Raw genomic sequence first — 119,414 nt, 5'->3', positions numbered from 1 at the left:
ACTACTGTTGATTTGATGAATGATGACACTTGTGCCTTCTGTCAGTTCTGTTGTCAATTCAACGCTTGTCTTCTTTCTATTCCTTAAGGATATTATCTTCAAGTATTGCTCATCCTTGTTAGACAGCTTTTTGGGTGTACCAGTCCTGGGTTTGTCAATTACAGATGATGTTTCTCTGTACTTGTTGATTATGGTTCAGATACCACACCTTGAAAATCAAGTGATGTAACTTACTTCACTCAATGTGTTTCCTTCTTTATGCAAGTCAAAGTTGTTATAATAGTAGAAAACACTAGAGGAGGCTTTGAGTAAATTGTTGATGCTTTATAATGCATCACAGTAGAAAAATGCAACATGTCTAAGACTTTTGCACAGCAGTATATATATATATATATATATATATATATATATAGTAACTGAGACCCTCACCACACAGGCTCTTTTCCCTTCAAAACACGACCCAAGAAACACACTTGCACGCACTTTAATTTTTACAAATCAAAACCAACCAAAATCCTAACTCAGTTTTTGGAGCGCTGACTACACACGTCAAGAACCTAATTCTAGTAAGCCGGACAGCTAAGCTGGAAAACAGTTTTATAAAACTAAAAAGAACACACTGGTTACCTTTTTTTTTTTTTTAGTACGATTGAGCACCTTTTCAAACAGGCTCTTTCACACAGCTGCAGCCCTGAAAGGACTGGCTGCTCTCTTTATATACCCTGTACCTGGCTCTAATTTACAATAATAGCCAGGTGCAGGTGATAATTAACTAATTAAACAATTAAATTAGGGCTTTTCAGCCCGTGTCCTCCTGTGTTCTCCCCGGACTACACTTTGTTGCTATATATATATAAAGAAGATTAGTTTACTGGTATTTTTTGAGTACTACAAAAGCACTCTATTGTTTTCAGTGGTGCTCTTACTTTCATCGACTTACTGTTTTCACAGTTTAAATGAAATAAAGCCTTATTATTATTATTATTTATTTCTTAGCAGATGCCCTTATCCAGGGCGAATTACAATTGTTACAAGATATCACATAATTTTTACCTACAATTACATTATTTTTTCCACATTAATTTTACATACAATTACCCATTTATACAGTTGGGTTTTTACTGGAGCAATCTAGGTAAAGTACCTTGCTCAAGAGTACAGCAGCAGTGTCCCCCACCTGGGATTGAACCCACGACTCTCCGGTCAAGAGTCCAGAGCCCTAACCACTACTCCATACTGCTGCCCTGTGTGTGTCTAAGAATGTCTTGCTGGATTAAAAGATGTTCACGGATGTTAATGCCAGTAATTTTTTCCATTGTTATCAGCTCCTGTGAGGTGGATTAGAGTAGTGCAGGGCTACCACGTGACTTTATGTGCTCCATGTACACCCTGATGGTTCAGCCACATAAATGAGCATTGAAAAAAAGGCATACACTTCCACCATTTTCACCAGACCTTAGCCAGTATCGGTTAACATCCTAGGTTCATGCTATTTTATGTTTGGTTTTTCACTCAATGCGTTTCTTCTTTAATAACATGTAAAAGGGGTTGTTGCTCCTCCACCAACAATGACAGCTACACACACAGGGTTCTGCTGAACGACATGACTATGCCAGGGCTGTCTGGATCCCCGTACAGCAACACATTTTCAGGAGGGACCTCTGTTTTATTACTGCCTTGGTCACTGTGCAGGTATGCAGGGACCCCAAAGCTACTGAAGAACCCCCTCTGGTCAGGTGAAACAGGTTGCCTTGTTTCCAGCTTCCATTTCAGCCAATACAGTTAGCACTGTTCTTGTACTTAAAAAAAAAAAAAAAAACTGCTTAGAAAAAATGAACAATCCGACGCCTGAACTTGTCAAGTCACATTGCGTAAGTAATATAACCACAGGGTTGACATGACATCCGCCATACTTGCTTTTGTAATATGGTACATTGTACAAGCCAGTTACAATGGTTTATTATAAAAATCTGCTTTCGTGTTTTTTTTTTAAGATAGCGGGAACAAGAGGGTACAGTAGGTAGTTTTAAAGGTGACTCCTGTGTTAAATCTGTCCGGTTCTGTGTGAAAAACTGTCTTGTAGGGTTTTTTGTATGTAGTTTTATTTTAAAATTATTATTATTTTAAGTGTCCATGACTACTGGTGCCCACTCTAGTGTCCCTATTTTAGAAAATAAATTATTTCAAATCAGTTTTAGTAATTCACTTTTGTAGGGAATGTTACTGCTTTTATAACTTTTTTGGTAATACATACTGTATTCATGCAAAGTTGGATAATCATTGACATTAACATTCTCTGATTGGGGACCTATACCAAGCCACCTACATACTCACTCTTCCACAACAACCAGGGTACTCAAGGTATGAGGCTTGTTAAACTGTGTATGCCTGGCTCTATTGCCTTGTGCAGTATCATACGAACAGAAATCACATGCGAGTGATAATAATTAAATCTCACTGTTGTAAAAAGCTTCAGTCCTAGGCAGTAAGTACTATATAAATATATACAGTACTGTGCAAAAGTTTTAGGCAGGTTTTGAGCTAAAATATATATATATATATATATATATATATATATATATATATATATATATATATATATATATATTAGTCACCAATTGATTTACCCTGTTTTTTCTCCCAATTTGAAATGTCCAATTGTATTTTTAGGCTCAGCTCACCGCTACCACCCCTGCGCTGACACAGGAGCGGCGAAGATGAACACACGCTGTCCTCCGAAGCGTGTGCCGTCAGACGACCGCATCTCTTCACTCTGCAAGCCCGCCATGCAGTCAACACAGAGCTACAGGGTCGGAGGACAACGCAGCTCAGGGCAGCTTACAGGTAAGCCCACATCCCTGTCCACGGTCGGCAGTGGAATAGCCTGCACTCAAACCGGCAACCTCCAGGCTATAGGGCACATCCTGCACTCCACGCGGAGCGCCTTTACTGGATGCGCCACTCGGGAGCCCCCGATATTTGCTAATTGAAAGAAAAAAGTAGATCACCACAGAAAGCCAATTCTTACATTATTATTACCTTTTTTCTTATTTATTTCTTAGCAGACACCCTTATCCAGGGCGACTTGTTACAAGAGATCACATTATTTTTTACACATTATTTTTACATACAATTACTCAATTATACAGTTGTGTTTTTACTGGAGCAATCTAGGTAAAGTACCTTGCTCAAGGGTACAGCAGCAGTGTCCTCCCACCTGGGATTGAACCCACGACCCTCAGGTCAAGAGTCCGGAGCCCTAACCACTACTCCACACTGCTGCCCCTATTCATGCATAACTTGACAATAACATAGTTTGTTATATTAATACAGCAAAATACCACATTTTAATTGAAAGGTTCTGGAAAGCAGATCTCTCTCTCCCTCTCCAATCACAATGCCTCCAAGCTTTCCCACTCGTGTTGACGTCATATTCCTGTGACAGACAAGGACCAATCAAAATGCATGTCTGTTATGCGGTTCCATCCCAAAAACGGGCCTGTGTCATACCTCATACCTACAGACATGCCTCTGATGTAGTAGGACTAGGAACGGATCTCCCAGGAGGTAGAGGGTGTGGAGCGTTTGTTGTACATTAGCAGGAAGCTGCTTGCGTGAGAGACTCAGAGACCAGGTATGCTGTAATCGCAAAAGAAATGCCTAGCCGTCATAAAAGTACAAAATTAACCGAAAGCAAGCTTCTGTGCAGCTCTCTTCCTGTGTGTGTGCGTGGCCGTAATTTGCGTATAGGTTAATCTGGCCCTGCCCGCCATTCTTTGCCATTTGTTGGAGGGCTACTCAAAATGTTTTTTGTGGGTTGAGAACTACTGTTTTATACACAACTACTTTTTTGCTTTATAGCATAAATTATAATTTGTTGTGTTAATGATAATATAAAGTGGGTGTCTAAAATAACATTAAGTGGAAAACGGGCAAACTGGCACATTTCAGGATTTCATTTAAACTAAATTGTGTTTAATAATTGCCCAAAGACCAATCTCTTACTTTTCTAAATGGTCTAAATTGTTTAGAAAAACTGGCAGCTGCAGAGAAAGATCAACGTATGTGAATGCAGTATTCTCCAGTAAAATATATGCTCATTCTACACTTGTCCAGGACTGATATTTACAATTTCAATGTAACCTGCTTATTTTCCAGGAAAACACACATTGTGCCAGCTGTTTCAAATGACACAGTCTCCCTGGAGACATTCCATGAGAAGGCTGAATTGATCTATGTTACTGCAAGGTCCGAGTGGGCTATTAATGTACTGCAGCAAAGCAGCTCTTGAAAAAAGAGTGACTGCACCGTGCTAAGGCAAAGAATGCACTGTATTTTAAAGGGCAACGAGATCTAGTGTCATTCCAATACGGAAATCTTCCGGACTGCCATTCTCATAATAATTAAAAGTACATTTGGAGACTTTTATGACAATTTGTACAATTTTCCCTTTTTATTCACCATGAATAATTAAATACGTTTCTACAAACACTGTACCACATTATCACAGTACAACTAACCTTTCATGTAAATTGTAGGTGTGCGGGCCCCTTTCCCAGGTCATCTACTGACCTACAGTGCTTTGCGAAAGTATTCGGCCCCCTTGAACTTTGCGACCTTTTGCCACATTTCAGGCTTCAAACATAAAGATATGAAACTGTAATTTTTTGTGAAGAATCAACAACAAGTGGGACACAATCATGAAGTGGAACGAAATTTATTGGATATTTCAAACTTTTTTAACAAATAAAAAACTGAAAAATTGGGCGTGCAAAATTATTCAGCCCCTTTACTTTCAGTGCAGCAAACTCTCTCCAGAAGTTCAGTGAGGATCTCTGAATGATCCAATGTTGACCTAAATGACTAATGATGATAAATAGAATCCACCTGTGTGTAATCAAGTCTCCGTATAAATGCACCTGCACTGTGATAGTCTCAGAGGTCCGTTTAAAGCGCAGAGAGCATCATGAAGAACAAGGAACACACCAGGCAGGTCCGAGATACTGTTGTGGAGAAGTTTAAAGCCGGATTTGGATACAAAAAGATTTCCCAAGCTTTAAACATCCCAAGGAGCACTGTGCAAGCGATAATATTGAAATGGAAGGAGTATCAGACCACTGCAAATCTACCAAGACCTGGCCGTCCCTCTAAACTTTCAGCTCATACAAGGAGAAGACTGGCCCATGATCACTCTGGATGAACTGCAGAGATCTACAGCTGAGGTGGGAGACTCTGTCCATAGGACAACAATCAGTCGTATACTGCACAAATCTGGCCTTTATGGAAGAGTGGTAAGAAGAAAGCCATTTCTTAAAGATATCCATAAAAAGTGTCGTTTACAGTTTGCCACAAGCCACCTGGGAGGCACACCAAACATGTGGAAGAAGGTGCTCTGGTCAGATGAAACCAAAATCGAACTTTTTGGCAACAATGAAAAACGTTATGTTTGGCGTAAAAGCAACACAGCTCATCACCCTGAACACACCATCCCCACTGTCAAACATGGTGGTGGCAGCATCATGGTTTGGGCCTGCTTTTTTTCAGCAGGGACAGGGAAGATGGTTAAAATTGATGGGAAGATGGATGGAGCCAAATACAGGACCATTCTGGAAGAAAACCTGATGGAGTCTGCAAAAGACCTGAGACTGGGACGGAGATTTGTCTTCCAACAAGACAATGATCCAAAACATAAAGCAAAATCTACAATGGAATGGTTCACAAATAAACATATCCAGGTGTTAGAATGGCCAAGTCAAAGTCCAGACCTGAATCCAATCGAGAATCTGTGGAAAGAACTGAAAACTGCTGTTCACAAATGCTCTCCATCCAACCTCACTGAGCTCGAGCTGTTTTGCAAGGAGGAATGGGCAAAAATTTCAGTCTCTCGATGTGCAAAACTGATAGAGACATACCCCAAGCGACTTACAGCTGTAATCGCAGCAAAAGGTGGCGCTACAAAGTATTAACTTAAGGGGGCTGAATAATTTTGCACGCCCAATTTTTCAGTTTTTTATTTGTTAAAAAAGTTTGAAATATCCAATAAATTTCGTTCCACTTCATGATTGTGTCCCACTTGTTGTTGATTCTTCACAAAAAATTACAGTTTCATATCTTTATGTTTGAAGCCTGAAATGTGGCAAAAGGTCGCAAAGTTCAAGGGGGCCGAATACTTTCGCAAGGCACTGTATACCTCTTCCTATGTACCATTATAGTTGATCAGGCACTGTAGGGCACAATTTCTTGGGAGTACAATTAAATAGAAACAACATTTTACTATTCACATCTGAGCAAGAAGAATTACCATAAACCCCACAGATTTCAATGTATTTGACTAAATATTTGGGTACTGTTGCACTATTGCTCAGTGTAACCTACACAAGTCTATGTAAATTACTGTAGCTATGGGCACTGTATTAGTTAGTGCTCTTTTATATGGCCTCTTCAAGGTTTTGAATCCAATCCACACCTTAAACAAATCTGACATGCCTGCAACGTTAGGGTGTAAGATGAGACCTGTAAACTGTTTTTACAAGTCAAGAAAACAAATTACCAAATCTGCTCTTGTCTCAGTATTTGTTCTGGTTGTAGCCCACAAGCCCATTATTAATAATCATTATATTTCTTGTAGCCCCTTCCCCAGTTTTAAATGAAAAATATTTGGCCTCCAGGGTGTTGACAAGAAGCACAAAAAACAACTATTATTTTTTGAAAATGTAAAAAAAAAAAATCAGTACTTTAATAAACTATTGAACCAAAAAAACATTCACGTCTACAGTGCAATCATTAGAAACCAAAAAAGGATTCAGTACAAATAATCAATATTTTTAAATATTTATAGCTGGCAGTAATACTATGCTTTTAGTATTCTATTTCCAGAGCATTGAGACTGAAAGTCAGAATTCTGCTTACATGAAACCCAAGCTCTTCTTCCTATAAAGAATTATAATACCGGATTCAAAAAAGAAAATTATGTGGGTACTTTGGTAATTGTTTTTTTGTGGTTAAATAGTGTCATAACCCACAGGCTAGCAATGCTTCTGGGAAAAAAAATTATCAAGTGGAAAAATCAGACATACTATAGAGGTTAGTAGTCTTGTTCAATTCCAGGAACAAACAAAGGCGTCGCAACAAAGACTATGTGATTATTCAGACAGAAAGCATTTTACAGTATACTCGCCTCTAATATGTAATTTACTAATGGTAATACAATATAACACAATGCAATATAACTACAGTGCTTTTAGATAATCTCATGTTGCTTTATAACAGGACTCAAACTACTGCAAAGCCAAGGCTTAAAATGACTGCAATAATTATTTAGCCTATATGTGAACGGGAAAGAAGGAATCTGAGCTGCAAATCTACCTCCCGATCAGGGGACTGCAAACCCTGTCTGTCTTCCTCCACCCAATACCATTGTTGGTAGTGGGGGTAAATCTTTTTGGATTAAAAGATGGTCATTTTTGTATAGACAACCGCTGTTTGGATATTGTATTCTTCTCCACACCACTCACATCCTAACAATGACAGAAAACTTTCATTGTACAAAACTTAGTTCCAGTATATGTTTATATTATAAAAAAATATATATGTCGGTATATTTATATCTTAAACCGTCAATCATTTGTATATTTTAAAATATATATGCAACACATCACAATATATTGAACACATATTTTAAAATATTTTCAGCTTTTAAAAAATATATTATCAATATTAATTTTCAAGGGGCTGTTTGGTCATTCAATGCATTTTCATATACATTTACATTCAGGGACTGAAAATACAACTTATAAGATGGTTATTCGGTAATTTTGAATTTCTATAAGTGTTCAGACTTTTGCTACAAAGATCTGAACCGGGGTCCTGCAAGTCTCAAAATGTCTTCTTTTTTAGTACATTTAATTGTTGGTGGGTTTATGCACAGTAATCCACATACAAAACCATCACATAATTTGATACAGTTGGCCCCAAGGGCATACTACAAGTTGCAACCTTCCCTTGCTAAACATTTTCTTTGAAAAAAAAAACAAACAATCAAACTTGATGCTTCAGACCACCACAGCACTGAGAACAAGGGCATCTATGAACCCTGTCTTATTACAGGGCTATAAAATGAATTCATATGGAGGATAGGCTCCTGAATGTTGTACGATAAGGCCTCTGGCCGTTCACTTCATTCTTATTTCTAGGAAAATGTCAAACATGAAAAGGTAAACGTGACGGGTCCATAGACATTTTAATTCAGGTATGGCACATTTAAACATTTTGGAAACTAAGAAAAAGAGACTTAATTGACAGTAATTCATTTAGCCATATAATGGAGTTCATCTTTAAGTAACAGAACATTTTAAAAAAAGAGTCCCACACTGCTATTTGTATTTGGTTTCTTAAGGAGTTTACTTTTGTTTATGGTTTTAAGACCAGGGCTTTCTTTAGTGAACAGTTAAATGCTAAGTGCCTTTAGAGAACCGAGGAGAAGGCCACGTGGTCAGGTGCAGTGTTGCCTATAATGACGCAATTGTGTGTCTACACAAATCCTTAACACGTAAGTATCACCTGGTAGTCACGCTGATCAGACACTTTCCCTGCTAATTTTTTAAGGTGACCTGATCAGCACGAGCTGTCATTTGGAACACATATTTATTGGTTTCCTGCAGGCTACCAATCTGTTTTTTAAACATAGGCATGGACGTTTATTATAATGAAACCTTACACGAAAAGGTCATTTACACAGACCAATTTTACATAACCAACCCTTTAACATGTAAAACTGAGAACCAACAACTTTTAACACTAGAAGTACCGGGCGTAGATAACTACCTCAGCGGTCTTTTTTACGTTATATCAAAATGCGTATAAAACTACTACAGCGTCACACTCTGCGATACTGTAGTCAAAAGAGCTTCATATCAAACATTGTGCTTACCTTTAATTCCGATTTCCTCACTTGTATTTTCCCATAATTTGAAAATCAGACGTTCTGATGTTATTGTTTGTTTTCCTTTGGGATATTGTCTGTAACACAGCTTGTGCAGCCTGCTCGTTACCCGTGAGAGAAACCTTTTCAACACGAGCACTGACACGAGACTTGAGCCCCGGGGGTGGGTTGGAAGGGGACTTACGATTGCAAATGCTGGGCTATAAAACAGAATGGTTTTTACAGCCAGAGACGACTTTTGACATGCAGCGGGAGGTTACGACGCTCTGTGAAGCAATAGAGAATAGTGCCCGAGATTTGTTTGTTTGACTGTTTTATACGAGTGTTTTCCCTTTTATTTTGTGCCTGAGTTCGACTCTGTTAGCTATACAACGGTAATTTCCGTCTCCAGTCTTGCAATAGCTGGTTTGGTATATTATTCAGTATTCTCCTTTTTTTCCAATATAATCACGCCTGAGACTTGCTGTGCAGTCCTGCGTTGTCTATTCATTTTAACTAGAAAATAAGTATTTTTACAGCTGTTGATACACAAATCACGTCTGAAAATGTCTCCTGTAGCTATTCAAAACAAGCGCGAGGCTCTCAAGTTTAGCAGCACCAAGCCAAACCCACTGTTTTTACTATGACAGTCAAAATGACAGCTGCGGTAGTTCTAGGTATAACGTATTATATCTCCATAAGTTTCTGCAACCCTGGGACTACTGATAGTTTGAGATGTTCAATATATTGTGGAAGGATGAGGAATTCACTGACACAGGAGACAGAAAGTTTTAGTGCTAAACACCACTCGGGTGCACAATTTATTGAACACCGGCAGGTGGCACTAAAGTCCGCCGGTCCCAGATTGCAGCAATGGTAAATGAGACACGGCCAGATAGACACTCGCAGGTGCCTAAACAAATAATAATAATAAAAAACAGAAGGTACAAAGAAAAAAAGAAATAAAACACTTTTAACAAACTACAAAATAAAGGTGCTGCACTCTGAAGCTTTACCCCGACCGTCGCTATCCACACGACCCGGGTCTCCGTCCTACGCTCACCTATTCCCTCAACCTGCTATGCAGATACTTTCTGGGGTTCTGCCCAAGTTTTTCCCCACTACTAAAAAAAAATCATTTTTCTTTCTTTTGTTTTGTTCCTCTCCAGCTGTGCTTGGTCCGGCAGCAGTACTTTCATTGGCTTGTTTTTCGTCTTAAAGGGGCAGGGCTGAGGGAACAGCAGAGCATTATTTTATAGGCCCAGCAATCCCCCAAGGCCCACCTCTCAGAGAGAGGGAAAGCCAACACACCCTCTTCCCCACCTCTCCGTGTACCTCTGCTGCCCTCTTCCTGCAGCACCATGCATACATCAGACAGTCAGCATAGACCTTCCCTGTCTACATATATATATATATATATATATATATATAGGAAAGGTTAAAAAAAAGCAAAGGTTCCTAGCTGCCAAATCAGTCGAGAAAAATGCATTTAAAAAACCTGAAGCGCCAAAAAGACCAATCCGGTAGTTCTAGTGTTAAACAGCTTTTCATGAAAATGATACATTACGGATGCCTGAAAGAGAAGACGACCAACAACAATCCTTTTGGGATATGCCTGCCACAGGTCAGGTATTTACTGAGCATTTTATGTCAAAGCTGTCGATAGGGCCCTCCGAGGATGATGTTCTCGGTCCTGCCTACCGAGGGATTAAGTGGTCACCCGCTGAGACCACGATCTCTTTTGCATCTAACCTGCGAAGGTTTGTTGGTCGTCTTCTCTTTCAGGGAACCGGAGTTACGTTTGTAACCTGTCGTTCCCTTTCAATTCGAAGACGACCAACAACAATACTTTTGGGACAGTATATCAAAGCCATCACGACGGAGCGTGAGCAGACAGCAGATGAGAGACGTCTCGCTACCACTGAACTAATTTCCATGGTGTGAGCGTGCAACCTCAAGGACCCTTGTGCCTAATGAAGGCATGGATGAATCTACCACATTGAGTCGGTAGAACCTGGTGAATGTATGTGGAGTAGCCCAGGAGGGTGAGTTAGTAGGGGATGCAGTGGGTGAAGCGGTTGGAGCAGGAGGGGGTGCGGGGTATTAAAGAGTTTGCCTGTAGCTGCTCATGGTCTCCCTCAAGGAGCAGTAAGCGAGCCAGGGTTAGGGTTAGGGTTAAAATTAGGGTTAGGGATAGGGTTAGGGTTAGTGTTAGGGTTAGGGCTCCCAATCACCGCTCGCATCCAGTTCAAGACTCTTGTACTAGTCTACAGATGCCTTGACCAGACTGCACCCAGCTACCTCCAAACCCTCATCTCTCCCTACAACCCCACTCAACCTCTCTACTCCTCCTGTACTAGAAGACTGGCTCTACCTCCTCTAAGCTCCCCTGCCTCCAGAGCCCGCTCCTTCTCCACCCTCGCCCCGCAGTGGTGAAATGACCTTCCTACAGATGTCAGGACTGCCCAGTCCCTGACCACCTTCCGGCGCCTCCTCAAGACTCACCTCTTCAGACAGCACCTGTAGAACTCCTCTTTTTTTTCCCTATGGACACTCATTCCTTAAATGTGCTTTACTTGCTCTTATCTGCCCCCTATTTTACTGCATTTAATCCTGTACTTTAGAGTACTGTAATCTGTCAAGTGTTATTTAATCTGTAGTATTTTGTATTTAAGTATATCCTGATGTAACTATCACTGACACTGTTATCTGCTCCGTTATTGAATCGTATTTTGTCATACTTGTACTTGCTAGAACCAAAGTCATTGTATTTATCTTGCTCTTAATTGTATTATTACTATCGGCAGCTTTGACATAAAATGTTCAGTAAATACCTGACCTGTGGCAGACATATCCCAAAAGTATTGTTGTTGGTTGTCTTCGAATTGAAAGAGAACAGCACTGGTTATTGCTGGGAATTTTCAGAAGTTTCAAATTATGATGAGAATCTATGTATCTACTTATTAAAACGATTGATTGTATGTCAGATTTAAAAGTTGTGTTCCTTCCATCAATCGCCAATTTAAAGATGATCAATAATAGAGTGATTAAGCTATTATATATTGTACAGTATCTTCTGATTGCACAAAGGGTTTTACTCGAGTTGTTTCTAGTAATTAAATGAGCAACGAAGTGTTTTCACAGGTCTATTGTTCTTTAGATTTAGATTGGTAACTTCCTGCCGTTTAATACTAGAAGTGTAAGTGTAAGGCACGGCAATGAATTGAACTCCGCCCCATATTTGGCTGATGCAAGACATCTACCTCCACACATCAGTTCTTCTCATTCAAGGAAGTTGTTACACTACAAAGTCTGTGATTTTCACCCGCTCATTTACTTTGATACTCTTCTTACAAAATGTATTTAGCTAAAAACGAGAAATGGTAAATTTATTTTAAAAGTTATATTGCCTAAAATCGTTGCCTTTGTTTTGACACATTTAAAAGTCACTATTGATTACGACAAACATCTGTCTAGCTTCAAGCACTGTAAAAAGAAAAAAGCACACTTTTGGTACATCGAGCTGGTTCAATTTGTGACCCAATACGAGGTGAGGTTTTTGTATGTGTGTTGGGGTTTTTTGTTTTGTTTTGTTTTTTCGTTATACAGTTATTGTGTTTATAATGTGTATATTTTGTTATTTGCCAATATAATGAACGTAGCCAATAGCCTGCTGCTACTGGAAAATTTTTAACTAGTATCGCTAGAAAAGTTTCAATGCTGTGTGTATTTATGAAATTCTAGATGACAGATATACCCTGGGGAATATGCATACCACTGTTTTACCTAAATAAAAATTAAAAAAAAGAAAAAGTCATGTAAATAAGTCGTTAAATAATACATCGCCTTTTTCCGGTGCCAGCTACCTTTTTAGTGAAATTTGCGGATGTCAAATGGCGCCATGTGGTTGATTTTTTATTTTAAAAAAAAAGTTTAATTCAATGTTAACGTCACACCACGGAAATGTAATCATCGTATTTTTGTTTTAAAAAGCACTACTATGCATGACTTAATTTAAAGTAAAACAAAATATGTTATAATTAACTACGACTTTATGTGTGTGGCGTGTGTGTAATTAACAAAACATTAAGATGTCTTTAAGTCTTGTCTGTGTTTGTGTTTTAATTTTTATTTGGCTTCACAATAGTGTGTAGAAAGAATGGTGAAAGAATGGTAACCCACATCGTTACTCAACAAAAAAAAAAAAAAAATATATATATATATATATATATATATATATATATATATATATATATATATATATATATATATATATATATATATATATATAATAACAATAACAATAATAATAATAATAATAATAATAATAATAATAATAATAACCCTAAGCATTAAAAAATCAACTGCAAACTGCAAAACTAAACTAAATTATGTAAATAAACATAATCTATGTGTGTGCTGCTTGGAATAGCACGTGTTGAACAGCCTACAAGAAAGGACTAACGGGAACCACCGGCCACATTGACAGCAATGAATGATGAAGTGGGCTACTCAGCTGAGTTGCAGAGCCTGGGCGATGGGGATAGCAACGAGTCATACGACCCTGAAGAAGATGAAAAAAATAGGTAAATGACCAAATTTTGTTTTTTTTAAAGATGGTAACAATTTGTTACTGGTTTGTATTGCCGCTGGGTACAGGGCTGAGCCACCAGTTAATAGAATGTCCTGCCATGATTGTGACTTATATGCAAAGTAGCCTAATTTACCTACAGTAACTTGTAACATAGTTTTTACAGTGATGGTTTTGTTTTTTTTTTGGTCATTTTTCCAGGGTGGTATTTCAACAAGAAAATGCAGAGAGTCGAGTATCTCTTACTCATCAGCATCTGTCAAAGAAGAAATATCAACATGTAAGGAATTTTACTATAGCTGGGCTTTTTCTTTAAGAAAATGGGTTGATACTTGAGAAAATCTAATTCCACCTCCCCCGTATGCTTAATCTAACCAGTGTATTTTAAGATTTCCTTTTGCTTTGGTTTGTGTATGTAGGTTATCGTTTGACGGTTCTATTCAGTTCTTCCAATCAATTGCATTGCTGTTTCCCATCTTTTATAGATCATAGCTAAAATATATTCACACGTTTGTATGTTTATTTTTCCTGATGTCTGTCTGTACTCTACAATTAGGCCCACAGTTTTTCAGTCCAAAATATCTTCGCACAATGCTTAAGTCATTGTGTAATTATATCTGTTTATTTTTTAAAGATAAATACAAATTTGATATACAAATGCTTTGACAAGATTGAAAACTTTTTTTTTTTCAAACATTCTTTTCAGCCTCAGGGCAGAACCTCATTTCGAATGTCTGTTTTTAACCTCAGCAATGCCATTATCGGCAGTGGAATCCTAGGGCTTTCCTATGCCCTGGCTAACACTGGAATAATACTTTTTGTGTAAGTATGACATTTTTATATATAGATATATATATATAGATAGATATATAGATATATATATAGATTTACATATCTTTCCCAAATTGTTGTACATAACATTCAGAGCAAAATAAAACTGGACATGAGATGCATTCTCGAGAGCTTCTACATCTGTGATTTTGAGTATATGTATGTGTAGTATAGTACCTGAAAGACATGGGATCTTTGACCACAAAAAGAAAAAAATATATAAATGTAACATTCCAGTGAAAGCAAGCAGTTGCTCTCTTTACTGTTTCGCAGTAAATTATTTACTTTAATATTATTCATTGAAGCCAGAGTTAACATTCTTAGCAGCTAATTCACCGTGCCTTGATTTGGCCTTCACCGGGAAAAGAGCATCTGTGTTGGGGTTTACTGGCAGGAAAACCACAAATAAGCAGGTGGCTGCTTGGTTCAGGGGAATGTAAATACAGGTTTTACAGTACAGTGTCAACTGATATCACATCTACATTTGGTGTGTACATAATACAGGAAATTCAGGACTGACTTCTTCCTATGTGGCTTTCCATTTAAATTTGTTAGCTACCCAACAGTGCTCCACCACACCCTCAACACCCACCAGCATTTTCTGCAGTGATGGGAGTAAAGAACATGACCTTTGATTAAATAGGCTTTTAAGTGTTTCACAGGGAACTTCATATTAAACAGCAATGGGAAAATTTCATGGAAATCATGAAATCTGTGAAAAATAAACCCTCAAAAACATATTCCTGTCACTCCAAGGAAGCCAGGCAATGGTTTGAATTTTACTTTGAAAGCAACAAATCCTTACTTTGATAGCGGCACATACACAAACAGGCAGATTAAATCTAAAGCTCTATTCAGGCTGTAGATTTGCAATTTTTTGAAAGGAGAAAAAATCATTTTAATGTTACAAAATGCTTAAGAGAACTTGAAATATATTAACAGGTGTTTTACTTCTTTCAAAAATTAGGAGCTAATTATAGACTAGAATAAACCCTTTGAAAATATAGCCCAATGTTTCCAAGTACAGGTGCTTACAGGTATTCCTGCAATGTACAGTGGATTATGGGATTATGGGCATACCTGTAGAACTTACCTATTGAAACAGAACCACCTAATAAACAAATGACTGGAAAGGTTGGTGTGGTCGCTTTGTTGGGGAAAGGCGCAGGGCTGTATCCTATTGTACTTTTTGTTAAAATAAAACCAAAAAAAACCAAAAAAAACACTGTCGTTGACCACCCAAAAAAGTCTGTTGCACAGTTTAATATGGGCTGTTAATGACCTACTCCTGCCACACCCAATGTGCTGTTGACCATCTGCATGTCTTCTTTCTGCAGGCTTATGCTAGTGTCATTTACAGTACTAGCACTATATTCAATTCATCTGCTGTTGCTGTGCTCCAAGAAAACAGGTATGCCAAAGAGCTTCAGATGTTACACTCTGAGAAAACCTCAGTACAGTGTGAAAAGGCTACCGTCTTCGTTTTCATAATGCTGAGATGTATTATGCTCCATTGTTGTTTCTGCTTAGGTCATTTTGTTTGTCATGCTTACTACCTATTCTAGCAACACAAATGCTTCTGAAAAGTGGCCTTAGGGCCAATTTTGTGAAGTAAGGATGCGTATCAGTGTTACGCAGGCATCAGTGCAGAACGCTCTACCAATGGGCAAAGATGATCATTGAAACAGAAAATGATCTACAAAGAAAATCCAAACTAGAATACATTAGTTAACATAACTATGATGTTTCTGACCCAAATCAAGTTCTCTTCAAAGCTTTGTGAATTGGGTCTGCATGGTTTTGATACTGTTTTAAAGTGGGTCATTAAACCCTTTTAGGAACAGTATTAAATCAATTTGGAATGACTCATACATCTTAGAAATGTAAATTATAGAGCATAAATTAGTTTAAAATCTGTGGAGAGTAAAGTTAACCAATAGTGAGTCCAAATTGACTGACTACAATAAATCCAACTCCAAATTCAATAATTTACTGCCTCTGTTGTTGCCGAGAAACAAGTCCTGGTAGTGTATTTGCTTAAGTAAACATAGAACTAAACAATACTTTATTAACTATTTGATTTGTTTTTTTGCATAAAGATTGCATGGTCTATGAAGACTTGGGCTATAAGGCTTTTGGGATGCCTGGAAAGTGTGCCGTTTTTGGCTCAACATTTCTTCAAAACATTGGAGGTAGGAACCTTGGCATGCCTTAATAAAGTGTGTTAATGAGGCCAGTGGGAATACTGGACATCTGCATTGGAAGCTGAACTGAACTACAAAATAAAAATGATAATAAAGATCTTATTGACAACCTAGCCACTCAATCACAGAATTGGCGCATTTTAAGAGTAGCACACAGTCAACAATGTGTAATGCTCATGTATGCATTTTATTTTGAATTCCAGCAATATTATCCTACATGTTCATTGTGAAAAGTGAACTTCCGTTGGTCCTCCAGTTTCTTATGGGGTTCGATACGAAGAATGAGTAAGTACATATACATGTATAACTTATTGGACAGCTTTAGGAAATTAAATGGAATCAAAGTTAACGAGGCCAGATTTATGAAGGATTTTTATCCCAAAATGCAATTTAGCACAATCTCATTCATTACTACTGTCTGCCAAAAAAAATGGTTTTGATGGAGAAGGAAAAAAGCAGATGACACAAACATAAATTCCATATTGACAGAAATGAAGAATGTGTTTTTTTCTGCCTAGTCCCACTGCCTAGCCCCATTGTTTCTGTTAACTTTTTTCTCTCCCCCCCCCCCCCCCCACAGATCTTGGTACATGAATGGAAACTACCTTGTTATCATGGTGACTGTGGCAATCATCCTCCCACTCTGTCTTTTAAAGTCACTTGGTGAGCACCTGTATGATATCATCTTACACAAAACATTCCTGAACATGACAGCGTTAGCGAACTATTTGGCGTGTCATAGAATACTCATGAAATACCAAGCCAGTTTACACACCCTCAAATGTTCATCATATATCACATTCCTGTACGAGTTTACATTAAAGGGCATGGGCAGCAGTGTGGAGTAGTAGTTAGGGTTCTGGACACTTTGATAGGAGGGTCGTGGGTTCAGTCCCAGGTGGGGGACACTGCTGCTGTACCCTTGAGCAAGGTACTTTACCTAGATTGCTCCAGTAAAAACCCAACTGTATAAATGGGTCATTGTATGTAAAAAATAATGTGTAATCTGTATAATGTGAAATAATGTGATATCTTGTAACAATTGTAAGTCGCCCTGGATAAGGGCATCTGCTAAGAAATAAATAATAATAATAATAATAAACTGTGCAGAGGATGTTCCCACATGTTTAATCAGGTGCAGTCTTAACTCCAGTATCAGAATTAAATTGCATTTACTTCATATATGAAGATGTGAATATAGTGGTTAAAGTACATTTCCATGGTCAATTTGGAGTTGTCAGTATAATCTGCAGGATAAATGACTGAAAAGTGAATGTGAAATATGATGTCATGACGCTATATGTGGTTTTATTTGAGTGGGGAAAAATGATTGGAATCCTTGGAGTATGCTGCCCTGATAAACATACCCAGCTCGATAACAACTGAGAACCCATATATCCTGATTCTTTTCTCTGTCTGTCAGTCACATTTTCCTTGTAAACACAATGCCTTGATTTTGTACCAGCCTTTACCAACTTTTGTCCTACACACCTGGTCTCCTATAGCCGTTTCAGATTGCATTTGGCTATTATCTGACAAACTCTTGATTTTTTTAACCTTTCAGGTACTGTGCGATTACGAGAACCTGTTTTTTTTTTCCCCCTGGTTAATTCCTATCACTGAACGACAAGCCTTTATTTTTCTATACAGGTTATCTGGGATATACAAGTGGATTTTCCCTGGCTTGTATGGTATTCTTTTTAATTGTGGTAAGGACATTTTCAGAGTACAACATACATTAAAAAAACACACTTCACCATTGTGAGACTTTTACCAAGATGTCACAACATAAAAAAAATATGAATTTTATTTTTGTTTTAGATTATCTACAAGAAATTTGATTTACCCTGCCCTGACCTGGAATTAAATTCAACAATGCAGGCTGCAGAAATGATACCTGGTAACAAAACAGGAATGTGTGAACCAGAGTATGTTGAATTCAATACTAAGGTATGAATATTGCTTCAAATACAAGAATATAGATAAACTGCTGCACTTTGAACCTTTTCTGTATGTACCTTTGCTGTGGTCTGACAGCTAGACTGTAAGAGTTTGAACTACAACACATGAAATCCTAAGGTGATAATGTTTCTAGTGCTAATAAGAAGTTCCTATAATCAAAGGGAACTACAGTTGTCCCGCGTTATACTGCCCACCTTTATAACGCCACCCTCGCTTATTGCCCGCTTTTTGCCCATGACCCTAACCTGGCAGTATAAAGAGGGTTGACTGTATTATAAGATTGTGCAACATATTGTTTATGCTTTGTACATGGTCATAGAGCAGTACAATATTGAAATGTTCTGAAATTTACAACCAGCGTTGATGCATATATGACAACCGTCTGCTTATCATTTATTTTTCTTTTCAGACTATCTATGCTTTACCCACCATCCTGTTTTCATACGTGTGTCATCCATCGATTCTTCCAATCTACAGCGAACTTAAAGAGTAAGTCATTTTAATAAAAGAAGTTGTACGTTTTCTTGTATGGATGGATGTGTGTTTTTGATGTTATGATTAAGATGTGTCATTATTAATGTCATTAGTGTTAGCGTTTTTTCTGTGTATGTAGCTTTATGTTCGGAAGTTATAACACTAAAACTGTCTGCAAATAATATGAAGATATGTTTCAAATCGGTATCCATAAACGTATGGTTTTATATTCAGATTGACCTTGTTAATTTGTTAGGATTTGAGTGTAATGTTGATCCTTGAAATACTAAAAATGTTTTCCTTTCAGACGTTCATCAAAGAAAATGGAACGTGTATCAACAGTTTCATTCTTGTCCATGTTTTTCATGTACATCCTGACTGCGTTTTTTGGCTATTTTACATTTTATGGTAAGTTTTGATAATTTGAAAATAAAAATCCATACAGTTTGTAAAGTGTCCAGCGTCTTCGTGCACAACAATGATCAAGAGACAATAATAATATATGTTTGGTTGAGCTTTATTATTATTATTGTACTTATTTTGTTAGTTTTATTTGTTTCTGTATTATAGATTTATTTAGGGTTGTTTGTTATATGTTTATACAAAATGTACAGTGAGACTGCAACCTGGTAAACACTGACAAAACGATTAATTTTCATTTTGCATATTTGCTGCCAAATACTGAAAACTATTTTGGTTATGTTGAGTTAATTTTGCTGAAACATTTCTATTAAAACAGATAAAGTCAATGAGGACCTGCTTCGCACCTATGATGCCAGCCATGATGTCCTAATTCTTGTGGTGCGACTCGCCGTTGTCACAGCCGTTATTCTCACAGTGCCAGTACTTTTCTTTGTTGTAAGTATGTTGTAAAACGTTTCCTTACAACACTAATGCATCTTAAATGTATGCTTCATATCATCCACATTTCATTTAATTTTGTTTCTGTTTTAAACTCTGATTTGAAACAAAGTGAAAGGGGAAAGTTTAGAACTGTTGCACAGGCTTCAGTGCACTGCACAGTGTTAATAAGCTTCCCCACCTCCCACAATCAGCCTTTGGGGCATTTTTTTCAGAAAAATGCATGACAAATGCTGATCCAAAAAGAAACAGCAATAGGGAATCATACAGAACAACCCAATCAGGACATAAAACAGGTAAAAAACAAAACTAAATATTAGGCAAATATAGATTATATAAAATATCTATTTAAAGTATGCTACCAATACTACCTTCCAGTGCCAGCTTATGATTTGGCAGCCAAACATGCTTTTTGCTGAAACCTGTACATAGAGAGCAGCTAATTATTTGCATGACTGTTCACTGCATTTTTCTCCCGCCCCCTCTACACACGCATCCTTAGCACACACACACACAAACATATGTGACCTGGGTCTCAAATTCAGACCCCATCCTTTAGTCAACAAGCTGAAGTTCATACAAGTGCTTGAATTTACTTTCAATCACAGGGTAGGAGTAACACCCTTTTTGGTCAGGGGGGAAACATTTGCAGCTGTGCCTTAAAGATCTCATGCTGTATATAAACATATGATTCAAGTAAAGGGATTTCCCTTCAACTGAAAAAATATTGAAATGCCTAACTGTTATGGGTGGTTTGCTTATTGTCTGTTACATTGAAAGTTATACTTTATATAATCTACTTACTGCTTCTGAAGAGGCTGTGATCTGGGGGAAGAATATCAGTGTTACACAGGCTACAGTGCCCAATTCTTCACCTATCCACTGCACGGATATGGGAGAGTTCTCAGCAGAGCTAAATGTAAACTAATGACTACAGTTACATTAATTGTATTGATTGGGAATCAAGAATTATTAAACTGATCCCAGATTGAATGAATGTGTTTTTTTTTTATAGTCGTGTGATTTGTCTGCTATGGTTCTCTTGTGTATGAAGTCTTAGTCTAAATAGTTTTTTTTTCCTGGTTAAAGAATGAATAACTAAATAAAATACTCCAGGAGTAGTGTTGTGTGGCCTTGACAGTGCACTTTGGGGAAGTGGTACAGTGTTGCTTGGCAACTGGCAGTCACAATCTTTGTGATACCTCAAACCACAGGTTTCAACTGTTTCTTCCTACGTCCGAGAATTAGATCTTGAGCAACAGACAGTTTTTTGTATCTGATTTCACGGCAAGAATACCCGTATACTTACCTCATGCACTCCTCATACCCACTGCAGCCTGGTGTTGGTGACATTTTACATTACTTATTAAGTTTGTAATTTGTGTTCTTGGTTTGTTTGTACAGGTCCGCAAATCTCTTTTGGAGCTGATCAAGCAAAAAAAGTTCAAGTGGAAGCTTCACATTAGCGTAACTTTGGTACTTCTGGCATTCTCTGTTGTTTTGGTTGTCTTCACACCTTCCATTAAAGACATATTTGCTGTGATAGGTAAGCTATAAGGGTTCTTTAATACTGTCACTGTGTGGTTCAGTCTTACCTTCAGCAAATCTAATACTAATCTCTTAAAATTATAGGCGCAACTTCTGCAAACATGCTGATGTTCATTCTTCCTTCTGCACTGTACTTAAAACTTCAGACTTTGACAACCAAACAAAAGATCAAGGTATGTTTTACCTGTAGTTTAGTTAATGGCTGTGTTCCTGTTTTATTTTTTCAAGATCTAAATGACTGCCTTCTATCACAGTCTGTAAAGTATACTGAACTTTTGTGTATGAGGGCATAGTGGCTGATATGCAGCAGCTGGTCTCTTTATATAGTCACTGGATGGGCTAACATAACTAGTCTGTCTGTTTGACTTTAGTTTTAAAATACAAAGGCCTTTTTAGTAAACTGGGTCAGGTTGGAAATCAGTTTTATTTTATATTGTTGTTGTAAGCAGACTTTTTATTGATTGTTATGCTGACCAATAGGGAAAATCAATAATGCATTTTAATAATGAGAAATGAAGAATAACGCTTAATTATGTGAAAGCTATGAAGGGAGGGGACTCACATTATGCTTCATGTGCATTTTCAAATAATGATACAGCAGCTAGATGACAAGAAGTGTGATACAAGGCCACAGTTATTAAACATAAAAAACCTGTTTCAGTATCTGATGTCATTGTGCTGATAGTTATTTGAAATGTTTTCACAGTGACACCATACTGTCTATAATTTTTGTTGTCTTGTTTTTTTCTTTTTCAGCCTGCTATCTTCCTGGCAGCTGGGGTACTCTGCACTCTCATCACTGTTCCCTTAGTTATTATTGACTGGGTGCATACGAAGCAGTCAAACAACACTGGCTACTGATCTCACAGATCTCCCATGAAAACATCATCTGTAACTTTAACATATGTAGTTTGTTTATTAGTTATATTATTTTATTGTGTGTTGTCGCTGATGAGTCACATTGCCGCCTATTCCATCTCTGACTCAGGAATCGCTGGCCGCTCACACGCTGGATCTGCTGCTTATTGTGTTGTATTGCTAATGAGAACCGCACTGGTGCTGTTCTGTCTCTGACTCAGGAATCTCTGCCTCAGTGCTCACACTGGATCTACTGCTGATGAGTCACATTGCCGCCTATTCCATCTCTGACTCAGGAATCTCTGCCAGTGCTCACACTGGATCTACTGCTGATGAGTCACATTGCCGCCTATTCCATCTCTGACTCAGGAATCGCTGCCTCAGTGCTCACACTGGATCTACTGCTGATGAGTCACATTGCCGCCTATTCCATCTCTGACTCAGGAATCGCTGCCTCAGTGCTCACACTGGATCTACTGCTGATGAGTCACGTCGCCCCTGTTCCATCTCTGACTCGGGAATCACTCTGGTTCTACGCTGGATCCGCTGCTGCTGCTCCTCAACACACCGCTCCGTCTCTGACTCAGGAAATTTGCTGTCTTCCACAATGAAATCCCTATGGTCACAGGCACATTCTTCTGGGGTTTTTGTGTGTAGGCATTTTTGTACATTTCACCACAATTCTGTTTTAAGTCCTCCGTATCTTAACTGTAATACAGTTTGAAATCCCGCTAACAGACCTCCATTCTCGATTGTAATCTCGTTTTAAATCTCGCAAACGGAGTCTCCAATAGGAATGTGCTGTCACGCAGTAGGTGGGGCGGGTTTAAAGTATTCAGAATGAGTCAATGATGGGTGCAAGTCAGGAAGGTGGGACATTGCCCAGCAGCATTGGGAAATGTATTTATTATTATTTTTGTAGTAGGTTTTATTTTTTAATGGTTAAAGGGTAAAGTCAATGTGAATTGACTAACCATTTACACAGTTTTTCCGGTGTTTTCTGATGTTAATTGGCTATCCACTGATTTAATTTTTTTTGTATCGGGGGTGATTTATTGGGTTTTATCAGTTAAAACCAAAAATCAGAAGCCCATATTATAACAAACCAGCATTCAATAGTGTCTGATTACAACATAGTACAGTACATAAAAACTAGCATTCAATTGTGTTCAAGGTGATAGGTGTTTTACCGGTTATTGTCAATAGTGTGCAATTCCTGCAATATAGTAATAATAAAACAGCCAATTAGCTTACTATATATATATATATATACAGTGCCGTGAAAAAGTATTTGCCCCCTGTCTGATTTTCTGCATTTTTGCATACACTGAATGTTATCAGATCTTCAAGCAAAACCTGGTTGTACTGAACCTAATAACTTGAACAGAAAGCCTTGTCATTTGGTAATAGTTCACATTTCAACTCAGTATAAATATAATTATTGTGTTTAAATAAAAAATAAAAAGTTTGATTGTGTGCTGCTGTCTTTAATTAGATTTCCTTGCACTTTGCTGTTTGTTTTTTGCTTTATACTGTATAGCTGTCCAAAAGCATTTCACATGTACAGAAACGGCCAAGTTACAATAAAGTGCCAGCCATGGAAAGATGTGATATCTACAAAAGTTACATGCAAAAAATGGTCATCCCTGTACAGATGTAATGTAGAAGTGACCAAGTTAAAAAGACACGATTGGGGAAAACTTGGCCCCTCCATTTTTTTACCTGGAGAAAGCTGAGGAGGTGCACCAGAGGGACTGCATGTCTAATATTTAATAGTCAAAACACCAAATGTTTTGACATGTATAGGTACAAGGTTTTAGTGCATAAATAAGAAAAAGGGGCCTTAACTGTTTTGTATATTGAAAACTTGACCCCTATCAGGCATGTGGAATATCTAGTATCTTCTATGTATTGTTGCGTTGTGAGTGCCCCACATGACAGCAATATATTTTCAAAACCACTGAGTGAAAGATGAAATCATCAGGACAGTGAGGTACATTGTGAATTGTGAATTTTACCATGCTTTCCTGTGCTTTACTGCCACTTTCTTTACATTCATTTAGAATTTGTTTACGAGATAAGAGCTGCTAATTAGACCTGAAATGACACACCAGTTAATGTATTACAATGATTCATCTCCATGTTGCTAACCACACCATTAGATTAAGTGACAAGATGAGGTTTAGTGTCATTGTCATTCTTAATATTGCGAGGTCTTTCTTAGAAAATCACCTTCATTTTCAGGATACACTACTTATGGGATCAAGACAACAGCACAGGACCCTTTCAACACCAGATTAGTTAGGGACTATCCTGAAAACATTTGGCAGAGTTAAAAACACATCTGCTTTTAAACAATGCTGCCCATGTTTTCACAGAACCTAATTGTTTTAAAGGAAGTGACTTGTGCATTAACCATGCATGTTTTGGGTTTTGTATCTTGTTTACCTGCCTTCTCATTTTTTCCTGTACTGCTGTTGTATACTAATCCATTTTTCGATGCTGTTTCCAGTGCTTGGTAGAACCCACTTGAATGGCACACAGAGCCATCGAATAATAGTGCTGTTGTACTATGTAAGAAAACGCTGAGTACTGCAGTGACAATGTCATTAACAGTGCAGTGTTAGAGCAGGACTTTGAGTGGTGCTGTACAATTGGCTATTGTGTGCTGCACACATCACTTAGGAGAAGTAGATAATTCTCACTAATCGTGCTGTAATGTGTTTTCAGTGTTTAACTTATAGTTGCTACTGGCATCAGCCAGTTCCTTTGCGCATGATGCTGCCTTAGGTCTGTGTGTTCCCTTGTATGAACGTTTTAATAACAAAATCATTTCATGGGATTCATGAAAAGCTGATTAAGGTTAAACAGGGCATATTCCATTTTTTTTCCCCCCAGCAAACATCAGTACGCATTTTGGATTCTCACAGAAACTCATGGAGAAAAGTCTTGCAAATTTGGCTAAAAGTGTAACTCTCATTATTGCAACTCTAAATCAGCCAACTGAACGCCAGAACTCTAAATCAGGGTTTTTAATCTTGCTGTTTTAAAATGTAAAATAATAAATGAATCAGAAGGTGCAAACAGTCATTGATTTATCTCATTAAATTGAGTCAGTGTAAGTGTCATCGTAAGTGTTCTTTCTTATTATGACATCAACTTGCCACACTTAAGTACCATGTGAAACATTTAAATGAAGTTTAATCACTACCAGCACAACGACAGCTGTTTCAGTAGTGACCCTTTGTTTATTCCAGTCCAATTACAAATATTCCAGTCTAATTAAGAATACAGATCCATTGACCTTGAATCAATAATCATATGCTCCAATACACTTTTCACCAATGCTTTGTAAAAGAAAGAGAGGTAATTTTACTAAGAAGTATGGATGAGTGCCTAATTTAACATACTGGTACCTAATGATTTTTTTGTATCCCATTAGAGAATTGTTGCAGTGGGTAAGTATAACACTAGCATATAGAAATTAAACCGTACTGTACTGTGTTATATTTCAAATGTTTAAAGCTCTAACCTGTATGTAAACTGTGCCATTTACACACAGTATTATTTTTTTTTGCTCATTCTAAGGTATCATTTGAATTATTTGACCTTATATGCAACAATATGTTACAGTGTACAGTTTGTTTCTCTGCATTTAGGTTATAGAGTTACACTGCAGCTACTTTGGTACTGAAACCTTATACCTATGCTTTAGCTCACTTCCTGGCATGCAGTGCTCAGGAAAATGGCTGATGTTTTTTTCATGTGTATTGTTTTTTTCCCCAATAAATAGCACCATCATGTGGTAAAGCAGTGCATTGACACGTCTGATTTCCAAACAAGTGCAAGTTACCGGTCTATCACTGCACAGTATATTAACGCTACTATTAAACATATGGACTCAATTGACAACCTAATTCCAAAAAACATGTCAATTTTTTTTTATTTTTTTGTTTTTAAATCAAGTTTATTTTTAAATGGTAGATGTCTATTTGTTTAGCACTTATTTTTCTTCAGTGTCAGTAGGACCACTGTGGACGACAAATCTGCAAGTTGTTCTGGAAGGATATGTGACCAATGATTTGTGCCTCTAATTCCTGCTACTGAGACTGTTCTCCAGAATAGAGACCCAGCACTTTTAAGACAGCGCCTCATGAACAATCAGGAATGTTTGTGTCTTGGAACAGCAGCCAACCCTAACCCTTACTATCACCCTCTGCAGCTTTTACATACTACAGAACACATATGAGGGGGATGATTAAATGTAGTCACAACTGAACATGTTTCTAAGTGTTTGTCTTATCCCCCTCACTGCCTGGGGTATTGGAGGCTACATATCCTGGGAACCACTTGACCAGTTTTGATTAAATAGTCCTACAGTACTGACGGTTTCTATCAGATGACAGATTATGGTATTCACACCAGTAATGTGTCATTTCTATTCCTAGCTAGAGATACTCACATAACCCCATTTACTGTAGCATTGATGCGACCCTACTTCCACCCTTGACACTTGCAGTGTTTGTTGTCTCATTTCTTCATTAGGACTGTATCTCCTTTTGACCTGCATTCTAGGAAGAAAGCGTTTGCAGTTTCACCATGATGCAATCAGTAGATATTCACCAAACCTTACCAGAACAAATAACTATTCATTATGACAATTGTATTCTAGATATTTTTTATAAAAGATCAGTCATTCTGAGTGATGCACGTCTTTCATGTGGAGAATCTTCTATTATAACACAAGTTGGTAGAAATCTGAAGTACTTTTCAGGCAATGTTCACACTGGTTTGTCAATACTTTCAAATTAAAATGAGTATTCAAAATCTACTTTCCACATTGGATTCCTGTGACAAAACTCAATATCCTCCAGTATAAATACAATGAGAGGGTTTACCTTACCTAAGTAACGTTGATTGCAATTAGTCTGCCATGTTAGAACTAAACAGCTATAAAAAGGTGCATTGCAGTTACTATTTTTCAAACAGTCCTGTTCCTGTTAAGTGTATTATATTATTTATCAGCAATTAATAAGAATGAACTTGAATTGTCTTATTTGTTTATATGTGAGATAAAATATGTGTTGTACAAGGGACCTTCAGTAAGTGAGTAAAGCCCATGGGTATCAATTAGCACTGACTAAAGCAACTATACCTTAAATATATGCTGCTGTGCTTCTAAGTTTGTATGTGTCTGTCCACGTGCTTGTAAACCACTGTCATTAAGGTCTTACAGTTGGTTCATTCTGTAGAGTATGCACATATTATTCTTATTGAAGGACAAATGCCCTTGTGCATACGGTACACATTTTATAAACTGTTTTTATATGATTACATCAGATACTGCAGCTACATCTGTAAAATTGAAATAATAAGTCCCAAAAATATCACAGAGTTGAAATGGCACTCAGATCACCATAAAGCAATAATGGAAATATAAGAAGCAATTGAGTAATACTTTAATGTACTTACTTTTTAAATAAAAAATAAATAAAGATTATCAGCAAATTCTTTAATTAATATAGCAGTTTGCCACCTTAAGTCAAGTTTAATAGGAATTCCTGAAAAAACAGGATTTTACTGTAAGGAATGTCAGTGTTTTGTATGTATGGGAGTGGAGGGGGTATATATGTAAGTCTGTGTGAGTGTCTGAAGGAGGGTCGCTATTTACAAACTTCCACTCCTGTAATAAAAGCCTCCAGTCAAATAAAATGCCGAAACTTCACAGAGAACAACCTTTTGAAAACATTTTGTACATAAAAATGATTTTTGCCCTTGGCCAGAAAAACTTGTTATGGTATACAGTTTAAAGATACACTCTTATTTGACATCAGTTTCAGTTCAGCTGCCTTAGACTGTGCAATACCCTAACTGAGATTAAGGTAAGGGTTGTCCTTCTGAAAGAATGCCCACAGCAGGAGCTTTTCATTTTGGATTATATAGCTGCGCTCTAGGCCAGATCACAGCAGTCAATATTTAGCTCACTGCAGCTCAAGAACAGGAGCACATTCAATATTGGCACGCACTGTTTGTCTGGCACTGTGTTATCCTGGTTTATGTTAATGCTTGTGTGAACAATTGCCTTAAAAACCTTTTAATTATGAAGCTGTGATGTGCACAGCTGTACCTTGCATGATGGCTCTTCTGAAATTCTTTGAGCTATTGTAGTATGCCATGTAGCAACGTTTTGGCGGGAGTAAGCGTCATGGTTTATAATTATAGCAAGTAGCTCATGCATTATGATCTGATCAATGGAACTATGATGTGTTTTGTGATGCACTTGGATTGGGGAATCAAAATCACTATGCTAATTTGGAGTCACTTTGTTGTCCTAATTTACTGGCACATGTGGATGCATTAATAAGTGGGTTTCTGGTGACACTGGTAATTCACGATAGATCTAGCTTCTGGTATATGTCACCAGACACCCTCGATAGAATTATAGCCTTATTATGCTCAGCTGGGTGTATATTATTATTATTATTATTATTATTATTATTATTATTATTATTATCTAAAATGCTATTGTATGCAACAGATTGCATGAACAAATAATGAGACATGAGTCTCTAGACAAGTATGCCTGAGATTTGGGCACTCAATATTCTGAATTTTGGTACACTTAGAATGGTGATGGAATAATCCAGTTGAATTGGGCCACATCCAATGTCATAAGTACAGGACACCATGTTATACAATTCTGATATTAGCGATATGTATGAACATTGTCTGTTATATAACAAATACAGTACATTAAAAAACGAACAAATAATGTTGTTGATAAATATATTAAGATGTAACCAGCAGAGGTCGCCGTTGTTGTATGTTTCAAACGGTGCTGCTCAGTTGATGCACCTTGCACCACAGGACTACATTTCCCATTATTTTTTTGCTTACGAAACCCTCTTTCACCAACCACGAAAATCGCATGTCGAGTGAAAAACAGAGACAAAACAATCACAGCGACACCCCGCGGAGGAAAATAAACCCACCGGGCTCTCACCGACATGTGGCCGAGACGCTCACAAACCAACACCGAGCCTTCCGTACACTCGAATCAGCGAAATTCCGTTTGTTTTCCCGCAGTCTAGGGGGACGGATCCCCGGAAATACAGCGACTTAAGACGAGAGAGTTACTCCATGTTGACTTCTGGATAATTTGAGATAGCGTTTTGTACCCGAATCCTCAGCCTTTTCAAAAGGGTAAGTGAAAGAATAATAATTTTAAAAAGTGTGGCGTTTTCAACTGGTGGGAGAACATCGCTGTAGTGTAAGATCACATTATATAGATAGCATTTGTTATAAAACCAGACGGTGGTGTTGTGAAACTGATCAGTATTAAATCTTTGGGGATCTCCTAAAACAGTTTTAGGTTAGGTCTGTCTATAAACGGTATATCGTATTTCGAAAGTTCGAGATGCAAAGTTTGGGCCTTAGTAGTTGAAGGGTCATATTAGTTTACATGTGGCACTGGCACACAAGTCAAAGTTTAAACACCCCGAATCAGCGCTACAGGTACTATCTATATATAGTAAGCCTCTTATCAAATTGAAAATCTCTTGATTTCTTCATTGTTTGGAGTAAAATGAATCCAAGTAGTTAATTCATAGCCGTGTGTGTAGATGCTCGTCTTGCAGAGGCAGCATCACTGCGCACATTCATGACTGAGATAAACTGTGTTTTGCTCAGCCTTAGTTGAATGAGCACGGGATAATTAACTTATTAGGCCTTATTTATGGCATTTGCACTGATAACTTTGTCAGACATTTAGCTATGTGTGTCAGTTGTTCCTTTTTCCCCCCTTAATAAGTAATTTGGATGTTTCTATGAAGGGGGAAGTGTTCTGTAAACAAACTGGATTTTGCCAGATGGAGCAGCAGTAATGTATCCAAACTGCTACTGTATGTTTCACTTTGATATATTGTGCATGACCATTTTGTTCACCACCAGTTACAGTACCTCAGTCGTACTAGTTTTAATCACAATAAAGGGAAACATTTTCGTTTTCATTGATAGTACGATTTGTAGTTCAGAGGCCTAGCACTACTGGTTGTCTCTAATTCGCACTAGTCGTAGTAAAGGCCAATCATGTCTCGTATTTAAATCAAATACTACTTACTACTAGCGACGTACAATCGCCGAGTTTAGCGTTTTATTTTATTAATAGTTATGTTATGTTTTTATTTTAATTTGTCAATATTTAACTCCTTCCATTTACATTTAGAAATGGAGACGTAATCCAAATGTGTATTTTTACACCTTGTTTTTGAGCTAAATTGCAGTGCAACCAATTTTCAACCAGTATTGCCTGCCACGAACAAAGTACTTGGATTTTCTAGTAATAAAAGTTACGTTGCAGTATCTACAGTTGATGAGCTCCAAGACAAACTAAAGCTTTAGCTAAGCCTCAACATTTTGAATTTCAAATAAATATTCCAAACAAGAGATAATGTTATGAAACAATGTATCATATTACAGCACGTCTGATTATGATCTTTAATACCATACCTACACTGTAGTGGGGTCATTCCAAGTCAAATGAACCCACCTCAAATTCTTCTGATATGGCAATGTTTCAGGCAGAATCCCATTATGTCCATTTGGTGTGAAATGACCCATTGGTTAAGTCTAAAGCAAATGTTAGAAACTAATTTGAGGCGAGTAATGTTAATATATGTTTAAAAGATTAAGAAAACACAAGGTTCTAAGCATTTATCTTTTCACCTCCATGGTAAGTGCTTGTTGTGGTGGGCATGCTACCCTAACTGAGAAATAGCTAACATGTCTTAAAATAGTGATTTTAAAACCATTTAACAACCCTACCATTGAGAGTCAGAAGACATGTTCTTAGCTTATTTTAAATTGTCTTAATCTTATGATGCCAATTATTTTGTTGACACATAACTTTATATTTCTGACAAAGTTTTGGGGGGCACAAAAGTAAGGAAAACCTACTGGAAATGGGTGATGAATTGCATTGTTTTTGTATTAGCTGTCATACAGTGGATATTTGTTTAAAGTAATTTAATTCAGCACATTGTCTAAAGCTTTATTAGCTCACTGTTAAGACCACTATCAGGTAATTGTAGTTTACTGTAGTTTGCAGATATTGACCAAGATTGAATTCAATTAAGCTTGTGCGTCTCTTGTTCTTGCAGTAGTAAAAACTCTGCTTTAAAATTGAGTAACTTAAATGTTTTCTTTCTTTCTCGTATATTGTGCTTAGTTTATGTATCCTGGCTATAAACTGGTAATGTCAGAAAAGATTTGTAGCTGAGTGAATAGTCTACAAAGTTTAAAGCTTGAGACCAAGGATTATTTCAGGTAGAAAATATAGTACTTTATAACCTGAAATGTCCAGCAAAACTTATGCAACTTGGTGTTGTGAGAGTCGTGTTTTTTATAATGTATAATGTGACGCCTACAAAATCCAAAGCAATCATGGAAACCAGGTGATGAAATAGGTTTTTAGTATCTCATTCCATCGGGTTCCCAAAACATCAAAAATCTTTTGAACTTTTTCCTTTGAGTTGTCAAAACTTATGAGCAATGAAACACTTTCTCTTGGGAACTTCTTGCCTGAATTTGACAGCTTTGCATGGACATTCATTAGAAATGTATTCCACATGGTGTGAATGAAGGTCACCGTGAACATATGTCCACCATTTGGATCCCAGTTAGGTAACTTCGCCATCAAAGAATTCTCTCAGTTCTCTAGTATTTACAAACTTTTACTGTCAGAGTCCCATGTCAAAGTGTGTTACACATTGCTGCGCATGAAAATAAATCGGATCAATTTCAAATCGCTTTCAACTCTATTCCCGTTGCAGGTGTAAATAAGGCTTTGTGTACAATGAATAAAATGAGGAAAATAAATGTGTTCCATACCTGTGTTTGCAGGTGTAATGTCAATTACATTACAAAAGGTACACATGGATATTTTACAAGAACTGATTGTAATATGAAGAGAACCATCTTGAGCCACTCCTTTACTTGTATAACAGGCTGATAAACAACAAACAGTAGACCTATACAGTACAGCAGGCCTTTTGTAATCTGATCAAGTCTAAAATAGTCTGTTCTAAAACTTATTATGTTTTCTTAGTTGGTGGAACATAGGGTAAATATATATTGGAGGTCGGTACAGGTACCCGAAACAGGTACACGTTTCTGAAACTCTAGCAACAATGGACCTTATTAAAAATTAGTACAATGAAATGTGCAGTACTAATGTATACAGTATTGAAATAGACTACATTCATGTATCTGTTTAAAAGACACTGAACTTCTCCAGCACTTACAATGTTTACAATTCTGTTGACAACAGATAAGCAATGTCACAATCATTTACAAACTAAAACAAACATTTGAAAACATATTAACTAGTCTAATCTAAAGTACTTGCTGTCTGACATTTTCAAAGGGCAAAGTGAGCTGAAATGTCTCTTGGAGTCTCACGATGACATGCTTTGCAGTTAGACCTTCTCAAATAGAAGTGCAAACCTCTACTGTATTTTATAGTTCCAGTTGCTATAGGAAAGTGTTGGATCGTTTGTACATACGCACTGTATGCCACCACTGTCGCATGTTTACATGCAGTGAAATATTTAGAATACTACACAACTTGGGCATTTACAATGGAAAATAGCACTGAAGAGTTTTTACATAGCAAGACGGGTTTAACAAGAGTAGTTGTTTATGTGGCCATATTCATTTTAGTATAATCTGTTTAATGCATAGACCATGTGAATTACTCCTTCTAGTATTCACTTCCAATATTGCAATCTGACAGCTTTCTTTCTGTATTTATACAGTAGTATTATAGATCTAAATACTGTACAAAGGAAGATCCTAACACTACTTTATACGTATAGTATTTGCTTTTAAGTGTGAAAGGATTTTGTCCCTGTAACCTTTACTCACTATTACTGTTTATTTTCCAGCATTAACCAGCTGTCATTCTAATTCAACAGTCACATGCATCTCATCTGCAGTCCCTTTGAACAAGCATACAGGCTCTGTTTTAGTGTGGAGTAGTGGTTAGGGCTCTGGACTCTTGACCGGAGGGTTGTGGGTTCAATCCCCAGTGGGGGACACTGCTGTTGTACCCTTGAGCAAGGTACTTTACCTAGATTGCTCAAGTAAAAACCCAACTGTATAAATGGGTAATTGTATGTAAAAATACTGTGATATCTGTATAATGTGAAATCTTGTAACAATTGTAAGTTGCCCTGGATAAGGGCGTCTGCTAAGAAATAAATAATAATAATAATAATAATAATAATAATAATAATAATAATAATAATAATAATAATTCATTACAACATACACACTTCTATTAAACTCCAAGCTATTACCTAACAGCTTTTCAATAAAGTAGGCTACAAGTGTTTTTTTTGTTTTTTTTTGTTTTTTTTAAATAGAGTTGCAACTATTTCTTTGCTGTGGTATTGTGACTAGTGTATTGTCATACCCCTAGTGGTCTCCTCTAAGATTCTTGAATATTATTCCTCCCAGTTTGAAATTGAAAGTAACTGAAATACAGTTTTTGAATCATGATCTTGGCTGCTATAGTACAGTGTTTTAAAACTGTTGTTCACCAGTTGCCATGGCTTACAACTGAACACCCATGCCTTAATACCTACACAAAATAACATACATGTATTCTGCCCTGGATTCATTACGCAGAGCGTCTACGATCGCTTGCTTCCGTAGCTGATCGGTTTTCATTCAGCCCCTTTTGAGTGAAACACTTGCACTGCTGTGATAGGGATCCCATCGTGTCCACACACACTGTTTACACCATTGCAAGTGTTGCACAGCACTTACAAAGGTGAGTGTAAAGAGAGCTAATCCATTTGTATTGCATTTTAATTTATGTACATTTAAATTGAGTTGTTTTTACTTTTTAATTCATTGAGTCATACCATTGTCTTCATCTGTTTACCTTTTCTTTGACAGCGTGCATCTAGTGACCTGAAATGAGAAGCAACAAGCCAAAGACTTCAGATGGAAGAGATAATGGTGAGCATGTTGGCTTTATATATATATATATAAATATACCTGGGCTGTACTGGAAGTTACACTCATGTGACCTTGTTTGAATAATTTTACACAATGTATTTTATTCATTTGTTTATTTAAGTAGCCACTACAGTGACCAGGATTCTAAAATGATGCTACCAGCTCGGTCTTATGCTACACATTAACTCTATTGCATACCATACACAAAGGAACATCTTTTCCATTACTTGATGTTGTTGACTGCTAACTGTGTTAAGCCCACACAAAGGGTTAACATTGAGTTTCTGTAACTGCTCGAGGTATACAGTAGAGTTTGCTTACTCATTTGTAATGTTGTTGAAACCGACACCCTGGGATCCTTCAAGAAGCTGCTTGATGAGATTCTGGGATCAATAAGCCACTAACAACCAAACGAGCAAGATGGGCCGAATGGCCTCCTCTCGTTTGTAAACTTTCTTGTGTTCTTATACTGTACAGTGGTGCTGGCTTACTTTTTTTGGCTAAACAAGTCTTACAGGTGACATGGGTTCCTATAGAGACACATAAATAAGAAATATCGCAACAAAAAGAAAGCAGACTCTTGTAGTAACTACGTTCAGGCACTGCTTCAGTAGTTTTCTGCACATTAAAAGCTGTATGTTTAGACATCAGACTTGCTACAGTTTGACCGTACCTGCTACTACAGATTGTCCTTGCAGTCTTTTCAAACACATTAAAAACATTAAACCCATATTGAGGATCTCGGTAGCCTCATCAGTCTCAAGAGCCATCGCATAGATACTTGTACAGTTTGTATAATATTTTATCTCATCTTAATGCCTGTTTTTTTGAGGGGGGATTTCAATCTTTTTAACTTCTTTACCAACAGGCGAAAAGAGCAGACAGGAGGATAATGAAAGTGCTGTTGCAGTGAATGAAGAAGTAGACAGGTGTCCCATCTGTCTGAACCTCCTCTTGCAGCAGGAGTTGGCTCTCCCTGAGAACTGCTGTCACGTCTTCTGCCTAAGCTGCATTCTGAAATGGGCAGAAGTAAGTTTCCTACAATTCTCTATTACTGTGGAACAGTGTGGTGGTTTTACACATTGTGTCTGCATGTTGGGTGTATATCACAATAAATCGTAGCCGTCACAATGAAGGGTAAGAATTTAGAGTAGGTATGAACATGTCTTTTGCACTTGGAATTGCACTTTGTAATGTAATGCCTCTGCCTTTCAGACAGTCACTTCCTGCCCCATTGACCGTAAGCCTTTCCAAGCAATTTACAAACAAGATCGTGTACTGGGATGCACAAAGGTTAGTGTCAACCTTCAGGTTTTAATGCAGCCTAACAGTGTTTATTTTCTAGTTTTGACATTCTGTAGCAGATTTTCTTTATTTTACAGAAGATGATCAATTTAGTTTTAAATATTGCTTTAAAATGCAGTTTGTAGCTGTATTCTATGATTCTCATCCATGATTCAGTCTCTGGTCACATTCATGGACAGTACTAGCTATGAGGTAGTGGGGTCTGTTCAATTGATCTAAATGGTGATATAAAGCGATCACACACACTGTTCTAGATGTTGGTTTTCATAGTCCCTTTCTTTTAAAGATTTAAACGATGGCCAGTATCAGTGACCACATTTGTAGCAGGGTTTCAAGTAATCTTGCCTTAATTACGCTGTTTAACCAACTTTATAACAAAACAATTACTTTTTAAAGATAGGGGGTAAAGGAGTGTTTTATATGCTAAATCCTTAAACAGCCTTTCTGCTTGTTTGAAAATGTGTAGGGGGGGGGGGGGGGGGGTTCTTAATGTAAGGTTGCATCCACACTGGACAGAGCGATGCGAGTGAAGTCTTCAAATGTCAATCCACACCAGACATGACTTGGAAACGATCCAGAAGACTGGAAATAAATACATGACCCCACCCACGCATTTCTATTGGACATGGGCTGTCGCATTACAAAACCGGTCTTGTTTTGATAAAAGGTTACTACCCTGACCTCCGGCAACTCCATTGTAAAATAAAGGTTGGACCTGTAAAATCTGTAGATCAGTGTTATTGAACATCCCTATATATCCAACAGTTGTGATGTCACATAGAATACAAACGTATTGCTGCCTTTGTTTTACAACATATAGAATAGTAGGACCTCGATTAATATTTTTGTTTGGTAAATCTCCACAAAACTTCACTTTATGCGTATGTAAAGAGCTTCTTGTCATGGATTTATTCCACAGAACAATTTAGTGAACAAAACGTTATTTATCATAAAAACAAACAAACCAAAAAAAAGCCAGAGCTTAAAATTAGGTTACATTTTCAAGTTGTGTGAATGCGGGACCTTTTTTGTGTCATTTTTAAAAGCCAGCACTTTTTTCATTTATTTTTGCTTATAAATAAATCTATTTTTGTGCAACTTGCATAATCAGAAAGAAAATGTCAGAGCTGCTAAATGTAGGCCCTATGAAATCTGTTATTTTGAATTTTCAGATTAATTTTTTCCTGATTTTGGATTTTTCAGTTTTAAAAATCTGTAATTTGTTTGTTTTTATAACCACAAGTGTTTGATACATTGACAGCAATGATGAAGCTAGAAATGCATGAAAAAATGACAAGAAAAACCCTTTCTAAATGGTTTTAATCAAAGTGCTTTCAGAAAAAAGGCTACAAATTGGCACAATGTAATAGAAACTAGGAACATTGTAAGTTAAAATAAATAAATGTAGGTTTTTTCAGCAGTTTCTTTTCAACACCAGCTGAATTATAACACTTCAAAATAGATTTAATGTTTTCATTAATAACTAATGACAAACAATGTAAATAAAAGCTTAAATATTTTGATTTTATTCTAATTTAATAAAAAGGCACTTAGTAACATCTCCCTGAGAACTTTGGAGAAAAAATGCAGCAACTATACACTACATTCTGTAGTAGTCATTACAGTACTATCTGCTCAGAGTAACATAGGTAGTCGTTTTTCCCAAGTGATAACAGTAGCTAGCAAGTGAAGTGGCACGAGAAGCAGTGCTTTTTTACAGTTACAATCACGGTCGTGTATGGTGGCTGAGAGGTGCAAAAATAGTTTTTTCATGCGTTTCCATGACATGTGTTTCTTATGGCCTCTTGTCATACAAACATTGTGCTATTTCAATGTAATAATTTAAAAAATGTATATTGTATATTTTGTGGTAATGTCCTTGGGTGCCTAATTCCGTTTTATTTTCTTTCTCTGAATTCCGTGATTCCATCTGTGTTCTCCGCAATGCAGATTTCATAGGGCCCTATAAATGCACCACCTGCAAGCCAACCAGGCATTTTCTTTCTTCTGGATGTCTGTAGTCGTTCAATTTCATATAATAATGGATACTGCTGTACCTCATAAATTTCATTTTTCGTAGTCCATCATTAACTTGTTTTAAGGCATGACGTGTTTTGGTCAAAGGTGTTAACCTTCCTTCTGATTGGTCAGTTTCATTCCAGTCGCACAATGAAAAAAAAAAAAGTAGAAACAGGTTCTATTAGCAATGCAAAATTCTCAAACCGACATTGCTCGTGTCGCTCGCTGCTGGTGTGGTTACTCCCATTTGACTGCAGTGACTTATAAATTATTCGCTCACGTCCAGTGTGGATACGGCTTTATGCATTAATTATGTTTTCATATTTTTAGTCCGCAAGAAAGATGGCCAGTGTTATTAGATAAATACTTTGAAGAATATAATTGAGCTGTGCATCTTGAAAGTCATCTTTGATGTCCTGAGAAGCTTTGTCTAATGCACCTTTCAGATTCCAGTAAAGAAAAAATTGAGTGAAAAAGAGCTACAGGAATGTAGCTGCAACAAAGAGAAAGAAAAAAGAAATGGCTGCTTGTCATATTGCAACGGCACATCAAGGTGGGATACTGAATTCATTCCTACTGTACTCACTAATTAGTTTCACTGGCACAAAGAGAAGTAGAGCCAGGATTTATAAACTGGAAATTTGGAGTAAAGCAATAACTTGGCTAAGAGTAAGTTGGGTATTCAGCTCCCTGGATATAGTATGATATCTAGGTATCCAATTGTGATGAAACTTAAAATGCCAGTTTAATTTACTAAAAAGCTGACCTAAACAGTAGAATCTACACTAAGACTGGGACCAAATCAAAACTTTGACAACCCACTAATCGCACTTAACAAAACTGTATTTAATAGCGTTTTCTTTTTATGAGTAGAAGAAATAAGATACTTACAAAAAAAGAAAACGCTATTAAATACAGTTTTGTTAAGTGCGATTAGCGAGTTGTCAAAGTTTTGATTTGGTCCGGGCCTAAGACTACAGCTTCAGTAGTTTCCTGTTTTATTTAACATGTTGCATTCTTAAAATACAACATCAATTTGCTGAATTGACTGCACCTGCTTCTAAGATTACAGGTTGTTTCTGTCTTTTCAAACCCATTAAAAAACAATAATGTGATTCTTCAAAAAAGCTGTGTGGTGGAGCTCCGTGATCCATGTATGGTCAAGAGCCATCTGTTCGCCCTTATCAAAGTCATTGTGGCTTACTTGCGCTTCAGTCTTGTGATTGGTCAGGATAGTTGAATGCAATATTTTGAACTTGTGTGTTTTTAAAAAAAAAAAAAAAAAAAGAAGAAAAAAAAAATTTATGCCGAGCTAGATCTAATAATGTTTTTACTATGCATGCTTTATAGGTAGGTCATGGTGGTCAGTTTGTTTGTTACACTTTTGTCTATATTCAGAAAAATGTATTAATGTAATTATTATGTTTTTTTTTTAGGGGGAAGTATTCAGGAAGGCCTCTTTGTCCCAAATCTTGTTTGGAAGATTATGAGAGAAAATATACATGTACGATTATTTTATTTGTTTTAATCATTGGTTCAATTTATTTAAATTTGTGTAAAGCTTATGTACTGTGAAGTAGGCATATAAAGCTAACTGTACCATTGGAGGGGATATTTGACTCTAGAACCATAAATATTTGACTTTTGCAAAACAGCCACGCTGAGGCTTTGTTTGTTCATTCTTAGTTTCTTTCTGGTTTTGTAGCACGTACAGAGATTATGCAATGTAGTCCTTTTTTAAATGCTTTACAAAATCTGTTTTAAACACTTGATCCAGGGTCTTGCTAGTTTATTATCTGCAAATATTTAATTCCCCAAATCCTTGTAAATAAAATGTGAGCAGGTAAGTTTTGCATTATGTGCTACCCCCTTTCTTGATGTGGACCTTCAACAAACAAAAGCACACACCACTTTTTTCAATCAATTTGTTTTCCAGATAAGTCTTATGTTTGTTGTAAAAACAAAAAGGATTCTACAACAGCTGCAAGAAAGAATAAGGTTTGTTTCAATTAGGTCTGCTTCTAATCTTTATTAAAAAGCTCATTTATAAACAAAGCAATGGATGTTATTTCATCTAAGCTGTATTAATTTGCTATCCCGTTAGAATAAAAATATAAATAAAACTGCTTAACAAAACTAGAAATTAAGTATTTATTTTGAATACTGCATTTGTATGTAAGGGAACATTATTTAAATACACTAACTGTAGGTCTGTGACTTCCTTGAATTGGGTTGTAACGCCACAGGCTTTTGAACATGGATTTATGGAAAACATTAAGTAAAATAGTATTGAGTGCAAAGCCTGCTCTTTCTCTTAATAAAAAAATCTTATTGAGCAACATAGTATCTTGCCAATTGATGTTGCTTATAACAAAACTTTTTAAATGTGTTTGAGCTTGTTTGGTCTCTAAATATCTGATTTCTAATCTGTTTGCTAATAGGTCAGTAGAGGGACTTGTTCACAGCAGCTTGTTAGAGATTTCTCCTGCATTTCTCCGTCGAGTGGCCAGACCAGTGGAAATTCTGTAGCAAGTCAAGAGACTTGGTGAGTGTATTGTGATAGCGGCATGTCCCTTTTAGTTTTTTTTAAAGGTGCACACAGACAACAATAATTTTTTGAATGAGCGGAAGTATGATTTAGCCTTACTAGTTCAAAGATGTAAACGGATCTTAACTTTTTGTCTTTTGTAAAAAAAAAAAGTAATTCCATACATGAATAGAATTGCATGCAGTATTTTTGTTATGGATTTATTTTGTGAAGATATACTCTCTGATTAATATTTTTAGGGTTTAAAGTGAATTATTAAATGCTCCCTCATTTGTTCACTACCTGACTTGCACATACAAAAAATTGAAATATTGAAAAACGAATTACTAATACTATAAAATATGATACTTTGTACAATTTACCGTCGACTTGGCCTTACCGTGAATTAACAGAATTCCTCAATTATTGAAATTGTGAAATACTGAGGCAGCTGTGTGGTGTTAATATATTTTTTTACACTGGAATTATGTTTTCTAGTGCAGAATTCATAGAATTATATGAATATGAGCCCCACTTCAGACAGAAGAGGTGCAGACTGGAAGCACAGATGCTCCCTTGGCTGGCTGTTTCCACTCCTCTCACTGCAACCGGGTTGGTAAGGTAAGCTTTCAGCCTGGATATAACCCATGTTCCTCGTCTTCAAATGCTGTTAGCATAAGGTTGTGCAGTAGTGTAAAATGCTTAAACTTGTTTTGCAGTTAGCAAATCTTTCTAGTATTTATTGCTTATTTCTAAGTGAGAAAGAAAATGTGATTAACTGACAGTTCAGTATTCACTGTGGAGGGATCACACCATGCTACATGATGAGACTTTTATCAGTACTTTGAACAGAATTTGTTTCAATACATCTTTTTTGTTTGAGATGGGGAAGTGATAGTGATCTAGTCTTGCATTTTCTTGAGGATAGAATAGAATTTTCTTCCTGCATTCTTGATTTTCATGTCAGAACATTTGTCTAAGTTTTGCCTCACTAGTGCAACACAGCCTATAGCATAACACTTAATCTAATATCCATGTTTACTTCATGTATTAAGTAAACCTTTCATTTGTCACAGTTAGGGGTAGCACCAAATAGTTGACTCGTCATATAGCAAAGTCACAGTCAATTTAATGGCACATCCGGTAATAACATATAGGGCCTAAATGACGTAAATGTCAAGCAGTTTTAAGGTATAGTGCACAAACAGCAAAGTTTTGTAAAACAGTATGTTCACATATAGCTCACCAAACATTATCAAATACACAATTTTATTTATATATATATAATTTTTAAATGGAGACTAGTTACCTATTAGACCTATTTTTCTTCAACTATCAAAACACTATCAAATTAGTAATTGTTCTATTCACAATTAAGTGTTGAGTTTTAAAAAAGAACTTGGTTATTAATGTAAATATATGCTTGTGTAGTTTTTCATGTAAATAATTGTTACTTTCCATATCTTGGCTTAATGTATCACTTTGTCTACATCCCAGAACTTGAATATGACTTCATCCTTTTCTTATCATTTTGTTACAGACAAAGCTTTGATTCCTGTGAGGTGCTTAATGGCGTGTTTGCTTTGAGATCACTATTACCAGATGCTACCTCTCCAGCAAGTCCTTTTGCAGGACAATTTGGTGAGGGTTTTTATTTCGACCACTACTTTTATTGCATTTAATAGTTCTGTTTTGTAATTGAACAGTTGAAAAAAAACTTTGGAAATTGAGCCACCAGCTTACATTTCAAGAAAGAATTTAACTGGTGCCTTTATTTACAATGGTAGTTCTCCTGGTGTTTTAGCACTGTAGTATTTTAAACTTCCTATATAGATATATAAAATGTCATCTTGACTGTTCAGGAATTGTGCTGCACAATATTTATCTTTTTTACCAATATTTACTGCCTGAGTCAAAGAGTAGTAGGGCTGTGTATTTTTATTTCACCGTCAAGTGTTAATGTTAGTGTGTATTTATTTTTTAAAAAACTACTTAGTCCCACCCTGTGTAAAGCTGTCTGTAGAATTAATTGATCTACTTTTATATGGTGTAATAACACAAGTGATGCAATTTCAGAATCCCAGTTTCAAATATATAGGTGAATATAAACTCTGATCTAAAGTAGTCCTATACAGTGAATGAGGGCAGGTTGCTTATGTGTTGGAGAACTTTAGGAACTGTGATATAAGATTTTTTTATTTATTTTTAGCTGGCAAAATTGTTTTCACCATGCCAAATCCATCTAGAACCATATAGATTACATCAGCCAAGGAGAGAGCTTTTGTGATGGTGCATATTTAGATTTGTATACATGGCATGTTAACGTGCATTGTGTTCATGCAGAAGTCATTGGCAAAGAGTGTGTAGTAACCTGTTCCAAGGGAGGAGAGAAAAAAAATACTTCAAGAGCATCTGGTACAAAAGGTTCAAAAAAGAAAACTGAGAATGCAACAAACAGAAGGAGATCTGCCAGAAACAGCCAAACAGAGTCGCCTCCAACGCAAAACCCAAGTTCTCCTCAGTCTAACCACTCGGACTCAGATACATCGCTTACAAACAGTCCCACAAAAGCAACCGGTGCTTCAAAAAAACCTGAAAAGCAAACAGTGAAGAGAAGGTTCGAGCAAGGTGCTGAAGAGGAGCGTCCAACTAAGAGAAAAACCAGAGTAGCTAAAAATTCTAAAAAACACTGTTCCACTAGTCCTGAGGAAAGTGAAAATGAGGAGGAGCATATGGCTAAAGAAGAGGAGTCAGAGGAGAAAGGAGCAGCTGAACTTTCAAAGGTGCCACTTGCAGACGAGGAACTAAATGCAACTGCTGAAAGCAGCAACTCCAGCAGACACTCTGAAGAGAATAGTCCTGAAACCTTAATGCAGCCAATAAACAGAAATGACCGAATGGAAGATAGCAGTGCTGATGAGACAGAGAAAAATGACCTTCCTCTCTCACCCGAGGAGGCGGAGGAGGACCCAGAAGCTAAACGACTTAGCAGTGAACTACCACCATTGTCGCCTGATGATGAATTGGAAGACTCTGAGGACAGAAGTCCTGTGGAAAAGGCAGACTCTGCCTCCCACTGCAGTGAGCGTGCCTTATCGCCCACTGAAGAGGACTTGCGAAGCTTTGAAGCTAAAAGTCCTGAAGGGAAAGCTAATTCTGATTGCAGCGAGCCTCCTTCCCCGCCCTCTGAGGAGGACATGGAATTAGAGGCTAAAAGTCCTGTTGAGAAAGCTGACTCTGTTTCCCAGAGCAGCGAACAGCCTTACTCGCCTGCAGATGAAATTGGCAACTTGGATGCTAAAAGTGTCAATGAGGACAATGAGTCTGAAACTGAAGAACATACTACTGAAAAACAAAAAGAAAGTGAAGACCAAGAACCTAAGAGCTACCTGCGGGATCCAGAGGAATTGCATGACTCTGAAAAAGAATATTCAATAGACTGTAGAAATAAAGCTGATGAGCCAGGTGAACCCACCGATTTGAAGGAATCTGTTGTACAAGGAAAAACATTGGAAGAAAAAGATCCTCCCCATGCTGACTCCAAAGAGACAGAATCCCCAGAAAGTGGAGAAAACAAAACAAGAGAATATTTTTCTGAGGATAACACTGAGATGGTGTCAATGGAGTGTGACTCTCCAAGCAGAGACCATCATGAATTAAAACCAGAACAGAGGCAGGAGATTGAAAATACCAACTCTGTAACTATAACACCGGATACTGACAACCAGACAGCAAAAAATAATACAGTGGATGAGAAATCCCAAGATAAGACTTTAGAGTGTAACACTGAACAAAAAGAGACAGAAAAGAGAGAGAATCGGCAACGCAGATCTCGGTTTCATTCTCCTTCCACAACCTGGTCTCCAAAGAGGGAAAGTAAAAGAGAGCGTAGAAGATCAAGATCTAAATCCAGGGGTCGAGACTCTCCTTCAGCTTCCAGGCGCAGGTCTAGATCACGTAGCAGAGACAGAGAAAGTGACAAAGATGGACATAAAAGTGACAGTTCTAGAAGAGAGCGCAGCAGGGAGAGAGGAGAAAGAAGAGGTAGAAGGCATTCAAGGAGCCGATCAAGAACACGTGGTAGAGTTTCCTCTTCAGACAGAGCTGAGAGGGGTGGTCATTCTCCTCGGAGAAGAGATAGGGGGTCCAATGACAACTGGAGAAATTCCAGGGGGAATGATAGGCACAGGAGAAATGACCAGGATTGGCAAAGTGATCTATTTGGCAAAGAAACATCTGAATCTGACAATGGAGGAACTGAAATTCCACCTGAAAGGAGCAGAACAGAAAATCCAGACTGGGTGAAAGAAAAAATAAAAGCTGATTTGGACACATCAAATGATTCAAGATGGGAAGAAAACAAAAATGATGGGCCAAGAGGTGATTCCTGGACCCGTAATTTTAGCCCAAGTTGGAAATCAGATCGTGGGAGTGGGAGTAGCCGTGGTGGGTATAGAGGTGGTTTTGGACAAGGAGACCAATCGGAAAACCGTTGGCAATCTAGAAATTCTCTCTCAGGGACACCAAACAATTCAGGGAATGACTCTTACAGCAGATTCAATGAGAATCGGCTGAATAGACGAAAAGGTGAACAGGACTTTACAGCCGAGCCTCCTGTAGATCGGTCTGGCTGGTCCTCTGCATCCAGCTGGGCTGTAAGGAGGACTCTACCTGCTGATGTGCAAAATTACTATTCCAGAAGAGGAAGGAACCTGTCGGGTTCACAAGGGGGCTGGATGAAACCAGAGGAAGAAACACCTGTGCAAGGTATTTAATAATTAGATTTTTACTTTGGGGGAGGTTTAAATAATAATTCTGCCGCTCTTGGATTTGTTTGTAAAATGTAAATTATAATTTAACACTGCATAAATATTGGTTGTATAGTACATAATAAAAAAGAATAGGGACCCTGTTTGGTATCCTTTTTATTACCAATAGAAACTGCATTATGAAAGAATATTTATCTGGTTTGAAGCAAGCTTTTGAAATCAGAAAGTGATTGCTCATAAAATGCATTAGTATCTGATGGCCTGAACCACATTTGGTTTTCAGTGATGAAAGGATTAAGAATTAGCAAAGATGGTCACCTTAAGCCATTGTACAGTTAACATAATCTCAATGTATTACATGTTTAACCCTAATCAGAGTAACAGCATGTTGGTAATATCAGACATTATATATATATATATAATCATGTATTTTTTTTTTTTTTTTAGATCCAAACTTCAGTGAACAAACCAGTCAACCCAGTGATGGCCAACAGCTACCTGTGAATGTGATCCATCACCAACTGAATGTAATCCAGCAGCCAATGAATGCGCAGCCTGTGAATCCCCAGCCAATGAATATCTTGCCATACCCTGTAGGTGTCCATCCCTCAACATTGAATATACAGCCCAATCCGTTCAACATGGCCCATCAGTTACCTGTGCATATTCATTCAGGAGGGCCACTCATGCAAGTAGCTGCTCCAGCCACTCAGGGTTTACCTCCTCCACCCCCTCCTCCTCCACCATCTCAGCAAGCAAACTTCATGGCCTTGCAATCTGATGGAAAGCAACCACAGGTAATCTAGAGAAGAGATTCAGCTTTGCATGCAATTTATTATCTGTTAATATTGGGTTTTGTTTGTGGCAAACTGGCTCCGAGTAAGTGTAGTTTATTTCTCTTATGTGAAACCTGTTTTAACGCCTCATTTTCATTGCTAGTTTCCTTCACAATAGGGAACTAAGCAAGAACATGAAGTCTAAATAATACCGCTTTTGACTGAGCAGTAAATGGCATTAACCAGAACATTTAGAAAAATAAGTTGTTCCCTACTGCAGAAGTTCACTGATTCCTAACATTGCTATTGTATGTACTACTATAGACTTGGTTAACCACTCAAGTTTGTGCAGTGCAGCCACCGTTTTGCAGTACACACACCAGTTTGATGATTCTTATTATTTATTTGTTTATTTATTTTATTTTTTTAAATGTGTTATTAATTTGGTATTAAAACTCTGGGTGAACGATTAGTTAATTCGGGAACCAGAGTATCTTCTCCAGAAAAGTACCCCATTTTCGACTATTTTTGGGGCGCAGGCGAATAAGTTATATTTTCATCGGCCTGAATGAATTCTGAACACGCCCAGGTGGTTTCTTTTCCTGTTACTTACCCCCCCCCCCCCCCACCCCCAAAAGAAAATACAAAAAAATAAACTAGAATGATATTACCTTTAATTGCTTTTTTAAAAAGTTTGTTTGTGACAGTGCTCTCAGCCAGTAGATATTACACTATGCAGTAATTCACACACAAACACACTACAGATTGGTACGCATTGCAATATAATCAAGAAATGTCAATGTACAGGAATGTAAGGAATTTATTCGGTGCTTTACTAAATATTCTTCAGTCAATAGCACAGTTGTGCCAATGTATATAGGTCAGTAATGGCTGTGATTGACCTGGTACTCTTCAATGAGTACACCAAGTGTGTTTAAGACATACCCCATACAAAATAGTGTATGTTAATTCAATGCCCTTATCTTTCTTTTCAGTCATGAAGTCCATTATTATTATTATTTATTTCTTAGCAGACGCCCTTATCCAGGGCGACTTACAATTGTTACAAGATATCACATTATTTTTACATACAATTACCCATTTATACAGTTGGGGTTTTTACTGGAGCAATCTAGGTAAAGTACCTTGCTCAAGGGTACAGCAGCAGTGTCCCCCACCTGGGATTGAACCCGCGACCCTCCGGTCAAGAGTCCAGAACCCTAACCACTACTCCACACTGCTGCCCGGATGCTGCTTATAATATCTTAATACAGAACTTTCACTGCATACTTCAGTAAACTCTTCCATTACTTCAAATACAGATACATCTGTGTAAAACGTATTTCATTTATGGTATAGAACAGCATGTTTTATCTCAGATTGGTTTCTTGAATTATGTATAATTCCCTTCTGTAATACAAAAAAATGATTGGAGCTGCTATTGTGTGCCGTTTTCCTTGTATTACCGTGGAAGTACCCCTTTCTTTTCTTTGATGCCTGTGCTGTTTGGTGTAGGTGTGAATGGCACCAGGTGTCACAGCTTGCTGCTTGTGCTTGAACTGCCAGTATTGTAACTTTTCTCTGAGGGTTATTTAGTTCTTATGTACTTATTGTGGCTCTTTTAAACAGGTAGTGACCAGTGCGCAGGGGGGGAACACGTTCAGTGCACCTCTCTTGCCTGCGCCGTCAAAAGCTCCGGGAAGTGCAGTTCAGGGACCAGCTAATGTAATTCTACCATCGTCAACAACCCAGACCAGCACAGCTGGAAAACCTTTTATGAGTAAAGAAACTGTGAAAATTGAAGCAAATGCAGACAGTTCCAAGAAAGAAAAGGCATGTACATGTAAAGAACTAAATATGTTAAGTATTTTAGATCTCCACATGTTTAAAAGCTATAGCTATACATGCTGCTAGGAAAGAAGATACAAAAAAAATGTAATTAGACATTGTCTAAGTCTTTAGTGTAAGTGACTGGTTGTGCTAAAACATTGATTAATGTTGATGTTTAGTATTAAAAAAAAAAAAAAACATAGATACAGTGAGCTGTGTGTCCTGTTTTCATGAGCACAAACGAGCTTTTAGCCTTCTGGTGAAATTACAAATATACTGGGCAATACGTTCTGTTTTCCTGAAACATTATGCACGTCACTTGAGAGGTTTGTTCTGTAATATGGTAGGAATTTCAGTGACTACAGCTGGTTTACTTTATAGCAACTGGTAGCATACAGTAATCAGTGATGTCAACAAGGGCACAAACTCATGGCCTTTGTCTATGTATATTTGTTTACAGAAATGTCAAATTCAGGAAAAAGCTGTACAAGAAGTGAAACTGGCCATCAAACCGTATTACCAAAACAAGGATATTACCAAGGATGAATATAAAGAGATTGTCCGTAAAGCGGTAGAAAAGGCAAGTAAAGATCTGCTTATCACTGGAATGTCACTGACTTACAAGCAATACTCCAGGATATCATTTCTGTAATGGTAGCCTTTTTAGCAATTACTGTATTTATTACTCTTAATTTTACGTACGATATGGGGGGGGGGGGGGGGGGGGCAGCATGGCATTACCCTTTCTTAAAGCATAACATTTAGAAAAATATATGAAATTTGAAACTGGCTTGAAAGTAGCCATCACCATAAGAGTACAAGTGCAGCAGTGCTGGGTCGACTTGATCCACAGTGATACTTAAGTAAACTTCAGAATTTGTCCAACCTTCCAGAATATCAAGAGACCCAGGCTATACCTGGAGAACATGCCACACACCAGGGTGATGCCAAGTCCAATCTGGTAAACAGGTCCTAATAAAAGTGAGCGGACAGCTTATTTCATACCTTTCAGTCCTATTGCCATTCTGTTTGCATTATGCCCCAGGTATGGCTGTCTTTATTTTTAGTAAGGAAGGTTGGAGGAAAACAAACCTTACACATGATGGAGGTGTTTCATAAATGGATAATGGAGGATTATATGGCCATGATAACAACATTATAAAACTGGCTCTTCATGTTCTTCTTTTATTTCTACAGGTTTGCCAAAGCAAAAGTGGAGAAGTCAACTCTGGTAAAGTGGCAAATCTGGTTAAGGCGTATGTCGATAAATACAAGCATGCCCGCAAGAATAAGACAGAAGACCATGGAAAATTCTGAATAGGACTTATCTAAGATTTGGCTCAGCATTTGCAAAGTGCAATTTCTACCACCTGTAACATTTAATATAAACTTTGAGATAACTGACTGGAAATCAGGTTTTGATATCGGCAACCTAATGTTAATACATTTTTCTATAGATTTCATATTTTGTTTAAAATGAGAGAAAGGGAGACTTATTTCTTAACCCTTACTTTTAAATCAGGCTGAAATCATGGAAATGACTGATTTGCTGATATAAAAGGGTTAAAGGAAAGCATGCTGGTCCTGTAGAATGTGGTAGTCTTGTGTGAATGAAAAGTTGTACAGCGTTTTGACTTGCAGTAGTAAGAGCATCTATTTAAGCTCTTCTGTTGTAGCCAGTACTGGTACAGAACAGGTATGTACAGTTTTCATCTATCAGGAGCAAAGTGTTTAGGTAAAATTCTCTATCACTGATTTCTTTTCTTTTTTTTTCTTAAATAGTGAACGCTTAGGTAAACGTGTGTTGCCTTTATAGTTATTCGTAGTGGTAACTGGAAAGTTGAGTGCAGGAATAACCACCATGTGTACATGTTATGTCGGAAACAGATCAAGGGTTTAATGTACCCAAACTAGGTTAGGCATTTTAGGATTGCTAGAGCTAAAGAACAGTTCAATGAGCTGGAGTCGATTTGACCTTAAATTTTGTTTTGTAACATGTGCTCTGTGGACACTGTAACTATTATCCAGAAAGCAATTCAATAAATGATATGCTGCTTAACTTTCATGTGTGTTTATAGTATTGTCTGTTCAAATCATGCCACTTCTGTTTTTATCAATCTATCTATATAATGAAGAAGAAAATTAATTGATAAACTGAAAACTCACTTTTTTAATAACGAGCTACAATGGTTCAGCTTCCAGCTTATTCAGATAGCATGGTAGAAATATAGTCTGATGCATCAGTTATGTAGCAATTCAGTTTATCAATTACTTCTAGTGATCAGTGAGTACTGTATCCTGTTAGACCTTGATTCTCCTTGGATATGGTGCAGTTTGCTGTTTTTGAATACTCTAACAAAAAACTTGTAACCAGTTTATTTTTAGTTGTGATTTGATGCTGCTAAGTGATGGCCACTGTATTTGTGATAAGTGTGTTCTCTCATTTTTGTTAAATACCTTCTCTGCTATGCTAAACAGGGAAGCTGGAGTGTTGTAGTGATTGCAGAATTAATCAGATGGGAGAAATGGTGAAGTTAATGGCAAGCTCTTAAACTGATTAGTGCTTTAATAGTCATAACAGATTTTGTGTTTCTTTTAGTAAATGTGCATGCCATAATACAGCGGTTTGAGTACAATGCAGTTTTGGTGTACTGTTACAGTAATGTAGAGAAATGTACACATACTGGGTATCCAGAACTCATAAGTACAGCTACATCAACTTCAGGTTTACCTCAATTCACTCGGTGTTGCTGATAAAATGCACATTTAACTAAAACAATCAGGAGTGTGTGTTTAGGTGCCCCTTTCTCATTCTTCTCTGTCCAGATCCTCTTGTTGAAAAGGCCACAATTAAGGCTTTTAAATAGGCTAGGTTATTTCAGCCATGGCTGTTTTTTTGAAATTGCTAAACCACATACATTTATTCCTGATCATATACTGGAAATGTCAAAGAAACTGTCATGGAAATACTGCCCACAGTAACACAGCTGAAAATTGCATTGGGGATCTACAGGAGTGTGCTGCCATACCGGTTTCAGTTACTGGGGACAAATGGATACTACAACCAAATTAGTCATTATTTAATTTATTTATATTTATATGTATATTTATATATATATATGTGTGTGTGTGTGTGTATAAGAGACCACTGCAGAATTATCAGTTTCTCTGGTTTTACTATTTATAGGTATGTGTTTGGGTAAAATGAACATTTTTGTTTTATTCTATAAACTACTGACAACATTTCTCCCAAATTCCAAATAAAAAATATTGTCATTTAGAGCATTTATTTGCAGAAAATGACAACTGGTCAAAATAACAAAAAAGATGCAGTGTTGTGAGACCTCGAATAATGCAAAGAAAATAAGTTCATGTTCATTTTTAAACAACACAATACTAATGTTTTAACTTAGGAAGAGTTCAGAAATCAATATTTGGTGGAATAACCCTGATTTTCAAGCACAGCTTTCATGCGTCCTGGCATGCTCTCCACCAGTCTTTCACATTGATATTTGGTGACTTTATGCCACTCCTGGCGCAAAAATTCAAGCAGCTCGGCTTTGTTTGATGGCTTGTGACCATCCATCTTCCTCTTGATCACATTCCAGAGGTTTTCAATGGGGTTCAGGTCTGGAGATTGGGCTGGCCATGACAGGGTCCTGATCTGGTGGTCCTCCATCCACACCTTGATTGACCTGGCTGTGTGGCATGGAGCATTGTCCTGCTGGAAAAACCAATCTTCAGAGTTGGGGAACATTATCAGAGCAGAAGGAAGCAAGTTTTCTTCCAGGACACGCATTATATATATATATATATATATATATATATATATATATATATATATATATATTACACATATATATGTAATATATATGTGTGTGTGTGTATGTATATATATATATATATATATATATATATATATATATATATATATATATATATATATTAGCTCAAAGAGCCAGCTGCCCAACGTTTCGATATGTTGTACATATCTTTCTCAAGGGAGCCTGTGTTTGAAACAAAACATTGGAGGTATTTGTAGGTTTTTGACGGCATGACAACTACTTGTTATTGTTTACATTCAAATCCATGATTTATTCTTGCATGATGTAATGCTGTTCTATATATTGTAACATCATCTCTGCTTCTATCTTTGAATCTGTATTAATTCGAATTAACATTACTTGATATAAACTTATATTTTTATTATATCATGCAATGCTGGCTCTGAGGATCAATCTAGATTTGGCCTCCTCAGCGCATCAGTATGCACAACTTTTGAATGAATTTTGTTTATTTATTTAATTATTATATATTTATTGAAGTTAATTAGTTCATTCTTTTCTGTTGAGTCCCATTGGCATAATCGTGTTCAGTCTATTTATCCATTTACTTTCTTTTATTCTTCTATATGTCGCATTGTCTAATTTGAGCTGTTCTAATACTACAAACTTTACATCATTTATGTCATGTCCCTGACTGGTGAAGTGCTGTACTATTGGTTAATTCATTTTTTTTTATTTCTAATTAATGAAAGGTGGTTCTGAATTCTTTTATATAAAGTAGTTCCAGTCTCTCCAACATATTTGATTTCATCACATTTTTCACAGGCTATTCCATAAACAACATTGCTATTTTTACAGTAGGTATTAGTTTTTAGTGGATATGTGGTGTTCTTATGTTTAATTATATTTTTACTTTTGTCTATGTATTTACACACTTTACATCTACTAGTGCACATGTTTGTAGAACCTATTTTGTCAATTATTCTTTTATGTTTACTGTGAACTAAAATATCACCTAAATTAGCTTCTCTTTTGAATGCTACAACTGGGGCCTTAAGAAATACTTTTTAATTCTGAATTATGTAGAATCCGCAAGTGTTTCCAAACTATTTCAGAAATATTGGGCAAAAGTTTAGAGTAAGTCATTATTAATGGGACTCTTGACCTTTTTATCTCTATTGTTATAATCTAGTAGATCATCTCTTTTTAGTTTATCCACTTTTCTTAACACTTTCTTTGTATCCTATTTTTTTAAGATTTGTTTTTAATACATTTCTTTGTTTTACATAGTCACTTTCTTTTGAGCATATTCTTCGTATTCTTATTCCTAGACCCTTTGGGATTGCCCTTTTAGTGTATATCGGATGTGCAGAGGACATGTGTAAATACTGGTGCATGTCAGTAGGTTTACAGAAGAGGTCAGTCTTCAATTGAACCACCTTCAAGTTTTACTATGGTATCTAAAAATTCTATTTCTTTCCTTGTCCATCAAAGGTCCACCTTAATATTACTGTGTATTTAATTTGCCATTTTATGAAACTGGAAAAGAGATTCTTCTCCATGTGTCCAAACCCCAAAAATATCATCTACAAACCGAATGTATTCTAAAGGTTCTCTTTCCGATTTTCTAAGTAATTGTTCTTCCCATTTCCCCATTTATTTATATATATATATGCTGTTGAAATGTTAAGGAAAAGTCATGAATGGTACAGTAGACTTCTTTAATACAGCATGTATATGACCTCTGGTGGCTGAAGACTGTTGCATTAACTGAAAACCAGTACCAATTTATATATAGCCTATGATAATAACCAACATGAGGATTGCAATTGGAGATCACCTTGGTAATGTGAAACAGGAACTGCATCTGAACCACATCCCACACTATTTCAGTACTGTGTTCTTTTTCTGAATAGCAGTTTTTGTAAGTTTACAAAGTTGGACCAAAGGTTGCTTGTTTTTTTTTATGCAACATCAGCATACAAATAGTAAGAATAGAAAAGACGATCACTAATGAATACTGTAAATAACGCAATTCATTGAAACCTTTGATAAAAAAATAAAAAATACTTGGTGATCTACTATAGAAATATTGTTTGTATGGTGATGGTGATTTATATATAAAAATAGAAAGTGAATAAAAATAAAGTTTGCTTTAGTATTTGTTCATTAATGGATGTATCAATGTGTTAAAAAGACTAGCAATGATGTCATATCACTTGTACAGTATGTAATTCAATGTGTGCACAAAAGGAAACAAAATGGAGTAAATTTAAATCGAATTTGAAAATTACCATTTGAAACAAACCATTTGAAACAAACTAATAGATTTCTATAAACCTTAAGTAATTTTGGTAAATATGTAGATAACTTTTAAATACATTAGATGCTGTACTCCAAAGCAACTTTATACAGATAACTAAAGACTGAAATGAAGCATATTGCATAATCTGCATACAGTAACAAAAGACATTGCACCTCCAGTGTTAAAATTTCTATTGTATATCCATGAGCAGCATTCATTTGTAAATGTGGAGCTGTATCCCATTTCTGAGAGTACAGTATAAATGTGCACCGTTAATACAAATTATCTTAAACATTGAAGGACGTTAATTCAGTTTTATATTGGTTAAGAATAATGCATCTTTGGATATGAACATGTCACAATAAGCCCAAGACATTACAGTCCAGCTAGTGAAGCTGTTTTAAGCTATGTTGTACTGAAATCGATTTCATATGCTGTAGACTAGTGAGCAACATTTCTAACAAGCTGTCCAAACACCCCATTGTTCTTTTGAAAACTTGAACCAGCTGTCTCAAAGGGTATTTACAAATTCTGAAACAATTAAACAGAAATATTTTTGGCTTTTAGTTTCTTTAAATAAATAAATACTAGTATCTGTACATGAAAAGTCATCTGTTGCTGTAGCCTTTAGTGTAAAAATCTGGACTATGGTTGATGCTTGCAGCCTTCAAAGTATCCTCACTATGTTAAACAGACATGACGTGGCATGTGTATTATGAAGGAAAAGAATATGCATTACCTCAGTGTGATGCAGACCATGATGACACACTGGCTCATAGTGATAGTATGGACTGATGAGATCACAACCAACAGTTGGAATGGTTAACCATCTTGATCTTGCATTGAGTGCCAGCTAGCATCAAAAAGCATGATGCTCAATGCAATGAAGTTATGTGTTGGTTCCAATATGCCACAGGATACTTTCTCCTTAACAACTTGCAGCATCAGGAATACTAATTGCCGATGTAAGTATAGGTATTCTGCGGCACAAGTTTCCACCATTTATAATCTTTAGACATCTCACTTTTATATTACGTTTTGTTTTTCTTTTAAGACTTTTCAGTGTAGAACAAAAAAGCCTTTCTTGTTCTTTTGCAGGTTGAACTTTGACTCCGCTCCCCACCTTCTCCTGATCTTAACACTGTTTGCAGCTGACAAAAGTTCACAATACAAGCCACAATTATAACTGGCTCTAATAAGCACTTTCCTACCAGTGATTAATGCACATGGTGCCAGAATCACTCTTCTGTTTCTTCATTGGCATCCTGAAAACTGCAGCTGCCCCTTCTTTACCTGCAATGTGAATAAAGTTCTCCAGTCTCCAGAGCTTACAAATATCTGGTGCGATAAAACCCTGAGAGCCCAGCTCAGCCCAGACCTAGAGAGTAGCATTCAGTCTCCTTCACATAAATCACCATACAAAATGGCTAAATATTCAGGTAGGAGAATATATGCTGCTCCAAAAAGTACAAGCACTGCACTGCTGTATCATTGAGGTTCTAGAACACATACTGGCTTTAAAAGGACAACATGAGCTTCAACTGATAATTTTATTTATTTTTTAAAAAAAAGGTAAAAATAGAACTTTAAACAAGTTTAAATGGACACACAAATGAAAAGAAAGGCGAAAAAATGTTCAGTCTTTTATTTAAAAACTATAAACAGTCACCAAAGTAAATAAAGCCATTCTATAACATAAACTGTTAGGTCTATATTTTTTTATATATATATATTTTTTTACTGCACATCCTACAGTCACAGCAGAAAGGTGATGGGATGATTTCCCCCGTTTTTGATGCGAATACAACAGGCAATAGGCAGTTATAAATGGTTACACAACACGCTGTAAAGAGGACACAATTTGGGGATGTGAGCAGGAATGTGGTGGTATGGTATTAAGAATGAAAAAATAGTACAATAAAACTCCACACTATATTAAGATAGAAAAAGTAGTGAAGAAAATATCATACCTGCACATAAAGCAAATATAACAGGAGAAAACCTGTATAAAACTCCATGTATTTAAACCAATTTACAAATACAAAAAAAGTCTGTACAAGCACTAAGCTTGCACTATGACAAAACGTTTACAGCGAATACATGTTAGGGAAAGAAAAAAAAATACCTTCAATAGTTTTTCTTCTACAAAAACGAGATATATTATTCCATACTCTTTCAGCCAGCAAAATGAGTTCTACAAGGTGTATAATACAAAAAGAAAAAAAAAATCAGTTCCACTAAAACTGTTTCTCTTTATCAACTTTACAGCTCAGTACCTTAGCAGAATTATTTACACAGATTTTTTTTTTTTTTTTTTTTTTTTTTTTTTTTTAAAAAGAACATTCATCCACTGCTGAGTATATAATCACATTTGATACAATTGACTGGGATATAAAAAAAAAAAAAAAAAAAAAGAAATCCTTGGAACCTCCCCAATAATGCTTCTATGACACCACAGAGTGTTTCCAGTGGCTGCAGTGGCATGAAAATTGATTTTTTTATATATATTCACAAAAATGTACATGGTTTTCATCATACTGGTATTTTTTTTATTTTTTTTTATAAATAAATAAGTGAAAATATATTGGCTCAAGTAAGAAAACCAAGCTACCAATTTCTAAAACAAAAAACACGTAATCCATAGCTAGTCATCAGCATCAATCTCCAAGACCAGAGGCTTACTTCTGCTGTGCTGAAACTTGTATTTAAACTAGCTTAATCAAATAGTTCCATGAATATAAAAATGTGCTCGTTGGGTACAGAATAAAAATAAGTAATGCTTGTATCTTGTCTGATCGTAAAGTTTATTGTTCTTTAATATTAAATGTATCTGTTCCAATGTGGATGGTACTGAATTCTGATCAGACCAGTTTCTTTTAGGATAAAGTTGCTTTGAGTGGCATCCTGCAAACAGCTGGTTGAAGATCCCATGGCAGTTTATATAAAGAACAAAGGGATTCATTCCGTGATCAGAATACAAGGCTTACTCTGCATCATGGGAACAGATAAAATATGCCAGCCTATGGTTTCTTTTCCATTAAGACTCAGTTTTCATCGGTAACAGTATTTGAAATGTTTTTTTAGTACTCTCCTCCTCCAGATAGGAAAAATGAATTTCCTTCACTGTAGCATTTTCAGAGTCTGTTTCCTGGTCTTTTATTCAGGACTCAGTTGTGTGAGTGAGTTCATAAAGGCATTTGGCAAGCGTGGTGGAAGCTTCCATGTTACTTAGAGCTAGTACAGATAGATGGTTTTCATGCCGTTTCACCAACCTGCAAAGTTGACAAAAAATAAATACATCTGACAGTTTTATAAATAAAACAAAAATATGGCATTTACATAAAAATACAGTGTCAAGTCTGTTGTAATTTTAAATTGACAAATTCTAAGTATTTAAAATGACCGATTGATTTAGCAAGCATAATAAAAATATGCTTTAAAAACTACAATATGTATATACTTACTTTCGGCCACAGTCTGAATATTTCGCAATATTTTTTAACGTTAAGGCAGCTGTCAGCCGGATGTGTTTGGTTATGGGTCCCTCTTTTTCATCCTTCAACAAAAACACATGCACAAAATAAACATGAACTCATTTGTTGTGATGAGAAGAAAAAGCCGATAAAGACTTTGAAGTTAAACTACTACTCACTGTGAAATCTCTGAAAACCAGGTTTCGAGATCCACGCCGCAGAGCCATGAGAGCAGCACTGGGATGATTTACAATAGCTTTCTGTGCTCTGGGACTGGAAGTGTTACCTACTGCTGCCTGTTGCCTACAGAAAAGAATACTGATCAGCAATACATTTCACAGGTCCTGTGTGGCGTCTACAGTCAAGCTGTAGAAACCAGTTCTTGATGACAAACATTTAATGAAAATGAACAGCAGGGGGAACTCATGCTCAATGTATGCAAGTCAAATCAGTAACAAGTGGATGTTCTCTACATTCCAAGAAATCTGTTATTACTAAAGCAACCACGAAACACACTAGGATTTCTGAAATCATATAACCAACATATTTAATTTGTTGAATTCACATTTTGAATTATAACTGTGATTATAATATGCCCTAAATAGACTTTTGGCTTGTTTCACATGACCCTGATTAGCACCAGTGACAGACTATCTTATCTAAGCTTATCTACGTTCATGATCAATGCCAATCTGAATCTATAAACCAGTCATCTACGATTTTGTGAAGTACAATTGAGAATAAAATGTAGTCTTGGGAGTTTCCACCTATTAGTGCTCATTTTCAAAAGTACACTTCAAGACAAAGATGTCCAAAAGTAATACAGGTTTTAATTCATTGGATTGTATAAAAAATAAAATTACTAAATTAAAACTACATCAACATATCTAAATATAATAAGTTAGATCCCCACTGGAATACATTAGCGGCACCTACACTTCGAATGCGTCAGAGTGTAGATGTCAATGACAAAGAATTCCACAACAAAATCTACATCAATAGATGAAATATGTAACCAGCTTTCTCTGTTTATTTAGATTTAATGACTTAAGAGGTTTATAAATGTTCGGTAGCTACCTCTAATCAAACTGAGTATTTTCTCCTGCACTCTTTGTATGACAGACCCAGCTTACACAAAGAGTATGCGAGAAATACACTCTCAACTTGATTAGAGGTAGCGACCAAACATAAAACATACCATAAACCCTGCATTACAGGTTTTGTAATAAAAAAGATCCTTTATACATGTACCTTAAGTCAATGTTACTATGCTTGCCAAAATGTCATACTTCAATATTAAGTACTGTAGTTTAAGTAAAATTACAAATATGTTCTTACTTGGAAGTTTTCTGATTTCCACTTTGTGTTTGCTCCTCTTGTTTTAATCCAGCAAGCAGAGCTTCTCTTGAGCAGTGCTTATCCTGCATCATTAAAATAATAATACAAAAAAAGAACTTAAACACCGCTATTCACAAGTCAGAATGAAAGTCACAATGTGTTCAACGTTTCAAACTCTTGCCTGTAAATGAGTAATGAAGGACAGTCTCTGGCGAGGGAAAGGCTCACAGCCCTCCCAAAAGCACTGCCCTGGGTATGTGTCTTTGCTTCCGTGTTGGGTGGCAGCATGGTAGAACACCTGAGAGGGTGTCTGAAACCACCTGAAATAAGACAGGAAGACTTCAATAAAGAAATAACGTTGTGCCACACATCACCACATTTACATCAGAAACCAAAACAATTCCCAGGAACTCCTTCAATGATGTTAGTTTTCTATAATATTAACTGCACATGCATTGTTTCACTGGTTGTAATCTTAATCCCATATTGAAAACATTACACAAACTAGGAAAAAAAGTAAAATTGTGGAAATTTAAATACATACACGATGATTCATTAACACCACATCAATGTGAAAAAAAAACAGAACATGAACATGTCTTTAGTTTTGTTTCAGGTTTACATGAAGCCAGGCATACAAAACACAATGTTGATGAATATCCAGATAGGCAAAAGCACAGATAAAATCTAAAAGCACAGTACGAAGTCTCTTGAAAATTACTACGTCAGGCCAATGGCAGAGCTCAATGGTATGGGAAAAATATTTTTCTTTAAAATTTTAAAATGCTGGGTGATTCATAAAGAGCATCTACTACAAAAAAAAAAATAAATAAATAAATAAAGGATTTACCTTTTACAAGATTTCCATAAGCACATGAAGTTCTGTCCAGGCTTCCTTACATGCTCTGAATGCTGACTTGAAGTTGGGGTTACAGATGGAGGTGTAGTGGAACTCACTTGCGGTGCCTGTACAGTTATTGTTGACGAGATACATGAAGGCTGTTAAAAGTGAAAAACATTTTTAAAAAGTTGAGCACAGATGAGATATTGATGTGCTGCAAAAGTTTGGTTAGGTGAGTTTCTAGTATAAGGCTTAACTAACCAGTTAAGACATACCTACCAAACAACCAACCAGTTCTGCAACATGAAACGCCAAACAGTTTACACAAGGTGTAACACATGAGCACTACCAATGCTTTACAATTCATTTTCTCAATAACTAAATCAACATTACTGATCTCCGAATGTTGTACTTATATATTTATTTATGTATACATTTGGCATATAATAGTAGTTTAAAAAAAATAAATAGTTCTCTAACCTGTGTCACCAGCCCTTGTACAAAGGGAGGTTGGTACTGTTTTTGTTGGGCTGCATTTTCTATTGCTGCTTTAACTACAGTGCTTGGGTCAGCACCAGCTGGCACAGCTACCATTGTTGCACTGCAGCCAGCATTGTTGGGGTCACTAATTGTAACAATTCTCACCCCTACTTTATTGGGGATTCCTGAAACTGTTCCTCTGTCCATATCCTCTGCTGGTCTCTTTACACCCCGGCTTTCATTTGAGCCATTGGAAGACCGAGGCTCAAATGATGGTACACACTGAGGCGTTGCAGTTCCAGACTGGGATACTGTTGTGAATGGATTTACAGTGGTTATCGTTACTGAGGCTGTAGACTGCAATGACATTACTACGCATGGATGCTGCTGCTGCTGAGGCAAATCTGATTTTAAACTTGATTGTACAGGTCCATTTGATAACTCTGTACTATTACTGCTAACCTTTTGGTATACCTCCAATGGTGCATTTGCAATAGGCAGAGCATTATTCATTATTACTGGCCCATTTGATGTTCTTTCAGAGTGACCAGCTTTGGCAGTATCTTGCCGAGTGGGGTCTGAATTCTCTTGCTGTTCCGGTGGAGAGATCTCTCCATTTCCCACATATTTGGAAGCTTTATGATTTGGAATGTTTTTGCTTAAATGAGAACCATCTCCTTTTTCAAAGTCACAGATCCCATTCACCAGGGACTTTCTCAGGTCACTTTTTAGCTCCTGTGCATCTGCCTGCTCCGTACACTGCATCCCATTGGCAGGATTGTCACTGACTTCAGACAGGGGCCCGTTCGTGACCTGCATGCACTGACTGGCCTCCAACTGGTTTTTCCCTGAGTTAGATGGAGGTAGACTAGAGTCAACATATTTTTTTCCATTAACAAGATTTGCTGCAGGTGTTTCACACTCCTTTGAGTCCCCATTGCTGGTTTTGGCAGCCCCTTCTGGGAGGGAAGAGTTCTCCATTATTTCAATTTTGCGTTCATGTACATGTAGCCCAGTTGCATCTTTTGCCTCCTCCTCCTTCTGGCAGATGATCTTGTCGCCTTTAAACGGTGGTGTGGGAGATTGACTTGTTTGCCCAACTTGAGACGTTGGAATGGTCTGTACTTGAAGGCCAACTCCAGGTTGTGAGCTGCTTACTGAGATTCCTGCCGGCGCTATAATCTGCGATCCACTTCCCTGACTAACAGCAGCAGTAGTAAAACTGGTATTTGGCACAACTGTGAAGGTTACCTGGTTACCAGCAGTACCTTGGATGATGGTTGCAGGGCTACTAGTGGAGATCAACTGGCCAGGTAAAATCTGCAAATTGGAAATGGGCACAGTTTGGACAGTCCCTTGTGATTGAATAGAGCTCTGTACCAGCTGAACATTTTGCTGGCCTACCAGTAGCTGCTGGGGCTGTGGCTGACCCTGAACACCAAAACCTGGGTTTTGGTTGTTTGCTACTTGGTAGACCACCTGAGGACTCTGAGCTCTAGAATTATTTGGGGGAGGTAACTGGGGAGCGGGGAGAATCAGTTTGCCTCCAGGAGTGGATGGGCCTCGCTTTGGAAGAAGCAACTGTTTGATTAAACTAGATTCAGTGGAGGTAGGTTGACCTGGAGGTGGAGGTGCAGGCTGAGGCTGAACTTGCATCTGTGGCTGTGGGGGGAGGTGGTGGTGCTGCTGCTGCCTCTTAACAGACAACATCTGGCTGACGGTTGGGGGAGGCCCTTGCATCTGCATGGTGTTTGGAGATGCCATGATCTGTGGCACGTGACTGCTGGCTGCAGGCCCAGGAGATGGTGAAGGAGATTGGGTAATGCTTGCTTGTCCAGCCAACTGAACCGTTTGACTGGCTGGAATGGAGGTGGGATTGGAGAGTACGATTTGATGGATGGCTGATGCGTAGGCTGGGTTCTGCTGAGGGTTCGGGCCGACGATAACCACACTTTGCTGCTGGGGCTGCTGCGGTTGGTGCATGGGCTGCGACATCACGGTGGTCTGTGAGGGCACGGGCTTGGGAGCGATGTTCTGGAAGGTCACGCGAGACGCCTGAGGGCTTTGCACACCTGCTATGGTGAACACCTGACCACCAGCAACTTGGAAGTTCTGCACCGAGGTACAGGAGACGATACTGGGCGTGGAAGTGGATATATACTGCTGGGGTGCGAGGATGACCGTCTCCTGTTGGTGGCCCGTTGTTCCTGGCTGCTGTGAAGTCTGCATGGGTAGAGATGATGTAGTCACCAGCTGCTGCCCTTGAGAGGCTGAAACATTAGACACTGCTGGAATATTCTGCACCCTGCCCGCGATTATGTGAGTCTGAGGCAGCCCTTGCTGAAAGACAGTGACTGGGGTTCCAGAGGGTATTACTGGAGAGTGGTGAAGCAATTGCTGTGAAGTGACAACTGTCACAGAAGGCTGGTGCACTGCACTGTTGTGGTTCTGAACGACAGAAACGTTGACAGGAACAGCTGACTGAGAAATGGAGCCCTGGACCACTGTTGCTTTCATAACCTCGCCAGGTTTGTTCTGTATCACAGTCATTGCTGTGTTTTGGTGCTGCTGGGCCTGGGCAGGCTGGTTTTGGGATATCCTAGAAACAGTCTGAGACGCACTGGAGACTCCTTGAACCGTGAAGGCCATCTGTGAGGCTGCCACATTGGCAGTAAGGCTACTGACCGGTGTCCGAGGGAAGTGATTTCCTACACTCTGAGGTCCATGAGGCAAGCCTAAACATGGGGGGAGAGCGACAATGAGATCTTAGATTTTACTTGACAAACTTTTTATCGTTACACCAGCTGAATGGCAAAATGTTCACTTTAAATAGTACAGCAAAGCTATGTTTTCATGTCACTCAAGGACGTGTATTCAGTGGCTTCGATTACCTGTTGGTGGAGTCTGGGACATTTCTGGAGTTGCAGGAGAAGCCTGTTGCTGGTAATAGAGCTGGACTGGAAGTGGAATAGCCCTCCTGCGAATTCCAACTACATGGATGTGGGCTTGTCCACTATTCTTGGGATCATCCATTCTCTTTATTGTATGGTTTGGAAAGATGCCCCTAAGACACACACACACACACACACACACACACACACACACACACACACACAAAAGAACAAAAAACTTATATTAACAAAAGTCAAAAACATAACACGAGTTTGATTTCCAGCTGGTGCCCATAATACAACAAAAAATATAAATGTTGCTGTCTGCTTTTAAAAAAAAGTTATATAAAATGACAAATGGAATAGAAAAGGTGACTGAAAAGTTACACGAGAGCTCCAGAGATGTAAAAACAAAAACGAACAAAAAAACACATACCTTAAGCATTTATAAAAGCCAGTAGATGTTAAGATACCACCTCGAGCCATTTTACTGCAAATTGAAAGGTAATCCGAGTACATCTCTGATCGAGAGACAGAGCTTTCAAGGTGCGCCTCAAAATGTGCACTTAGCCTTATAAAAAAAAAGAAGAGGTTTTAAATCAGTTTTAATCTTTCCAACATTTACTTAGGAATAATACTGCAAAACAAATGTTTATCAAAGACTTACCACTGAGATAAAAACTTCTCCCCATCAATTTCAACAATACCAGGAGGGGTAGCAGTTGATTGCACAGGAACAGTTCTTGTTGCTTAGAAAACAGACAAAATGACCCAGTATCACTATTTGCATTTTTCTACCACTAAGCATTTATCCTAAAGAGTGTTAAGATAGTATCAACTTTGACAATTTATAAAACAGCTTTCAACCATGGTAGTAGATTCAATTTGTTTTTACTTTAATTGTACTTTACCAAGCCATTACCAAACAAGGACAAAAACCATAGCAACACTGCAGCAAATAACTGATATACTGTGTTAAATACCCCCAGACAATCAATCAAACAAAGCATCTCAATTCAAGGTTACCTTCTAATAATAATAATAATAATAATAATAATAATAATAATAATAATAATAATAATAATAATGCATCCCTCAATCTGGATACTGTTCTTAGTTTTGACCACATACTTTTCAAATAAAACATGGTCCTTAGCCCACTATCTATTTGCCACATTCTATACTAAAAATGTGACACAGAAAACATTGTGCTTAAAAGGTAAGGTTTCTGGTGGACTGTTATACTCCATGTCACCCTAGAGGGGGCAATCGAGGGGCACATAAATAGAAAGAGTGTTTTATGTTTACATACTGTCTGCCACAGTACACTAAATAGTGTTGATTGATCCTCAGGACAGATCTCTGAAATGCATAATTCCACAAACTATTTATGTAACTGTTTTGCCTCACATTTGCTGAAGAACAGATTTCTATAAAAGACATACTTTGCAGCAAGCTGTATTTTTTTACGTTGTTTTTTTCTACAGTTACTGTCGTATATCAAACCTGATAGAAGAAAAACAATTGAAACACTACTTATTATTTATTATTATTTATTATTATTTATTATTATTTATTATTTTTATTATTTTTATTATTAATTATTATTATTATTATTATTATTATTATTATTATTATTATTATTAATAATAATAATAATAATAATAATAAAATAATAATAATAATAATAATAATAATAATAATATCATCATCTTCAACACTACTATTAACATAATTTAAAATACTACTAATATGAATACTACTACTATCAATAATACTTAGAAATACTAATAAAAGTAACTAATTTGAGACAACCTACCTGACCCTGGAGTGAAGTTTGTTTGTCTCTGCCAGTAATTGATCTAAAGCTGTTCTTACCTGGAGCTGGTGTTCCATGAGTCTGTGCTGGGATGTGCTCCACTGACTGCGCCCTTATTTCTGACACCACTTGGTTATTAGCACTTTGATGCTCAATAAGCTTCACCACTGTGAGAGCATCAGGTCCAAAGGTCTGGATGTCTACGGATACCAAGCGTACCAGCAGATCTACACAGGTACAAAACAAAGCATGGCTGTAATCTACCAACAAAGAAAAGATCACATTTCAGCTCCCAACCGTTGTACAGTACCTGTTAAACTGCCCAGTAAGACTTGTTTTCAGATCTTTCCATTGACATTAAACCTTACTCTGTACATACAGAACCACACAATTTACTAAGCATAGTTTGATACTCTGGTTACAAGCATACAAATACTGTATTTAAACACATACAAATATTTAAGGTGACATTTTATTGAATGTAGACATGGATAAATGGGTTGGCTTAATGTTCTAAAATTGCTTTCCTGTTTTCAGCAACTTAGGTACACCTATTTCCATTAAGTGTTATACTGAAATGACTTGACAGTTCATAAAATGTTAAATTATTATTTTTGTTGATAGATCTAACTAACTCTAAGCACATTAAAAACACACTTGTTCTCAATAACCCAAGAAATGGGATGGCCATGTAAAGGGAATGTGCTTACCTATACTCTTGTCCACAGAAGCTATCTTTGTGCAGGTCCCATCTCCCAGTTCTGTAAGCATGTATAGCACCTCTAGTGTGGAGATTACAAGCAGCACATCAGGTAACGTGAGATGACATATTATCTCCCTGTAGGATTCCTGATCCACATACTCACAAATGAGGACTCCATTGTCATCTGCTTTACACAGGTTTCCCAATATCTCCATCGCTGAAATAAAAACCATCATGAGCACAAGACTGATGTGCAAGAAGTAAACTTTTTACGCAGGAAATACAATTTAAAAAAAATAAACTGTACTTACCCCTCATTTTTAAGAACCTATCTCTTGACATTAAACATTTTGTGATAGTGTGAAACATAAGATGAGTAGCTCTAAAATCAACAGGATCCAACTGAAGCTGAAATATTAAGCAAAAGCAAAACAAACGTTACAGCAAGTCCATTTACAAAATACTTTTCTATGCTTGAACAATTCAATTTCCAATAAGCAAAGTGCATTGTTAACTTCATTTGAAAAATGTTGAATTTAATTTTTGGGGGGGAACAAAAGTGTTTTTTCTTTTTTGTTAAGATTTTATTAGGAAATATAAATACAACTGAATGTCAAATAAAATAAATCTGAAAGATAAGAGAAGATGCAGAAGAACTAAAATGGGTAACACAAAAATAATCAATGAGATTCGACAAACCACAAACTACTTTCTGAAAAATGAAAGATGTGATGACTAACAAGCATTGCAGATTTCAAAAAAATGTTATTTGGTTTGTAATAGCACAATAATGAATTATCAAGTTTAAGGTCACATCTCAATTGATTCAAAGTAGAAAAAATACCTTTTAAATGTGCAGAATGCTTTGGACTAAGTGCAAGTTAAACCCATTAAAACAGTGTCCATAGCAGGTAACCTTACCTCTCCTGCTACATTGCCCAGTGTATCCAGTCCCAGCTGCCTCAGAGAAATAAAGTGACAGTGGGCACACAGTAAAAGGAATCTCAGACATGTCCGATTAGCTGCCAAAAGTTTAACATTTGCTTCCTCAAACGAGAGGTTTCTGAGTATAACTGCAATCTGAAGCACTCGCTGCCCTTCAATGTCATTAATGCCGACATTTCGAGGAGGATGGAAAAGAGAATCCCAACTGCTGTCTTTAGTTGTACCATCTAAAATAAAAAGATATTACAACATGTGTTAAAAAAAAATCCAGTTCATACAAAGTGACCAAATAGCTACATCAGTTATACAACTAAAATAAATAAAGAAAAATACCTCTCACACTGTTAACTAACCTTGTGATGTGCTGCTCTTGTCTGCAAGGAGGTCCCGTACTTCACTATCTTCTACAATGTCCTTCCAGAACTAGAGTTCAAAAAACAAATATTACTTTCAGGATAGAATTAAACTGGAATCCATTAAATGCCATCATGTGTTTTCAGGCTGCATATTGACCATAAGGAAAAGAACATGCACACGTGTCACAAGTACAAACTAAGCAATTTCTCCTGCACAAACTGCAATGAAAGAAAGTCACTAAAGTGGACATTTTCTGCCACAGGTGTAGATTAAATATCATTATCTTTGAAAAAAGCAGTTCTCTCGATAAAATGTAAGGTGTGACATACGTACTTTAATCCATACGATACCTCCTTATTTCCAGGTGCTGATATCAATGTCCTCTCACAACTGAAGAAGCAGTTCTCTAGACATGTAAAAGGCAAGTGTGACTCGCATATACATTTGGGCATATATATAAAAATTACCTTTATAAAATCCCGAGATGTTTTCTCTTTCCATTCGTCCCCAAATACAGTACAAAAACTTCCTAATGCTGTAGTGGGAAGAAAGAAAACATTTTAAAGTAAGGCTTTTAATCCTACAAGTCTCAATGCTTTTGTTTTCAATTCAGAGCCTTCCACTATATCAGCCAATAGCTATTCTTGTGTACAGCACCTCGCCATAGGTTTCAGTCTGAAAGCCAAAAAGAGAGACCCAATAAAAACCGGACAATTACATCTGCCCAAGGCATTTCATTATGTTGGGTACATGAATAGGGTTCAAGTCTACTAGTTGCTTTTTGATTAGAGCAAGGTTTGTATAAACTAGACTGTTAAAAGTGGTCTCCAAAATCTCATTTAGGGCGCATATAACATTCATAGCTGGCACAGTTAGTTAATAATACATACTTAATTAAATTTGAAAGCTACTTAATTATACATCCTATTTTTATTTCACACATACAGACTTGCTTCTTGTTCCGTCCACAAGAAATTAAACCTTTAATTCCCCTTGTGAACAGGGAGTCAGATCTCATTGTAAACCAGAATAAAGACTTATAAATAAATCTGTAAATAATCCATAATTTTTTAAAACAGGCTAGATAGATATATACTGTAACGAAGGACAGCTGAATCGATTTATTAATACAAACTAAAGTTTACAGTGCAGTTTACAGCACATGTTTCACAGTCATTGGAATAACCATAACAGATTACTGAAACACCTGACTTGTAATGCACAAAGGTTATAATGACTCAATTCAATTACACCAGAAGCCTTCTTGCTGCCACGAACATAAAAACGGCAAGATCCATTGTTAGTAAAAAGGGGTGTATACTTAATGTGTATGCATCCATAAGCAGACAGGAACCACAAAATGTTAAAACCTTACAAAACTCTTTAGCAGTGGTGGTTTCCCAGGAACCAAGAAGATTATTAATTTGTCTTTTTTACACAACATTTCGTTGCAAGTAGGCCAATATAGTTTTTGTTCATTTAAAAAAAAAAAAAAAAAAAAAGTATCTTTTAGTAGTGTCCACACAACCAAGTCATGAACACTGCATTTTCTGTTCCAATGATTTGTAAAACAGAATCGTACCTAAGACAGTAAAGGCCCATAAAATGCCAAGGTAAAGAAATGTATTGTTGAACCTGTTCTTGCATTCAGCAGGAAAGAACCAGTACAAGAGATGACATTCCACTTGTAGCCAGATTTTTGCATCAAAAACAAACTTTTTAAAAAAGTAACTTACTGTCATCAAAAATTCCAGCATGGGCTAGTAATAATGTGATGAGTTTAGGGTCTTTTTCAAGTTGCATTACATGCTTGCTTTCATTTGAAAGAAGTGTGCAAACATTAATGGCAAAATCCACTTCATTAGGGAGTCCAGATAAAAGAGAAAGCACCAGTTTGTTGTAATCGCATGCTGTGACAAACTCCATGGAGAGCCCATAGCTTTGGCGAAGATAATCTGATGAAGACAAAGAAAAACAAATACAGCATATCAGTTGGGAATTTAACTAACCCATGAAAAAATGTATCCCTTTAAAAGAAATATAAACCGTTGCTAACTGTGCAATTGTATCATGGGTACTACTCCTACAGTGACAATGTCAAAAACCTGGGATTCTGAGACCTTGACCTGGAGGTCAAAGGTTCGACTTTCCCACAATCCTTGTATGTTGCTTAGTTGTGTGACAATTACCTCCATGACTGTATGGCTGGAGACAACTACAGTGAAGTGTTGTGACTGATTTGAGTTGCCACAGACTACTGGCATCACTTTCTGTAAAAAAGACTCTGTGAAATCTCCTACAATTTGAATACGGCAACGAAAGATTCCCATTTGAGGAAAGAGGCAAAACACACAAACAAAAGGATTGTTTACTGTACGTTAGGAGGCATTACTAACATTAAGGCAACTACACACCAGCTTGAGCAGCCTGTGTATCCGAGGCTGCCCTCAGCTGACCTACACAAGATGTGAAGCTGTAAAATACTGTCAAAGCAAATGCACTTGGCACAACATTGCTCCTGTAACCCATTATGTTCTGAGAAACACTGCCATTCCCAATTATTACTATTATTTGTTTATTTAGCAGATGCCTTTATCCATGGCGACTATGCATCAGCTGCATTCACTTACAACTACGTCTCACCCGAAAGACGGAGCACAAGGAGCTTAAGTGACTTGCTCAGAGTCACACAATGAGTCAGTGGCTGAGGTGGGATTTGAACCGGGGACCTCCTGGTTGCAAGCCCTTTTCTTTAACCACAGTACCATACAGGTACAGTAATGCATGTGGGCCAGTTCACATTTTCAATCCTAGCCTTTTCATATTTATATAATATTCTGCTCATCGTGAAACACAGCAGATACCACCTACTGCCAGTGCCTATCTACCCAATGCAAATAATTTACCATACCTATACTGTGTCTGTCTGTAATTCTATATACAAGCACATCATTCAAAACTGTAAATTGCAGTACAGGCTGTCAAGATGACATTCCACTGTATATAAAAAAAAACAACATACTTGCAGCTGGGTACAGTACTCAGCAACAAAATAACAGCATTCAAATGACATAAATAGCATGGCAGTTAGAAACCTGTGTGCAAGTTGTTTTTTTTTGTTTTTTTTAATAGATTACCTGATACAGTGTGTTGCTGGTAGTTGTAGGAAGCTGGAATTGCGCCAATAGGAAGCAATGGTTTTGGATTGCCAGGCTGTACCTCCTCATCATCTTCTCCAAAGTGATGGACTTTTTCGTACTTTTCTAAGTAACTGTTGAGAGACAGAACCAGAACAGATAAGAATTTGTTCCACCACTTTTCAGCTACTTTGTTGTAACCCCTGAAACCTTTTTCCAGGAGGGAAAAACATGATCAATTTTAACATGAAGTCTAGTAATTTATATTTATATATATATATATATATATATATATATATATATATATATATATATTATATATATATATATATATATATATATATATATATAGCTCTGGAAAAAATTAAGAGACCACTGCAAAATTATCAGTTTCTCTAGTTTTACTATTTATAGGTATGTGTTTGGGTAAAATGAACATTTTTGTTTTATTCTATAAACTACTGACAACATGTCTCCCAAATTCCAAATAAAAATATTGTTATTTAGAGCATTTATTTGCAGAAAATGACAACTGGTCAAAATAACAAAAAAGATGCAGTGTTGTGAGACCTTGAATAATGCAAAGAAAATAAGTTCATATTCATTTTTAAACAACACAATACTAATGTTTTAACTTAGGAAGAGTTCAGAAACCAATATCTGGTGGAATAACCCTGATTTTCAAGCACAGCTTTCATGCGCTGCGCTTCTATCAGGTGAGCCTCTCGAGGACAGTACTTTTTTTATTTTTATGTAAAAATGTGTTTGTTCAATTATAAAAAAAAAATTTAAAAAAATTAGTGGAGCTGCAATTATCTTTTCTTTTGACAGATTTTACTGAAATATATAAAACATTTACAATTTAAAAAACAAAAATAACCCTACTCAACTCTTATGACCTTCACAAAAAGCATACATCCCAACTACTACAGTAAAATCAAACAAAAGGCAGTACAAGCAGCAAGAGCAGAGCCATAAATATCAATTCTATTGATTAACTTGATTTTGGAAAGCTGACCCTCAGAAATGCAGTGCAGGCTTACTGTAGATACTGAAATATGTTTCCGTCATGAACCTTGGAAATACGCGCAACAGCAGGGATACTTCTGAGTCAAGAACTCCCTACAGGTACTGTAGCATGTAGAGTAAACACACATGGATACCTTATCCAAACAGGATGACTTTCTTTTCCATATTTTTCATGTTTACAAAATAAAACAAATATTCAAAGTGTATAAAAGTGCCTCTGCAGGATTAATCTAGAGAGAAAAGCCAAGTTTGTTCTCAGGTCACAGCATTAATGCCATCACGCCTGCAGCACAAGCAAGGATTTAAATACTGATCCAGTCGTTGAACAGAACAGTGTGTGGCCCAGTGGGGAAGCAGGAGAGCAAGGATGAAAAACTAAAATTCAACCAAACACCCAGAGTTACTGTACTGATCCAACTCACTTCCTCTTTTGCCCGAGGACACTCAGGAGGCAAAGCTTCTTAATACACAAATAAAAGGACCCAAAGTAAAGAAGATTAAGACATTTAAAAAAAACAAAACAATTTCAACAAAACCAGTAGCAAATGCTGCTGTACCATCTGATCTGACTAGGATACAACCACTCTTACCGGAGGCCAGGACTAATCCATACATTCATTTGTTTCATGCATCTCAGTAATTAGTGTACAGTATCATCTAAGGGATTAAAAAAGTTATAGAAGCCTTGTGTGTATTATCAAAAAACAAAAAAAAAAAAAAAAACATTATTCATAACCATTAAGCTCTAAAGTATAGCTGTATTGTCTTCTGTAACCTACTGAATGTATTTATTTAAAAGCATTAGGATATATTATATTCCACATGGCCATTCACAAAACAGACGCAAAACCACATCTTCCCAGGAGTTCTACAGGCATGTGAAACCTTCATTCAGCAATACTGCTAGTAATCTCCATGTTACTTTCAGTATCTAAATAAAAACTGCCGAAAGGCATCCAGTCTCACCTTCTTGACTGTTACTTTTTTTTTTTTTAGCAAAGGAAATACATTGAAATAGACAAAAGAAAGTAGCATTCATATACAGCAAGTACATTACACAATTCCATGTTTAGCTTGTACATCATAAATAAAATACAAATCCATCATGTATGAAGCAGCATTTCTAACAAGCTATAAAAATATAAAAGCAAAAACTGATTATTTAATAATAATTGTGTTTATGTCCAGTCCTTCGTGTGTAATGCTTCAGGGTTTTCACAAAATGGGATGCTCCCTTGATACACAGCACTCTACAACATCACTGAATCATGTGCACTGAAATTGTTGCCATGGAGCTGCCTTTGTTTTTCAGTCACCAGTGCGGTTCCCTCCAGGCTCACTACACAGTACAGAGGCATCATGTTCCAAACTGGGAAAGATGAGAAATTATACTAACAGCTATAACTGTAGGGTTACAGAATTATGTTACCCAGTTCATTATAGCAATTTATTTTTTTAACTATTGGTGAAAAAAGAAGCCTGGATCTCTGCCAAGAAGTTTGCCACTGTAACTGGTAGAAAAGAGGCCGCAGCTTAATCATTACAGCTTACAGCTGTACAAACTGCAGGAAACAGAAGTATGTTGACAGCAAACTTTTTTTGGTTTCACTTCTTTCTCAAAACAACTAATTGGGGCGAAAAAGGAGTTCTTTGGAAACCCTTCTTTAAATTTTGGAAATTTAAATGATAGTGTTGATATCAGAACCCAGTATCAAATCAACCCAAGGCTATACTGTACATTATAAAACAAGATGTACTGTACCAGGAGGCTATAAAGTAATTAGAGAGCGATAGATAGACAGACAGACAGACAGACAGACAGACAGACAGACAGATATAGATACATAGATAGATACATAGATAGATAGAAAGAAAGGAGAGAGAGAAATTGCCAGCAGCTGGCCAGATTATTGTACCACATCTGTTTGGTCAATAGAGGTTTAACTTAACCTCAAAACAGCCCAGCAATCAGAATGCTACGTTTAACACAATGGTTACAAAACATTCTTGACTCCGATTGGCTGTAAATCAGAGCAATACCTACACAGAATTAGTGTCAGTCCCACTTCAGTATTTCACATTAAAACAGCAAGTGCCTTAATCAAGCAACAACCTTCGGAGTGCCTTTCATTTTGCATATGGTGTCTTACAAGTTCCTCTTACAGTAGCTACAAGCTCGGTTTACCTTAACCTAGAAATACATCATGCCAACATTCTCTTATTTACTGTAGACCCACATTTCTCCCAGATCTTCAATTCTAAGTACTGTACTGCCATCTTACAAGCCTGGATAATGAGTAAGCATCGCATCACTGTGGATTTTGCCTTTGCGTAGTGTGGAGTAGTGGTTAGGGCTCTGGTTCAATCCCAGGTGGGGGACGCTGCTACTGTACCCTTGAGCAAGGTACTTTACCTAGATTGCTCCAGTAAAAACCCAACTGTATAAATGGGTAATTGTATGTAAAAATAATGTGATATCTTATAACAATTGTAAGTCACTCTGGATAAGGGTGTCTGCTAAGAAATAAATTAAATAAATAGTTTAGCTTGCTGTAAAGATGATTTACTGTAGACATGGACACCAACAGTACCATCAGGAATATCCTTATACAAAGAAATGCATGACTTGGTTCAGTCAGTCTGGTGGTCTGATCTTGAGATGCTTTAACTGTTGCTCTCAACATTATTGACTGTGTAAACCGTGCACCTTCATTACACATAAAAACGGTTGCCAAGGTTTTGTATTGAAAAGACAAAAGGGGAAATGGAACTCTAGCTGAAGTACACACTTCTGTAGATGCCCACCACTCCCTTCGGATCCAAATAGTTCCTGTTGTAAAAGAGTCTAATATACTGTATATAAGCAGTACAACTACACTTACACAGTTGTGTGGTCCAGTGGTTAAAGAAACGGGCTTGTAACCAAGAGGTCTCCGGTTCAAATCCCACCTCAGCCACTGACTCATTGTGTGACCCTGAGCAAGTCACTTAACCTCCTTGTGCTCCATCTTTCGGGTGAGATGTAATTGTAAGTGACTCTGCAGCTGATGCATAGTTCACACACCCTAGTCTCTGTAAGTCGCCTTGGATAAAGGCGTCTGCTAAAAAAACAAATAAACTGTACTAGACATTAAAAGAGTTGAGATTCCTGTGAAGTTTACTCAAAAGGAATACGGCCTTCAGGGTACTCATCCTGCTCAATAGCGTTGTTGCTAAAGGTAATGAAGGAGTCAATGTGCTTAGAACAGCAATCCGGAATACCAGCAAGTTATCAGTAGCCTTGAATTCCAGCACTGCCTCTGGTTAACTGCGCAGCAATAGCCTGTGGCTGTCTTCATATGCTTGTTTGTCAGTAACATCAACTGTAAAATGGGTACATCCTGACCTAGCTGCTGCAGTTGAGATGCAATAACATGTTACTTGAGACAACTTTTGGCTTGGGTTGGCCAGGGTGTCCTCGGTTCACTGCGCACCAGCGACCCCTGTAGTCTGGCCGGGCGCCTGCGGGCTTGTCGAGAGCTGCGTTGTACTCTGACACTTTAGCTCTGAGGTGGTTTGCATGGTGGGTCTGCAATGTGAAAAGAAGCGGTAGGCTGATCGCACATGCTTCGGAGGACAGCGTGTGTTCGTCTTCGCCGCTCCCGTGTCAGCGCGGGGCTGGTAGCGGTGAGCTAAGCCTAAAAATAATTGGCTTTTCTAAAATTGGGAGAAAATGATAAAAAAAAAAAAAAAAAAATTGGCAACTACTAAATTTATTAAAAAAAAAAAAAAAAAAAAAAAAAAAAAAAAGGACCACCCAACTGGTGTAACGCGTTCAAAAGATATGGCTAAATTACCCACCTGAATTGCTTGTTTTATTTTTTGTTAACACTGCAAAATATTCAATTATAACAATTGAGAACTTAAAGTTTACAAATGAGAAGAGGCTTATTCATCCCAGAATCTCATCAAGTAGCTTCTTGAAGATCTACAGCTATTTCTGTTCTTGATATCAATATCCACTGTTCTCCTCAGGCCTTTTCAGCCAGGCGTGACGCCCGGCGAAGTGGCTGTCGCCACCCGGCTGAAAAAACCCAATCCGCCCGTCTTGCAGATGCTACTGTGCCTTTAACAATAAGGACTGATTGCGCTTCTAGCAGACGAGATCACTTGCACGTTGTTGGGTGAAAAAAAAAAAAAAAACATTTTGGAACCACATGACAGCTGTGTTACATCTTGACACAACATTTAACCAATCAGAGTTGAAGGGGCGGGCAAAAATTGTGACAATTAATGCAGGGCTTTCAAAATAGGCCGGCAATCAGCACAATCCACCGCCTAATACTATATTTGGGCCGGCTACTTTATTAAAAATATTAGGTTATTTTCGGGTATTATCAGTCAGTCCATTTTTTGTCGTATTATACTGTAAGGTGATATATAGTATAATAGCTATACATATGCACCAAAAAAGCATATTCCTTTTGTTGTGATATTGTAAAAATATGTACCCAGTAACCCAGGTGCTTAAGAGATATTGGGGGTTCATGTATAGAGGCTGAACATCTTTAACAAGAAAGGCGTCAAATTTTGTTGGATGGAGCCTCAGTATATGGTCCCGCAGGTTTGTGGTATTGCCAGAGAAGCTCAGCAAAGTTTCACAAATGCTGCATTTTACTTTTCCATTTTGTTCTTTAGAAAAAAAAAAACTTCCAAAACGTCGGACGGCATTGTTAGTAATTTAACCGAGAAAGCTTTAATCCTGTAGCAGCTATACTGGTATTTCGTTGGATTTGTTCTGTTCCCCGGTTCAAACCCCAGCTTAGCCACTGACTCATTGTGTGACCCTGAGCAAGTCACTTAACCTCCTTGTGCTCCGTCTTTCGGGTGAGACGTAATTGTAAGTGACTCTGCAGCTGATGCATAGTTCACACACCCTAGACTCTAAGTCGCCTTGGATAAAGGCGTCTGTTAAATAAACTAATTATTAATGAAATGACATGTGGTTTCACCATATTCATTTTGTTTTGATCCATCGATGGTTATTGGACCGACTGGATGCATCGATCCATCGTCCCAGCCCTACTTCGGTTTCATGCCACAGTTATGATGGTGACCAAACGCGTGGGAGTACTGTTGTATTAAAAAAAATTGTTAAACTGAACAGTTGCATTCAAAAAATGTAGAACAGCGAACAAAAATAGACGTGCATTAACAAAATGCCCTGAAAAATTAACAAAGAAACAATTTAAGTGAAGCAACAAGCTCAACAATTAAGCTAAAAATTAAGTGAAAAGGTTTTTTGTGAACTCCAATAAACCTGTGTTAATCTTTCCCCAGTCAAATCGTAGAGAGTGCATAAATAAGCATGGTAATTTACCATAATAAAAAACAGAAATTCATATTCATAAAAAACAGCAACCAGAGTCAACGAAAGACAACACACATTGTTGTATTATATATTTAAAAAGGTAAGGCAAGTTTACTTTTGTATTAAAAGTGCTCCCGGCTATAATGTTCTGCCACCCAGCTACACAGAATTCCTAGGGAGAACCCTGATACTACTGAAGATCAGCAAACGAACAACCAAATTGGTATGCTTTTAATCAAATTGTATTCATAAGGGTTAAAAAAAAAAAAAAACGATCACACCCGTTTGAAGAGGCAAGACCAAGCAAGGCTAGAACGAAGGCAAGTAAAGTCTTTGCCAATTCCAGCACCTGGTTCAAAACCACATCATTTAAAACTAACAAAAGCACAGCAGACAAAGAACTTGTGCTGTTCAATATGAGTTTCTGAACACACATTACAGCAGTAGTAAACATTATAGTAAAGTCAATATTTTAAAGCAGTACAGACTTTCGAGGTACCCACTCCCCCACCAAAAACACTTGCCAACACACATTAAAATGTCATTTAGCAGTTTATGCAGTCAAGCAAGTCACAGCGTGATCAGATCAACGAGAGCTCTTCCATGCAAAGTGTTTCCATTACTGACAACAGGATGCTTCACTCTCGCCAAATTTAAATATTTGGCATCAGCCGTTACCAGCTTAGAGAACTGAACACTGATTAGACACATTGAAGCGGGTTCACCCAATTAAGAGTTCTCACAATGCAGTTACCCACTATGCCATAACTCAACAACATAATCCTGCAAAGCAATTTCAAACAAAATGCCCAGGATGTCATCTGTAGAATGTAGCTCTTTAAAGATGCATCAAACCAAGGACATATATATTTGAGTTCAGTGCAGGAAGCAGGCTTTGCATCTACTGCAATTAACAGCGTTATCTACTGTACTGAAGCAAACTGTCACATTCTTGCTCAGAGAGGAAAGAAAGCGCACCGAAGACAAGCCAAGCCTGGATTACAACATGAACCCAGGACTGTAATGCACGTGCATTTACTGCAAGTTGCAAACAAACGGTCTGATGACTATGGGCTGTAAAACTTGAACCAACTTGTCCATTCAGACAGTGATCAGCAAGCAAGCCAGCTAATACCACTGCAAAGTATAAAAAAAATTAAATGACACACACACACAATAATGTACTGTCTGGAAGGCCCTTTGCTATGTTAGCAGCCAAAAACTGTGACTAAGAATTATAGAGGTATGTCCCACACTGCACATGTGCTCAGCTATAAATAACTACAGTAGAGTGTTGTAAGGGAATTCCCTACTTCTGTTCATTACACAGTGCAGAAAGCTGCTACAGCTACTGTACAGTAAGTAACATGTTTCAACAGTCATACCGTAGGCTCCAGTTTATATTTATTTCTGACATTTGTTTGGTCGGCTGTTTCTTTTAAAAGCAAACTGCTGCCATTATCACTCTCTCTGTAACAAGCACAGTACAAAGGATAATAAATAATACATTTCAAATATTGACCTGGACATTATTATTATTATTATTTATTATTATTATTTATTTATTTATTTATTTATTAGCAGACGCCCTTATCCAGGGCGACATACAGTTGTAAACAAATACATTTCAAGAATCACAGTACAAGTAATAATACAATTAAGAGCAAGATAAATACAATGACTTTGGTTCAAGCAAGTACAAGTGTGACAAAATACGATTCAATAATGCAGCAGATAACAGTGTCAGTGAAAGTTACATCAGGATATAATTAAATACAAAATACAGATTAAATAACACTTGGCAGATTACAGACATTCAAACAAACTAACAGAATGCGGTTCAGAACAATAACAGTAAAAAAAATTTACAAGGAAAAAAAAACGCTTGCCGTATAAACCCCCAAGGTCGTATTTGTGTTCAGTGGGAGAAATAAAAATAACTTCACCAGATACTTGACAGACTGACAACCTCAGCCAAAAAGAAAAGTGAACAATGTCTATTTTGAATATATTATTTCTCCATTGTACTGCGCCTGTTGTAGCGAGAGCGATAATAGTGGTGGTTCATTTAACTGTTATTCGCTTTTGTATTCTTTAAGAAACATACTGTAGAATATATAAAACATACAGGTAAGAAAATCAAGATTTATTTACTTTGATTTACCTTTAATTATTTATAATAATAATAATAATAATAATAATAATAATAATAATAATAATAATAACTTATGCTTGTCAAGCGACTCCGGAGATTGGTTATGCCTCCATAATACATCAGCAGTTGCTTGCACAGTTTGCATTCAACTTCTTTTGGTCGTCTGGGCATTTAACAAAAAAATCCCAAACAGCAGAGGGGTTTCGAGATATCTTTCAATACAGCTTACACTATACAACGCTTTGCTGTCGAATGAAGAAATTAAAGGTTTGCCTCTGGAAAACACCAGTTGGAGGGCGGAGGGGGCAGAATCCTTCGAATTCCTGGCTACAAACGAACCTTAAAATAACTCCTTAATGCAAACCAATAATGAACTGCATTATAAATGGAAGCAGCAAAACAGTATTCACACTATAGTCCTTGATTTTTACATACTGGTCAAATACTATTTACTGATTGTGATGTAGGTGCGTGTTTTGACTGAGATGGGGTAACAACCCCAGCTCAAGAAATCCAGGTGCGGAATGTGGTCAGGTTAAATTGTTTAAATGATTGCTAATGTAACCTGGTCACATGCATAGAAGCAGCTTGATCAGCTTGCAAGGCAAATGAAACCTTGTTGTGAAAAACAAAAACATGATCAGACCCTGGAGGGACTGCGTCCTTCACGGCTGTGTGGGAAGTTCAAGCCATTTGTCGATTCAGCTTGACATGTTTAAAAAGCTCTCTGCATCACTAGGTCATCAGTCTGAATTAAATCTCTGACCGTCAGGCTTGGATCGGAGCTCAACAAAGAAACATTCCCTTTCCCTAGTGTATAGCACACATAACCTCTCCTAGCCAAGAGATAGCTTGCCAAGCTGTGCACATAGGCTACATACTGTAGTGTTCCAGGCTGTCCTTCTCATCATTCTCCGAGGGGTTACACGGAAAAGCTGAAAAGACAACTGTGCCCTGTGTGCAGTGATGACATGGGGCTAATTTTAAGTGTCCTCTTTAACCACAGGCCTGTGGATAGGTAAACATTTAGCTTCAGGTGCCATAACCTGACAGACAGACCGATTATATATTATATAATATTTGTTGGTACCCCTTAGAAAAGATCATAAATAATTGGATTATAGTGATATTTCAAACTAATTAGTTTCTTTAATTAGTATCACACATGTCTCCAATCTTAGTAATCAGTCATTCAGCCTATTTAAATGGAGAAAAGTAGTCACTGTGCTGTTTGGTATCATTGTGTGCACCACACTGAACATGGACCAGAGAAAGCAAAGGAGAGAGTTGTCTGAGGAGATCAGAAAGAAAATAATAGACAAGCATGGTAAAGGTAAAGGCTACAAGACCATCTCCAAGCAACTGTGACAACAGTTGCAAATATTATTAAGAAGTTTAAGGTCCATGGAACTGTAGCTAACCTCCCTGGGATCGGCCGCAAGAGGAAAATCGACCCCAGATTGAACAGAAGGATAGTGCAAATGGTAGAAAAAGAACCAAGGATAACTGCCAAAGAGATACAAGCTGAACTCCAAGGTGAAGGTACGTCAGTTTCTGATTGCACCATCCGTCGCTTTTTGAGCGAAAGTGGGCTCCATGGAAGAAGACCCAGGAGGACTCCACTTTTGAAAGGAAAACAAAAAAGCCAGACTGGAATTTGCTAAAATGCATATTGACAAGCCACAATCCTTCTGGGAGAATGTCCTTTGGACAGATGAGCCAAACTGGAGCTTTTTGGCAAGTCACATCTGCTCTATGTTCACAGACGAAAAAACGAAGCTTTCAAAGAAAAGAACACCATACCTACAGTGAAACATGGAGGAGGCTCGGTTATGTTTTGGGGCTGCTTTGCTGCGCCTGGCACAGGGTGCCTTGAATCTGTGCAGGGCACAATGAAATCTCAAGACTATCAAGGCATTCTGGAGCGAAACGTACTGCCCAGTGTCAGAAAGCTCTGTCTCAGTCGCAGGTCATAGGTCCTCCAACAGGATAATGACCCAAAACACACAGCTAAAAGCACCCAAGAATGGATAAGAACAAAACATTGGACTATTCTGAAGTGGCCTTCGATGAGTCCTGATCTGAATCCTATCGAACATCTATGGAAAGAGCTGAAACTTGCAGTCTGGAGAAGGCACCCATCAAACCTGAGAGAGCTGGAGCAGTTTGCTCAGGAAGAGTGGGCCAAACTACCTGTTAACAGGTGCTGAAGTCTCATTGAGAGCTACAGAAAACGTTTGATTGCAGTGATTGCCTCTAAAGGTTGTGCAACAAAATATTAGGTTAGCGGTCCCATCATTTTTGTCCATGCCATTTTCATTTGTTTTATTATTTACAATATTATGTTGAATAAAAAATCAAAAGCAAAGTCTGATTTCTATTAAATATGGAATAAACAATGGTGGATGCCAATTACTTTTGTCAGTTTCAAGTTATTTCAGAGAAAATGAAATTGTGCATTCTTCGTTTTTTATGGAGGGGTACCAACAAATTTGAGCACGTCTGTATATTACATATTATATCATATTAGAGCAACAGGTTTCATTGCAACCATAAAAGAGTATACTGGTAAACAAAAGGCAAAGATAAAACTACTTTACCTATAGGCGGTCTAAAACCATTCAGCTTTTAGTTGCCAAGATTGAAATCTCATGCAGTTAGTACAGTAAAACTGTATTCATAATTTAGTAGCCCAACGTGATCGGTGTGTTGGTGCTATTGATTAATTGCATACAGTAATCATATTTTCTAATGAACCTCAGCATATGATTCAGCCTAAGTTGTGTGGAATGAGTGCAGCTTCATCCATGTTCGAATAAGAGAGACTGGCAAAATGTCAGAAAAACCTTTGTTTTCAAATTAAACAGCCCTTGGCCTGAAGAACACACAGTACTGAAATGACTAAATGTCCGTCAGGTCAAGAAAAAAAAAATATATCTATGCAGGTACACTGGAAATACACTAGATATAAAGTGGTCTAGAAATAACGAACAGCCTTGATGGTTAACAAGTAAATTACAGTAACAAAATCTGGGACTGATACAGTAACTACTGTACTAAGAACCAACAAATGAACATTTATAGGATCCAGCGGTTTAAAACACCCGAAATAACAGTAATAATATTATTTGACACCTTCAGATACAGCTACAGACTTGCAAGAGAGAGTAGAAATCGTAACCATAATTTAAATGTCAATAACTGTAATCACTGGCCATGGCCAGGTTTAGTCAGCAAAGTATAAAGCTTCAGCAAACATCAGGGACACAGCACGATGCGGGGGGGTCCTACTGTTGTGCTTTACAGAGTTCATTCATATCCTGAATAACAGTGTTACAAATGCCAAACTGAAACACAGATTCAACACTACCAGAGCCTGCACCCTGCTGGACAAATTATATATGGTTGAACTAACTATTTTTAACCTGAAAAGATACAACAAAAGCAAGAATTTTCTAATCCTGAATTTTTTTTTCTTTTCTTTTTTTTTTCCTTCAAATTTAGTAGTCGCCAATGTATTTTTTATTCAATTTTTCCCCCAATTTGGAATCACTAGTTGTATGTATTAATCTAGGCCCACCTCTGCAACCCGTGTCGACTTAGCGAAATGGCGGCAGACACACGTGTTCTCTGAAACGTGCCCTGCCAAGCTGCAGCGAAGCCACCAGACCTATAGTGCCAGAGGATAACACAGATCTGAATGGCTCCACAGCAGACCCACAGGCGTCGCTGGTGCACGGTGAACCGAGGATTACCCTGCAGACCTGAGCACTCCCTACCCGGGCGGCACTCTGCCAATTATGCGCCAGCCCCTAGGAACTCCTGGTCATGGTCGGCAAATGACAAAGCCTGAATTCGAACCAACGATCTCCAGGCAGTAGGGTGCATCCTGCACACCACGCGGAGCGCCTTTACTGGATGTGTGATTTTCGTGTCGCTAACCTATTCGTTATTTATTGGCCATGCACAATCCATCGATTTGTGAAACTATTAAAACATGAAGATTGACAAATATGTTTATAATGATTGAAATTAAATGCATGAGATTATCTGTACAATATTTTATTTTAAAATAAAATATAAACTGTAAATTTCATGGCAATGTGTAATTCAGTTTATTTATGCATTTATTTTTCAGTGAGTTATTTTTCATGTTGCCCTCCCCAAACAAAAAACAAAAGCCATCAAGGTTTGAAATCAGGATCGCCCTGCTGCAGCAGTGTTCCAGTTAGCCATCATGGGTCAAGATGTTAGATCAGGAAAAATAGCTGCAAAACGTTGCACACAGTTTAAAAAGTAATAATAATAAATAAATAAATAAATAAAGTGTATAATAGAAATAAATAAAAAAAACACATTTGATCTTTGCAGAATTTGATGAAGCCTACTGTAAATACTGCACACATTCTGGTAGAAAAACATTTAAATACAAAGAAACTTGATAGATTATACAGAAGTCCTTTAAAAATCTGGGGTTCAAACAGTTACAACGTCAAGAAAAATCAGGATTCTACAAAGCAGTGATGCAACATCTGTGATGCAACAAACTTAAACACCTGTACATCAGTTGAATTCAGCTTATTGAGAAAGAGTGGAAAAAAGTCTGAAGCTATTTTTATATTTGAATAACTCCAAGTATTGCTTATTACAGTTGTACTCTTAGTATGTTACTTAGATTTACTAGCAAATGTGTTCCAAACTGCACTGAGAGGAGCATTTCCTTAAAGTATGGTATACATTTGTTCAGGTGAGGTGGGGTATGACCAGCCAATAGTGCATGGACCGTCACCAGGACTTTTAAATTTGGTTAACCTTAATATATTAGTACAAAGGTGTTCAATGGTTCATTCGCTAGCCAGGAATTCGAAGGTAGTTTTAAACCTTCGAAGGTTCATCAGGTGGCATTCACACCTGTTTTTTTTTTTTTTTTTTTCTTTCTTTCTCTGTCAACAGAAACCATTTGACAATGACGTGATTACTATAAATCCCACAATAAATGTCACTCACATGCACATTTTGATGTTTTGATTTGTATAATGCATATTATTAAAATTGTTGTATTAAAATCCACTAGCAATCGTTCTGTGTAGCAACTCTATATGGCGCCGCTGCCGTGTATGGAGCAGGGTATATTATGCCAAAGCACTGGGGGGGGGCACCCCTCCCCCTCCAGCTTGTGTTATCCAGTAGTAGTAAAATGTGACCGATACCTGCTTGGAACGGTGACTGTTAAATAAAGCTTCCTTTTGCACAAGTCCGCTGCAGTGCGGCAGCAATGCAAGCTTACTGTATACCGTATATAGCAAGCAGCATCACTTAAGTGTACATAAACAATGTGTATTTTTATTTAAATTTTAAAAACATTTATTTTTAAACTACATGTGAATGCTTTATTCCATTTATATGGCTTACCTACATAATAGGACTTTCAATCAAATATAAACTAGTAGCTACAGTGATGTCACTGGTAAATGATGCAAATTAGTACCACTGAAGGTTCGAACATTCCTTCGGTAATGTGTTCCGAACCTTCGACGGTTAAAATGCACCCTTCGTTGCAGCCCTATTAAGGTTATACACACACACACACACATAACAGACATGCACATACAGAGCTAGAGTACAATACTGTATTTATTAACAAAAAAATTATAAAAAACAGTGTGGATGTTAAACTGTTACAGGTATTTTGTAATGGAGCAAAACAATCTATTAAAACAGTGTTGTTGTTTTTTTTTTTTAAATCTAAACAAACATGCAACTATACCAGCAATTTATTTCAACCAGTTTGTACATGAATTGAAAAACAAAAATATGCCAGTCTTTCATGGGAAATTAAGTTCCTTTAAAATAAATCTCTAGTTGCAAAACCTACTTACTTGCTTGAATGAGAAATTAGTACAAGGAATTTAAAATTCAGCTTGGAGTAAATCTTCAGCGGTGTTGCAAAAATCTGTCTGGACAATACTTTCTGTACTACCAAAATGATCAATGACAATGTGCCTTTGAATGACAAATGTATCCATAATTAAGGATCAAATTCCTGCAATGTCCAGCAAGTATATACTGCTGCCTAGCAACAGTGACGCATTCGTCCTAGCTGCGAGTAGTGGAAGAACAGAAATAAATATAATAATTTTTAAATCGATAAATAAAACAATAAACAATGCCCCCGGAGCCGCCACGAAAAGCCTTGTGGGCCGCAAGTTCCTGACCCCTGCTTTATGGTATACCATAAAACATTAACACAAAGCTTTGGAACATGCTAGTTACAACAGGTTTTCAATATGGCTTTTAAGTACTGTAATGCAGAGCCAGTGTTCCCATCAAACAGAAGCAGAGCATATCTTGAGAATGCACTTTCCCACAGCTGACCTTGTCTTGTGCAATACTTGGAGTACTTTAGAAACAGTGTGCCACAAGCAGGCATGAGTCAACCACAATGCCCAAGAACATTAGACAGTTCCTAGAGGACCCCCTGTACTCTGTGTGTCTGCTAGCCAGTTGCCACACAGGGGAAAGGAGCAGTACAGTCACTCATTATATCTATCCAAGACAGACATGCATACTGTATCATACCCAAACATCTTAAAACAAACATGAGCAATTAATCTACAAACTGTATACAACCAATATGTTTTAATAAAAAGGGAGAGTATGTTCTTAATACATCCCATTAGTAAAGACAGGGCAGCCCTTTTGGTGCATTAAATGGCACATTATGTAGCACAAATGTCATCATGAGCATCTATCTGTTAAAGAAGCTGGTAATCACCCTGCATATGTATGTGGGCGTAGATTCAGGCTTTCTCATATTGCTATGCCAGCATTACCCAGCACTGGGCTCAAAGGGAACACACAAGGCAGGCAGAAGTGAAAGCTACTTTGATAAATCTTATGTATTGACTTATCTCTCTGCCTTGTCAATAAAAGGAACCTATTCAAGCATGCATAAGAGAAGCATGTATATGTTTTCATAAATATAGCAGCTTTCTTTTCCAGCCCAAGCCAGTCTTGTATATAATGTGCACATCAATTTTGAATTGTAGGACAATAAAAACTCTTGATTTTCTGCCTTTGGCAGCTCTTAACATGGCCAAGGACATCCAAATGGCACCAATCTAAGTTCTTAGAGATGGGGGAGGAAATTAAACCTTAAAATGTGTATCCAGGTGAATAAAAAGAACAGGGTTCTAGTAGTGAGAATAGGACAGTAGTCATAGAAATGTAGCTTACTACTATTACCTGAAGATGCAAAGTCGCTGAGGAGTACACTTTACAATTGAACTAAACTTGGTCACATACAGAAGTGACAACTGTCCCATATTCAGTCCCTCGGAGTCCCTTTACAATATCAGGCAGATATTTGCACATTCAAAAACTATACACGATTACTAATAAAACACAAATATAAAATCAGGTTTCCCTCCAAAAGAAACTACGATTGCAATTTAATTATTCCAGTTTATTGCACACAATTAAATAAATAAAAAACACACTTTGAAAATGTCATCCAAAAGCACTTTAACAAGGCAAGTGTGTACTGTATACAATATCCACGCACATGCAGTACTCTTTCCTTTGGCAGCACACACACACTCTGGGTTTCAATGCCTGAAAGACAATATTAAAAGCTCACCTACATACAGCTTCACTACCCTTCAAGTGCCCCAAAAAGAAAGAGCTCTCCAGATATTATACGATCTAATAAAATATACTGGTATATTATATTACTGGGCAATAAACAGCATTTTTCCCTCATCAGTAAAAATTGCAAAAATGGAAATAAAGGACCCAGTCTGTATAAATGTTTATACTTTAACTGAGAACAACCAAAAATCAGGCAGACTCATTTCAACATGCGATTTAACAAGCGCACAAAATAGCTGCCATTATACATGAACAGACTCAAGTACTTTAATATAGCCTGGTATGTATGCAAACATCTGGGAATGTTGAAACACTAAAAATCAGAACTGTACTTATTTTACTATATTTCTGACTATAAGAGGTGAAAAAAAAATGATCTGGGATACAAGTGAAAGACAATTATTTAAATACTGCCTCTAATGGATTTCAGTGATACTCTGGTCAGGGTGACGACTTGCTCCAATATTGATGTAAAACTAGGATTCAAGTGTCTGCACAAATAGTCACATTGTGCGGTGGTTAACCTTAAAAAATAAAATAAATAAATGCTTTGCTGTCACCCGACCAAGGTTTCTAAGTGTGGGTAGACAGTTAATAGATTTTTAAAATATATTTTGCTTCATGTATATGTATGAAGATAAAATCCCATGTTTCTAGTTTGTTTTGAAAACTGCACTGACAGAAAGTCTGTACCTAAAGGTTGTTCCTTTGATTGTAAAATAAATACGAGGAAAACAATATATTGGGTAGGGTGGGTTACAGCAATTAACCAACCCGTTTTGTATTAAAGCCTAAACTACTCTGTCCTGTTCAAAAGACTTGAGCAGTGAAGCATGTGCATACATGTAGAGTCCAGTAAGTAGGCTAATTTTTGTGTCAATATACCTTCACCTCTTTCACAATGGATAAGGAATTATTTGCTGTAACATCTACAAAACATAGGATCTCAATTTTCCAAGTGGAATGTTTTCAGACATCACAGCTCTCTTCAACAAATAATGATGCAGCTGGAGAACTTCAAAGATTTCCCCAGGCTGCAACCTTTGACCTAGTGGCCTTGAGTCAAGGGTTCTGTAGTTACCTTCCTGAACTACAATATGCGCATAATTACGTACCAGCGGCCCAACACAGAGATATTATGTGTCGCAGGGCTTAACTGATCTGGTGCAGCAAAATATCTTAAAAAACAAACTACCTTTCAGGCCATTTTCACTAGACAAAAACATGCTCTCTAAACTACTGAAAAAGCCATCCTGAAAACGATCCCTAATCAATCCTTACTTTGCCACTTTGAAAACAGGGTTTAGGCTCAACATTTGTGGCTGTGCCAATATAAAGCAGGTCAAGTACATACAGGAATATGATGCTGGTCTGAAAGGACACTGCAGCAATTAAACTTCCACTGCTATGCTGTGAAAGTTTCATTCATTTTTCTAGCCTCTGCGTTTTTATCAGTTGTATATCCTTTCAGAAAAGTTTATTTATCTCCTCAACAGAAGTCATAAGATATTTATTTCATGCAGTAATATGGAAGCTCATAATTCTGCAGTCAACATTAAGCTTTTTATTTCAATGACCAAGTGCTTTGGAAAATGAGAATAGACCTCTAACACTCTGAAACGTTTGAACATTTGGTTTCATAAAGTGAAAACCTGATTAATTCAAAATGGATTTTTTTTTCAAAAGCCTATTACAACAAAACATTTAGTTTTGTAAATAGAGACCACTATGAGACTAGTGGGAAAGTTGCTGTGCCTCGGTTCCTAAAAGTAAAGCCTGGTCTCCACTACTGGAAAAGATAACGTGTACATACTTTGTATTGTTGGGGGTGGGACGGACTAAGTGATTGATTAAATGTGTCATCCTATTGTTATTAGAGTAACTGGCTATCTCCTACAGTACCTCCAGCAGAAAACATGCGATACTGTTGTCCAAAATGTTAGCCATGTGGCGAATTGAGAATCCCGATGTGGTGAATTGCATTTTTGATTAGTAAATAAAATATGACTAAGGAATAAGAATGCGATCTTAATACTCATTCGCAGTATGTATGCATGTGTACTTTGGCCTTTTTGTGCATTTGTTGGTAAAAATGGTAAGATGAAAAGCAGTTCATGCAAGTGTTTTTGATCACTGTGTGTTCTTTACTTCCTTGCTATTGGGTATCTGCCAAAATGGCATATACATTTACACATACACGACTTGAGAGAGGCAAGGTGAGTGACACGAAAGGTAGAATACCCCAACTTTGTATTTCAATGCGACTGCCAACCTCTGGAGCGTTGAAATACATGAGGCATTTTATTTGCTTTTCGTGTCGCTTGCCTCGCCTTGCTCAAATCGTATGTGTAAAAATCCTCCTAAAACAGGTGAAAACGCAGCACCTTGTTTTCTTCTGCTGGCCTGGAGCAGTTATTCCAATTGGTCGAGCTGACCACAACTGACAGCTCCCTTCTCCATACAATATTGCTGGTGTTTCCATGGTGACGAAATCTGGCATTTTCACTCTGGTTATGTGTTAATATTCTTAGTAATCACTTTGATGAAGTCAAAGTACCGTTTGAACTGCTGGACACAAACATAAAAGCTGCACTAAGATGTGCAGCATCTGATAAACTCATGCCAGAATTCCAAACTTTGGTGAAAGAGAAAGACTGCAAAGTTTCAAACTAAATGGTGGTAGATGTTTGTTAAGTAAATATACATTTAAAAAAAAATACATGATTGTGTTGTTGTTGATTTTATCACGAACCTGTGTTGTCTCTGTTTGAACACCAGGTTTGTGTTATATTATTTATTTTTCTACAGTGTTGAAGTACATTTACCTGTATTGTGTAAGCCTATGGAAGGCGTTTCCTACTAATATTAGTGCATGTGGTTAAAACGAGGAAGCCGTAGCCACACCTGTGGCTAGTCAGTGATTTCTATTGGACAACACTGCTGTAGACAATGTTTTTTGAAGTTTTGCAGTAACTGTTTCAATGGCACACCTGAATGAAATATGGTGCTTTTCATATTGAAAACACTTCTCCCTGAGCACCTTTAAAGGCTATAATGCTTCAGTAGTAAACCACAAGAAAAAAAAAACTGATGAAGACAAGAAGCCCAGAAAAACAAGCCTAAAACACTGCACCTGCCTGACTGCTTTATGCAAACAGTCAAATATAGTCAAGCTATGGTATAAAAACTGTCAGATTAAAATATTTTTCACTTAAATGATGCGATCCACAAGAAGCACCTACAAATGCTGGTGTCACACTATTTTTTGGGAGGGGTTGGGGGGTGGGGGGGGTGGGGGGGGGTTAAGAGCAAGACTGGTACTTAAAATAGACACGCATGTTCAAGTTCTAACTGCAGATTGTTTATAGGGAATGAAGAGAATTCAAACAAAGTTTTAGTAGAATGTCCCACATGAAACACACGTAGCTGTATATGAAAATAAGGTCCCATGTTATTTCAAAAAGTTATTTAGCAAGTTTTATCATAATTGGACGAGGGGTTCTCTGGTAAAAAATGAATAAATAAAATAAAACTCTCCACTAATCCCCCTACCGCTGGGGATATGTATCTCCTGCAGGAGATTATAGTACAACACTTAGGGTAAACCAGCTTAAAAGTCACACTACACAGAAAGAAAAAAACAATGTGAATTTTGTTGCATTTCAAACACTCAAGCAATGGCGGTTTAACACTGAATTAAAAGGCCACCAGTTCAAATTACGGTAATGCTCTGCTGTACTACCTGGAAGTCAAACTAAAGATGTAACAAGGATCATATACCAGTTGCAGCTGGCAGGGTCGCTTCTGATCTACATGTGTAGCTCAAGTGAGAGAGGGGGTGTGGAAATGTGGATTTCCTCAACCAAGCAGACATAGGATAGCAGGTCATGAATGTATTATCACTGACATGAGCAAGTCTCTAGGATGCTAAACAAGGGAAACTCTAGGAAAGCTGGTGTCTACAATTTAGAGTATCTCGAGGGATTACTGCAGAAGCCTCATCTAATGCTTACAAAATGGACCCTGAAAAACCCAATTTAAGTTACTATAGAAACTATAAAAGTGCAATTCATTCATATTTTGTCTGCAATAAATGTATAGTGAAATCCTATCTAACCATAAGAGAATTTCTGGCCCAAATGATGCTTTTTCAGACCAACATATTTAACCATAATAGACCACTAAAAAAAAAAAAAAAAAGTACTGTATGCAAAAACAAATATCTTTAAATTGTCTTCAAAGGAAACACTTGTTTGGAATATCTTAAATGACTAAAAGTGGCAATAATAAGAAATTCTCAAATGTGTCAGTTTTAAAAGTGAAACATTAAGCATTTCAGATAATTCATACATGGGGGTGGGCTAAATTACTGTAGCAAAACGTTACAAGGTTATTATTCTGCCCTGTAGTGGAAACCATATTATTACATGCAAGATCATGAGAAGGGCATTGTGGGTATGGATTTCTAACAGCAGCTTTTTAGAGTACACAGAGAAACTAAATAACTTCCCCTCGTTATGCTGTGAATGCTACCCTTATACTGCTGAAGTCAGTTTAGGACACTAATCAGTGATGAAACTGGAAGGCCTACAACAGTGTGCTTGTTGTAACCCAGGGCATCAGAAAATGCTGTCCCTTGCTGTACTGTAGGTGCAAGATGGATTTCACGAAAACATTTTGAAAGTTAGCAACTTCTGTACCCTTCATTCAGGCTTGCTAGTTGAATTGTAGAGTTAACGCTAGCAATAAACATTTACCTAAATAAACCTTGCTCTTATTGTATTACTTGTATTGTAACACTTGAAATGTATTTGCTTACGATTGTAAGTCGCCCTGGATAAGGGCGTCTGCGAAGAAATAAATAATAATAATAATAATACTCGAGCAGGTAAGTTGTATGGTGGTTTACATTATCAATTAACTTTGTTTATATATATAAAAGCAACAAAAAATGCCTGTTCAAACCCTTTCTGCTGTTATCAAAGAGGGGGCAGTGGTGGAGGAGTTAATGTCTGGCTGTCAAGTCTAAATATTTACCAGCCATGGGCATTCACATTCTTTGTCTGTATTAATCCCATTACACCTCAAGTGGGCAGAACTAGAAACAGTTTCATCTGATAATTTTGGAGGGAAAAACCAAAAAAAGTCTGTCATAACACTTTTTTCCTGAAAAGCTGCAAGTAAAACAAATATCCTCTTTCTTCACAGAACTCTTAATTCTTGCAGATTGATTGTGTAATCCACATGGTGCTGTTTTAATGCCACACACTTTAAAAGTGCACCAATGTATATAAAGTAAATTGGCAACAAAAATGCTATTAAACAATGCATATTCTTTACACAAGCAGCAGCAAAGGACAACCACTACATTGGCTTCGCTCATATTGAATTAAAGGACAGATACCGAGCATTTTAAATTGCTATATTAAAAAAAAATCTACCCAAATGTAGAACACTGAAAAATAAACTGGTATCAAAACTCAAAGTTTTAAAAAATGGATCTTATTGACTTGTCTTAAGGAAACATTATGCACCCAATACAATAAAAGAAAATACTGTATTGTGTTGCTAATTGCTTAAACCTGTACCAAAAATGTATATCTAATCAGAATTACAGTTTTGCAATTAAACATAAATGGTTAAGTGATGGGTTAAATCAACAATTATAAAATGTCAAAAAATCAAAAATCAATTGTATATTGGGCATGGGAGGGCCCTTTGCTGACAAGAACTAAAACAACAAAAACTCAGAAATCCCAGTGTAAAAAAAAAATGTAAAAGCTTAAAATCACAGCAGCAAATGCTTTTAGATAATAAAGAACATTGTTGCTCTAAAAGCCTTATTTTTATTTTAGGGATATGCATCCTTAAATTAACCCTACAGTAAAATAAAAGCTTTCACTATGTTCTGCTACTGACAATTTGTAGCTGACAGGAACCCCAACTATGGGTCACACGCCTGTAGAAACACAGCTAGCAACGTATAAGTACTTTAATACAGAACTTTTGACCAATAGGTTAAAACAGGTTTTACAAACGTCTCACGTGTTATTTAAGTCACTCCCAAACTAGTCAAAAGTAAACACATTCACCACATGCATCTGTTTTAAATAAGACTGCACTTAATTTTGCATTCGAGAAAAAAAAAAAATCAAGATAAAACTTACCGAAGGTAATACTGTTTCAAAACAAAATCAGCGTTTGAGCAGCTCCTTGGGAAATTAAAGTCTTCTACAAGTTCACCCCACTGATTCTTGTCAGAGACCTGCAATAAAAAAAAACATATTTGTGTTTAAGTTAAAGCATTTCATCAAGCATCACTACATTATTATTATTGTTGTTGTTATTTTGAAGAACGACAACTAATCTAATGCACATAAATAAAAATAAATAAATAAAAAACATTAACTTCTTATCAAAACATTATATTATTTTAAACCAGTGGTTGTCTGTGGTGTTCATGTATGTTTTCTGCTTTTTTTCAGTTATTATTTTCCCCCATATAAAACAATAGAACCCCCCTCCCCCTTACTACGTGAATCTAACTAAAATAACGGACTCCACTGATACTTTGTGGCCACCCAGTGATCATCCAAATGATCGATACTTCAATCTGCCCCGATTCGGGGGTATTTTTATATTTCTGTGGGTATCAATAAAAATAGGCCTGTCTGGGGCCTACATTTTGTCTTCAACCATGCCCAAGATGGCTATTCCTACATGGCTTTCTTTGTGTTTTTTTTTCTGGTTAAAATCAAGACAGTAGAGCCCTTCCCCGGTGTGAGGAGCATTTCCTAGCCCATGCTCTGTGCCGATTATCGATGTTAAACATGCCCGCTAATTTTGAGTTGCACTAAAACTGCACTCAGACTCTAAAGAGAAAGCAGAGCGGAGCAGCTGAAACTGACTTTCAATACAAACCCAATACTCTAGACACACAACACTTACCTAACCAGCACAAGGCCAACACCAAACCAGCCTTTTTACATCACCGTCTTAGACCCAGCAAAAAAAGCTTCAATGAGCCACGCTCCCCTTTATCCGTTTCCCCGAGGTCCAAGGTAGAGTTATATTGAAGCTGAGAGTGGGAAATCCAAATATAAACTTCCACTCACCTTTGCAAATCCACCTAAAGTAGTGACTCTGGTGTACAGAGCGTGAAGATCTAACTCTCTTCCACCCACTACTGGGATCTTCTTAAACGGAGATCTGAAATGAAAAAACGTCAAATTAGTATAGGATTGCCTTTCCAGAACCTCTTGGGTATATTTATCTATCGTTATATATGTTTTTAAAGGTATATTTTGGTGGTTTTAAAGCCGCCCCTTCTCACCCTCTGCTCCGATGGAACTGCCGCAGCTCATCCAGGAAAGCCAGTCCTTTCCTTCGCTGATCAGGTTGGTTTTTCCCCGTCGAATTTGCCATTTTTTTAAATATTAAAAATCAGTTAAAACCGCACTCATTCGCTTCCTAAGACACCAAGGATCCCATATTCCGCCGGCGCTCGGTCATTGACGAGAAAGCGGAGTGTTTTAAAAAGTTAAAGAAATAAGAGAAAGAAGAGTGATAATAACGACTGTATACACACACACAAAACACAAGAGCCGATGTTGCTCTTTTAACTTCCAGCAAGCAATCCGAATTACGACCGATTTTGACAGCAAATAAAAACTGGCATTGTTCTCTATGTTAAATTAATTGTTTTGGTTGGTATTGTGTTCAATTTGGAGTGGTCTGACAGTGTGTTACAGACGCGGCTCCATGCAATCTCACACACTGTATAAGCGGCAACGGGATCCAATTCTCAGACAAAAAGATCCTAAGGCCGAGCTCTGAGCGCCACGCAGCGACCTCTATTTGCTACAGCGGTATTGCACTATCCAAAGCGGTTATTAGAACAATAGACAATGTTTTCAGCTAAGGGCTCATCTGAAACTTCCCAAACCATAAAAAACAGAACACAATGTTTAACCTGTGTGGGGGATGGGATTGTATTATTGAATTGAAGCCTGAACAGGTATAACATTTCGTAAGTTTAATAGCCAGTGGTCTACTGTAATATATATATATATATATATATATATATATATATATATATATATATATATATATATATATATATATATATATATATATATTAGCTCAGAGCCAGCCGATTTTAAAAATATATGAGGCAAATATTCTTTTTATTTGTTCCAGTATTTTAGAATGATACCCATATTATCTAAAAACTGATGGACTGTCCTGTAAGTCCTGTATAAAGCATTTTCACCATATCATTTCTAGGCCTAACATTTTGTTGTTCAGAAAATACATTATTATTATTATTATTATTATTATTATTATTATTATTATTATTATTATTATTATTATTATTATTATTATTATCGTAGTCGTATAATAATAATAATAATAATAATAATAATAATAATAATAATAATGTAAAAAAAAAAAAAAACTCTAATGAACCACTTAGTAATTGTGTCAGAATTTCAGTCCACGCTGAACTTACATACAGTATCTTATTACAGCTTTAAGGATAGGTACGTTTTTTTCTGTTTCTTAAACAACAACAAAAAGTGCACCGTTTCATATTTTGCTTTACATATATTGTGTGCAATGACCCCTACGTCTTGGTCTGCTTATTGTTGGCTATATGAATATGAACAGCCATCTGGTAATTGATACAGTGTGTTCTGAATCTAAATGATTACTGGGTATCTTGATGCAGCCTGCAACAATTGGTTTGCTCTGAACTACCAGCATTTGAGTGATAAACTACACATGGAGGGCAGGCAGTACAAAGCTATGCAATTTGGTCATGTTTTGAAGTAGCCTATTGTATACTGTAAGTTAATAAAATATACATTTAGTTTTACACATTAAAAAAAGACTTCTATTCCCTGTATGTTTCCAATTGATAAAAGTGGTAATGACCACGGCTCGGTACTGCAGCAATGTGACCCCCCGTAATCTCATTCCATTCCATACACTAGAGCACAGGAACAAGCTTTGTGCTGACAAAAGGGGTTACTATACTAATCAGACTAGGCTGCTTGCTGTATATACCCCGTGGTAATTTACAATAGCTAACACCAGAGTCTCAAGTGCCGTTATTTCAAGTTTACCCGAGGTGCACAATTTGATGCTTAGGGACAACTGACCCATTTGCGTAAACAAGCAAACTACTTAATCGGTTTGTGGAGGCGGGGGTAAAGACAAACAAATAAAGTGCAATGGATAGATTAGCATCACCAATTCTTAAAAAAATAACTCTATTTCCTCAATGTATATGTCTAGTAAGAGTTTACTTTTTAGCAAAGAGCCATTTCCAAATGTCAGAGTATGTGTGGATGTACCCGTGCGAAAATTGAAAATTGTGCACAATCCCTTTTCATAACAGCCAGACGCATAACTCTAGAGGGGGTCACAATATTCAACCATTACACGTACCCCTAACGCTTCAGTGCTCTCACAAAATGGCGGCGCCCACTGATAAGAAGACCCCATTTTGTAGAGGTTTCTGTAGGGGAAAACCCATTTCAGATGAATACAAATAAACACATTTACTAATAGATAATACATCGTTTTTCGAACGCGGTCGTGAGGTATACATTTTTTAAATGTCTTAAACAAATTATCAGAGTGCCACACGAACTGGAAACAAGTGCCGCCGGTGCTGTGGAAGGAGGATGTGGTGTAACCGACTTTAATATATTTATTTAAGCATAGTCAAAAATATACAGTTATATACTTTTTAATTTAATAAACGCGCTTTGTCGTGGTTGCTATTTTGTCATACAAGTTAATAAAAAAATCATACCGAACAGGTTTGTTTTTATATATATATTTATTTTGTATTGTTCTCTCCACGTGTTTCCGGTATGTGCAACTATCACTTTACGTCATATGTCTGTGAGATTTAGCAAATTAGTGCATGCACACACCTGTATTTTTCTGACAGTCATTTTTATTTAGCAACGAAATGTAACATTTTTTTTTTGTTGTTGTTGTTTACTAACGTAGTTTATTAAAGTTAAGTACTGCTTTTCCGTCTTACTGTGCATCTCTGTGAAAAGCGGAAGCGATAACCTACACTTATCAAACTGTTATAACATTCGATACATGTTGCCAACAACTGAATCCTGCAATTCCCAATGTACTTCCCACGTCACTTCAGGGAATACATATTCTGATTTATAATAAACTTCAGTTTCCCGGTATCCCCCCCCCCCCCAGAATTTAAATATTTCTCTGGGTTTATAGGTAAACAGTATAGTATTTCGGAATAAGTATTGGGATTCAGTAACAACGGGTCATAATGCACCACCCTGTGGAAGAAAAAAGTTATGCTGGTCCTTTGATTAGTATTTCAAACCAAAATGAACGTGGTCTCGTATTCCGTCATTTAATGTATCAGCAATTTAACTATATACAAACTATTGTATCATTATAGTGTTATATTTGTACAATTGTTGTATATAAACAACATATAAAGAGAATAAGAAACAGCATGGGGCTCTGGGGACTAAAAAAAAAATTGCTTTATATTGTAGCTCCACACGAACTGTACAAAATGAAATGAGGCATCTGAACACATTTGATAATGTGTTAAACTATTTTAAAATCAATACATTTTCCTTATATACCAGACCTAACTGTTACTATAAAACAACAAAAAGTGAATTATTATTGTTAAAAATGAAATGTTTATAAGGGGTACTAGGTATAGGCAAATACCCAACTGGTCATTTTATAATTTAGCTACTATATATCGAAGTCTTAAAAAGTAGCTTCAAATTTAAAAAATACCAAAAACAAATGTAATTTGAATCTAGCTACTCTTTAAATGTCCTTTTCTTAGAGTAATACAGTGGCATTATTTAAATCTAGAAGCTGGAGACTCTTGTTATCCACAAGTGGCAATGTGATCTTCTCCACACAGTCTCAACCCTGCCCTGAAGGTACCACCCACTTAAAGGGTGAGCCTGCATTATACTGTGGTTTAGTTCTTGAACTCTAGAAGAGACTTCTGCAAAGGTGACTATTATTGTATATTGTGTTTTTGGGGGTAGAGACCACCTAGATGTATTTGACACACCCAATAGCCTTTCTGTGTGATTGATGATCCACTTGAGCCTTTGAGCCTCTTTGTTATGAATGTTTTAATTAAGTTATTAATTAAATTATTCCACACATGTAGAAAATGGAGAGCCAGTAACATAGGACAGGTGAGCCATGGTCAGTGTGGTAATAATATATTATTGAGAAAGGTATTGTACTGGCACATGTTACATTCTCACTTGACTGGCCTGTCTGTTTGATGGAGGGGAACTAAACAGTAACTACAGGGTTTTTTTCTCCCACCTCTGCCATAATACATAAATGCACACTGCCTGGCTAGGACCTGTGCCTAATATCAGGTTGGACCATAGTTTGCCCTAATCACAGTCTTTACATGGTATAGACCCCACAGGGTATATGGAAGGTGTCTCCTGGGATCTCAGTTCAGTCCAGTCATTTATTAATATTTCAGACTTGACAAGCCTCAACCAGTCCTTTCCCTCTGTCTGTCACTGTTTGCGGCCACAGCTGTCTCTCTTGCCACCATCCTTCATTTTGCCATTGCTGGTGCACTCTGATGACCAATGTCTTGGCCTACCAACATGACTGCACTTGCTACTTAGCAACAGTTTGACTTGTACCCAGTGTTATGCCTCTTTCAGCTGCTGTTCGATCTTTGACTTACCCCATTCCTGGTAGACTGTTTGCAATTGTGCTGTTGCCACTTTGCATTTCGAATTCTTGCCAAATCCAATCAGCAGAGAATAGAATAGAGCCCATTATCCCTCATTTTTATTACGTTTTCCTATCGGTAGATTGTCTTAAATGTGATGCAAACTTGTAAATCTGTGCCATAAAAACTCTGTGCCATAAAAATCTGTGCTGTCAGTTTCTATGACAAACATGATCCTGAAAAAAAAAAGCAACACTATGATAAAATGTTATTTAGTTGATTAAAATACCAGCAAACATTATAAATAAAATTATTAATCTTAATATTGAAAATTGGAATTCAAGTTAAAAAATGTTCTGTTCACCTGAATAATTTCACTGAATCACACAATAGAGAGCTCACAAAGTGAGTGCCCTCTAGTGGCAATCTGTGTTATGAAAAAAAAAATGTATTGTACAGTCTACCACTGGATTACTCACAGCCTGTGTTAGGTGGGTCTGTCACTTTCACATGGGGAGTGTGCAAATCACTATGGATACTACCATAATCTTTAGCTGTAAACTCAACGTTTCTAAACAATTCATATTATACACAGTGTATAATGATCTTCATTTCTACGCACTTGCTTTTAGCCGTAGAAGTGGTCTGGTTGCTGCTTATGATGGAAAGCTGTGTTATTTTGGCTCTGTTCTATGCAACTGGTATATAGTATATAGTTGCATAGTCAAAAGTTTACATACCCCAATGGAAAGTTATAATTCCTCGAAATCAAAGAATTTTAGGAAAAATCTTTTGTAGCAAAAGTTTTGCATTGTGGATGAGGAAAAAAAGTTACAAGAAATAGATGTCTACAATTATTTATTTCAGCAATGTTTTTGCAAAACTCAAAAAATGAGAATTCAAAAGTATTCATAAGATTTAAAAAGTTTGTAAGAGTTCTCAAAGCTGTTTTATATAGTCGGTCCGTATCCCAAACGAGCCATCTGTCTCTTTAATTGCCTTGTCAGCTGTGCAGCAGACCTGAGACAAATACATTTATATTTGAGATTTAATTTATAAATATCAAATATTTTGTCCGTACTCAAATATTTATTTGAAAATATTTAAATATTTTGTCTCCTGTGACAGGATAGCACTGTTACCAGATGTTATCGTAGGAAAGAGACTCAGAGACAAGAAAGCTGCCGTTTAGCACACAAGTGCACATTTATTAATCCCACAGGGAGGCAAAATTACAATAAACAAACAGGAACAAATAAACGGCACGACGGCCAAAATAAAGATTCAAACAAAAAGACTAAACAGTTGTAGGCTTCCCCTTCCCTACAGGTAGTCACAACACACATCAAAACTCCCTCTCCCCAAACAAAGTCTTTCTCCCCTTTTATAAAGGTGGCCATTCCCCAATTAGCACTCAATTACCTAATTGGGGACTGACCTGTGATTGTTGGCAGGGACAGATTTAACCACATCCCTGCCAACCTTACATTCGCCCACCCACTATTTACAGTTGCAGGGCTTCAGCCCTGCCACACTCCAAACAAATAATTATTTGAAATTATTGGTCAAACTTTTTAAATAATTTTCAAATTGTATACATAATTTTCAAATTGTCTTCACCTGTCTTCAGTTGAAGCTCAAGTCATTCACTTAGTACTTGCTTAATTTACCAGCATGTTATTTCCTAGATCTAAGGCTGCTTTGCATTTCATTATGCCAGACAATGCCTCGGATAAATTCGAAGCCACTTGTAAATATTGTAAACAGCAAGTTTGGCACCTTAGTGAAATCTACCTCAAACCTCCTTGTGTCTCTCAGGGTACGTGCTTGTTATGCAATTACATAAACATTCTTGGGGGTCTTTAAAACACATAGTGGAAAACAATAGGCATACTGAACCTAGCACATGACATTTTAATGACTGTAGTTAAATCGTGTTAGGATTCAAGTTAGAGATGTTTTGAAACAATAAATTGCATGCTGCATACTGGATAATGTTTAGTGTAAATGTTAATGTGATACTAAACTGATGTTCATATAAAACTTAATGTGTTATGTTTCACGTCATTGTAAAACATTTATAAATATATTTGAAACAGAAATCAAAATATTTGAATATAAATATTCACATCAACATTATATTAAATATTTAATTATTTAGAATCACATAAAATATACTATTTGAAATATTTAGATAAACTCAACATTTATTCCAGGTCTGGTGTGCAGCCCACATGTTTCTTCAGATTTAGCTGAGATTCATATTGCCATTTCTGGGTTAAGTAGTTTTCACGTTTCATCTGCTGTTTCACAACTGCTGGGACATCAGGAATTATGTATGACAGGATAGATTTAGCCAAGTACACAACATGCTGAAATGACAAAAAACAGACGTCTCATTGGCATGTCCTCACTGAGTCACACATGTATGACAAAAAATATTAGACTTTGTCTGGCTAGCTCCTAAACATTCACTCACAATTAGTGAATTAGTGCATTCTGAAATTAAACAGTTTGCTTGCAAGACACAAAGGCACAAAAACATCCTAAAATGTTCACAGGTCAACTCTCCAGTTAAGTAACGCAGCCATATACAACAGGGTTTGTTACAAAGGAGAAGGAGCCCAGATCAACATGTTTTGAATAGACATAGTTGATAAATATTGGGGTACAGGCAACTACATTTTCTACTAACACAAACTGGAATACATGTTGTGGTTTAATCAATCTTTTAAAAAATAACTTTAAAGCTGCTTTTGTATACTAAAGTCCACCCTGAAAATGCGCTATTGTCATGAAAAGTAGGCCTGTGTTTCGGGTCTGAACGCGTCTAGGAATGAACTCAATGCTGTACAGGGTTTCTGATTAGTGGAAGGTTTTAAGGTGCTGTTATTAAAAGAGACTAAAGCCTGATTCGCACAGGACTAAAAATCACCACATAAACAGGTGGATTCGGAATTTTTACAGACATCGGGACCATCTGTAAAATGTCAAACTCAAGCGCCCTGTGTCTTTTTACTCCTGTGCGAATCGACCATGTCAGTGTTATGTTAGAATTGATATAGCATTTCCGGGGTGTTCGCCTCAATCCAATACCAGCCTTTACAATAAACTATAATATAATATTCAAATTGGTACGATCTGTCCTGGGGTTCTCCAGTTCAGTAAAACGCTACGATTGGGCATAACCAAATTGGGGACAGGCGAAAATACAAAATATAATTGACATAAAAAATGGTGCATTTAAAGATGCGTATGGAAATACATATCACTCAAAGGACAAAATGGTTATTCTAGCCTTTGGAAAAGAAGGTACAACTAAATGAGCTATTTACACCCGGTTCATTGTTTACAAATTATGCACAAAAGCGCATTATCTGGCCACAACATTGCATTTCATTTTTAATTTACAGACTTTCTTTGATGAAAACTAGACGTCCTCTGCTTTTGACCAACTCTGAGGACACTCTAGTCCCGTGCGAATCATGCTTAAGATAAGTGAGTAGAAAGCTCAGCAACTACTTACTGTAAGAACTATAATGAAAGCAAGTTTGGCAGCAATCACATGCCAGTAGTAATTGCTGTGCTCATATTGCCTGGGGTGTCCAGGGGGGTATCTGAAATCCCGATACCTGTAAACAATCACAACGGTTTACAGTAGATTGTATTAGCTTTTTATTGAACTTTTCTTATCCAACATTAAATGAACGCCACCCATACTGTCATTGTTTTGCATTCTATTTGGAACACCTAAGATCCAAGACCACTAAAGGTGGCTCCCTTCCTGTTTGTACTACAAGTTTAATAAGTCACACCGGAGTTTGGTATCTATACCCTGTGGCTAATCAAAATCGTAGTAAAACCTGGAATGGGTGAAACTGCTATGCAGTAGGAGTCTTATTTCCAGCCCTACACTAGATAGAGATAACATATTTTTCTTTATTCCTGTCACTCCAAAAAGTCAAGGTTATTTATATGAAAATGATTAAATACTGTTCAGAAAGGTGAAGCTGTAGATTATAATTGTAATACACATAGGTGACATTTTAATATTTTACTATCATGTTTGCTAGAGTAAAAATCAATACAGAGGGATTTCACAAAGCCTTTTTACTAATTTTCATTAGTTTTGTAAAGTTTTGTAAGTTACAATGTTGTTTTTTCACCATTCACATGAAATTACGGTAATACAACTTTGGAATGAATAGCTATGTGAATGTAATGGTCCAGGCTTTCTCCTAAGCAAATGATATAATTTGTATTTGGTAAAATACATTTTTGACAAACAAAATTAAATTAACCGTTTACTGAGGAAAAACGAAAAGTGATTTTTCAGAAGATACTAACCTACAGGTAGTATCTCTCTCAGAGTCGAACCACACAGGGTGTCGCAATGGCTTGCTATCATTGGAAAAGTCAGAGATATTGAAAATGGAGAGTGTGTTGTTGATGTAGCCTTCTATAGTGTGATTTCCATAATCCCCATATGGATACACAGAGAAAGCCCAATAGTAGACCAATCGTGGGATCATGTCAGAGGTGAAAGCAATGATCATGGCCTGTTAGAACACAGAGGATTTCATTGTTATGCATATCCGTGAACACAGGAAAACAGCTTTATGAGAAGGTATTTTAGCATTTTAGGTATTTTATCATGGAGTGTCTGCTCAAAGTCACCACATTCCAACCAGGTCTAATTTGTGCCTATTTATGAAAAGAAAAGTAGATGCAATCTGATTTAGCGCATTGCTTGCGTTGTTAGAAAGGTTACTTGCATTTGTCACCACAGCAAGAATTGCTACCCCTTGAAGGATTGGCTGCCATGCCCCAATATCTTGTGCTTTCTCTGGCATGACACGCCGAAACTGGGTGGTGATTTTCCAGGCATCTACTCTGATTTCAAACAGGTTGTTGACGAGTGCCAAAAGAGGAGCCAGAGGAAAGGAGGCCACAAACAAGGTAACAAAACCAAACTGGATAACTATAATACAAAAACATATCGTTAGTGATTGCTTCTGAATCAGTGGCTTATTTTATTTGGGTGATACCAAGAATATAAGAAATTTTGGCAGCACAAATTAAAAACAAGATGCTGAATTTTTATTTTGAATAACTTTATAGTGTCCAAACGTGTCCAAACTCATGCAGAGGGTAAACTGAGAAGGCACAGATGGAAGTAAAAGTAAACAAACAATTATGAATGCACTGAATCCTTAGTGGAAAAAAAAAAAGAAAATAGGGCTAAGAAACAATGAACTGCCCTGAATCTGGAGGTGTGCTTGGAAAGGACAAACACATAGGTGGACTACACATTTCAATTGGATGGTTGCTTGTACAGCTAGCACTTACCCATTTCAAGGTATTCATAAAACAATCCTAGCTTTCCCAAAGGCTGTAGCTGGTAATCTTGCTCCCATCGCGGGGTAACCTTTTCTGAGGTTTTTGTGGTGCAGCGGCCTATGAGATTCTTTATCCACCTAGAGTGTAAAATCATATTGATTTATATTATATGTTACCTTGGTAATAGAAAACTTTATTGCAGGGGTTTTCAACCTTTTTTTGAAACTGTACCCCTCTGTCAGGAGGTTTCAGCTAAAGTACCCTTTACAATTTTCACTTACTAAATGGTACCACAGTTCCAATAAAAAGGCAGAATAATCTGGTTACATATTTCTTTTTTCCGTTTATTTACTATATCATTTTTCACAACAGTCTGGGAATGACAAATTGCTGAGACAGAAAACCAAACAGTAGGCTTCATTCTTGTCACACTTGTACTTTGCTTGAACAAAAGTTATTGTATTTCTTGCTCTTATTGTATTACTTGTATTGTAACACTTGAAATGTATTTGCTTACGATTGTAAGTCGCCCTGGATAAGGGCGTCTGCTAAGAAATAAATAATACTAATAATAATTCTTAAAAGTTAATTACATGTCTTTGGATGCAAAGAATTAAAAGGCAGTATTTAGGAATCTTTGGAAACACTCATATTCGCTTTCGATTGGGCAAAGTCATTATAAATAATACAAAACAGTCTGTAAATGTTTATCACGTTAATATTTATTTACCACCTAAGCATAAGTGCCGTTTAAAATGTTTACAGTATCAGAAACATTAATCTCAAGATAAAACTATAATTGATTATGAACAATAATACACTTTTTTTTATTAAGCCAGAATAAAAATGATCCAAAGGACTCTGTATAACTTTCTGTCGCTTTGCACATTTTGACTGCTGTGTTTTCCTTAATTTTCTATTGCAAGTAAGAAATGTTTCAAACCCCGAAAACATATTCAACCAGTCGCTATTGCTGTTAATAAAATGCAGGCACGACAACAAACAAAAACCGTCAACATATAAGTATTGTGATGACTGTTTAGAAGTACCCCCAGGGGTACGCGTGCCCTCGCTTGAAAACCCCTGTTTTATTGTATGAAATATCTCCTCGTGTTCTTTATGTTCGTACGTAGGCATGTGCAGAAATATTTTCCAGTATTTAAGCCAAAGTATTTTTTATCCACTCAAAATATAGACAGGCAAATTCAACCAAGGAATGGCGGGAAATCAAACAACAAGGCTTATTCCAGTAACAGAAGGGGTTAAATAATGTTTTTCTTTTTTAAAGAGCAGGAAAATTAAACAAAAAAATAAAACTACTTTCCAACATAAACCTCGCTTAAGTTCTATTTGGGTTCAGTGGGAGAAACAAGGTATACTGTATATAAGAAACATAGACTATATAAAATAACATAATAAAACATGCGAGTACTAATTATCATCACAATAACATATGTTTCATGTTGGTTTTGGACTGGTAATGCAAAACCAACTGACATATTATTGTGTGTTAATCTTATCATATTTTAATATTCCAATTCTATCTTCTGGAAAAAAGTGAAAAAAAGATTATCTTTTCTGTTAACGTTTTACAGCTTTAAAAGTGTGCTATGGTAACTGAATGAAACTCATATAGTCCACATCTACTGTTTCTACCTCAAATTCACCTAATAATACTAACTGTATACTTACGGCACAAGTACTTCCTGGATGTTATTCCAGACTGCTTTGCCACCCATTATAATTGTCAGCTGAGTTGTTAGCTCAATGAGGCAGCCGCCTGGATCACACTGTATTTTTTTAGAGAACAGAAGAATCACATAACTAAAGTCAGTTGTCATAATTATTAGATATTTCTCTCACACAAAACCAGCAGAGGGAGCCGTTTAACTGGTATTCAAGCAAAACAGTGATTGTGAATGATAAATAGGTATGTGGCAGCTAAAGAGACTACCCATTTTTGTGCATAGCAACTACCAGAAAATGTAAATTTCTGGACTTTATGTGACTTTTTTGGAATCCCTGTTCCTATGAACCGTGTTTACAGACGGATTAATCTTATTAAAGGACAAGTCGGCATGCTGTCTGTGTGTTAAAGGATACAGTTTGCTTCACTTACTGTATATTCAATCTTTACTCTGTGCATGTTAGATACCACAGCATTCACCTGTTTAGCTCACCTCTTCATTACGGTATTTTCCAAGCCAATACACTGGATCCCCAGGATAACCCACAATCTTGCCTTTGAAAAAGGCAATGTAGAAGCAAGAGGAATAGTAGTTGACAAATTGGAAAAGAAACATCTTCAGGGTCAGGCTGTTCTCATAATCAGTCTTTGTTCTGGGTAATTCTGGAATACAAACACAAAGAAAAAACGATTTAAAAAGTCTGTCACAAACATACAAATTTAAACACTCACATCCCTTCCCTTACATAAAAACAAATGCAAATCTCTAGGTCTTAGTTGAACATACTGGCCAGTTTCTCCAGCCCCTGGAATGGAAGTGACCAGAGTATATAGTTTATATATGTGTCATTACACATCACATGACACCAGATACATCTTTAGAGCAGTGATAGGTGTGGTTCTTTCAGTCCATTCAAAACCAGGACTGTCCCAACGAGCTCTGTAATCACTTAACTGAACAACGAGGTTCAATTAAACAGTTAAATACCTGGTTAGAACAAGGCCCTGGACTGCTGCAAAGCTCTTCTACATTTGCATGGTTTTTCAGAAAACAAACATTCCAATGAAGTTACCAAACCAGAAAAAAGTTACTTTTAATTTGGGGCTTGTAATGAAACTGCCCCCGACCTCTGATCTCAGGAGTTCCATTAACACGCCACAGCAATGCCATTGAACCTTAATTAAATTTAACGTTAACGTTGATGTTTTTGTCAATCAATCAATAAAATTAAAATTATCAAGATTTTTTTCTTACCAAAATCAGTGATCCAGATTGCCACTTTCTCATATACTGTATTTAGTATCATTATAATTACAAAGCTGATGATGGAAGCTGTTACTGAAGTCGCCATCTGGGGTGTCACATACTCTCTGAATGGTTCTAGTTCCTTTAGATTACTTAGATGAGCAGAAAATGCAAAGAATACTGCCAGACGATACACAATAACCCCAACTACTGAAGCAATGATCAGCAAAACCTGAGAGCACAAGAGAAAAAATCATTTTAGTCAAAAAAATGTAAATTGAAATGATATTGAAGGTTATGCTGAATTACTAAACTTGCCCCCTTTAAAAACAAAAACAAAAACAAATAAACCTAATAAAAACTGAACATGTATTTAGGGCTGTTTTTTTCTTTAAACTTACAGAAGGAGAGACAGATCTTAAAAAATATTTGTAGTGTTATTAAGGACTGATTCCATAATAGAGATCAACAAGTATGCTAAACACAGAATATGCTTTAAATAGAACAAAATGTGGGTCTGAAAATGAATCTATTTCATGTCTGGGTGTGACATTAGTTGGAAATGGGGAGTTCTTAACTTAACCCAAGCTGTCACATTTCAGATATTGATGTACTTGTAAGGCGTGTTAGTTAACCAAGGTTATTAGCACTGGCAATGTTATTACTGGCTTCCCTTTTCTTCTGATCAAAATCTTTATTTGTTTGACTGTATGTCATACTTCCGTTTGGAATATACAGATATTTCTGAAAAGCTGCTGCTTCATTCCTGTCACTTCATTTGTTGTCTTTTAAACTCACTCCACTCCTGCTGCTTTCAGGACATGTGACCTACAGCAAAGGTACCAGGATGCAGTAGTTGATATAGCCTTGTGTTTGAAATGTTTGCATATCCTGAACAGAAAACAAACACGTCAAGTACCGAAAGATTCTCAGCACAATAAGAATCGGCACAGTTTTAATGCTCAAGCTAACAAGAGGTAAGAAAATGGATTCTTGAATAAAATAACTTAACGTTACCCAGAACAGGACTGTCCCAATGCCACAGGACACTCTCATACACTTCCCACAATATGAATAAGGCACGAGTTCAATGTCCTAAAAAACAAAAACAGTTATTTTTTCTTTGAGAAAGTAAAACTTATACACTATCTAGCCACTTTATTAAGACCTGTCTACCCAATTGGATTTGGCATCGCCCTGGTGTGGGGCATGTCCTCCTGGTATACCTTGAGTCTCTTGATTACTCTGAAAAGCCATATGAATGCTGTTTAAAGCACCACTGTAAATCAAGTCCACCCTACAATGCTGCACTTGTACCCTGATGGTGATGGCTACTTTCAAAAAGATAATGCCAGAATTGTGCGCAAATGGTTTGAGGAACCTGACAGAGACATCTTCCATGGCCAACACAATACCTGGAAACCAATCCAACTGAGCAGGTGTGTGATGAACTTGAACAAAGCCTTCATCGTCACAATCCTCTGCCTACTTTTCTGCACCAATTCCATGAAGTATTAACGATTGAAGTATTACAGATTAATATCCCTTGAGACAACTTCCAAAACCTTGTGGAGTCTATGTCAAGTGATCAGAGCAAATGGTGTCCTAATAAAGTGTCCAGGCAGCATGTCTGATTATCTCCCTCACCTGTGTGACTGGGTTCACTCTTTTATGAATGCATTTTGCTTCATATTCCGGGCGGGGCTGTTCCTCTTGCTCTAGAAATGTAGCCGTGTCCCACTCATATTCTAGCTCTGCCTGATAACGTTTCCAGAACTCCAAGAACAACGTAACTGTGAAAACAAGAAGGACGTAGAAACTCTTTCCATCGATTGATTGATTATTGATCGGTACTACTTTTATTTTGGGAGCCTCAATTAAACGTTAATTGAATTTGAAGGCTTTCGTGATGAGACGTCTTTTGCTTCTTGCTTTTTAATAGTAACATTTTCTAAATTCATATATTATATTACAATGTATAACAACATGCACAGGCATGTTTTCAATTGGATTTGAAGTCTTCAGTGAAGAGTATGCATTGTTGGTTCTTTCTTTTAAATAGAAAAGCTTTCTCAATGCATCGATTATTACCTGTCCGACATTCAATTAGGAAATCGGTTGCCGACTGCAACCAATGAGTTGCTCTATTTAAGCAATACTTTGCACTGGTTAACTGACAGTTTCAATTGAGTGTCCTGATACAACACCTAATGATTCGCAATAATTTGTATCTAAAAGCAACAATTTTGCACAACCAATGGCAGTGCATGTTTCGACTGATACCTTCATCAACACTTAAGGTTGGTTTGTACCGCAGAATTTATGATTGAGTCTTTGAAGATATGGATGATATATTAAAATGATGCAATGAATAAATGGAACAACTCACCCCAAACTGCCATGAACACTGCAAATACTAATGTACCAAAATTGTCGAATATGCAGAGTTTCTGAAATACAAATAAAACAGTTTCAAATGCATTTATGCACCAGATATATATATATATATATATATATATATATATATATATATATATACAGAGAGAGAGAGAGAGATCTGTTCACATTTCACATTATTCTAAGCTTTCAAAATAAGACTTACTACTACAACAGTATACACTTCCTTTCACTTTCACATTAATGCTGCTAAAAGTTTCCATGACTTTAAAATGCAATCTCTATAATGTCTGTAATACATTGTGTGTATGGTGTCTCTTATTCTGAATCCTCACAGTTTGGTTGAGAACCATGCAGCAAAATCCTAATTATTATCTGAAATGCATGTTTATTTGCCTGTGTCACCCAGGGCGCTTTATTAACAAGATGTTCCAGCTGATTAACCAACTCATTAACACTCACATAATGAAACCTACCTTAGATAACTCACAGGTACTGTTGAGTCTCCAGTAAGTGCATTCCCTGTCACACTGAGGACACATGATAATGCTGCCTCCAATTTGGGGATCACACACCTCCTTGCTTTGATAGAAACATATCAAAAGGATACACATTTATTCATTTAAAATAAATAAATAAATAAATAAATAAACTATATCCCCTTTCACAGCTGGTAATATAATTGTATGTTCCTATCAGTATGTTCTGACCCCAGATACTAGTAATCAGCAAAAATGTAAGTTTAAAATACAGACAGACAGGCACCTCATTATACTCTAAGAAACTAGTGCTAAAGAATTTTCTAAACACATTGTATTCAATTATGCTGTTCTCTGGATGCTATATATATATATATATATATATATATATATATACCCATTTCCTAGATAATAAGATAAAACCCTATTTGAGACTCTGCACCTACATACCTCCATGTGCTTGCTTCCTTAGTTTGGTATCCAAAGATAAAGCAGCCTAATCCCACCACTGCTGCAAATGCCAACATTTTTGTGTAGAAGGCAAGCCATGCAAAATAGATACCAACCTTTTCTCCATAATACTTTCTGTGAGAAACAAAAACAGGCTGCAATTTATTAGAAATAAACATTTACAGTGACAACTGTAACATCGAATTGCTTTGTCCTCTGTGTTATCAGTTATCAGATTTTAAAGCATATGTGCTGCCATAGAGTCCTGCTTTTTTGTAACATGACTGGAGGGTGGTGAAATATTAAAATTGAATGATGTTCAGATTTCGCTGTTTTCTTATTTAGACTAAGCTTGAGAGTGCTAGAAAAACAAAACTGAACAATATTGCTAAAAATGCCAAATGTGATGTAAAAAGTACAGATAGATGTATTTTCATTTCCCTGTTTGGAAAGATTACCACATGGAAATGAAAATGCCAAAAACCTAACTGTGGCAGGATTCCACAGTGAAGTGCAGTGAGGGCTTGGAAGCAAATTTGAAGCTACACACTCTTTTCCTTGTTTTACCTTATCAGATCCAGAGGCTGCAACTTATAAAAGCTCCTAGGGTGAGCCCATTCTCTGTACAGGAGGTACCTTTCATTGGGGCATTTTTGGTCTTCTGACTTTACATTGAATCGGCACTATAACGAATAAAAAAAGAAACATCTTAAAAGGCAATCGATACAGAAAATACTGTATGACTGTTAGCTAAAGCAGTCAGCTATAAGTAAAAAGCATTCACTGCAAACAGGGTCTCAGATGAAACCTGAGGACGGAGACCAACTCATAAATACTTTCATTAGCACCCCCACAGCTGGTTGAATGATAGATACAAGGTGACTCAGGAACATAATGATCACAAAGGACATTAATAACACGTTACTGGTTTCTGTATCGTGAAACGTGGGCGTAAATACATGAGCTCTCTCACAGATTATTAATTTGTTATGTACTCCTGAAATGTATTTTGTAATTAAAAACAAGATTGCTTGTATATTACTTGAACTAATAATCAAACTGAACTTACATCATGCAGAGGATATGCTGCCTTGTACACCCCACTATCCAAAAGCTTGCTGATTCCAAATTCCCCTTCATTCTTTCTCTTCTCATAATCTGCCCGAGTAAGGATATAGCTTGCCTAAGAAATAAAAAAGAACATTTTAAACATTGTGATTGATTGAGATATGAAAGAGCTTTGAGATGTACCACATGAAAAGCATTATATAAAAAAAGATTATTATTATTATTATTATTATTATTATTATTATTATTATAAATAACTAGTGTGATTGCATTAAAAACAAATAAACAAACAAACAAAAATGCAACTGACAATTTTTGAGAGTGCAACTTGTACTTCAGTAAAGCACCTCAATAAATCCCTAGATTTTGGTTCTCACTATATTGTGTTCTAAACAATCTCCTTGCTATATTTCTTTACAACTGAGCAAGAATGTAAAAATTACATTTTAGGTTTGTATATACACTGTCAGTTGTGTAAGGCTGGGATGAAGCGCTTTAAAATCAGTGGAAAATGTGTATATTGATTGTGGTAGAGCAGAGGCTCTACAGGTGTGCCAGCTCTTTTCAGGGCTCCTGTAAGAGGTGCGAGTCGGGAGCAGAGCGACAGCGGAGAGCGGGAGCATGGACAGCCGCCAGTGCAACCCTCGGGGAGGGAGGTGCTGCTTGTCCGACTGCAGGAGAGAGAGGAGCCGTCACCGGGAGGGGGGTTGTGTTTTAGGGTGGAGGTGACCGATTACGGCCATATGCTGCATTGCGCCCTGCGGACTTTTTGGGGACAAAAGGAGACAAAAGGTGGGGGCAATGTAGCAATCCGTGTAATTGTTTTTGTATTCCTACTGTTTATGTTGTGTTTGGTTTGGATGCTCATGAGAGTGACCGCCCGTGGTGTGTGCTTATAAAAAGGATTTCAACAACAGGAATCAAGTGAGTCGTCTCCGTCTGTTCTGCCTGTCTGTGAAACGCTACAGTATGCTTAAATTGTGTCTATTTACTTATATCGAGTGACTGATGTGTTTATTACGGTCAAGTGCCTCTGTGATTTTTCATGTCTGGCTATGGCCCATATATATATTTTTTTGTAATCACTTACAATTCTGCTTCGCATAGATGGTGTAAAGAATTGTTCCCGGTCCTTGATGTAGAATTGTGATATCCTTTTCTTCTCAAATGGAGCAGTGAAGTATTCCATTTCGGGATGAATTAAATCCTCACTGGGACTGAAGAGCTTGGTGAAGCAATTGAAAGCTGAGGTCTTGCTCTTTAAATCATTGAGCTGTATTGGCATTTTGATGTGCATCACCTCAGCATATGTGCACAGGACTTCCCAGGGAGTGTGGCCTTTAACAAACACAACCTTCTCATTCAAAACCTTGAATAAAGAACACATGAACAGTAAAGTGAACCGGCAAAATCATTTTCTCCAAAAATAACTTGTTTTCCAGCCAGCGAATTAGGTGGACAGAGTTTTGACTGTTTTCAAAAAAGCATGTCCTTGTGTAACCTACTGATTGTAGACATAGACAACAGACATAGCAACCAGAGGTTGCTGGGATCACAACTGTCTAAATAATAAAAATGCACCTGCAGCTGTTTTTTCACTGAACTATCGGTTTCATATCTCATACCCAATGGGGCCAAACTGTGCAGTACGGAAGTACGTCATTGAAAGGCATGTGCTAAAGAGACAAACTATATTGCAGAATGGCGGTTGTTTCCCACCACTTTTCTCTTATTGCATGACGAATGATTAATAATTATTGCATATTGCATGATTAATAAGACTGCTGACAGCTGTGTAAAGACCGAGAATAAAAACAGCCACAAATGTTTGTTCAACTTTGTCTATCTTTGATTGTTTGCATATATTCAATCAATCCCACAATCCAAAGTGACCTTTTACTGCCCCACTATGACCTTTACTGCCGCACTTCTACTTCCTCAGTCAGAAAAGGCAAATGAGGCAGAACATTTGAAATGATGAGTATAGCCCAGTCCTGGAAAACCAGTCCTAGATTTCCTGGTGAAATGCCTCTCCTGTCATAAGGAGACACAGGTGATTGGCATGTTGAGAGGTGAGATGAGTATTTGTCAAGACCTGACATTTTCAAAAGAGATAAACTTACAGATTTTGTTGCTTCCAGTTCTAAGCCCATGTTCATCAAACTTTCTTCAAAATATTGTCTTCGTCTCTGTTCAGAAGGCAATAAAAAAAACATGACGGTTAGACAGCTGTGACAGTACACAAAGAAATAAACACTAAAACATGTGTCAGACATATACTTGCTAGTCTCTTGATACACAAAACATTGACACCCCATTGGCAGTATTGGGTGGGCACAGACTGCACTGCTCCCTCACCAGATGCATCCATGATTCATTTAGTTATAATATTTACCACCCTATAGTACCACAGAAAAAAAAAAAATTATATATTTAAAGAGTAGCTTAAAATGTGAGTTTAATCGAGTCTTTAGTTTATTTTACTGAGTTCTATTGCTCTGATATTGAGTAATTTTTCTCTTTTACTGTCTTTACTTGGCTCTGAAATTTGAACCTACCGTACCTGGAGATCCTAACTGCCTGATTTCCTCATACCCGGGGTCCCGGCGACCCCTCGGACCATCGCAAGCGAGTGTCTTAACCACAATGCAAAAGAGCCAGACTCTTCTACATTTGTGGTGATAGAGCTTTTAACCTCATCGCATCTCACTGACTGGGGACAGAATCCATAACAGCAGTGTATCACACAGCACTGCCCGTTACACTGACAAGCTTAAAGTGAGCTCAAAGACACATATAGAGAATATGATGATAATGAAACATTGGAGCAACATAACTCAGAACCACCTATAATGAATACGAGAAAGAAAGGACATATAAATAACCAATTAAAATGATCTTTGAAGCTATTCGCTCTTTAAAATGCTATTCCTCTTGAATGTGCTGTTGTTTCCAAAGCATAGTGTCATTATTCCAATTATCAGCACCTGCTATAGAGATATAAAAATACAAGGTGGAGAAAATAAATAAAAAGGGTTAACAGGATGTTGTAAATAGTAGAAAACGGAACACAAACAGAAACCGCCTTGTCTGGCAGCTGTCCTTTTGGCATTGTTAGTGAGTGTTATAGAGTAAAAACCAAAAAACAGGTCCTCATCGGGGAAGTTAACAGATGGTTTTATCTGCCAGTAGTTTTAAAAGACAACAAACAATGGACATAGTTGCAAATAAGCTAGATTGAAAAAAAAAAAAATACATTCCCGCTGCAACTGTAAATACAAAGTTACATCTACAAGGGCAGCAGTGTGGAGTAGTGGTTAGGGCTCTGGACTCTTGACCGGAGAGTTGTGGGTTCAATCCCCAGTGGGGGACACTGCTGTTGTACCCTTGAGCAAGGTACTTTACCTAGATTGCTCCAGTAAAAACCCAACTGTATAAATGGGTAATTGTATGTAAAATAATGTGATATCTGTATAATGTGAAATAATGTATAATGTGATATCTTGTAACAATTGTAAGTCGCCCTGGATAAGGGCGTCTGCTAAGAAATAAATAATAATAATAATAATAATAATACATCTATCAAAATCATGTAAAAATGTGCATGTACAAATATGGAGAGTATGGAGAAACAGGCATCTTCTTATATCCCTGCATGCTCATGCTCTCAATAATGTGTGATAAAGAATTTTGTGTATTAATGTGTAAAACTGCATGTCATATTTCATACTATATTCCTGTCATCAGGGATATGCATCCCCAGCTCCCAAAAAACAATTTCAATAAAGTCATAGGAGCTAGTTTCAAAGTCCAAGACATTTCAACACACTGCTGTGTGAGCCATCTTATGAAGACACAGATGTGTTGAAACTAAGTGACCACAATAGAGGCATGTCTGTTTTTTCTATTTACCAGTGGAAAGGTGGAAAACACATACTGTATAAAAAAAAATAGAATGAGCTAAAGGTTCAATAAAAACAGGAATAGAAAATGATGTAAAGATCTAATTTGCAGATAAGCAAACGCAGAACATCTTCCAATTTGCCATACACTGTACTTTAATATTATTACACAGACTCTCTTACCTTTCGTCTCTGAAACTGGTGCCTTTTCTCAAAGTCTTTTGTGTCCTCATCTTCATAGACCAAAACAAAATCGATCCGTCGTTCACCATCGTTAAAAAATAAGGAACCAGGATCACTGTTAAACTCCACTCCATAAAACAGATTTTTTTCAGGGTCAGGGTCTTTTTCACAGTCATACTCTTCTTCCATAATATTGTACATGGCTGGGGATCAAGGAGTTGCTTTGGAAAGCTAAAGGTAATTCAAATAACAGGTAAAACCCGAACAATGTACCCAGTGTCAGAGCAGGATCTGAAACTTCTGGAAAAGGAAATAACCTTCATCCACACGACAATCGAAGCATCTAAATGCAAAGAGTATATTGTATATAGACCACACCTCTGACGACAAATAGGAACTATCCCAAGCAATACGCCCAGTTATTACTAAACATTGGTGAAGAATAATAGACAAAAACTTTAAAGTGCAGTGACGTTTACTTAAATAAACGTATAGCAGATAAAAAATACTACGAACCATTGTATACAATATTACAAAATGAAACAGAGATACTGTCCTAACATAATGTTTACATGGAAAGACATATACTAATGTATTAAAAGTAGAGGATAATTAAATCCTAATAGCCTTCAATAATACAAACTTTTATTTTATTTATATTGATTTCGTGTCTGGTTCAGAGCCACACATGAAGTGAACATCAGTCACTCACACACAGCTTTGCAAGCAATGCTGTTCTTAGGATATTACTCATTAATTGCAGTAGAAAAGTCTTTCTTTCTAATCTCTCTAAACGTATACAATTTTTTTTCTTCGGGTCATACAATTCCACCCACTGCAATCTCTTTAAGATAAACCATTAATAATGACCACTTTTAATTACTGATACAGTAGGTACTCTGGATGTCTGTCTTAGCCTATGGGTGGGGCAATCAGCTCAAAACTAAACAGAGAAGAGGGCTGTAAGGTACATTTTATAGTGCTTCCTTGATGTTTTTTTTTTTCTTTTTAAATAATTCATTTTAATTTTGTTAAAATCCTCTAGTACAATAGCATCTAGGGCCCTATTTCGCAATGGGTGCACAAACAAAGGCACATTTTCAGAAAGGAATAGAAACCATAGAACTTGCCGCTATATAAAATAAAAAAAGATTTTCCCTTGCTAACTAGGGCCCCTAATAATATTTACATTTTTTGATGCTCCTACACTTACCTAACCGGTAATGTGCTTTATTCTGTTTACTAAACAGAAACTGTGGTGATTGCAAGTTAGAAGATGTGTGTGTTATGTCTTGGATTGAAGTGATTTGTCAGATTTATTGTGAGGTATTTCAAGTGACTACATTTGGAAAAGCTTGTCCAAACTCAACTCAGCAGATTCTACTGCTATATTGGATCCACACTAATGCTAACATATAGAAAACCTTACCAGTAAATTTTTTTTTTTTTAAAAATGCTACGCTAATTATGATTTTTAAATTAAAAGTTATTTTGGGCAAGTGCAAAGGTGAATGCAGATTTCTAGAGATAAACACTTTAACTGGATAAAAACTAGGGATGCACCGAATCCAAGTTTTGGGGATTCGGCCGAATACCGAATCCCGAATCCATCTCCAAAGATTCGGCCGAATACCGAATCTACAAAAACTGTCAAGAACACTGAAGGAAACTGTTGAATGAAAAACAGGCGGGCAGCTATTAACAAGGGACGCGGACAATGTTTGGAGCCTTTTAGTTAATAGTATTATTATTACCGAACGGAAATATATCCCTGGATAAGATTTCAGTTTGAAACTTACAAAATTTACCGCTAGCCCCCTCCCCCCACAACAGAAACGTCAAAATACAGAACTGTTTACTTTATTTAAGAAAGGAGAGCTGCATCTTTGCCATAACCCTCTATTTTGTTTAATGACGTTTCAACCTGTGTCACCTGATCTGAGAGTAGGGTTGCCAACAGGCTCCAGAATCTCGGGACACTTTAAGGCAGGTCAGGTTTTGTAACTCACCTCTAAACTAAAATGTATTCAGTAAAGTGAGTGTGAATTGTGTGAACTGTCGCTAAATTACTTTAATTGTTTTTCTTAATTGTTACCAAACGCATATACCTGCCTGCGAGAATCGTTTCCATCAGTCAGACCTATAAAGCAGCTGATTGGCTTTCTAAGTCTCTGACTGGGCGGGACTGTGTGAAGCAAGAAATATTAAACGAATAGAAACTTTACCTGCTGTCACAAGGTTAAATGAAAGAGTGCAGGTGAGTGCAAAGTTATCTATAATAATGGTGTTGCGCTATTTTGATAGATATTGTTTACTGTATGAAAATTCAAGCAATGCGATTAATCGTTGCGTTGTTACGAGGCTCTCCGGATAGAATCGCCACCACAATGAAACAATTAAATACATTTACTAAACTGCTCAAGCAATTCACACTCACTTAAAAAACCTGACCTGCCTTAAACTAAGTGTCCGGAGATTCTGGAGCCTGTTGACAACCCTATCTGAGAGCTAGTATGAGGAAAGAATTACCGTGATGAGAAACCTAATCTCCCTGAGAAACCCACGTTGATTTAAATGCACCGTGTGTGTAACACATATCAAATAGGCTACGAAGTAGTTTAAAATATATTTTAATAAAACACAGCAGTTCAACTTGTATGGTCACATTACAATAACGTAAAATGTCATTTATTAAAGCATATTGTTCAACAACGTCTTGCACATCTGACAGCTGCAAAGTTACAAAAAATATTTATTTCTGTGCACCGATTTTTTTCTCTCAGTATGATCTCTCTAGAACTCGTTTGAAAGACAAAGCAACAAAGCACAAAAGTCTACAACAGTTTGCCGTTACTATATATTACAGGTTTACTGCATAACTTTACTCCATGAAAGGTGTGATGTGAATGTGCTGTTGCTTACAGGGGTATGTGCATTCAGGCACAGCATCTGCGTGACGTGTTTAATGCGTGTGCCACCAGTAATTTAGGGAGTTGAGAGCTGCGACAGAGTTCATCAAAGGTGTTCTTGTTATTCAATACAACAGTTACGTTCAATACCTGATTCGTGTATTTTATTTAAAGAAGAACTGCACACATTGAGGGGTGTATTAAAATGTATGTGCGTCTGGGCGGATATAGGATTCGGATTCGGTTCACCGAATTCTTAGTATTCGGCCAAATCCGAACCCTGCTCAAAAAGAAGGTATTCGGGCCGAATCTGAAACCGAATACTGGATTCGGTGCATCCCAAATAAAAACTAGACAAAACTATTCAGAACAAATAACTTTTCTACTTTACTTTTCGTTTTATCAGAGAGAACAGGATAAAATGGCAAATGTTTCAGTTTTGTATTTTATGCTCACATTCTCTTGTTGGGACAAGCAAACGCTGTTTTAGCATGGAATTATCAAGTTTTATTAAGGAGCTAGCAACTACAGTGGTAGCCACAGTCAGCTATTTATCTGTTGTGATACTGTCTAGGTGTGATAATGCAACAATGGGGGAGTTTCCACATGTGGTTATTTCCACATGAAGTGGGGACACGCCTGCACGTGTGGGAGAAGAGCTCGAGAGGATCAGGTTTGTGGCCAAAAATAATGGCCACTGAGAGGGATAGGGTAAATCTCATTTACTCGTGAGCATGACGTAAAACATGGGAAATCCACATTTCACGTGAAAACGTCCACTGCTCCCAATCCAGACAGCTTTGGGAGCATAAGTGGAAGGTGTCTGGCACAGATCTCTATAATCCTATGTCTCCCCAGGTTTTCAGACATGGTGATCTGCAATAGCTGGCAGGTAGTATAAATACATAGCTGGCAGTTTCATTATATACCTCAGGGTTGGTTAATTAATTAATTAATTAATTAATTAATTAATTAATTAATTAATTAATTAATATAAATTTAGAATCTCTAATTATTTTACCCCCAATTTTCCTCCAATTTGGAATGCCCAATTATTATTATTGTTTCTCCTTCACCGCGGCGATTCCCCACACAGCTCAGGGACCCGAGGCTCAGTGGGCATCCTTTTTACACCCAGGAACTCGAGAGTGGATGCCTGCAGGCTACCGGCCTCTGGAGGCCGGTGACCAGCCCAGCAAATCTCTGCCCCCAAGCTCACTCGGTGCCTGGCCTGTAGGGGTCACCGCAGAGCAGTGAAGAGAAACCTTCTAAGCTGGATCCTACCTCCCCAAGCCCAGGAGTGCCAAAGCCATGGAATCCCCAGCAAGGACCGGACTTGCGATCTCTGGTTGTATGACTCACCCTGCATGCTACGTGGCAGTGCTTTTATTAGGTGAGCCATTCAGGGACCCTAATTATTATTTTTTTCTTTAATTAATAAGTCGTGTGATAAATTAGTTGAAATATTACTCACTACTAACGATACGCCACCCCACAAATGGACATCTGAAAAACAATTTGGGCAAGAGCAGTAAAACATTATTAAACAACCAGGCACGAGGCATTTACAAATCACAGCTTTATTACATGATCTTAACACTGTGCTTTAAACAGTTTCACTCAAACAAGATGTCACCTGACAACCATGGATTTCCAGGTGAGATTCTGTCCTGTACCTGTTCTCTGTGCATGGAAACCACTTTTTCCCGAGCTGTTTGTGAAAATAGCACGAGAACGCTACACATGGCTTTTTTGCTATTGACCTCCTTTCCATGACATCAGGTGAAAAGAGGGTCTTCTCGAGTAAAATAAACTGAGCCAATGGAAACCCGAAATGTATAGGGCCATTTTTCATTTGACTAGCACTTTTTAATTGTGTTCAGCTCTTAAACAGTTGCAGAGTTCAAGTTACTTAAAATGGTAGCCTACAGCTAACTTTTAATATGCCATTGTTAATGCTGTATATGCATGAAAGGTGGAAAAATTAAAAAGAGTGTTGAACTTAATAATGTACTGAAGTCCAATGATAATCGAAAGCACAACAGTTTATATAGTCTTAAGATGGCAGTGGGACACATCTTCACATGGGGAGCATGCAAATCAATATGGAAACTACCCTGATCTTTTATCAAATCAACAGTACAAAGGTCACTCTTGAAATCAGGACTTAAAGGATGTGTTGCAGTAAGAATACCTCTGTTAAGAAAGGGGAACATAAAATATGCACAAGAACACAGAAATTGGACTATGGAACAATGG

At 37.0% G+C, this 119,414-nt stretch overlaps 4 protein-coding genes across 7 annotated transcripts; 2 read left to right on the top strand and 2 right to left on the bottom strand.

The window, feature by feature from the left end:
• The first annotated feature begins 12,175 nt into the window (after window positions 1-12,175).
• Window positions 12,176-23,720, top strand: LOC117415181 (sodium-coupled neutral amino acid symporter 1-like). Its single transcript, XM_034921969.2, has 16 exons — window positions 12,176-12,470; window positions 13,353-13,506; window positions 13,713-13,791; window positions 14,218-14,333; window positions 15,680-15,753; window positions 16,442-16,534; window positions 16,750-16,831; window positions 17,127-17,209; window positions 18,197-18,255; window positions 18,368-18,496; window positions 18,918-18,997; window positions 19,290-19,390; window positions 19,722-19,840; window positions 21,248-21,389; window positions 21,476-21,564; window positions 22,148-23,720. The coding sequence occupies exons 2-16, from the start codon at window positions 13,412-13,414 to the stop codon at window positions 22,250-22,252; spliced, it is 1,446 nt and encodes a 481-aa protein (XP_034777860.2). The 5' UTR covers window positions 12,176-12,470; window positions 13,353-13,411; the 3' UTR covers window positions 22,253-23,720.
• A 5,451-nt stretch (window positions 23,721-29,171) lies between these two features.
• Window positions 29,172-49,562, top strand: LOC117415666 (protein SCAF11-like). Of its 3 annotated transcripts, none has more exons than XM_059027512.1 (15): window positions 29,172-29,452; window positions 34,211-34,273; window positions 35,142-35,302; window positions 35,489-35,566; window positions 38,044-38,150; window positions 39,034-39,101; window positions 39,534-39,595; window positions 40,039-40,142; window positions 40,623-40,745; window positions 41,665-41,765; window positions 42,471-44,891; window positions 45,341-45,690; window positions 47,299-47,502; window positions 47,960-48,079; window positions 48,697-49,562. In XM_059027512.1, the coding sequence occupies exons 2-15, from the start codon at window positions 34,231-34,233 to the stop codon at window positions 48,814-48,816; spliced, it is 4,062 nt and encodes a 1,353-aa protein (XP_058883495.1). In that variant the 5' UTR covers window positions 29,172-29,452; window positions 34,211-34,230; the 3' UTR covers window positions 48,817-49,562. The 3 variants fall into 3 exon arrangements, with proteins under 3 accessions (XP_058883495.1, XP_033882171.3, XP_058883496.1); XM_034026280.3 differs by having other exon boundaries at window positions 29,173-29,452; window positions 42,468-44,891; XM_059027513.1 differs by lacking the exon at window positions 47,299-47,502 and having other exon boundaries at window positions 29,173-29,452; window positions 42,468-44,891.
• A 5,657-nt stretch (window positions 49,563-55,219) lies between these two features.
• LOC117415845 (AT-rich interactive domain-containing protein 2-like) lies at window positions 55,220-93,636 on the bottom strand. Of its 2 annotated transcripts, none has more exons than XM_034026694.3 (21): window positions 93,091-93,636; window positions 92,873-92,966; window positions 91,925-92,022; window positions 69,574-69,707; window positions 68,173-68,391; window positions 66,904-66,971; window positions 66,433-66,502; window positions 66,056-66,306; window positions 65,446-65,542; window positions 65,142-65,351; window positions 64,491-64,658; window positions 63,280-63,361; window positions 63,049-63,183; window positions 62,613-62,785; window positions 59,722-62,456; window positions 59,251-59,366; window positions 58,582-58,720; window positions 58,401-58,483; window positions 57,242-57,365; window positions 57,054-57,145; window positions 55,220-56,861 (listed from the first exon to the last, which is right to left on the bottom strand). In XM_034026694.3, exons 1-21 carry the CDS (start codon window positions 93,180-93,182, stop codon window positions 56,750-56,752), a joined length of 5,292 nt encoding a protein of 1,763 aa, XP_033882585.2. In that variant the 5' UTR covers window positions 93,183-93,636; the 3' UTR covers window positions 55,220-56,749. The 2 variants fall into 2 exon arrangements, with proteins under 2 accessions (XP_033882585.2, XP_033882584.2); XM_034026693.3 differs by having other exon boundaries at window positions 59,251-59,399; window positions 93,091-93,635.
• Window positions 93,637-98,756: 5,120 nt separating this feature from the next.
• Window positions 98,757-114,569, bottom strand: LOC117415413 (anoctamin-6-like). Its single transcript, XM_034025721.3, has 18 exons — window positions 114,247-114,569; window positions 112,285-112,350; window positions 111,252-111,530; window positions 110,163-110,276; window positions 109,661-109,776; window positions 109,094-109,228; window positions 108,641-108,746; window positions 108,157-108,217; window positions 107,415-107,560; window positions 106,785-106,862; window positions 105,777-105,999; window positions 105,015-105,184; window positions 104,527-104,624; window positions 102,844-102,971; window positions 102,270-102,475; window positions 101,842-102,053; window positions 101,021-101,126; window positions 98,757-99,866 (listed from the first exon to the last, which is right to left on the bottom strand). The coding sequence occupies exons 1-18, from the start codon at window positions 114,445-114,447 to the stop codon at window positions 99,702-99,704; spliced, it is 2,610 nt and encodes an 869-aa protein (XP_033881612.3). The 5' UTR covers window positions 114,448-114,569; the 3' UTR covers window positions 98,757-99,701.
• Between the last annotated feature and the right edge of the window lie 4,845 nt (window positions 114,570-119,414).

The sequence above is a fragment of the Acipenser ruthenus genome, chromosome 7 (genome assembly GCF_902713425.1).
Source record: "Acipenser ruthenus chromosome 7, fAciRut3.2 maternal haplotype, whole genome shotgun sequence".
Classification (NCBI taxonomy): domain Eukaryota; kingdom Metazoa; phylum Chordata; class Actinopteri; order Acipenseriformes; family Acipenseridae; genus Acipenser; species Acipenser ruthenus.
The sequence above is the reverse complement of the archived record's forward strand: the minus strand, read 5'-3'. Positions and strand labels throughout refer to the sequence as shown.

What these genes read in the sequence shown, in the direction of transcription:
- LOC117415413 (XM_034025721.3), bottom strand. Translation starts at nt 114,447, where the DNA reads ATGTACAATATTATGGAAGAAGAGTATGACTGTGAAAAAGACCCTGAC. An exon ending in CAGCATATCCTCTGCATGAT is followed by an intron (nt 109,777 to 110,162) that starts GTAAGTTCAGTT and finishes TATTCGTTATAG; the next exon opens with TGCCGATTCAATGTAAAGTC. An exon ending in GTACCTGTGAGTTATCTAAG is followed by an intron (nt 108,218 to 108,640) that starts GTAGGTTTCATT and finishes TTTGTATTTCAG; the next exon opens with AAACTCTGCATATTCGACAA.
- LOC117415666 (XM_034026280.3), top strand. Translation starts at nt 34,231, where the DNA reads ATGAGAAGCAACAAGCCAAAGACTTCAGATGGAAGAGATAATG. An exon ending in GTAGCAAGTCAAGAGACTTG is followed by an intron (nt 40,143 to 40,622) that starts GTGAGTGTATTG and finishes TATGTTTTCTAG; the next exon opens with TGCAGAATTCATAGAATTAT. An exon ending in ACTGCAACCGGGTTGGTAAG is followed by an intron (nt 40,746 to 41,664) that starts GTAAGCTTTCAG and finishes ATTTTGTTACAG; the next exon opens with ACAAAGCTTTGATTCCTGTG.
- LOC117415181 (XM_034921969.2), top strand. Translation starts at nt 13,412, where the DNA reads ATGAATGATGAAGTGGGCTACTCAGCTGAGTTGCAGAGCCTGGGCGAT. An exon ending in GAAGAAGATGAAAAAAATAG is followed by an intron (nt 13,507 to 13,712) that starts GTAAATGACCAA and finishes TCATTTTTCCAG; the next exon opens with GGTGGTATTTCAACAAGAAA. An exon ending in TGCCAGTACTTTTCTTTGTT is followed by an intron (nt 19,841 to 21,247) that starts GTAAGTATGTTG and finishes TTGTTTGTACAG; the next exon opens with GTCCGCAAATCTCTTTTGGA.
- LOC117415845 (XM_034026693.3), bottom strand. Translation starts at nt 93,182, where the DNA reads ATGGCAAATTCGACGGGGAAAAACCAACCTGATCAGCGAAGGAAAGGA. An exon ending in GGCTTTTATAAATGCTTAAG is followed by an intron (nt 62,786 to 63,048) that starts GTATGTGTTTTT and finishes TGTGTGTCTTAG; the next exon opens with GGGCATCTTTCCAAACCATA. An exon ending in GTCCCAGACTCCACCAACAG is followed by an intron (nt 62,457 to 62,612) that starts GTAATCGAAGCC and finishes CCCCATGTTTAG; the next exon opens with GCTTGCCTCATGGACCTCAG.